General features: G+C 44.2%; 8 protein-coding genes across 9 annotated transcripts; 1 reads left to right on the top strand and 7 right to left on the bottom strand.

Annotated features, from left to right (window-relative positions):
* Positions 1–14,925: 14,925 nt before the first annotated feature.
* On the bottom strand, positions 14,926–15,849 carry LOC122475661 (olfactory receptor 10X1-like). Its single transcript, XM_043567682.1, has one exon. It carries the CDS (start codon positions 15,847–15,849, stop codon positions 14,926–14,928), a length of 924 nt encoding a protein of 307 aa, XP_043423617.1.
* A 6,346-nt stretch (positions 15,850–22,195) lies between these two features.
* On the bottom strand, positions 22,196–23,131 carry LOC122475945 (olfactory receptor 10X1-like). Its single transcript, XM_043568075.1, has one exon. The coding sequence runs from the start codon at positions 23,126–23,128 to the stop codon at positions 22,196–22,198; it is 933 nt and encodes a 310-aa protein (XP_043424010.1). The 5' UTR covers positions 23,129–23,131.
* Positions 23,132–36,078: 12,947 nt separating this feature from the next.
* LOC122475804 (olfactory receptor 10Z1) lies at positions 36,079–37,020 on the top strand. The gene has a single exon (XM_043567904.1). The coding sequence runs from the start codon at positions 36,079–36,081 to the stop codon at positions 37,018–37,020; it is 942 nt and encodes a 313-aa protein (XP_043423839.1).
* Positions 37,021–42,020: 5,000 nt separating this feature from the next.
* SPTA1 (spectrin alpha, erythrocytic 1) lies at positions 42,021–107,641 on the bottom strand. Of its 2 annotated transcripts, XM_043567675.1 has the most exons (52): positions 107,344–107,641; positions 106,120–106,359; positions 104,209–104,334; positions 102,162–102,302; positions 101,296–101,442; positions 99,133–99,266; positions 98,436–98,580; positions 96,137–96,291; positions 95,056–95,191; positions 94,854–94,955; positions 93,234–93,371; positions 92,531–92,641; positions 90,972–91,049; positions 90,669–90,824; positions 89,074–89,278; positions 87,443–87,624; positions 85,574–85,817; positions 84,217–84,339; positions 81,155–81,372; positions 80,277–80,369; positions 78,036–78,173; positions 77,116–77,267; positions 76,812–76,998; positions 74,912–75,013; positions 73,846–73,937; positions 72,923–73,067; positions 71,978–72,159; positions 69,896–69,995; positions 69,584–69,781; positions 68,647–68,790; positions 67,704–67,807; positions 66,928–67,090; positions 66,535–66,666; positions 65,897–66,034; positions 65,626–65,730; positions 64,141–64,349; positions 62,635–62,755; positions 62,012–62,133; positions 61,115–61,247; positions 57,357–57,455; positions 56,259–56,421; positions 55,630–55,706; positions 52,266–52,475; positions 49,465–49,761; positions 48,312–48,424; positions 47,121–47,138; positions 46,582–46,633; positions 45,401–45,588; positions 44,432–44,485; positions 43,901–44,047; positions 43,144–43,288; positions 42,022–42,632 (listed from the first exon to the last, which is right to left on the bottom strand). In XM_043567675.1, the coding sequence occupies exons 2-52, from the start codon at positions 106,354–106,356 to the stop codon at positions 42,507–42,509; spliced, it is 7,227 nt and encodes a 2,408-aa protein (XP_043423610.1). In that variant the 5' UTR covers positions 106,357–106,359; positions 107,344–107,641; the 3' UTR covers positions 42,022–42,506. The 2 variants fall into 2 exon arrangements, with proteins under 2 accessions (XP_043423611.1, XP_043423610.1); XM_043567676.1 differs by lacking the exon at positions 49,465–49,761 and having other exon boundaries at positions 42,021–42,632.
* A 10,513-nt stretch (positions 107,642–118,154) lies between these two features.
* LOC122476233 (olfactory receptor 6K2) lies at positions 118,155–119,117 on the bottom strand. Its single transcript, XM_043568682.1, has one exon. It carries the CDS (start codon positions 119,115–119,117, stop codon positions 118,155–118,157), a length of 963 nt encoding a protein of 320 aa, XP_043424617.1.
* Positions 119,118–129,741: 10,624 nt separating this feature from the next.
* LOC122476255 (olfactory receptor 6K3-like) lies at positions 129,742–130,689 on the bottom strand. The gene has a single exon (XM_043568739.1). The coding sequence runs from the start codon at positions 130,687–130,689 to the stop codon at positions 129,742–129,744; it is 948 nt and encodes a 315-aa protein (XP_043424674.1).
* A 6,333-nt stretch (positions 130,690–137,022) lies between these two features.
* LOC122475944 (olfactory receptor 6K3-like) lies at positions 137,023–138,015 on the bottom strand. The gene has a single exon (XM_043568073.1). It carries the CDS (start codon positions 137,968–137,970, stop codon positions 137,023–137,025), a length of 948 nt encoding a protein of 315 aa, XP_043424008.1. The 5' UTR covers positions 137,971–138,015.
* A 3,624-nt stretch (positions 138,016–141,639) lies between these two features.
* Positions 141,640–142,590, bottom strand: LOC122476257 (olfactory receptor 6K3-like). Its single transcript, XM_043568740.1, has one exon. It carries the CDS (start codon positions 142,588–142,590, stop codon positions 141,640–141,642), a length of 951 nt encoding a protein of 316 aa, XP_043424675.1.
* Between the last annotated feature and the right edge of the window lie 596 nt (positions 142,591–143,186).

Here is a 143,186-nt window from a genome sequence, read left to right as displayed (position 1 = left end):
TGAGGAAAACAGCCTCCAATCACTCCAAGGGTTTCCTACCTTTTGTCTGTTATCAGCGCCCAAAGCCAATTCAGTGTTAGGGTTCTATTCTTCCACGATGGTCTTCACAGTGTGGGAAGCCTGCTTTGCTCTTCGCTCAGAAGACACAGAGATCCACTTAGTATTAAAGCCATTGTCTAAGAGCCTGTGGTTTTAACTTTATCGCTGCTAGTTGAGTGACCTTAGCAAAGTCCTTGTGCCTTCTGGATCTAAGTTTCCCCAGCTGGGAAGTGATTTGGTGCCAGCCTTAGCTTTCTGTGGCCCTAGAGTTTTCCACACGTGCTATGATCTGATTCTACCACTCCCTGAATCACAGCGGTTAAGAACCTTTTCTTCCACCGGTTTGGAGATATTGTCTGATTATCATTAGCACTTGTGGGTCCTCAGCTCTAGAGGTTTGGCTCTGGTTAGGGGACCCTAAGGGATTCCTCTCTTCTTGCATCAGAGGGAGCAGGAGAACTTTGTGACTCAACTTTGTCATTTTCTCTCATTAGTTCCAGGGCTGTTTTGTAACATGTGACCAGGAAAACTCTGCCTGGAATCTCTGGGGATTTAAAGCTTGCAGAGTCCTATCTAGTCCATGCTAATTCCTCAGTTTGTTTGGCAGGGAGAGAGTTAGTTGCATCCCTCATGCTTTCTCCTCCCCCACATTCTGGGCCTTTCATCACCAGCTCCCTCCCTGCTCCCCCCACCCCGCCTTGGTAATTAGGAAGGGCTCAAGGTTTGAGAACTGTACTCGGAGGGAACTCAGAAAACTATAATGAATGTTATGTGCTCAAAAAGAATTTTTACCTTGGTGGAGGAAAGATGATGGAGGTAATTTGATTCAACTACCCAACTATTAGAACGTGTTTTTAAAAAAAGATTGGGTATCATAGTGTTGGAAAGGATTGGAAGTATTGTAACTCATAGACTATTGTTGGGAAATTAAAAATTATAAAATGTTTTAAAATTTAGTCAGGCGTTTTGTTAATTTCTTAGCATCTTGAATGCATTCACGTTCAGGGAAAGTGGACTTTCACATTTCTCTGCACCACCCTCTAAATACAACTAAAAAGCGTGGAAACATCTCAACACTCAGAAAAGGGCTCTGGAACAAGAATCATGGTGAATGGATTGGCCAGGGGTCTCAGCGCTTGAAGAACACCACCACAGAGGGTTTCCAAGGATCTCTTTTTTATCAAACCCCATGCAGTCCAGCTGGGGTGTGGAGAGCTCTGCAACCTGCAATCAGCAAATGTCCACAAGCAAAGGCAAAGGCAAACGAAAAAAATAAAAGCACAGATGTTCTCTCTGGCAAGGGACCAAGAAAGGGGAGGCCACACAGGGCCATTTTAGGGAGACCCACAGCCAATGGCAGCGGGAACCCTACTGGCTCTACCTGCAGTGTGAGGGCCCACCTGACATCAGGGAGCCAGGCATCATCTGCCCACAGCAGCATCGCCCAGTGGCGTAGGTAACCTGTCCTCCATCATGCACATGCGCGCGCGCACACACACACACACACACACGTCCTGGGCCACAAGACAAACCACAAGAATGTTTTTAAGTTTTTATTTTAATTCCAGTTCATTAACATACAGTGTTATCTTAGTTCAAGTGTACAATACAGTGATCAAACACACCTATCCATCACCGGCTGCTCATCACAGCAGGTGCACTCCTTAAGCTATTCGACTGCAAGAAATGTAAAGGGAGGGAAATTATGCAGAGGACATTCTGGTTCTCTAACCATGTTAGTTTCAACCTGGAAATCAAGAACAGAAAGACGGTAGGAAAATCTGTAAACACAAGGAGGTTAAACAATATGAAGCTGTCCGTGCTCATAAAGAAGAGGTCAGTAGAAATGAAAATCGTTCGTAAACTGTTGCAAAATGAAATGACAACATATCCAAATGTGTGGGTTGCAGCTAGAGCATCCTGAAAGGGTATTTATAGCACCTTAGAGGAGAAGAGAGGTCTCTATGAAATGACTTCAATTCCTATCTCAAGAAACTAGAAAAAAATAACAAAATTGATCCCCAATTTGATGTATGGGCTCATTGCAATCCTTTTAAAATCCCCTCCCAATTTTTTTTTATAGAGAACAACAAACATATTCTAATTTACATGTAAACCAGCAAGTTCTTGCATATATGTAACAATCTTAAAGAAGAATCAAATGGAAATCATTGCGCCCAATATTAAAACCTACCTCATGCCTACATTCATCAAGATCGCGAGATATTGGCAGAATGTATTCCAGTCTGACTCCACTTTGTGGTTTTCTGAAAGCTTTTATACTTTACCCCTCACCCCTCTTCCCTTCTGCCACACAGCTGGGCAAGCTGATACGAAACCAGGGGCTCTGCCCTCGGGTGCCTGCAGGGGTTGAAACCACACAGTTCTGCGTGGGGAAGCTCGCCCTGCATTCACTCCCGAGCCATCACAGACATGACCAGCCCGTCTCCTTCCTCTGGCCACGGTCGCTGCAGTCGGCCTGGGCAGTGCCCTTTACATTGAGAGCTTTCCCTACATTTCTTTATGTATATGGTTTGTTAAATTAAAATCACCCCATATATCACGTTCCATATTGCATATATTGATATTTTCACTCCGTTCCTGGTAGTGCTTTAAAAAAAAGCATTCGATGTTATTTAAATGCAATAGTGTTTTGCTATCTTACATATTCCATTTTAAAATATATTCTTATTTTTCTCTGTGTACTTCTCTGATATATGGGCACAAAAATTGTTTGTTTGTTTGTTTATTAATACGGTTTTTATTTGATGTCCTTAGCATACTTCTTTGCAACAAAAATGTGTTTGGGTTGATTTTTTAAATCATATTTTGTGTCTAAGAGGGATTCTGATTAAATGTGATATTTTTCAATGTAAAATTATCCCTGAATGAGAGTGGTGCTTTAAAAATTATGTCATATACCAAGGAATAACATTTTTTTGCAAAAATGAGACAGCTCAGAATCAATTTTATTCCCCCCAAAATTACTTTAAAAAGCAGTGCAGCTAAATTCTCTGAATTCCTTCTAAGTTATATTTCATTAATAGCCTATCATCAAAACTTATTTGTAATAATTCATTGGAGTGTAATTTTATCAGTTCCTTTTTCTACTTTCCCCAAAACATGATATGGATGCTATTTGACTTGAAAACATATTCACTGTTGATCATTAACCTTCATTTTTTTCAGTTTCTGAAAAGTTTATCATAATTGGGTTTTCCAGTTATTATAAAATTATCATCAATTATGATTATTTTTCTATTACTTAAAAACATGTTGCCTAAATTGATGTATTCGGAAGTCTGGGGAAAATAAAAACACTGTTGATTTCAATCACCTTGGCCAGTAGATTTTTACTGAAAGCCTCTGAGCCTGCAGCATGCTGTAGCTGTCTATCTGCTTATCCCTCTATTTGCCTAGCTGTGAAAAGGTCCCAGATACAGGTTTCACTCGGTAGATTCAGGAAACGTTCTGATAACACAGAGCTGAGGACAATAGTTGTCAGACCCCAGAGTAGAAAGACCTTCCCCGTCCTTCCAACTTAGTACAATTGAAAACTCTGGGCATTACCGAAGAAGACACACCTGAACGCTGGCAAGGGTAAGAGCAGCTCGGGGCTTTGGGGCCCAAAGCACAATATAGTGACAAGTTCCCTGGGTCTTGGTGCCTAAGTCCCCCAGTCTTAGAGCTGCTGGAGTCCACAACCTGGAGACAGTAATCAGACCCCCTCCAAGACTCACCAACCAACCAATAAACACCCCTGCTGCTAATTCCATCCATCTTCTCTACTGTCTTTCTGGTCTTTATTTATTTCCGTGCCCATCTTTGTTATTTCCTTCCTTCTGCTGTCTTTGGGTTTAGTGCGTTCTTTTTCTAGTTCTGTCGGGTGTCAAGATAGGCTATGTATTTGTGATCTTTCTTCTCAAAGAGGGTTATTTATCATAAATTTTCTTCTTACAGGTGCTTTTGATGCATCTCAAAAGTTTGGGATTGTCATTTGTGGCAAGATATATATATATTTTTGTGTTTCTCTTTTGAGTTGTCCTCTGACCCACTGGTTATTCAGAAGTGTGTTGTTTAATTTGCATTTTCATAACTAATCAAACTGAGTTCAAGACCTGGGACTTTTCCATCTTTCAGGAAGTTCCTTGGTGCCCTTGTCCAACCAGAGCCGCAGGGGCCATCAGGGGGGGTGATTTCTACAACACTTTCTTGTTCTTTGAATTCAGAAACGGAGACATGGTGTGCGAATGGTGTTGCTTATGGCTGCTTTCACTTGCCTAATGCTCTGAGATTTTCCATGTTGTTTCTCCTTTATTCCCTTTCACTTCCGGGTTTTAGTTCTTGGCATGCATATTCCACAATTTGTGTATGTTTTCACATGCTCACGGTCATTTGGGCTGCGTCTCATTTTTCAAAGTGTAGACGCGCACTGAAGAAAACGTTCCCAGACGCTTAGACTGAGTGGATGTGCAGGGCTGCCTCTGCCAGTGAAACACAAATAACAGCCAACTGCACATGGTCTCTATTTCGTGTTCACCAGGTATAAACACCAAAGAATGTCAAAGCATGGGAAGAAACCACAAGGAGCCTCCAGACATAGACCAAACACACATCTGGTGTTTGTGTGAAAGCGTGCAGGGAAGAGGTGCAGTTTCAAGGACTGCTAAGTAATCACAGTGTGCCTCTTCCCTAACTGGCTCCTGGGAGATCAGGGGACTCTGGATCTCACAGTGCTATTGTGTTCCACGGCCTTGAGAGCAGAACATCGCCGACGTTTCAGCAGTTACCCCAAATCGCTTTCCCAGGGCTTACAAAACATTCTCTGGAAAGAACTCCGCGCATAAGTACGAATTAAGCAGCTCAACGTATTCATACACGTCTTTGTGTGGCAATACGCTCACTAGGTCTCTGTTCAGCCTTGTAGAAATTGGCATTTCTTGCTTTGTCGGGGATTCGTTGACCATCTCGTTGTGAGTCCATCTTGGGTTCTCTACTCTGTTCCGTTGTCCTGTGTGTCTGTTTTTGTGCCAGTACCATAGTGTCGTGTGGATCACAGCTTTGTAATACAGCTTGAAGTCCGGAATTGTATGCCTCCAGCTTTGGTTTTCTTCTTTCAAGGTTACATTGACTATTCGGGGTCTTTTCTGGTTCTCTACACAGTTTAGAATGATTTGCTCTAGCTCTGTGAAAAATGCTGGCATTGTTTTGATAGGGATTGCAGTGAATGTGTAGACTGCTTTGTGTAGTATTTCACATTGTTTGTTCTTCCAATCTGTGAGCATCGATGTTCTCCCATTTCTTGGTGTCTTCTTCAATTCTTTCCTAAGATTTCTATAGTTCTCAGCATCCTCATTTTTATCTTTTTGGTTAGGCTCATTCCTAAGTATCTCATGGTTTTTGATGCAATCATACATGGGATAGCTTTCTTGATTTCTCTTTCCGTTACTTCATTATTGGTGGGTAGAAATGCAAAGATTTCTATACGTTCATTTTACATGCTGTGACACTGCTGAATTTAAAAAAAAATTTTTTTCAACGTTTATTTATTTTTGGGACAGAGAGAGACAGAGCATGAACGGGGGAGGGGCAGAGAGAGAGGGAGACACAGAATCGGAAACAGGCTCCAGGCTCTGAGCCATCAGCCCAGAGCCCGACGCGGGGCTCGAACTCTCAGACCGCGAGATTGTGACCTGGCTGAAGTCGGACGCTTAACCGACTGCGCCACCCAGGCGCCCCGTCACTGCTGAATTTATGTATCAGTTCTAGCAATTGTTTGGGGTCTTTTTTGGGTTTTTCATGCAGAGTACCATCTGTTGCAAATGGTGAAAGTTTCACTTCTTCCTTGCCAACTTGTACGCCCTTTTTTTTCCTTTTTTTTGTATGACTGCTGACATTAAGACGCCCAGTACTGTGTTAAATAGTAATGGTGAGAATGAACAACACAGTCTTCTTCCTGACACTAGGGGAAAGGCTCTCAATTTCACCCTCAATTGAGGATCATATTGGCATGAGTCTTTCATATATGGCCTTTATGATATCGAGTTAGGTTCCATCTCTCCCGACTTTGTTGAGGGTTTGGGGAAACTAGACAGCAACATGCAGAAGAATGAAACTGGACCACTTTCTTACCCCATACAGAAAACTAAATTCAAAATGGATGAACGAATTAAATGTGAGACAGGAAACCATCCAAATCCTAGAGGAGAACACAGGTCCTCCTTGACCTTGGCCAGAGCAACTTCCTACTAGACACGTTGCCAAAGGAAAGGGAAACAAAAGGAAACACGAAGTATAAAGACTTCCTCAAGGTAAAGCTTCTGCACAGCAAAGGATACAATCAACAAAACTAAGAGGCAGCCTACGGAATGAGAGAAGATATTAGAAAATTACATATGTGATAAAGGATTCACACCCAAAATCTATTAAGAACTTATCAACACCAAAACTGTAAGTAATCCAGTGAAGAAATGGACAGAAGTCATGAATAGACACCTTTCCAAAGATGCAGTCTAGATGACGAACATACACATGAAAAGTGCTCAACATCACGTGTCATCAGGGGAGTAGAAATCAAAACCACGATGACATACCACCTCACCCCTGTCAGAGTGGCTAAAGTCAATAACGCACGAAGCAATAGGTGTTGGCAAGGATGTGAAGAAAACAGAATCCTCTTGTACTCTTGGTGGGGATGCAAATTGGTACAGCCACTCTGGAGGACACAATGGAGGTTCCTCAAGAAACTAAAAATGGAACTACCTTACAATTTCACAACTGCACTATTGGGTATTCACTGATAGGATAGAAAAATACAGGTTTGAAAGGGAACATGCATCCCAATGTGTATAGCAGCATAATCAAAAATAGGCTAACTATGGAGAGAGTCCACATCTCCAACGACTGATGAATGGGTAAAGAAGATGTATACATACACAATAAAATCTTTCTCAGCCATCAGAAAAGAATGGAATCTTGCCATGTGCATCAACGTGGATGGAACCAGAAAGTGTTGTGCTAAGTGAAACACGTCAAGCAGAGAAAGACAAATACCATCTGATTTCACTCATATGTGGAATTTAAGAAACAAAACAGATAAACCTATGGGAATGGGGGGAAAAGAGAAGAGAGGGAAACAGACCGAAAGAGACTCTTAATGATACAGGACAAACTGAAGGTTGATGGAGGCAGGGGGTGGGAGATGGGCTGGATGGGTGACGAGTATTAAGGAGGGCGCTTGTTGTGATGAGCACCTAGTGTTGTTGTATGTAAGTGATGCATCACTGAATTCGACTCCTGAAGGCGACACTGCATTGTATGTTAACTAAATTTTAAATTTAAAAAAGTTTAGAAGTTTTAACAATTACAAAATATAAAAAAGGAAAAAAATGTAACAATTTCAAAAGACTGGCATTTCTCATGAAGTTGTCCTCCCATTTTGCTCTGTCATCTGCTCTTTGTGTTGTAGAAGTTTCATTTTTGTGGTTTGATTGATCAACTTTTTATGTCTGTTCCTTTTTGTCTGCTGCCTAAAAAGTTCCTTTGCCTCTCTCAAGGTCATGAAGATATTGTCCTGTGTATTCTCTTAGTTGCTCTGTACTTTCAGGCATTTAGATCTCAGCCTCATCTGGGATAATTTGTGTCTATGGAATGAAGTCAGGATTAAGGTTTTAGCTTAGTTTAGTTTAGTTTTTTTATACTGAAATGTAGTGGTTTCAGTACCACTGGTTGGAAAGACTTTCCTTTCCTCATTAATTTGCACAAGGAACTTTATGGAAACCGATGGATCTATACACAGATGTGACTATTTCTGGACTCTATACTTCTCATTGATCTCTATATCTACCTTTTTGCTAGCAGCACAGAGTTTTCACTGTTGTTTACTTTATAGTGATTTTGAGACCAGGTGTTTAATTCATCCCAGTCTCTCATGATTGTTTATAGATCTTTTCATTGCCAGATAAATCTTTAGAATTCGCTTGCCAATTTCTACACAAATCCTGTTTGAACTAAAACAATTTTTTTAATGTTTATTTATTTTTGAGAGAGAGAGAAATGGAGAGAAACAGAGGGACACAGAGCACAAGCAGGGGAGAGGCAGAGAGAGAGGGAGACACAGAATCTGAAGCAGGCTCCAGGCTCCGAGCTGTCAGCAGAGAGCCCGACGCGGGGCTCGAACTCACGAACTGTGAGATCATGACCTAAGCCAGAGTCAGACGCTTAACCGACTGAGCCACTCGGGTGCTCTAAATCCTGTTTCAATTTTTCATTGAGTTGCATTGAACCAACAGATGAATTTTTACAATATTGAGTATTTTTATCCATAAAATTGATTGTGTCCATTTATTTAATCTATTTAATCTGTTGCATTACTGTTTATCATTTCAGTACAGAATACTTCCTCATCTTGTCCTAAATTGAATTTAAGTGTTTATCCTAACTGTCTATGTTTTGAAGCTATTGAAATTAACATCTAAAAATGTAATTCCTGGGGCACCTAGTTGGTTCGGTTGGTTGAGTGTCTGACACTCGATTTCAGCTCACATCACGATCTCAGGGGTGTGGGCTCAAGCCCCATGTCAGGATCCACAATGAATTTGGAGCCGGCTTATGATTCTCTCTCTCTCTCTCTCTCTTTCTCTGTCCCCTTCCTCTGCTCTCTCTCTCTCTCTGTCTGTTTATAAACAAGTAATTTTTTATTTTTTGTATCTAATATAAGGAAAAACAATTGACCTGAGAACTTGCTAAATGTGCTTCTTAGGTTTGTAGTCCTTCTGTAGATTTAGTAAGACTTTTTAGATATTCAGTCATGTTATCTGCAAATGAAGGGTTTCATCATTCCTTTCAAATCATTTCATCTTTTGTATCCTTTGCTTCCATTACCACGCTGGTTTGCATCTCTGGTAACGATGATGTATAGAGTGGTCAAATTGCTCATTCTAGAGAAAAGAATTCGATATTTCACAATGAGGCAGGAGGGTGGTTTAAATAGAAACAGAGTTTTTTAAAAATCAACAATGGATATCGATTTTTACAAGTACATTTTTACAAATATTGAGATGAGTATATTAATTTTTTCCATTTATTTGATTAGTTTAGTGAATGCAGTCAACATACTTTCAAATACTAAATCAGTCCTGCATTCTTGGAATAAATAGCCTTTGCCATGAAATATTATTTATTTTATGTATTACTGGCATATATATATATATATATGTATATTTGTGAAAAAGGCTCAGCAGCATTTTGAAGATATTAGAAGACAGGACCAATGAATTGGAAAATAAATCAGTAGAAATCAGTCGATCTCAAGAAGAAACAACTAGACTTAAAATTAATCAATTTCATCCTACTGAAATAAGTCAGTCGGAGAAAGACACATATCGTATGTTTTCACTCATATATGACATTTCAGAAACAAAATAGATGAGCATAGGGGAAAGAAAGGAAAAATAAGAGAAAAACAGAGAGGGAGGCAAACTATAAAAGACTCTTTAATAGGGAGAACAAACTGAGGGTTGCTGGAGGGGAGGTGGGTGGGGGATGGGCCAAACGGGGGAGGGGCGTTAAGGAGGGCACTTGTTGGGACGAGCACTGGGTATTATATGTGAGTGAGGAATCAGTGGGTTCTGCTCCTGAAAACATTAGTACACTGTATGTTCACTCACTTGAACTTAAATAAATGAAATTTGGAAGTGAATCAATTCTGTGAGATTTTCGAGACAATATCAAGTAGCCCAACATTTGCATACTTGGAATACCGGGACGAAACCAAAAGATACAGAGGAAGAAAATATTTGAAGAGATAGCCGCTGAAAACTGCCCGGGTTTGGTGGAACACCACAACGAAGTCAAGATGTTCAACAAATCACAAGAAAAACACAAAAGCACATCTAGACACCTCATGATCACACTGATGAAAGCCAAGGCAATGAGAAAATACTGAAACGACGGGGGAAATGTGACACATTACATAGAGTAAAAAGGCGATGTCATTAAGGGCAGTATGTGCCTCAGAAACTAGGGAGGACAGAGACACTGAAAGTGACACAGGGGAAGACGAAGAAAGGTACCCCGCGGACGAGGAAGTTTTTATCTGGCAAAACTATGTTTCACAAATGAAGGCAAAATGAAGAAATCGTCAGACAAAAAAATGGAGAGAGTTGCTAGCCAGCATGCGGTGTAGGAAATAGTAAGGGAAGGCTGAAGACAAGTGAAACCCATGGCAACTTGGATGCACAGGAGACGATGAAGAAACCTGAATCTGAGTGTGAGGTTAAATCGAAACGATCACCTACGCATGTATCAGTATTCTCTTAATTTCTTTAAAGAGGCATATGCCTGTTTAAAAATTATAGCAATGTGTTGGTAGATAAGTAAATGGAGCTATGTCATTGCAACTTTTCTATATTTTACTGGAAATCATTCAATATTAACTTTACATAGGATGTATGAAATTAAAAATGCATGCTACAATCTCTAGCTCGACGTATAAAACATTAGCGCGAGGAAAATTGCTCAAACGCAAAGAGTTGTACTAATGCTACACTAATATCCACATCTCGCTCATCTTTTGGACCCTCCTAACTGCTGCAGGTTACCGTGAATGACAGGGTGGTTACGAGAAGAGTTCCTGAGGCCTCTGGTTACCATTTTGATTGGACTGTACTATCTTGTTTGGTTTGGGGATGGTTTTTACACACACTGTGTATGAGCCTTTTGCCAATTGTATGTGTTGGGGGTATTTACTCTCAATCAATGGAGCTCCTTGTTTAGTCTGTATGTTTTTAAAAGAAAACGCAGATTCAGAAAGTCATCCAAACAAATATAGAGCTCAGTGAACATTTTTGCAAGCAAAGACTTTTGTAATCCCTACCCAGATGAAGGAAGAGATCAAACTAGAGTTTGCCAGCAACTAGTCCTTCTGTGTGTCCCTCCCTATCCCAGCCTCCTCCCTCCAAAAGTAATCACTATCTTAAATTGCACATTAATCTTCTCCTTCGATTTCTTTTCAGTTTTATGTGACTTGTCTGTCCATTTGCTGGCCAATTCTTCTTTAATGAACACAATTTCTCAATTTTAATTCACTCGATCTTCTCATTTTTAGTTAAGATTGTAACGTCCAGTTTAAACAATCTCTCATGTCCCAAGGATGTTGTGAAGACAATTTTTTTCATATCAACATTTAGAAGGTTTATCGTTCTGCCTTTCACAGTCAGGTTTTGATACCCAGAAACTGATTTTGCCGCTGTTGTTGTTTCGGGAGACAGGTTTCCTTTTGCCTCTACGGATATGCAGCTTTTCAAGCGTGAGTTTTTGAAAAGTCTATTGTTTTCCAACCGCTCTGCAAAGCCATATTTATCATAAATATGCCCCAGTGCGCATGTGTGCGTGGGTCTTTGGGGCTCTCTTCTCCATGTTGGTCTCTTTGAAACGTGGACCACTTTCACACTGAGGCTGCATGATGAGACTTGATATCTGGTAAAACAAATCATGTTACGGTATTCTTCAAGAGAGTCATGGCTATTTGTAAATCCGTATTAATTTTACATCCCCTTATAGTTTTCACACGCAAGAAAGGACGCTGTTGGGATTGTCAGTGGGATTTCTTTGAAACCTAAGTTAGCATGGGGAGAATGGACATCTGCACCGCACGGAGTCTTCTAATCCGTGACAAAGAGCACCTCATCATTTGCCTGGGTCTTTTAGGGTTATTTTAATAATGCTTTGCAGTTTTCCATGGAGACCTCTTGCATGACTTTTGTCAAACTTTTTCTAGGACTTTGATATTTCGGCACTTCACAATGTGATATGGTTTCTGAAAACCAGATTCCAATTGTTGCGAATTTATGGGGATGTAGGTTATTTGCTTATGTACCAAGTCCTTAGCCTTAAAATGAAGGCTAATTCTAATGATTTATCTGCTGATTAGTTTTGGATTTTCTAAATAAAAAACTTTATAGTTCATGAGAAATGACTGTGTTTCTTCCTGTATACTCCTTCTGTCTTTTGATCCATTTTCCTGAACTGATTGTCTGGAATAAGACAGCAAGGGCACGATGGGAGAAGCCATTCTTGTCTTCTTCCTGAGTGAGCGGGGATGCATTTAAATGTTTCACAACGAAGTGAGAAGTTGGATTTTTGAATCCCAAGCCTGTGCTCCCGAAACCAATATAACATAGTGTGTCAACTGCACTCAGATACAAAAGGAAGTTTGATCGCCTGATGAGTTTAAGTAAATATATTTGTAACGTTTATTTATTTGAGAGAGAGAGAGAGAGAGAGAGAGAGACAGAGAGAACAGGAAGGGCAGAGAGAGAATCCCATGCAGGCACCCCACCGTGAGTGCAGAGCCAGATGCGGAGCTAGACCCTACGAACTGTGAGATCATGACATCATGATCATGAGCCAAAATCAAAAGTTAGATGCTTAACTAACCAGCCACCCAGGCGTCCCAGGAATATTCTTTTGATTCCTATTATGCTAATAGGTTTTATTCATCCCTGAGTGGATATTTACCTTTATCCAAAAGTTCTTCTTCATTAATAAAATAATTACTTGATTAATATCCCTTATTTTGATAATGTGATTAATTCTACTGATCTATTTTGAATGTGCCAACCTTGAATCTCTGAACTAAATCCAACTTGAGTTTGCCCTCCGAGTTCTGCGTCTATGCTCCTGAGTGAGAGGACAAAATCCCGTTTCTAAATGGTACTGGTCCCAAAACTGAGTTGAGGAGTCTTTACTCTTTTCTATTCCAGGCAAGGTTTTGGGCACTTTTGGCATAACATCCACTTTAGAAAATTGCCAAAATCTCCTAGTGAAGCTTAAAGGATTTGGAGGTTTGTTTGCCTCTTGTTGATGTAGAATATATTAACTAAAATTCTATTTCTTGAAAATGAAACGGGTGGTTTCCTCAGGTCAACTTTAATATGTGTTCTCTAGGAATTTTCCAACTTTGTGTAAGTTCTCAAATCCATGATCATGGAATCACTCACAGGATTGTCTCATCTTTTAGGTGTGGGTGTGAACTGAGAAATGCCCCAATTTTCATTCCCATCATTGTTTAGTTCTATTTCCTGTCTTAATTTCTTCATCAGTCTCACCAGGGAACAAGACGATTTATGATTATTTTCAACATTCCCCTTTTTGACTTTTTGAGCCACTGTACTGCAAACTATTATTTAATTAATTCTGCGCTTATCTAGTCATTTTATTCTTTACAATCTTTTTGTGCTCGTTTATTATTCCTGTTTTGAATTCTTGACAGGAATGCTTAGGTTATTAATTTTCAGCCTGTGAACTTCTCTAATATGCATTTTGGAGGCCGTGGATTTCCACGTAAACACTGAAAAGCTATGTCCCACCAGCTTTGACTTGTAGTGTTTTCATTTTCTCCAATTCAAACCATTTTTTCTAGGATTCCCAAGATTGTCATTTGATTCATGATTTAATTACAAGTGTGTTTCTTGACTTTTACACCTGTAGGTATTTTCCAGCTCCCCTGCAAGTACTTATTTCTATCTCAACAGTGAATATTAAGTAGGCAACTAGCAATGCCTCCACAGTCACCATATCGGGTAGATGCAAGTTAATGGGTCCAAACTCAAGTTTAGGAACTTGAGTCTACACTTCATCATATTCTCTATGCCCACCATGACTGGGTAAATTGTTGGCATCCATTTATAAGGCTTTATGGCTTCCCTAGATTGGATAGTCAGTTCTCAGGGTGGAACCAAAGTCGAAGAAACATTGTCATGGAGGCAGTGAGCACAGATTGAAGAGGGGACATATTCTGCCTGTATGTGAGGCATAAGATGGTCCCAGAGAAGAACATAGAGTCATGGCAAGAGGTAACCATAATCAGTGTGTTCATAATATTTTTTGTTCATTATCTCAGTTAGCTTAATAACTTCCCCATAAATGATGGGGAACAGACATTGTCCCCACATTTGTCAAATACCGGATGTACACAAAACCCCAACACAAAGGTTACATCCCACAGGAGAGAGCACGAATTGGGTTAACAATAGAACTGAGGAAAGAAGTCAGAATCCTCAGGATTTGACGCGATGTTCATCTGGTTTCCTTCACTGCACATCATATGTCTGCCAAAATTGTTCCAAAATACCTTTCATTGTCAAATCCTTCAATATCATGACAGGTGCTTTTTTTTACACATTTGCTCTGAATGTCTTCCTTTTAAAGACCGTGGGGGTTATTTCCAGGCCTCGTCCAGGGACCCTGCCTTTCAGAGAGACTCCACTGCCTTGTTTGCCTGTCGGATCAACGTTTCAAGATATCCTGTATATTCAGAGGGAGCCTAAGACAGTCACTTGAAGAACACAGTCATGAACAGTGTTTAAAAGAAACTTCTGTAATCATTACGGCATAGAACTGACAAAATATACACAATAATCCAGACATGCACAATAGACCGTTGATGATTTCTACATAGTATATCACTTATTAGAAATGTTTTCTCCTGGGAGGCACAGCACAATGTCTGACAATGTTGCTTAGAAAAATTCCTCCACCGTTGAATCTTTAGATATTTTAAAGCACCTCTTAGTGTTGTGGTCACAAGGGTTGTTTTTCCCTTCCACAATCTTGCCCTTCCAAAGCCATCCATGGTGCAGGATACCCGGAGGGTGACGGACAGAAGTGTACTATCTTGAGGAACAGCCAGTAGAAGTAGAAGTAACTGAACAACTTTTTTAAAACTAAGTAATGTTTGTAATTGTTTAGCTCCCAGTCTCTGGTTTCCTACATGCCAACCTCTGGTAAAAGGTCAATGGCAAGCCTTCTCCTGACATCGCATGATAAATGCCTACTGACATTAGGGAACACACAATCATGCACCTATAAGCCAGGATTATGTATTCAGAAACTCCTCTTTGCCAGCAGCTTTCTGAATGCATTCTTCATGTCTCTATTCCTGAGGCTGAAAATGAGGGGGCTGAGGAAAGGGGTGATGACGGTGTAAGGGACAGCGATGAGTGTGTCATCTCCTCCCGAGTCTTCTGGCTTCAGATAGACAACAGCCGCGAAGCCAAAGTGGACGATGACCACAGTGAGATGAGAGGCGCAGGTAGAAAAGGCCTTCTGCTTGCCCTCGGCTGAAGGGATCCTGAAGACAGTGGACAGAATGAAAATGTAAGTAATGATGATAAACAGGAAGGTACCCGTCAAGGCTGACATCGAGATCATTGTTACAACGAGTTCAGTGAGGTCACTGTCTAGACAGGACAGCCTCACCACGGCCCGCATGTGGCAGAAGAAATGGTGGATGAGGTTGGGGTTGCAGAAGGAGCCCCCGAATATCAGTGCAGTCTCTGTCACAGAGATAAGGAAGCCTCCGGCCCAAGCAGAGACCACCAGCTGCCCACACACCACATTGGTCATCAGCAGTGGGTATCGGAGAGGGTGGCAGATGGCCAGAAAGCGATCGTATCCCATCAGTGTGAGGATGATGCAGTTGGTGCCACCAAGTCCCAGGAAGAAACACATCTGCAAGCCACACCCCGGGACTGAAATGCTTCTCTTCTCAGTGAGCAGGTCTGCCAGCATCTTGGGGATGATGGTCAGCGTGTAGCAGGTCTCAGAGAAAGAGAGGGCACGGAGGAAGAGGTACATAGGGGTGTGGAGAGATCTGTCCGCCCAAGTCAGACCCAGGATGGCCAGGTTACCTGTGAGGGTGAGAAGGTAGAGGCCAAAAAAGAGCACGAAGAGGAATGTCCGCACGTGTGGATACGAGGAGAAGCCCACAAGAATGAATTCTTTCAGGACTGTCTGGTTGGCCTTCATTGTGGCATGTCTGAAATGTGAAAGAAACAACAAGTAAATATTCAACTCTCCGGTATTCTTGGAAGGTTGTGGTGTGAATAAGACAGATGATCAGGGAGTTACGATGACCAGTTATTTCTTCAATTTGTGTGGCAAAACACCATGTGTATGTAGGTCACGGGATTTCCTAATTTTTAGTTCACTTGTTATACCTTTATTAGGGGTCCAATTTCTGATCGCTTGGTGGGTGACAGAAGACTCTTCGTGGCTTATTGTTTTAGCAGACTTTATTGGCTGGTAATATCATAAGAGGAAAAATACTGTAATTAATGCCTAGATAAAGGAAATTCAGGTGTTTGAGGTCGGCCAGATTTGGATCAGACTCTGAACATAACACAATTACCAAGTAGCTAATAGACAGACAGAGTCAGGGTCTGACAAAACAGCTTCCACACAAATATTGTCTGTAAATATCCAATGGGTGAAGATTCATAGTTGGTTTGTTAGTAATTGGGGACCAAATGTAGACAATGGCTTATAATCGTAAGGATGCCCAAAGTCATGAACTCTTCTTGGAGGAGACATTTAGGTCCCATATATGAAAGAAATAAAGAACATGCTCCCTTCCCTGTACTCTGAGGAGAGGGAAGATTGGATACTCCAGGACCCTCCAGATTAAAAGCGATTCATTAGAGTATGTGGATGGTACCCATAAACGGACTTTTTATCCAAATTCGGTTCAGGTGCAGCTGAGATTTTCCCATTCCTTCAGTGCCACGCTCAGATTCCCAAAAAGGTCAGCCCTCAAATTCTACAGGTTCTTTGATATTCTGCATCTCTTTTAATCTCATCCTCCTCTGAAATCTACAATATGCTGCTTTTCCGTGCATTTGACACATTCCCTCAGCCTTGTACTATGTTGATCCATCGTGTTTCCTCTGCCACATGTCAATATATTTAATAACTAGCATTGACGGGCTCTACGTTTTGCTAGTTTCCTTCTAATGTTGGTTGGCTTTATGCATGACCACGTAGATGAGAAGTGTGTAGGACAGCTGTGGAATGTGTATGGCAGCTGAGATTGTTTCCCTCTTTTTAGCAAAAAGAGAGCTGTGTCTATGAAGGGGCATATTTGTAGCGAGAAGCCAATGTTTTGACTGAATTGTACATTCTTACAATTTATCTTTTTTTCTCCTCCCGTAAAGAGTCTACGGTCACAGATTTCTGTATGTCTCCGAGCGCTAATATGGAGCAATTTCAGAGGGTAATGATTCCCAATACACGTGCACGGATAGGTTAGGGATCGCAAAGAGGCTGAATCTAAAACAGTTTCTGTTTTACCTTGTTATTCGGCATCGGGCAGAATGTTGAGCCTGGAGATAACAAGTCTTTCCAGTCCTAAGCAGATATGGTGGAGGCTAAGATTAAGCATTCCATCAGCAGAGTCAAGCTGGTCACCAACAGACAGAAGAAGCAGCGGGAAAATGGGCTGAATCATTATTATTATTTTTGAAGAATTTCTGAACTATAAGTCAATAGTGTTAACATATAAATCAATATGCGTAAATATAAAAATAAACATAATGTCGAAATTATAACATTTCACAATGAAATATGCAGCCATGGGGATTCTCGCTTTGGGATCTCTTGATTCTTTAGTCCTCTTTGACCTGACATGACTTCCTTTTTCCTCAGCCTCCCCTGACATGTGACTAATCCTTCTCTCCATCCTTTCTCCTTTCCCGTTGCATGCTTTCCCTCCCTGTGTCCACACCCCACCTTCCCTAAGTGAGTAATTATATTCCCCAAAGAAGACGAGAGCATTATTTTGCCTTTCTGCCTAAGGCTGTATTCTGAGGGGCTGTGTCTAAATGATCCTTGGGTTTCTTTCTGAGGCCTTTAAGGCAAAGGTCCTCATCATCCAAATGGACATGAAACTCCTTGGAATCCCCACCCACTCTTGCAGATTGTTGTTCCACTTTGCCCTGAAAGAGCCTTGTGAAAACTCTAGATTGTCTCAGAAGACCGTCTCCCTCTCAGAAATGCTAGGTGCCATACGCCCTTCCGTTATCATGAGCGATTGTGAAGATTTCCTGCCTCAGTAGAACACTGTACACACTCACGTTTCCAAATTCTCTAGACTCTCCACAGGAACTCTGTCAGTAGAGCAATTAGACAGATAGTGGAACCAAAAGATTGCCTAAGTACCCCAAAGTGGGTGAGAGGAGAGAATATTGGCAAAGCGATTGTTGTTAGTACCTGCGACCCATGGGGCAAAATTGAAGCTCTTTGACACATACGAAATGCGGGATGGTCTGATTCCACACCATATGCCATATCCCCTCCTAAACAGCCAGGGGGGTGGTGTTCCAATCCATCATTTCATTCAGAAACATTTTGAAAATGCAAGGAATCAGTAGTACATATTCCAAGACAGCCTTCCTTACTTAATCTTCCCTTACTTGTGAGTTAATCGCCCACTTGGTGAATCAGCAGTAGTAGAGTGTGAATTTCAGAATCTCCCTCTACTCCTGGCATATTTGAATGTGTGTATATGTGTTTAGGGGTGTGAGAATATTATACCCCACTCTACCCTTGACTATGTCTGAAGTTGTCCCCAAATCAAGTTGTATCAAATGTAATTTGCAATATGCATCCACCGAAAAATGAAATACACACCCTTTCCAGAGTCGCAGAGAAATGGTATTTGGAGAAAGTGCAGGGACAATTAATCATGAGGAAAACAGCCTCCAATCACTAAAGGGTTTCCTACCTTGTGTCTATTATCAGCGCCCCAAAGCCAATTCAGTGTTAGGGTTCTATTCTTCCATGATGGTCTTCACACTATGGGAAGCCTGCTTTGCTCTTCGCTCAGAAGACACAGAGATCCACTTAGTATAAAAGCCATTGTCTAAGAGCCTGTGGTTTTAACTTTGTCACTGCTAGTTGAGTGACCTTAGCAAAGTCCTTGTGCCTTCTGGATCTAAGTTTCCCCAGCTGGGAAGTGATTTGGTGCCAGCCTTAGCTTTCTGTGGCCCTAGAGTTTTCCACACGTGCCATGATCTGATTCTACCACTCCCTGAATCACAGCGGTTAAGAACCTTTTCTTCCACCGGTTTGGAGATATTGTCTGATTATCATTAGCACTTGTGGGTCCTCAGCTCTAGAGGTTTGGCTCTGGTTAGGGGACCCTAAGGGATTCCTCTCTTCTTGCATCAGAGGGAGCAGGAGAACTTTGTGACTCAACTTTGTCATTGTCTCTCATTAGTTCCAGGGCTGTTTTGTAACATGTGACCAGGAAAACTCTGCCTGGAATCTCTGGGGATTTAAAGCTTGCAGAGTTCCTATCCAGCCCATGCTAATTCCTGAGTTTTGTTTGGCAGCGAGGGGACTGAACTGCATCCCTAATGCTCTCCCCCTCCCTCACACTCTGGCCCTGTCATCACCAGCTCCACCCCTGGGTATTTAGGGCCTAAGATGTTGGAAGACTGTTCTCTGAAGGAACTCAGAGAATTACAAGGAATGGTCTGTTCTTACCAAAAATTAGTACCTTGGTGGGAAAAGGTGATGGAGTCAATCTGTTTTCACTACTCCACTTTTAGAAATTTTTTTTTTTAATTGGCCATCCTAGTGTTGATGAAGGTGGGAAGTAGGGGAACTCATAGACCATGACCTGAGCCGAAATCAAGAGCTGGACACTGAAACGACTAAGCCACTTAGGCGCCGCAGGAAATTTCTTTTGATTCCTATTATGCTAGTTTTTATTCATTCCCTGAATGGGTATTACATTTTATCCCATAATATTCTTCATCAATTAAAGTAATCAATTCTTAATCAATTAAAGTAATTACACGATTAATATCCTTTATTTGGGTAACATGGTTAATTCTACAGCTCTATTTCAACTGTGCCAAACTTGCATTTCTAGACTGAATCCACCTTGAGTTTTAGTTACGAGTTCTGCGTCTATGCTCCTGAGTGTGATTTCCAAATCCGGTTTCTAAATGGTATTGGCCAAAACCTGAGTTGGGGGTGTTTACTCTTCTGTGCCAGGGAAGGTTTTGGGTGCATTTGGCATAACAACCACTTTAAAATTTTGGCAGAATCTCCTGGTGAAGCTTAAGGTTTCCAGAGGTTTGTTGGTTTGTCTGTTGTTAATGTAGAATGTATTAATTAAAATTCTCTTTCTTGAGATTTAGACAGCTGGTTTCCCCAGGTCGGCTTTAATATGTGATCTCTAGGAATTTTCCCACTTTGTGTAAGTTCTTAAAGCCATGATCATGAAATCACTCACAGGATTGTCTCATCTTTTATGTGGGTGTGACCAGAGAAACGCCCCAATTTTCATTCCCATCATTATCTAGTTGCATTTCCTGTCTTAATTTCTTTATCAGTCTCCCCAGGGACAATAGATTCACTATTATTTTCAACAATCCACCTTTTGACGTTTTGAACCACTGTATTGTATACTATTACTTAATTAATTTCTGCTTTTACCAATTCATTTTATTCTTTCCAATCGTTTTGTGTTCATTCTTTATTCCTTTCCCAGACTCTTGAGAGGAATGCTTAGGTTATTAACCTTCAGTCTGTGAACTTCTCTAATATGCATTTTGGAGGCCATGGATTTCCATGTAAACACTGCAAAGCTATGTCCCACCAGCTTTGACTTGTAGTGTTTTCCTTTTCTCCAATTCAAACCACTTTTCAAGGATTTGCAAGAATTTTTATTTGATTCATGATTTATTTAGAAGCATTTTCCAGCTCCCCTTCAAGTTCTTATTTCTATCTCTACAATAAATATTAAGTAGGCAAGTAGCAATGCCTCCACAGTCACCATATCAGGTAGGTGAAGGTTAACTGGTTCCGGTTCAAATTCAAGTTCAGGAACTATAGTTAACACTTCACCATATTTCCTATGACCACCAGGACTGGGTAAATTGTTGGCATCTATCGACAAGATTTTATGGCTTCCCTAGATTAGATAGTCAGTTCTCAGGGTGGAACCAAAATGGAAGAAATCTTGTCATGGAGGCAGTGAGAACAGATTGATGAGGGGATATATTCTGCCTGCACAGCTGATCCTAGAGAAGAAAATAGAATCATGGCAAGAGGTAACTGTAATCACTGTGTTGTTAATATTTTTTATCCATCTTCTCATTTATCTTTATAACATCTCTGTAAATGATGGGGAACAGACATTGTCCCCACGCTTGTCATATCCTGGATCTACATGAACCCCCTTCACAAAGGTTACGTCCCACAGGAAAGAGCACAAATTGGGTTACCAACAGAACTGAGGAAAGAAGTCAGAAAATTCCCGAGATTGGATGCTGAGTGATTCTGGTTTCTTTCATTGCACATCACATCTCTGCCAGAATTGTTCCACAATACACGTCAACGTCGAATCCTTCGATATCATGACATGTGCTTTTGTTAGACATTTGCTTTGAATACCTTTGTTTTGAAGAAGATGGGGGTTATTTCCAACCTCATCCAGGGACTCTGCCTGTCATGCAGACTCTACTGCCTTATTGGCTTGTTGGATCAATGTTTCAAGATACCCTGTTTATTCAGAGTGAGCCTCTGACAGTCACTTGAAGGACACAGTCATGAACAGTGTTTTTTAAAACCTTCACTAATCAGTATGGCATAAGACTTCCCAATATACACATCAATCCAGATATGCACAATAGACTGCTGATGATTTCTACATAGTGTATCACCTGTGAGAAATGGTTTACCTCCTGGGAGGCACAGCCCAACACCTTACAACATTGTTTTAAAAAAATTCCTTAACTGTTATATCTTTAGATATTTTTTTAAATGTTTATTTATTTGAGAGAGAAAGGGATACATAGTGAAGAGGACAGGGGAAGAGAGGGAGGGGGAGATACTCCCAAGCAGGCTCTGACATGTCAGCATGGAGCCCGATGCTGGGCACAAACTCATGAATCATGAGATCATGACCTGAGCTGAAACCAAGAGTGGGTTGCTATACCAACTAAGCCACCCAGTTGTCCCTGTATCTTTAGATATTTTTAAGCATCTCTTAGTGTTATGGCCACAGGGGTTGTTTTTGCCTTCCACAATCTTGTTCTTCCAATGCCCATTAGTGGTGCAGGACGCCCAGTGGCCGACTGGTAGAAGGGTACCATCTTGAGGAACAGCCAGTAGAAGTGGAAGTAATTGAACAACTTTCTTAATAAGTAAGTAAGTGTTTGTGATGGTTTAGCTCCCAGACTGTCTCTGGTTTTCCATGTGCCAACCTCTGGTAATAGGTCAATGGCAAAGGCTTCTCCTGACGTCACACAATAAATGCCTGCTGACATCAGGGACCAGACAACCATGCACCTACAATCCGGGATTACGTATTCCAGAAACTCCTCTTTGCCAGCAGCTTTCTGAACGCATTCTTCATGTCTCTATTCCTGAGGCTGAAAATGAGGGGGCTGAGGAAAGGGGTGATGACGGTGTAAGGGACAGCGATGAGTGTGTCATCTCCTCCCGAGTCTTCTGGCTTCAGATAGACAATAGCCGCGAAGCCAAAGTGGACGATGACCACAGTGAGATGAGAGGCGCAGGTAGAAAAAGCCTTCTGCTTGCCCTCGGCTGAAGGGATCCTGAAGACAGTGGACAGAATGAAAACGTAAGTGGTGACGATGAGCAAGAAGGTACCCATCAAACCTGACACTGAGACCATTGTTACAACGAGTTCGGTGAGGTCACTGTCTAGACAGGACAGCCTCACCACGGCCCGCATGTGGCAGAAAAAATGGTGGATGAGGTTGGGGTTGCAGAAGGAGCCCCCGAATATCAGTGCAGTCTCTGTCACAGAGATAAGGAAGCCTCCGGCCCAAGCAGAGACCACCAGCTGCCCACACACCACATTGGTCATCAGCAGTGGGTATCGGAGAGGGTGGCAGATGGCCAGAAAGCGATCGTATCCCATCAGCGTGAGGATGATGCAGTTGGTGCCACCAAGTCCCAGGAAGAAACACATCTGCAAGCCACACCCCGGGACTGAAATGCTTCTCTTCTCAGTGAGCAGGTCTGCCAGCATCTTGGGGATGATGGTCAGCGTGTAGCAGGTCTCAGAGAAAGAGAGGGCACGGAGGAAGAGGTACATAGGGGTGTGGAGAGATCTGTCCACCCAAGTGAGACCCAGGATGGCCAGGTTACCTGTGAGGGTGAGAAGGTAGAGGCCAAAAAAGAGCACGAAGAGGAATGTCCGCACGTGTGGGTACGAGGAGAAGCCCACAAGAATGAATTCTTTCAGGACTGTCTGGTTGACCTTCATTGTGGCAAGTCTGAAATGTGAAAGAAACAACAAGTAAATATTCAACTCTCCGGTATTCTTTGAAGTTTGTGGTGTGAATAAGACAGATGATCAGGGAGTTACGATGACCAATTGATTCTTCAATTTGTGTGGCAAAACACCATGTGTATGTAGGTCACGGGTTTTCCTAATTTTCGTTCATTTGTTATACTTTTATTAGGGGTCCAATTTCTGATCGCTTGGTGGGTGACAGAAGACTCTTCGTGGCTTATTGTTTTAGCAGACTTTATTGGCTGGTAATATCATAAGAGGAAAAGTACTGTAATTAATGCCTAGATAAAGGAAATTCAGGTGTCTGAGGTCGGCCAGATTTGGATCAGACTCTGAACATAACACAATTACCAAGTAGCTAATAGACAGACAGAGTCAGGGTCTGACAAAGCAGCTTCCACACAAATATTGTCTGTAAATATCCAATGGGTGAAGATTCATAGTTGGTTTGTTAGTAATTTTGGGGCCAAATGTAGACAATGGCTTATAATCGTAAGGATGCCCAAAGTCATGAACTCTTCTTGGAGGAGACATTTAGGTTCCATATATGAAAGAAATAAAAAAACATGCTCCCTTCCCTGTACTCTGAGGAGAGGGAAGATCGGATACTCCAGGACCCTCCAGATTAAAGGCGATTCATTAGAGTATGTGGATGGTACCCATAAACGGACTTTTTATCCAAATTCGGTTCAGGTGCAGCTGAGATTTTCCCATTCCTTCAGTGTCATGCTCAGATTCCCTAAAAGGTCAGCCCTAGAATTCTACAGGTTCTTTGATATTCTGCATCTCTTTTAATCTCATCCTCCTCTGAAATCTACAATATGCTGCTTTTCCGTGCATTTGACACATTCCCTCAGCCTTGTATTATGTTGATCCATCGTGTTTCCTCTGCCACATCTCAATATATTTAATAACTAGCATTGACGGGCTCTACGTTTTGCTAGTTTCCTTCTAATGTTGGTTGGCTTTATGCATGACCACGTGGATGAGAAGTGTGTAGGGCAGCTGTGGAATGTGTATGGCAGCTGAGATTATTTCCCTCTTTTTAGCAAGAAGAGAGCTGTGTCTATGAAGGGGCATATTTGTAGTGAGAAGCCAATGATTGACTGAATTGTACATTCTTACAATTTATCTTTTTTTCTCCTCCCGTAAAGAGTCTACGGTCACAGATCTCTGAATGTCTCCGAGCGCTAATATGGAGCAATATCAGAGGGTAATGATTCCCAATACACGTGCACGGATAGGTTAGGGATCGCAAAGAGGCTGAATCTAAAACAGTTTCTGTTTTACCTTGTTATTCGGCATCGGGCAGAATGTTGAGCCTGGAGATAACAAGTCTTTCCAGTCCTAAGCAGATATGGTGGAGGCTAAGATTAAGCATTCCATCAGCAGAGTCAAGCTGGTCACCAACAGACAGAAGAAGCAGCGGGAAAATGGGCTGAATCATTATTATTATTTTTGAAGAATTTCTGAACTATAAGTCAATAGTGTTAACATATAAATCAATATGCGTAAATATAAAAATAAACATAATGTCGAAATTATAACATTTCACAATGAAATATGCAGCCATGGGGATTCTCGCTTTGGGATCTCTTGATTCTTTAGTCCTCTTTGACCTGACATGACTTCCTTTTTCCTCAGCCTCCCCTGACATGTGACTAATCCTTCTCTCCATCCTTTCTCCTTTCCCGTTGCATGCTTTCCCTCCCTGTGTCCACACCCCACCTTCCCTAAGTGAGTAATTATATTCCCCAAAGAAGACGAGAGCATTATTTTGCCTTTCTGCCTAAGGCTGTATTCTGAGGGGCTGTGTCTAAATGATCCTTGGGTTTCTTTCTGAGGCCTTTAAGGCAAAGGTCCTCATCATCCAAATGGACATGAAACTCCTTGGAATCCCCACCCACTCTTGCAGATTGTTGTTCCACTTTGCCCTGAAAGAGCCTTGTGAAAACTCTAGATTGTCTCAGAAGACCGTCTCCCTCTCAGAAATGCTAGGTGCCATACGCCCTTCCGTTATCATGAGCGATTGTGAAGATTTTCTGCCTCAGTAGAACACTGTACACACTCAAGTTTCCAAATTCTCTAGACTCTCCACAGGAACTCTGTCAGTAGAGCAATTAGACGGACAGTGGAACCAAAAGATTGCCTAAGTACCCCAAAGTGGGTGAGAGGAGAGAATATTGGCAAAGCGATTGTTGTTAGTACCTGCGACCCATGGGGCAAAATTGAAGCTCTTTGACACATACTAATTGCAGGATGGTCTGATTCCACACCATACGCCATATCCCCTCCTAAACAGCCAGGGGGGTTGTGTTCTAATCCATCATTTCATTCAGAAACATTTTGAAAATGCAAAGAATCAGTAAAACGTATTCCAAGACAGCCTTTCTTACTTAATCTTACTTTACTTGTGAGTTAAATGCCTACTTGGTGAGTCATCACTAGAAGAGTGTGAATTTCAGAATCTTCCCCTAGTTCTGGCATATTCTGAATGTGTGTGTGTGTGTAATGGTGTGAGTATTATACCCCACCCTATGCTCAACGATGTCAGAAGTTGTCCCCAAATCAAGTTGTATCAAATTTAATTTGCAACCTGGATCCACTGACAAAAGAAATACACACCCTTTCCAGAGTCCCAGAGAAATGGTACTTTGGAGAAAGTGCAGAGTCCATTCACTACCAGAGTTTCCTACCTTGTGTCTGTTATCAGTGCCCCAAAGCCAATTCAGTGTTAGGGTTCTATTCTTCCATGATGGTCTTCACACTATGGGAAGCCTGCTTTGCTCTTCGCTCAGAAGACACAGAGATCCACTTAGTATAAAAGCCATTGTCTAAGAGCCTGTGGTTTTAACTTTGTCACTGCTAGTTGAGTGACCTTAGCAAAGTCCTTGTGCCTTCTGGATCTAAGTTTCCCCAGCTGGGAAGTGAGGAAAAAGGCCCCGATTTGGCCCAAGCTTCACCTTCTTGTGGCCCTAGAGTTTTCCACATGAGCTGTGAGGCTGGGCCACACGTGCCACCGTGTGTCTCTACCACTCACTCATCACAGTGGTTAAGAACCTTTTCTTCCACCGGTTTGGAGATATTGTCTGATTATCATTAGCACTTGTGGGTCCTCAGCTCTAGAGGTTTGGCTCTGGTTAGGGGACCCTAAGGGATTCCTCTCTTCTTGCATCAGAGGGAGCAGGAGAACTTTGTGACTCAACTTTGTCATTGTCTCTCATTAGTTCCAGGGCTGTTTTGTAACATGTGACCAGGAAAACTCTGCCTGGAATCTCTGGGGATTTAAAGCTTGCAGAGTTCCTATCCAGCCCATGCTAATTCCTGAGTTTTGTTTGGCAGCGAGGGGACTGAACTGCATCCCTAATGCTCTCCCCCTCCCTCACACTCTGGCCCTGTCATCACCAGTTCTACCCCTGGGTATTTAGGGCCTAAGATATTGGAAGACTGTACTCTGAAGGAACTCAGAGAATTATAATGGCGTCTTCTTACAGGGAAATTTTACCTTGGTGGATGAAAGAACATGAAACCAATTTGATTCTACTACACGACTTTTAAAATGTGTTTAAAAAAACCTCGCCATCCTAGCGTTGGTTAGGATTGGAAGTAGGGGAACTCATAGACCATTGTTGGGAATGTAAAAATTATAAAATGATTTAAAATTTAGTCAAGTATTTTGTCAATTTCTTAGCATCTTCAGTCCATTCAAGTTCAATGACAGTGGTCTATATTCACATTTCTCTGCAGTGCCCTCTAAATACAACTAGAAAAAATGGAAATATTCCAACAGTCCTAATGTGACTCTGGAAGAGGCATCATGGAAGATGGAATGGCCAGGGGTCTCCACGCTTGAAGAAGACCACCACAGAGGGTTTCCCAGGATTTCTTTTTATCCCTCAGGTAGTCCAGCTGGGGTGTGGAGAGCTCTGCACCCTGCAATCGGAAAATGTTCACAGGCAAAGGCAAAGGAAAAAAAAATAAATAAAAGCACAGATGTTCTTTCTGGCGAGGGACCAAGAAAGGGGAAGTGCAGCAGGGACTTAGTAGGGGAGACCCACAGCCGATGGCAGCGGGGACCCTATTGGCTGTACCTGCCACGTCAGCCCCCACCTCACCCCAGGCAGCCAGGCCTCATCTGCCCACAGTAGCATCACCAGCTGGGCCTAGGGGCATAGGTAACCTATCCTAAAAATCACACAAGAAAAATCATACCCTGGGCCTCACGACAAATGACAAGAACATTTTTAAGTTCTTTTTAATTCTAGTTCGTTAACATATAGTGTCATGTTAGTTTGAGGCGTACAATATAGGATTCAACATATCCACACACACCACGTGCTCATCACAACAGGTGCACTCCTTAATCTATCTATTTGCCAGAAATATAAAGGGAAATTATAGAGAGGACATCTGGTTCTCTAACCATGTTGGATTCAAGTTGGAAATCAAGAACAGAAAGACGGTAGGAAAATCGGTAAACACATGGAGATCAAATGATATGAAGCTGTCCATGCTCCTAAAGAAGAGGTCAGTAGAAATGAAAATCGTTCATAAACTGATGCAAAATGAAATGACAACATATCCAAATGTGTGGGTTGCAGCTAGAGCATCCTGAAAGGGTATTTATAGCACCTTAGAGGAGAAGAGAGGTCTCTATGAAATGACTTCAATTCCTATCTCAAGAAACTAGAAAAAAATAACAAGATTGATCCTCAATTTGATGTATGGGCTCATTGCAATCCTTTTAAAATCCCCTCCCAATTTTTTTTTATAGAGAACAACAAACATATTCTAATTTACATGTAAACCAGCAAGTTCTTGCATATATGTAACAATCTTAAAGAAGAATCAAATGGAAATCATTGCGTCCAATATTAAAACCTACTTCATGCCTACATTCATCAAGATCGCGAGATATTGGCAGAATGTATTCCAGTCTGACTCCACTTTGTGGTTTTCTGAAAGCTTTTATACTTTACCCCTCACCCCCCTTCCCTTCTGCCACACAGCTGGGCAAGCTGATACGAAACCAGGGGCTCTGCCCTCGGGTGCCTGCAGGGGTTGAAACCACACAGTTCTGCGTGGGGAAGCTCACCCTGCATTCACTCCCGAGCCATCACAGACATGACCAGCCCGTCTCCTTCCTCTGGCCACGGTCACTGCAGTTGGCCTGGGCAGTGCCCTTTACATTGAGAGCTGTCCCTATATTCCTTTATGTGAGTAGGTAAATATATGTATATGTGTATGTATATATATATTTTTTTCATTAAAATTAAAATCACCACATATATCAAGTTCCATATAGCATATATTGATATGATCACTCCATTCTTTATAACTCATTTAAAAAAGAAATATTCAAGGGTGCCTGGGTGGCTCAGTCGGTCAAGCATTGGACTTCGGCTCAGGTCATGAATTCACGGTTTGTGGGTTCAAGCCCCACGTCGGGCTCTGTGCTGACAGCTCAGAGCCTGGAGCCCGCTTCGGATTCTGTGTCTCCCTCTCTCTCTGCCCCTCCCCCACTTGCATTCTCTCTCTGTCTCTCAAAACTGAATACACATTTAAAAAATATTTTAAATGAAAAAAAGTATTCAATGCCATTTAAGAGTCTCATGCTCTAGGGGCGCCTGGGTGGCGCAGTCGGTTAAGCGTCCGACTTCAGCCAGGTCACGATCTCGCGGTCCGTGAGTTCGAGCCCCCGCGTCAGGCTCTGGGCTGATGGCTCAGAGCCTGGAGCCTGTTTCCGATTCTGTGTCTCCCTCTATCTCTGCCCCTCCCCCATTCATGCTCTGTCTCTCTCTGTCCCAAAAATAAATAAACGTTGAAAAAAAAATTAAAATAAAAAGGGTCTCATGCTCTACTGACTGAGCTAGCCGGGCTCAATGCCATTTAGATGCAACACTGTTTTGCTATTTACATCTTCCAATTAAAAAATATTCTCATTTTTCTCTATGAACTTCTTTGACATATGTGCACAAAATTATATATTCATTTGTTTGTTTGTTTGTTTTTTATATGGTTTTCATTGGTCTCCTTAGCATACTTCTTTGCAACAAAAATGTTTATAGGTTGATTTTTAAAAATGTTTTTACCATAATTTATGTCCAAGTGGAAATCTGATTAAATGTGAAAATTAAAATTGTCAATGTAAGGGGCTCTTTGTGGCTCAGTCAGTTAAGTGTCCGACTTCAGATCAGGTCATGAGCTCTCAGTTTGTGAGTTCAAGCCCTATGTCTGGCTCTATGCCGACAGCTCAGAGCCTGGAGCCTGCTTCAGATTCTGTGTCTCTCTCTCTCTCTTCCCCTACCCATCTTGCACTCTGTTTCTGTCTCTCTCAAAAATAAATAAAACACTAAAAAAATAATTTTTTTTCAATGTAAAATTCTCCCTGAATGGAAGTGGTGCTTTAAAAATTACCTTATATATCAATGAGTAACATTTTTTTTTGCATAAATGAGACAGTTCAGGATCAATTTTATTCTAAAAAAAACTTTTTTTCCAGAAAAGCAGTGCTACTCAATTCTTTGAATTCCTTCTAAGTTATATTTCCTTAATACCCGAATGGTCTATCATCAAAAGTTATTTTTAATAATATATTGGAGTATAATTTTGTCAGTTCCTTTTTCTACTTTCTCCAAAACAATGATATGGATTCTATTTGACTTGAAAACATATTCACTGTTGATCATTAACATTCATTTTTTTCAGTTTCTGAAAAGTTTATCGTAATTGGGTTTGCCAGTTGTTACAAAATGATTATCAGTTATGATTGCTTATCTATTAATTGCAAACACGTTGCCTAGCTTGATGTATTCAGAAGTTTGGGGAAAATAAAAACCCTGTTGATTTCAATCACCTTGGCCAGTAGATTTTTACTGAAAGCCTCTGAGCCTGCAGCACGCTCAGCTACAGCTATCTATCTGCTTATCCCTCTATTTGCCTAGCTGTGAAAAGGTCCCAGATACAGGTTTCACTCGGTAGATTCAGGAAACGTTCTGATAACACAGAGCTGAGGACAATAGTTGTCAGACCCCAGAGTAGAAAGACCTTCCCCGTCCTTCCAACTTAGTACAGTTGAAAATTCTGGGCATTACCGAAGAAGACACACCTGAACGCTGGCAAGGGTAAGAGCAGCTCGGGGCTTTGGGGCCCAAAGCACAATATAGTGACAAGTTCCCTGGGTCTTGGTGCCTAAGTCCCCCAGTCTTAGAGCTGCTGGAGTCCGCAACCTGGAGACAGTAATCAGACCCCCTCCAAGACTCACCAACCAACCAATAAACACCCCTGCTGCTAATTCCATCCATCTTCTCTACTGTCTTTCTGGTCTTTATTTATTTCCGTGCCCATCTTTGTTATTTCCTTCCTTCTGCTGTCTTTGGGTTTAGTGTGTTCTTTTTCTAGTTCTGTCGGGTGTCAAGATAGGCTATGTACTCGGGATCTTTCTTTCTTCACAATGAGGGTTACTTATCAATACAAATTTTCCTGTAACAGGTGCTTTTGATGCATCTCAAAAGTTTGGGATTGTCGTCTGTGGCAAGATATATATTTTTGTGTTTCTCTTTTGAGTTGTCCTCTGACCCACTGGTAATTCAGAAGTGTGAGTTCAAGACCTGGGACTTTTCTATCATTTCAGCAAGTTCCTTAATGCTGTTTTCCAATCATAGCCACAGGGACCATCAGGGAGGTGATGTCAACAACCGTTATAAAACTTTCTTGTTCTTTGGATTCAGAAACGGACACATAGGGTGTGAATGGTGTTGCTTGTGGATTTTTTTTACTCAACCTAATGCTTCTGAGATTTTTGCATGTTGTTTCACATTTATTTGTTTTTCATTTCCAGGTATTATTTCATTGCACGAATATTCTAGAACTTGTTTAGGCATTCACATGCTCATGGTCATTTGCACTGCTTTATGGTTTCGATAAGTACAAATTAAGCAGCTAAAATATAATTATACAAGTCTCTGTGTGACAATATGCTTACTCACTCTGACTTTAGCTTTGTAGAAATTGGCATTTCTTGTTTTGTTAAAGATTAGTTGCCATACATTTTTGCATCAATCACTGGGTTATCTCTTCTGTTCCATTGATCTATGTGTCTGTTTTGTGCCAGTACCATACTGTCTTGATGACGACAGCTTCATAATATAGCTTGAAGTCCATATTCTGATGAATTGAGCTTTGATTTTCTTTTTCAAGTTTGCTTTGGCTGCTTGGGATCTTTTCTGGTTCCATACAAATGTTAGACTTGTTTGTTTTAGCTTGGTGAAGAATGCTGGTATTATTGTGATGGGGGTTTTATTGAATGTTTAGATTTCTTTGGGTAGTATAGACATTTCCACAATGTTTGTTCTTCTAATCCATGAGCATCCATGTTTTTCCATATCTTGGTGTCTTCTTCAATTTCTTTCATAAGCTTTCTTTAGTTTTCAGCATACAGATCTTTTTATCTCTTTGGTTAGGTTTATTCCTAAGTATCTTATGGTTTTTGATTAATCATAAATGGGATAGATTTCTTGAATTCTCTTTCTGTTGCTTCATTATTGGTGTACAGAAAGGCAAAGAGTTCTGTATGTTCATTGTATGTCCTGTGACTTTGCTCAATTCATGCATCAGTTCTAGCAATTATTTGGTGGAGTCTTGCAGGTTTTCCACATGGAGTGTCATGTAAGCGGCAAATAGTGAAAATTTGACATCTTCCTTGCTGATTTATATGCCCTTTCTTTTTGTCGTCTGATTGCTGAGGTTTCCAGTACCATGTTAAATAGTAATGGTGAGAGTGGACATCCCAGTCTTGTTGAGGATAATATTAGCTGTGGGTCCGCAGTGAGCTTGGAGCTTGCTTAAGATTGCCTATCTCTTTCTTTGCCCCTCTCTCCTCCTTGCATACTCTCTCTCTTCAACAAAAAAGGGAATTTCTTATTTTGGTGACTAATATGAAGAAAAGCAATTGATTTGAGAACTTTCTAAGTGTACTTATTGTATTTGTAGTCCTTCTATGGGTTTAGTAAGATTTTTTAGGTACTCAGTCACGTTATCTGCAAATGAAGGGTTTTATCATCCCTTTCAAATTATTACATCTTTTCTATCTTTTACTGATATTATTACACTGGTCTGGTCTTCCGGCACGATGTTGTGTAGAGTGGTCAGATTGCTTATCCAAGGGAAAAGAATTCAATATTTTACAATGTGGAAGGATGTGCTTTAGTTTCAAGTAGGAACAGAGTTTCTTTTTTATATATATAATAATAGATATTGATTTTTTCAAATAATCTTTGTACAAATATTGAGATGAGTAGCTTATCTTTTTTCCATTAATTTGACTAATTTAGTGAATGGTTTAAATGTATTTTCAAATAGTAAATCGGTCCTGATTCCTTGGAATAAATCCCCTTTTGTCATGAAACGTTATTCTTTTTACATATTGATGGAATACGTTATTTTTCATTAAATAGGCTCAATTTTGGAGATGAGAGAAGAAAGGACTGATGAACTGAAAAATAAAACAATACAAATAAGTTGATCTGAAGACGGAAAAAAAGGATTAAAATGAATCCATTCTGTGAGATTTTTTGAGACGATATCGAGTAGTCCAACATTTGTGTAATGGGAAGATCAGAAGGAAATGAAAAGACACAGGGGATGAGAATATTTCAAGAAATAATAGCTGAAAACTGCCCAAATTTGGTAGAACACAATGAGGTAGAAAGTCATGATGTTCCATAAATCACAAGTAAGAAAAACACAAAAGCATATGTAAACACACCATACACAAATAGATGAAAGCCAAAGTTAAAGAGAAAATATTGAAACAACAGGAGAATTTGCATCGAATAAAATGACAATGTCATTAAGGGCAGTGTGTGCATTAGAAATTAGGGAGGACAGAGACACTGAAAATGACATAGGGGAAGACAAAGAAAGGTACTCCATGGACTAGGAATTTTTTATCCTGCAAAACTGTATTTCACGAATGAAGGCAAAATGAAAAAAATCCTCAGATAAACAAAAATGAGAGAGTTGCTAGCCAGCATGCAGGGTAAGATATACTAAGAGAAGGCTGAAGGAACATGAAGCCCACGGTAACCTGGATACACAGGGGAGAACGAAGAACCCTGAAATTGAATGTGAGGTCAAATATAAAAGTTTATATATGCACGTGTTAAGTACTATCTTAATTTCTTTAAAAAGGCATATGACTGTTTAAAAATTATAGGAATGTGTTGGTGGATTTAAGTAAATAGAGTCATGTCATTGCAACTTTTCCATATTTTACTGGAAATCATTCAATATTAAGTTTATGTAGAATGTTTTAAATGAAAAATGCATGCTACAGTCTCTAAGTCGGCAGACAAAACAATACCAAGTGCTAGGGAAATTGCTAGAAAGCCAACAGTTGTACTCTTATACTAATGTCCATGTCTTGCTCATCTTTTGGACCCTTAACTCCTGTTTTTAAGTTTATTCATTTATTTTGAGAGAGAGCAGGGAGAGGCAGAGAGAGAGAGGGAGAGAGAGAATCCCAAGCAGGTTCCGTGCTGCCAGTGAGGACCCCGATGCGGGGCTTGAACTTCAGAACCCTGAACTCATGACCTGAGATCAAGAGTTGGATGCTTAACCGACTGATCCACTCAGGTGCCCCTTGGACCCTTCTGACTGATGCAGGTTACCATAAATGACACGGTAGTGAAGAGAAGTGTTCCTGAGGCAGCTTGTTGGCGTGTTGGCCCTTGTCACCTTCTCTTCAGTAAGTTATTTACGTTTTCTATGCTTCAGTCTTCTTATCCAAAAAGGGAGGGTAATCAGAATAATCTTTAAATATTTTGAGTGTTCAATTCGTCTAATGAAGTCAGCAAGATGTCTGGCACTGAATGCATTTTAACAATCATCATTACCATTTCTCCTGAGCCAGAGAATGGGCAAAAATGTGTATTGGAGGGGTGGGTTCACACTGCTGGTGTACTCAAGAACAATGCGCATTGAGCAAAGAGTTAGATACGATGACGAAGCCTGGAATTTCTGGATATTTTCAGGTTTCAGGATGGTCTGACGGATGGATTAAAAATCTGGGTACAGTTATTGCAGTATTGCAGAAAGATGGAAATAAAGTAAGGTTCCTTTTGAAAAGATGTGTCTGGTGGCACCTGGGTGGCTCAGTTGGTTAAGCACCTGACTCTTGATTTCAGCCTGGGTCATGATCTCACATTTCGCGGGATGGAGCCCCGCGTCGGGCTCCGCACTCAGAATGTGCAGCCTACCTGGGATCCTCTCTCTCCCTCTCTCTTTGCCCATCCTCTGCTCTCTGTCTCTCTCTCAAAAAATAGATAAGCTTTAAAAAGATGCATGTGAAAAAGTGGAGTGGATAGATGAGGATAGGTGAAGGGGGTAAGCCTGGGAAATGAGGGTGCTCTCATACTGTGAGCACGCAGTATGACCTGTGAAACTGGACACAGGCCAGAAACAGTCATCTCCAGCTCGTGAGACAACAGCAGGGGAAGGTGAATTCCTGTGTTCTTAGTATACATCTTACAGGGAGACTCTAAGAGGTTGAATCTGAGTTCTGCGATCTTGGATGGGTCACTTAGACTCTATTGGGCTTGGTTTCCTCTTCCATAAAATGCGACTGTCAACTCTCTTTCACCAGGGCATTTGAAGCTTTAAAAGAGATTTGACAGGTGAAAATAATAAATATAATATTTAGCACATATCGAGTTGTTGTTTGAATAATGATGCTAGCATCTGTTTGTTCACGGTTCTTCTTATACTTTCCCCAAAAGAATACTCACAGCTAATGGCAAGAGCCATTAGAGGTGCTTCCTGACATCACACCCATGGGGACAGGGGACCCTCAGAGAGAGAAGCTGTTTCCATGGAAGCAGACATGACTCACCTCCTGGGTCCACAGGTGTGGAAGCTGTCCTGGTATAACCTGGGAACATCGCCTTTTGCCCACAGCAGGAGTTTCTGAGATGGATCTCAGGTCTCTTCTCCTGCAGGCAGGGTGGCGGGGTGGCGCGTAGAGCATGGTCGCTGAGAAGGAGGGCTTGCCTCCCCATGAGCCTCTTCGGGTGAGGGTGAGTAGAGAGCCCCCCCGCCCCCCCGACCAGTCTCCCAGCGGCAGCCCCTGGCAGCTGATCGGTGTGCTGGGGACCCGCCCCTTCCCTGAGTTCTGATGCTTCCTCCAGTGCTAGGCGTGGACTCATATGGAAAAGACTTTGGGAGAGCGACACAGACAAGGGATTCTTGCTGAGCTCCGTGTTCATGGGAGTGCATGTCCCACGGTGTCTGAGAAGAGTCGTCACTAGGGGAAGGAATGTTAGATTAGGACGCACTTTTCCTCTAGTCTCGGTACTGCTGCCTGAATCATAAAACAATGTCCATTAAGCCACCCCTAACACGCGTCTAACGGGTGACGCGTATGTGTCCACGTGAATATTCTTATGCGGGTGTATATATGATGTTGGTATGAATATATGTGTGGTGCACACATCTACTTATTTATGTGCTATCTCAATAGATGTGCATTTATAGCATGCCTGATGTATTTGCGATTTGTGGATATGGTCATTAATGGCGAACGTGCGGTGTACTGAGGAGATATGCATGATTATGTGTGAGGGCTTTGCACCTGGTGTGCATGTACACGTGTGTGTCTATGTGTGTGCACATGTGTGCACATTGTGTGCCTTTGTGCATGCCTGTGCATGTATATACATGCATGTGAAATGGGTCCACATATCTGTGCCTCTAATGAGATAAATACCTTTCTGAGGTTTGATGGCTGTCTAAATTACAGCCATCTTTTTGAGTTCCAACAGGCACAAAGGAATGAGAACCCACCTCATCCTGCCTTGTAAAGAAGCGGGGCATCTACAGACAAGGGGGAAGGGATCCACACATCTATGAGGGTACCACCGAGGATGGGGCAGACCAATGCAAGCGCCTGGAGGGGCTTTGTCTTCCTGGGCTTCTCCGGCTTCGGGGAGCTTCAGCTCCTGCTCTTTGCACTCTTCTTCTCTCTGTATCTGGTCACCCTGACCAGCAATGTCTTCATTATTGTGGTCATCAGTCTGGACAGCCATCTGCACACCCCCATGTACCTCCTCCTTTCCTTCCTGTCTTTCTCTGAGACCTGCTACACCTTGGGCATCATCCCTAAGATGCTCTCCAGCCTGGTCATGGGGGGCCAGGCCATCTCCTATGAGGGCTGTGCTGCCCAGATGTTCTTCTCTGCCTCGTGGGCCTGTACCAACTGCTTCCTCCTGGCCGTCATGGGCTTTGACAGGTATGTGGCCATCTGTGCCCCGTTGCACTATGCCAGCCGCATGGATCCTCCTTTCTGCGCCCGGCTGGTTGGCACCTCCTTCCTGAGTGGGTACCTCTTTGGGCTGGGAATGACACTGGTCATTTTCCACCTCCCATTCTGCGGCTCCCACGAGATCCAGCACTTTTTCTGTGACACGCCACCCGTGCTGAGCCTGGCCTGTGGGGACACAGGCCCGAGTGAGCTGGGCATCCTCATCCTTAGCCTGCTGGTCCTCCTGGTCTCTTTCTCCTTCATCACCATCTCCTACGCCTACATTCTGGCAGCTATCCTGAGGATCCCCTCCACTGAGGGGCGGAAGAAGGCCTTCTCCACCTGTGCCTCACATCTCACAGTGGTCGTCATCCACTATGGCTGTGCCTCCTTCATGTACTTGAGGCCCAAAGCCAGTTACTCTCTTGAGCGGGATCAGCTCATTGCAGTCACCTATACTGTGGTGACCCCTCTCCTCAACCCTATTGTTTATAGTTTAAGGAATCGGGCTGTGCAAACAGCCCTGAGAAGTGCCTTCCGAGGGAGGTTGTTGGGTGCAGGATGAAGGCTCTCCCGTGGCTCAGCCTCCTTTGCGTAGGCTGGACTGAGAACAGGAACCCAGGCCAACCGGCCACATACTCTGCGTCTCAGGTCAAAGCTGTCCCATCCCCAACCGTCTGGGAGAGCCCAATCCTGCAGCCTACAGTCCCGGGGTGCGGGTGGGGGGCGGGGGGGGAGGGCTGCTGGGGGAGCGGAGCAGGTCTTCCTGCTCTGTCCATGGTGCTTAACTCCCACTGAGCTCAGAATCTGAATTTCCACTTTCGGCCTAAGAGCCGCCACCACGGAAACCCCATTCGTTAAGAATTTTCCAGCTCGGCTGAACAGAGAGCAGCTTGGCACTTCAAGTTCAAAGCAAGGCTGGCTGGGGCCCTATCAGGGATACTGTTGATGTTCGTAAAATCACTGCATAATTAGACTATCCTACCTATAATGCTCTTCCAAGATCGAAATTCATTGAGAATCTATTTGACAGATTCGTTTGAATGCTCTGTTAAATGAAAAGGTAGGGTTTTTTTTTCCTCTCCCCCAGAGGGTGCCTTTCATCTTTTTTTATATTATTGTCCCATCTATCTCTGGCTCATTGTTTCTTTGTGCCCTGTGTTGGCCTCATGATCTCTGGTGTTAAGGACCTCCTTGCTTGGCTCACTCCCTAGCACGGACACTGTCCTGTAGAAACTGTGGTGGATACACTGTCCTGTGTATTACACTTTCCACATGTAATATCTCGTGCACAGACATTCTTAGGGGTAAGTAAAGGTATCATGAATTCGCACGGTTGTCAGGTAGGAGTTTGAATGCAGGCCCTGTAACTAACTGTGTGATGCTGGGTAAGTTACATTACCTTTCTCAGCCTCAACGTCCTCATCTGTAAAATGACTGTACCTTGGTGGTTTTGCATGGCTTACTAAACGGAACCATGCATGTAAAGAATTTAGCACAGTACTTGGATCATAGTCATCTTCCCATAAATGTCGGTTGCTATTATTGATAACGAGCTAAGCAACGTAATATCAGCTTTTAGTTTGGGGAGAGGTTAATTTCCATGGAGAATCAGAGACTTCAGGGTTAACATCAGTGGATTTCAGAGGTTTTGTGTCTAAGGTGATACTTGAACTTGTTCTTCACAGATGGGTAAGTTTTAATGCAGTCAGTGGGAAGGAAGAATCTGCTAAAAGAGAAAATTGGGTAACTAAAGTCTCAATGGCAAGGCAATCTAGGCCTGTGTCAGAGTTCGGTGAATTGTCCAGAGATGCTGAAAATGCGTCACCAGTGGTGCTGAGAAGTTGGCTTGGGTGAAGGCATTTTTTCGCAGAGAGCAGCTGCAATACCTTCTTCAGGCTTGATGCCTTCGGCAGTGGGAGAGAGGACACCGTAAAACCTCTGAGCAGAGAGCTGAGTGGCGTCTGGAAACTGATTCAGGAAGATTAATCCAGCAGCAGAGAGGATGACAGATCTCAGCAGAGAGAAAAAAGAGGCAAAGAGATCAGTAAGAAATCCATCATCATCATCATACAGAAAGGCATGGAGACCAGAACGTGGATAGTGGGGCTGGAAGCTGAAGAAAATTATGAAACATAAGAGGTTTTGAAAATGCCGAATTCACATAATTCAGCAATGAATGAGCAGTGGGGGGCAAGAGTTGAGAGAAACTCATATTGGGGGGATTTTTTTTCAAATGAGAATTCATACTTTTCTATGTTCTCAGGGAAGAAACACAGACTCCAGTTAGAACTTTATGGAAATTAAATTTGGGAAGAAGGGAGCCAGATCCCAGAGAAGAGAACAGGTTGGGGAGAGGTAGGAGAGTTAGTCAGATGGCAGAAAGGGCCTGGGTCATTGGAGAGAAGTTGGGTACTCTCGCATCCTTTTCACTCCGGGCTGGGAGTAATCTCCCCATTGCACTGAGGCTGCCTGAGCAAATTCATTTCCCAAATCGATTCAGTCCATCTAGCACAGCATTCCCTAAATGCACACCTAGCAGTGGTGGGAAAAGATGTTCCAAGAATTAGTAAGTAATACTCAAAGGTCCTACTGACTTCCAAATGTAGTAGTCTTAAGTTTGGAAGGACGTAAAAATCACATGGGGGTGGAACGATTGTTCAGAATAGGTGTCCCTGGGAGCCATCCTTACAGACAGAGCCTACAACTGACCTGGGGTGGGGCCAGGCAGAAAGAGTTTATGAAATCACTCTAGGTGATTCAAATTCCCTCCTTTGGTTAAATAAGTGACCATGTGCTTCTTACAAAGAATAAATCATCCCTCCAGGCACATGCACGCGCACACACACACACACACACAGCAAAACAGAGGCCCCTCCGATGTGAACACGACCACATGTGCCCAACTCATGGTCCTTAAGGAGCCCATTAAGCGACGAGGGTCTGGAATCTGACTTCCTGAGGTTAAAGCCCTGATCTGTCACGTTTTGCACACATGACCTAGGGCAAGCTTCTTCGCCTTTCTGTGCCTCCGTTTCCCAGCCATAGAATGGGATGATAGCAGGATCTGCTTTCTTTTTCTTAAATGTTTATTTATTTTTGACAGAGAGAGAGAGAGAGAGAGAGAGCAGGGGAGGGGCAGAGAGAGAAGGAGACACAGAATCTGAAACAGGCTCCAGGCTCCGAGCTGTCAGCACAGAGCCCGACACGGGGCTCAAACTCACAAACCATGAGACCATGCCATGGACCGAAATCGACTGCTTCACCCACGGAGCCACCCAGCACCCCCCCAGTGGCATCTGATTTCTAGGGCTCTTTTGGAGAAGATTGTTATAAAGTTTTCAGAACAGAGCCTGCCACGCACAGAGCACTTCTTACAGCCATCTGTTATTGTTTGGAGCTTCCAGACAGCATCACTTGAGGCTGCCTATTCATGTTGGTGGAAGCTGGGACCAGCAGTGCCCTGCATCTTGCCTTCCATGATTTAACTGGACAAGCAGGAGTACAGGGCTGTTGCCTGGCACAGCATCTGACTGGAGAAAGCAGGAATCCGGATCCTGGGCCTTGAGAAGATTGCAGATTGGGAAACCGGCCTGGATACAGGAAACAGAAATCTGACAGCTTCCAGGCAAATGCCTGGTGTCAGAGAGGTGCATTAAAAGTACAGGGGAGCATTCTTTTAGGAGTGGAAGAGTTATAGAGACACAACTGAGCAGTAGGGATCATGAAAACACCCACGGATTTAGCTGTAGGGCTGGGGCTCTGAAACAGGCTTCATTCTATATGTTGTAAAGAAAAGAATTAATAGGACTAAGTCAAGGGCTCCAGTTTAAAGTTAGTGAACAGAAAGTTAATAAAAGATGAGTATTGGGGCATCTGGGTGGCTCAGTTGGTTAAGCATCTGACTTTGGCTCAGGTCATGATCTTGTAGTTTGTGAGGTCGAGCCCTGCATCAGGCTCTGTGCTGACAGCTCTCTCTCTCTCTCTCTCCCAAAAATTAATAAAATGTTAAAAAAAATTGAAAAAAAAAAAACTAGAGTATCAGTTAGGTGGAACTTAAACCCAAATCACGAGGGACATTTGATGTGAGTTCTAATTGTTACAAGTTGAATATTTACAGACCCAACAAAATTATGTATGCTGCTCCCTGCATTCCCATTTTTACTTGTGTGCCTAGGTAGTCAGAATCTGACTTCAGAGGGAGCTGTATGTGACTGACCTCATCATCTTCTTGTGGTCTTTTGTTGATTCATCAGATAAATATTATCTCCTCTGGCCTCAATATGACCCAATATCTTTCATGAAATGCTAGTAGTCCTTTGCCTTAAAGAGCATTTCTTGACCCATCATCCATCATGCCTAATAATCTGATTTAGGCCTTGCAGATACTTGGGGGAGGGGGAGGCTCGGGACGAGAATGGAACCATACTTACCTTTGCCTTTGTTCATTACAAGCACGTGTTTGTTAGAGTCTCCCTACTTCTTGGTAAGTGTGATATTAATGATACCGTTTGTGATGGTCCATTGGGCTAGCTTTTTGTCAACTGCAACCGTTCTTGGTAACTCATAATCAAGTGGTTTTTTTCTTCAAATCCTTTTTGATTTTCATGTTCAGTAGTCTCCAAATGTTTAAGCAAAACTTAGTAAAAAGCTTTATACATTATTAGCAGCAAAGATAGCTTTTTGGTTTTAACCAAAGATTCGCTTAAGTGGCTCCAGGGACAGAATTTGTCCCTGGCTGAGGAAGGACTGACTTTTGTGTGAAGGATGAGTTGGGACAAGGCGATAATCAGGTAGCAATATCCAGGGGCTGGCCGCGGACATCGTGTGGGATACTAGCACAAGGTACAAGGCCGACTGACCTAAGAATTCTCTCCAGCAAACGACACCGTCGGCTTTCACAAGTCTGGACAGAACGTCAGCTTTGGCCTGAACACCTTTTGGAGACAGCACCCCCCTCTTCTTGTTTTTCTTCCTTAATTCTTCATTTTGGAAACAGTTCTACTACTTCTTACTAATTCTCTTCTTAGAGAATTAGAATTCTCTAATGGGAGGCAGAAGGAAATCAAAACCAATAATCTTGTCATTGCATTAAAATGTAAGGGCAAACGTGAGGACACAGAGTACAAAAGGAAGCGCTGTTTGGCCAGAATCTCACCATTCTGAGACTAATGACATCCTCTCTAGTGGAGAAGTATGGAAAAGGGACAGATCAAGAGGAAAACAGGTGCTGGTATTTTTCTTCTTCTTACAGACACAAGTATTGGGGTTCTCCAGGATGTCAAATATCTTCATTTCCAAATGTAGGAGTTTTATTTATTTATTTTGAGAAAGACAGAGACAGAGTGAGTGGGGGAGGGGCAGAGAGAATCCCAAGCAGGCTCCATGCTGTCACTGCAGAGCCCGACTGCAGGCTCGAACTCACGAAACCGCGAGATCGTGACCTGAGCCGAAACCAAGAGTTGGACGCTTAACGGACGGAGCCACCTGGGCACCCCTCAAAGGTAAGAATTTAGACATGTTCCAAAACTCAAGAGAAGCTCTTTGTAACTCGTCTTGGACTTTATCCGTTCCACCCTGGCCCTTGTTCACAGTGTAATTACCTGCCCATGTTTAGATGGCTGTGTGATTCTCAGAAATACAGAAGCTCACATTTGTAACATGTTACTTCATATTGCCCTATTAAAAAGAAATACTTAAATATGAGGGTTTTTTTTTTACAAAAGGAAATATTTTATTCCATAATCAGAACAAAACAAAGTAATAAAGAATGTGTAGACTCCAACAAGAAAAAATAAAGAACTTGACCCCTGAGAAGTCACTGGTTGCGTAAGAAATAAGCCCGTGATGCTTCCTCTCCTCCAACTCTGTTAATGCCTTATATCCTCCAGCTTGAGATTTTTCCAGGTCCTCTAATAAGTGTAACACACACACACACACACACACACACACACACGACTATCTCCCTCCCCCCCATACTTGCCTGTCTCCTTCCTCCCCCAGTACTTCCCACCACACCAAGATTTTCTATGACCCCGGGAAAGCTGTTTATCAGTTGCCAAAGTAGGAACTGGTGAAGCCCACGTAGTCATAACCAGCAAGGTGTCTTTGGCCTCGCGGGTCCACATATTCTTGCATATGTGATGCACAGAACTGCACTTGTTCTGGGGTTAGGGCCTGAAACAAAACAGAGATACAGTCCCAGGGATGAAAAACAGCTGACTCCTTGGGGCTGGCGATAGGCCTTGAACCTTAGGGACCGCAGAGACTTAGAAGCAGCAGCCGGCCCTGTTCCCACTGCACACCTTCTCTGAAATCTGTAATTTCCCAGGAGTAAGACCAGCCCATCTTTTCAACCAGCCCCGACCCAGAGGCTCCCCTCTCACTTTGACCACACACTTTATCCCATTCCATAAACTTTGGGATAGGAAACAGTTTTCCAAATTGAGTTTCAGGTTTGGAATTGACTGCTACAGTCATTAGAGGATGACTCTACATTTTTAGGCTGGGACAAGACAAAATGAAAGGTGAGTAAAGCAAATGACAAGTTGGCAGTAGTGTCTGAGCCAAGAGGACAAAAGGTGGGTGGGGGAGGGTAGCTGCCAATGGGAGGCTGCCCCGGCCCCAAGTAAGCAAGCTCTGGAATACTATGGGAGCACAGCGACCATGGGTGCAACTGGAATCTGACCTGCTTCATGTCGTCTTTGGTAATATAGGCCTTGCCCTCTGCCAGGGCCTGGAAGCCATTCTCTATTTCATCGCTGGACTTGATGTTCTCTGACTCCTTGTCGATCAGGAATGAGGTGTAGTCCTCCAGAGTGATGTAGCCCTTCCTGGGGGACGAATGGGCTCAGCTCTCTGAGAACATGGGCTGCGATCTCTGTTTTGACCCTGCTTCCCACACCCTTGCAGCTAAGCCAATGCAGCTTCTGCGGCCCCAGCCTCTGCTCCCGGGGGAGCCCTCTGGCCGGATGCCCCTCACAGTCTGCAAGTCTCCACCAGCCCCAGTCCCCAGGCACTTCAAGATTTTCAAGTTGAATCGAAGGCCTCAATTTCTGGTCTTGTGGCATCCTTGGCATTGGAAAGAACTAGCACCTTCATGACTGTCTCCACCCCACCCCCACCCCCCATGCACACAACCCCACCCCCGCCAGTTGGGTATCCTAGGACCTTACAGGGAAAGATGCTTCTCTCAAGAACCAGCTGAAATTCATAGATGAAAAGTGAAAAGCAGGAATCGAGCAAATTGCAGGGGCTGTGCCTGAGCTGGAATCAGTGCCATGCACTTTGGAGCTGATCCTACCGAGGCAGAAAAGGCTGCCCAACTCATGTCTATACAGTCTGTGTCTTCCTATTCCCGAGATGAGTTAACAGAGTCATGTTTTATGGATCATTTCACTCTCTGCGCTGGTCTCCAAGCCCCATTCCCTCGGTCTCCTTCCTACCTCCCTGGATCGACGACATCCAGGAACTTCTCAAACTTGGGCTCCGGTTCATCGTCCTCCACCATGGGCAGGTAGTAGTTGAGTCCTCTGAGGCAGGACCGGAAATCTCTGTGACTCAAGCGCCCCGTCAGATTCTCATCAAAATGTCTGAAGAACAAAACCATTTTGTCAAGTTCCATGGAGAACCAGGTAAGAACAGAAACGGACAGTTCTTGTGGGACTGGCTGAGGCTTTAACGTGCCACAGGTCATCAGAGGGCTGAGTGGAGAGCTTGCCTGTGTTTCTGCACTATTTTTAACCCGGTGGATGGAGTAAAGACAGTCAAATGGGGAGCATGAGAGAAATGCATTTTCTCAAGTCCAGGAATTCTCATAGACACATTCAAAGCCGTGACTTGAGGCTCATTAACACATCTAGATCTTCATTTAAGATCTTACCAAGCCACACTGAGGGGACAAATTTAGTTATTTGGAGATTCATTCTGAATGTGTTGGAAAGCAAAGAACGGGTCAACTATGAAGATCTACTCACTTATAGGTTGTGCTGAACTCCTTCAGTGTCTCCTCACTCACACCTATGGTGTCTCTGAAAGGAAAAGCATGAATTGGCCCATGAAATGAAACAGAAAAACATCGGAAGGCTTGCCATGTGGAAGAGAGAGGGATGTCGGTGGATAATATGCTATTCAGATCATCTAGTTCAGGGCTTGGCAAACTATGACCTGTGGGCCAAATCTAGCCTGCCACTTGCTTTTGCACAGTTTAATGGGCTATGGAGGGTTTTTACCTCTCTACGTGGTTGGAAATAATTAAAATAAGAAGTGTTTCATTCAACATTAAAGTTGCACGAAATTCAAATTTCAGTGTCCATAAATAGAATCTTATTGAAACACGTACACGCTCATGAATTTGCGGGTTATTAATAGCCCTTTGTCTCTACAACAGCAGAGTGAGTAGTTGCAACAGAAACTACATGGCTCTCCAAGGCTGACGCATTTACGATTGGTCTGTTTACAGGGAAAGCTTGCCAATCCCTTGTCTAGATAATAACACTGTCATTGTTATCGACACCTCAAGCTGCTTTGATGTAATTAATTTATTTAGAAAAACAAGCAAATTTTGCTCTTCTGGCTCTCCACCTTGACTATTTCTTGCATTCTAGACATCTGAGACAGGCTTTTACAAAAGGGACTGTTTCCTGAAGAGATCACATAAGAACAAGGGACTCTGAGAACTGAATGACGAATAGCTTCAGGGGGATGGGACTCTGTCTCCTGTCTCAAAATAGATTCTCATATAAAAAGAAATCGTCATTCTGTGGGGCAGCAGAGAGAGAGGGAGAGAAAGAGAATATTGATTAGTCTTTAGATGGTGTGTGTACTACCTCCGAAGCAGCTCTTTTATAAACAGTACCCCAAACTCTAGCCCTCGGGGCTCACTAAGTTCCTGACACCCAGTACCACCCACGCCCTGCCCAGCCCTGGTCACGGGTCCACAGTACTTGGCTTGGATCTGTTGTTCCAGGTTGTGCTGCATCCGCGTTCCCAGCTGGTGGAGCTGGTCCCACTGCTGGGCCAGCCCGATGGTGCTGTACTTGATGTCCAGGACCAGAGCCTCTTCTAAGTTGTCTCCCAGATCCTCAATCTTGGTCAGCTGGCGCTTCATGGCCTGAATCTCCTTCTGTTTCCGCTAGAGAAGACCGACAAAAGGAAAGAGCGGTCACACAGGGTAGCTCCGAACCAGGCGATGGTAGAGAAGATTAAGAAGCTGATGGGTTTGGGTTTCCCCTGCCTGCTCCTGAATGATTTTCAAGCATCTTCCTGTCCTCTGTGAAAAATGAACTGCTCAAGAGGTCCACTTCTGTATTCCTCATTTATGCGATGGTGGGAAGGTTAAGTGATGGGACGTCTGTCATTCTGGACATCTGCCATATAGAAGTCTAAGAGTTAGCAGTTACGTGCTGCAGGAGAGAGGAGTAGCACTTCCAGGATGCCTCGAGAGATCCTCTACATTCAATCGTATTATTTTCCCATGTCAAATGACAACAGAAATTGGGGAATGCTCCAGATCGTAGGCCCAGAGCTTCTGTATCTGTTTTCCTTTTTTTTTTTTTTTAAGTTTATTTTAAGTTTATACCTCTCTCAAAAATAGAGAGAGAGGAAAAAGAAAGACAAAGAACATGCATGTGCACAGGCACCGGGGAGGAGCAGAGAGGATCTGAAAGATCTGATGGGGACAGAGGATCCGAAATGGGCTCCAAGCCGAGAGCAGACAGCCCCACACAGGGCTCAGACCCACGAATCCTGAACCTTGAGATCATGACCTGAGCTGAAGTCACACACTTAACTGACTGAGCCATCCGGGCACCCCGGCTCTCATTCGTAATCATCATCTTAATCATAATGATGTAGGCATTATGAACTCCATTGTACAGATACAAAAACTCAGGTTCAGACATTGAAGTGAACCGATGTCCTTGTCCATGAAGTGTCAGTCAATGGTTAGAATGCAAATGGCGGGCAGGGTTGGGACTAGAACCTTAAGCTGTTGACCTTCAGGCCCGGAAATGTACCTAAAAGTACTACTAGGGTTGCCTTTAGGTTCACGTAAAAGTTCTCCCGGTTTTCCTGGCACTCCTTGTAATTCTGGCAACATCCTCAGCTGATGCTCAACATTACTTACTTTATTTGCTTCCAACTGGGATTCCAGGGTTCCCGTCTCTTTGAGCAAAGACCTAGTTGAGAAGCAGAGGAAAATGTTACTCATAAAATCAGAGGTCAAGATTTCACCCAGACGGACTGATTCTGACAGCCTACGTTTCTCTACCTCTGTATCTTATTATAATGGCCTCTTCAGAATGAATTTTCACACCAGATTTTCATGAAACCAAACCCTTCTGTCAGCTAGCAAGTTGCTGGACAGATGAGAAGGGAAGGAAGGTCTGTCCTCATTCTTCTGTGCCTGTGAGAAGGCTGCCGTAGTCCCTCTGATTCTTACTCTGGGACATACCCTTAACCTAACAAGGGCAAGTCTCCCCCTCGGGGGTACAGGGCAGGATGATATACCCTGTACTTCTCTTTCCACCCCATGCTTCCACGTAGGTGCCATCTCAATCTGATGGTGACGATGGCAAAGATGCCCCATGCTGAGTCCTCCGTTTGCCTCCAGAATATAACAGACACATCTATGACAAAACAAACACGGTAACACAAAATACTGACCCATCCAGAAAATAAGCCCTGGGCGTGGAGGTCGGGAGCAGCGATCAGAAGAGAGAAAAGAGAAACCACGTGTTAACATGGATGACTTCAATGATCTTCTTTCCTCAGATCTAAGAAATGTTCTAAATCTTCTGTAACCAGAAAAGAGGAACCTGTTTTGCACTGTCCCCAGAGTCTCGCCCCCTCAGAGGAGCCTCTGTGCGGCTCCTCCTGTCCTGGGATGGAGAAGAGCTCAGGTGTCAGGTGACAATGCGAGGTGTCAGGGACACACTGCTGGGGGTGGGGGTGGGGGTGGGGGTGGGTGGGAGGGACCACACCAGAGGCAGAGGATGATGCACTTTGCTTTCTCTGCCCTCTGTCACATGAGTTTCGGACATGACACAGGATTGCTTTCTGCTCATTGTCTGGTTTTTCCTTGCTGGGTTTGTGGGAGCAGTCGGTATATATCACGGACTGTCGAAACCACCACTTTGACCACATTTCTGACCCACCTGCTGGAGACGGCCTACAAACCTTGACATTTATGCTAATGTATTATACCTTCCAAGTCTCTTCTTTTCCAGGTCATTTGCCCCGGAAGATGTGACAAATGTTAATGTCATGTATAGGACATTCTGCATTTAATAAAAGCAGGTTGCACCTATTATCTCACTGATTTTCACCACGGCTTCTTTTTAGCTATGGGGCAGCCTGAGAGCTTCATAGCAGGTGTTCACAGTAGGCTCCGCCTTTGGTCGTGCCCATAAATACACACGTGACCTGGAGCAAGTCAACTCGTCTACTGATCTTCTTCCCACACTTGGGGACAGAGATAATCGAATCGGCTCTGTGCACATTTCAAGGTCTCTCTGAGAGTTAAGGGAGATGACGGGTATAGAAGCACTTTGTAAAGTGCCAACATAAGGGACTGCTATGGTTTTTAGACTTTAATCACAGGCAACGGGGGAAAATGAGAGTATCAAGGAGAGAACATGGAAGGCAACACGACGGGCAGTGGCACGAAATTCTCGTTTCTTGCTTTTGCACGGACTGACATAGAAAACCATCAATTCCAGATGAAAAACACAGACAGGATCTGGTGACTTTAGAACACCATAAATCCTGTAGGATCCCCCCCCCCTACTCTCCTCAGACATGCATTTCACCCCGTGGTGACACAGGGATCATGGGTTTGGGGACAGCACCACGCACCTGGTCTCCAAGATCCACTGAAGGAAGGCACTGGCGTTCTGCTCAAACTCCTGGCACATCTCAAAGTTCTTGACCTGTCTCTCTTCCTCTTTTTGTAGCTCCTGCTCCCGTTCCTAAACCCCGAATCACAGAGAGAAGAGTGAATGCTGAAGACCTTTCTTTGCAGTAAAATAGCTGCTTTGTAGCTATTCTCAGCTGCACATCTTCCCCTGATCTAACCTGTCTTCCGGAAGCACGTAGTACGTGCTCCTATGTCATCCCTCCCTCTCCTCGCCCCCGAAGGAGAAGGAAGCTCCCATCATGCATTTGTAAGACCAAGCCCAGTGACAAATAAGCTAGTAATAAAGGCAAATCATCTTTCTTCTCATTTGTTTTCTGGGTGAAATTTTCATTTAAATGAACATAAAAGGAGCCTTTTAAGGGAAAGCAGCCTTCCTTTAGGGAAAGGTAGTAACGAGAGTTGCCATCTAAAATTGGTGATATTTTCATGAAATTTTTCTGCTAAGCTTTTTAATATCTTCTCCAGTTTCTATGATAAATGTCATTATAGACAGACAAACACGAACACATTAAAAAAAGGCACTTTAGAGGTATGTATAAAATGCGTGCCTTGGATGGGGGAATTCTAGAGACTGTGGACATATATACGAACCTCGTGAACTTTCCATAGCCCATTTTTTAAAAATGTTTTTATTTATTTTTGAGACAGAGAGAGACAGAACATGAGCAGGGGAGGGGCAGAGAGAGAGGGAGACACAGAATCTGAAGCAGGCTCCAGGCTCTGAGCTGTCTGCACAGAGCCCGATGCGGGGCTCGAACTCACGGACCGTGAGCCCTGAGCTGAAGTCGGACGCTTAACCGACAGAGCCGCCCAGGTTCCCCTCCATGGCCCATTTTTACAGCCACCTCCTGGAACTTGTGTTCGCCTCCCTGAATCACTGCTCACCACCCGGAGGCATGAGAGTGTCTGAGCTCTGGGGCGTAGGGCTATACCTTACTGTGGATATATTTCCAACATTTTCTTAGATTCCATTGCTGTCCCAACGTGGTTATTAATAGCATCCTTTCCTTCTCCAAAGGCCCCCAACTTGTATACTAAATTAGGTGGTCACGCTCGCCACAGCAAAAGAATGTCTCTGCCGTGTGCCGTTACCTTGATGATGTCATGTAGGTGCTTCCAGACCTTCTCCAGCACCTCCATCGTCAACCAGGTGTAAGGGCTGGAAGGCACGTCTAAGGCCTTAATCTGCTGGTCCAGCTCCAGCAAATAGTTGAAGTCCGACTGGGCCCCCACCAAGGAGGCCAGGAAGGCCTCCTGGTCCTTCTGCAGTTTCCGTATCTCGTTCAGGGAAACACAGTGCACAGGCTCTGACAGGTCCTCCTTGGCGCTCTCACACCAGTGGTTGAAAGCGGAAGCCTTGTGTGCAAATTCCATGAACAGCTCTTCAGCCTGCAGAAGAAAAAGTCACCTCCATCTTGCCCGATAAAACCCCTCAGCAAAAGAGAAGACTGAGGATATAAAAAAGAAGAACGCCCATCTTCAAATATTAGGCGGGTCAGCAGCTGTGGGAGGGAAGAACGGAAACCACCGAGCACCATGTGCTCAGCAGGCGGGCAGGCGAGTTCGAGGCCTGGCACCCTGGTTGAGAGTAGCCGAGGCCTCCACTGTCTGCACGTAAGGAGGCGGAAGGACTCTTAACATTGTTTTAACTCCGAGAGTCCGAAAGAAGCGAGGGCCATTTTCAGCCATACGATTTCACAATTTGTTATTCTGAAGTCTGTGCTCCAGTTCTGCCTGTCACACAGGGAACGTGCAAACATCAGTGTTACATGAATGCATGGATGAACGTTTGAATAAGCAAATCATTTATGGGCTAGGCCAGTCTATCCACACCTCTCTGATGTCTCTTTGTCTGTACTGAGTTCTTTTCCTGCCTTCCTTCTAGAACTTGTTCAGGGCTCAGCTCGTGCTTGAAGCCCCTGCTTAAACCCAGCTCCCACCCTCCCTCTGGTCTGTACCCTTACTCCTAGGTTACTGTCTGGCGTTCTCCATATGCTCTCAATGACTCTGAATTCTCTGAATTTCTGAACAACAGAAATAGCATGGATTGTTCCAAACACTGGTGATCAAAACTAGTTTTGGATTTAAAATGTATCATAGATTTGGGGCACCTGGGTGGCTCATTCAGTTGGCCATCCAACCCTTGATTTCGGCTCAGATCATGATCTCGCATTGTGGGATCAAGCCCCATATCCAGCTCTGTGCTGACAGAGTGGAGCCTGCTTGGGATTTTCTCTCACTCCCTCTGCCCCTCCCGCATGCTCTCTCTCTCTCTCCTTCCCTCTAAAATACCCACATACATACATACATACTCAGCAGTTTATACGTCCCAAGAGATTTATCTTAAGCAAATATGAAAATGAGTTTTCATCCCCAAATATGTTGGTTAAAGAGGAAAAAATTGGCCTAAATGGAAGGGAGATTACAAAGGTACTACACCATTACATCTTACCCTGTACTCATTTGGGCAATGTATATGCTAAAAATAGACCAGTACAGAGAAATTGACTTGGTTCCTATACAGGAAATTAAAAAAAAACCTGTGAAGTATTTCGTATTATTTTTGTAATATTATGGATCACCTGAGTATTTTACAAAGATTTTATAATCAGAAAATAAAATAGCAAATCTCTTTGCAGTTCAAAAATTAAGCTAAATAGAATCAGAAGGTAAAGCATCTTTCTATCTAGAATGCATATATGTGTGTAAAGTTGCCCCCAAATTGATTTAATTTTTCACTTAAGATTTATTTCTGTAGGTTCCATACCAACAGAGTAGTTAGCTAAGCATCCAGACTGACTGATTTTTGTCCGTGCGTCTGTTTCCTAATTCCCCTGCCTGCCTTAACTTGCTGCCTGGTATAATACTTATGGCCTAGGAGTGCTCAGTAATGTCACTGACCATCCTGACTTCCTTTTATTATTGGTATTTTTTGTGATCAACATCCAATACCTTAGCGGCCACCACTAGAAAGAACATTTTCATCGCTTATACCTACATAGAACTTAGTGGTTTGCACTGCATTTTCAGAGCCATTATCTCTTAATAGTCATAACAGACCAGCAGGAAACAGTCATAATATGATCCAATTTCATAAATGGAGGAATCAAGGCTCAGAGATGTTAAGGGACATATACAAGGTCTCCCAGCCAAGAAAGATCAACACAAGGTGGGAACTCAGGTTTTACTGGTTGAGTGCTCCTTGTGTCTGGGCTAGAGGAAAGCCCAAGGACAGCCTTACCTCCCGCCTGTCAGTTTAGTTCTTTCAAACACTAGGACCTTTCACCCTTTGACCCACCTACTTCTTCTACTACATGTGCCTGGCTTCTCTCTCAAGTCAGCTGGACAACTGACAAGTCAGTCTTAAAAGAAACAAACAAACATGCAAACAAACAAACAAACAAAAAACACAACCTATCAATCTAAAAAAAAACCCTAAAATCTAAAAAAATAACTTCTTGTTCAGTAAGAATGCCAGGGCGCCCAGGTGGCTCAGTCGGTTAAGTGTCCGACTTCGGCTCAGGTCATGATCTCATGGCTGGTGGGTTCGAGCCCTGCATCGGGTTCTATGCTGATGGCTCGGAGCCTGGAGCCTGCTTTGGATTCTGCATCTCCCTCTGTCTCTCTCTCTCTCTCTCTGTCCCTTCCCTGCTCATACTCTGTCTCTCCATCTCTTAAATAAACATTAAAAAAACTAACAAAAAATTAAAAAAATAAGAATGCCTTCCTGATCCTTTCCATGCACTCACTAAAATGTCTCTAGATTACCCAAACAGGGTTTCCAGTATCTATTTCTGGATTCCATGGCTAATAGAATATACAGATAGTGGACGACTGATTATGGGTCATCTCTCTCTCTCTCTCTCTCTCTCTCTCTCTCTCTCTCTCTTTACCTTCTTTAGGGGAAGCTGCTTCTCCAGCAAGTTCTGTCTGTGGGCTGCAGAGGCTTCCAGCAGCTCCCCCCAGCGCCTCAGCAGGGCAGCATGGCGCTCCTCAATGGCTTTGGTCTGGCTGTGCTGAGCGGCCACCAGCTGGTCCTTCAGGTCAGTTATCTCTGACAGCCTGTCTTGCTGGAAGCTCTGTAGGCTGGCGTCCAGCGTGTCCTGGGAAAGACCCAGACAGAAGCTGTGAGTGGAGATACAACCCAGATTCCCGGGGCCAGTCACACCTGGGTTCTTATCATGGACAAGACAAGGTCTAGGAAAGGATTAGAGTGATGACCAAGCAGAAGGAGACGTAACTTCGAGACTTAAGTGAATGTCTGTGGTTGGAAGTATGGCTGAGTTTGAGTGGATGTGTGTTTTATAACCGGACCTTAGGGTAGGTGTAATATTAACATTAAGGGAATACGGGAGCATGGGACGATCTTCCACATTTTTTGAGTCAAAACTAAATGCTTCCTCCAGCTCACATCCTTTCTAAGACTCTTTTGCATCCTCTGTTAGGTTTCGTGCTCTGATTGGTAGCAGACAGCGCACTATCAGAGATCTTGGAGGTATACACACCGACAACAGACCTCTTGCGGGGCTCAGTTAGATCACGATTCATGGTGTGTGTGTGTGTGTGTGTGCGCGCGCGGTGTTGAAATCAACATCACAAAGTTCTGGATACTGAACTTCCAGATTTAATAGGGTGGCTTGCATATGATTAATTCTCCCTTTGAGAATAACTATAACTGCTGGATAAAAGCACAAAACATCCGCTGTTTGAAAGAGAGCAGAATGCAACTCAGGTAACGACACCTCAAAGGATCAAAATTCTAGAGAAGAGGAAACAGTATTAAGGTCAGAGTAATATTCTCTGTCACCTTTCCCTAGGACATGCAGGCCGCACAGGCCAAGAGGTTGAGGGCAATGCAGCTGCTCTGAGCTCTTGATAATCTCAGGAGGCTAAAGAGACAGTTTCTGGGGAATTGGGCAGCCAGGGTGGAAAAAGAACTTCAGAAAAATAGGTTCGATATTCTGTCTGTTTTCTCCTCCAGGTGTCTACAGATTCCTAAACTGCACAGGCCAGGAGTCCTAGAAGCCCAGCAGAAACGGTAGCAAAAAGTCAAAGATGCTAAGTAGGCTCCTTGCTAATCTCACAGCGCTGAGTTGAAAACACAAAGAGGGGAAGCCCCCCTGAAAGGCGTTTAGTTAAACCCTTGAAAGGCCTGAGTAAGAGCCAATGAAAAAAAGGCAAGTCCCCACCCCAGAAAATGAAATTATGTCTCATATCATTTCAGTCCCTGACCAAAAAGTAGGGGCTGGATGGGGGATGGAAGTGTTAAATCATAAACATAAGTAAATACTCATCAGTTACATTACTTTAAATGTATATAGACTCGGGGCGCCTGGGTGGCTCAGTCGGCTGGGCGTCTGATTTTGGCTCAGGTCATGATCTCATGGCTCGTGGACTCGAGCCCCGCATCAGGCCCTGTGCTGCCAGCTCGGAGCCTGGAGCCTGCTTCGGATCCTGTGTCTCCCTCTCTCTCTTCCCCTCCCTCACTCACGCTCTGTCTCTGTCTCTTTCTCAACAATAAATAAACATTACAAAAATTTCAAATGTAAATAGACTCACCGCTTCCAACAAAATGATCAAATTAGATAAATAAAGCAATCCTCACTGTGAAATTTATAGCAGACAATCTAAAATACAAAGATACTCTGCACATCCATGTTTATTGGAAAATTGTTTGTATTAGCCACGATACAGAAACAACCTGAATGTCCATCAACAAATAAACAAAGAAGATGATGTGATGTGATGTGATGCGATGTGATATGTGTATAAAATGGAATATTATTCAGCCGCCAGATGGAAGGGAATCCCACCATTTGTGACAATTTGGATGAAACTTGAGAGCGTACGTTAAGTGAAATAAGCTAGACAGACAAAGACAAACACCACTTGATATCACTCACACGTAGAATACAGAAGGGCTGGACTTAGAGAAACAGAGCAGACGGGTAGTTGCCATGGGCTGGAGGGGGGGGGGGAAGATGGGAGATACTGGTCATAGGATACAAACTTCCAACTAAATGATTGACTAGTTCTGGGCATCTCACGTAGAACACGATGATTACAGCTAACACTCCTGTATTATACACCTAAAACTTGTTAAGAGAGTAGATCTGAAATGTTCTCAGAAGAGACAATTATGTGATGGGAGGCAGGTGTCAGCTACAAGGCTAATCATTTTGCATTCTATACATGTATCAAATAAACAACAAAAATTAGAAAATATAAAGACATAAATGTAAAAAAGAAAACAACCAAAGGATAGAAATATGGACTGCAAACACTAAACAAACAAACAAACAAAAACACTGGTACTCTAGATTGTGAAAAAGTAGACTTTAAATCAAGAAATGTTATTAGAAAGAACATTTCAGAATAAAAAGGATTCAGTTCATCAAGATGACTCATAATTCTAAATGTCAACACAACCTTTAACTTAGCTTCAGAATATATAGAAATAATGGAGCATTTAAGCAACATGATTCACAACCAAAACCTGACAGGTAACAAAAAACACTGCAAAGTACACATTCTTTTCAACTGGACATAGACTATTCACCAAAACAGACTATTTTCTGGATGTACACCAAGCTTCTAAAATAATAGAGGGTGTGTTTTTAAAACAAAGTAGAATTAGACAAGATATAAATGTCAAAAAAGATAGTAAGAACATTTCCAAGTGTTGGGAAATTCAGCTAAATACAATATGGGATAACCAATGGGTTAAATAAGAAATTAGAAATGACAGAAGCATTTTAACTGAGTGAAAATAACAAAAGTAACATATGAAATTGTGAGGTGCTGCTAAAACTTTACTTACAGGGAAATTCATATCCTTTTATCAAAATATTAGAAAAGGAGTGGCTAAATATTTGATAATCTAAATAAATATCCACCTTGAGAATTTTTTAAGAAAGAAGTTAATCCCAAGGAAAGGAAAAGAAAATGAGAAAGATATAAAAAGGCATGAGTGGGATAAATATCCAAAGATATAACAGAGAACAATAAAAAAAAACCCCTAAAGCTGGTTCTCTAATAAAAATGATGCACACCCAGCGGCAGCAAGACTGAGGGGAGGGAGAGAGAGAAAAAAACTAGCAAATTATGCATATGGGGAAGAAAAAGAGGAACAATATTGCAGGTCCTACAGACAGTAAAACCACAGAATTGGGGAATGGAATAATCCTAGTGTTCAGCTTCCGTGCACGTGGGCTGTGGTCACCATGGGCACCTGCCCACAAGCAGCCCTGTCCTTACCTGCTTTGCCAGGAGAGCAAGTGATGCAGTGAGGTCTGTATCATTGCCATTGGTGTTCAGACTTGCTTCCTTCTCAGCTAGAGAGCAAAGACGATTAATTAGAGGGGAAACATGGTTGCTCCTGAATCAGCTTTGGTAAGGAGAAAAGGAATATTCCCTACAAGCCATTAGAGAGCCTCCTGACTCTGGGAGTAAGTCATTTATTTGAATATGGGAGCAGTGGGGGGCTGATGGGTGGTCTCTCTGGACTTATGCAGTGCAGCCCTGACTGAAGCTGAGCTGGGACCAACACTTCTGGGTGGTTTGGAAGACAAAGGAAAATTGTTTTTAACTCATGCCTGATCTGCAATCAAACACGCTATTTTTTTTAGAATGTTCTGCTATAGCTCTGCCCTTCTGAATATCACATGCGAAATCACCAATTCCCCAAAAATGTGTTTTATGGAATTCTGGTCCTCAGTCACCCCTCAGCATGTTTGTGTGTGTGTGTGTGGGGGGGGAGGGATGAATGTGTGTGTGTGTGTGTGTGTGTGTGTGTGTGTGTATGCACACATGCATGCACATCTTTCTACCGATGGAATTTACCAGCATTTCTCACACCCAAGGACCTTGGCCTTCACATGCCATACCTATCCAGGCCTCCACCACATCAGCCTTCCAGTTGAACTGCTGAAAGTCATAATCATCTTCCAATTGCAACTTCCAAACAGCCATCGCCTTAGCCAGAGAAGGGATCTTTTCGGTCAGAGTCTGTATCTTGGTGGCTACCTTCTCCGTGTGCTGGCTTTTCTCCTGAGACACCAAGATGGGGAAGAGAAGGAACAGATACACATTGGTGGATGTCCATGGCTAGAAGTTGAATTCTTTAGTATGATAAAAAGGTGGCATCTCTCTCATTACAGATACGTAACTATTCTCCTCTGGGTCGACAGCAGTTATCGTATTATTGTATTTTTCATCCGTGCCGGGATGGTTACTTCCACTCTAGCATTTAGGAGATCTTCTTGTGTGGGGCCACATGAGTGTGACTTTCTTAGCCAGAGTCCCCTCGGTTTAAGGATCTCTGTATAGTACTTAGATCAGTGAGAGTTCATAAAAACAAGCATTTGTACCAAAGAATGATTCTCAAATTACAAAGGAGTTTCAGTGTGGTCCTCTTCCCTAAAGGCGCACAAAGAACTTCTTTATGTTTTTACAATACTCTATAACCAAAGCACGCAATACGATGTTTATAAATGTCTTACAGTGAGTAAGAGGGTCAACAGGGGATTTAAGGAAGTCTGAGAGATATGCCTGTAAGAACTAGAAAAAAGAATTTCCAAAAAACAGCGACTGAACAGATAATTATGTGTTCAGGACAAAAATAAGATAGCTAGGAAGAGATTATTAAAATTCAATGTATGGGGGCGCCTGGGTGGCTCAGTCGGTTGGGTGTCCGACTTTGGCTCAGGTCATGATCTCACAGTCCGTGGGTTCGAGCCCCGTGTCGGGCTCTGTGCTGACAGCTTGGAGCCTGGAGCCTGCTTCTGATTCTGTGTATCCCTCTCTCTCTGCCCCTCCCCCACTTGTGCTCTCTCTCTCTCCATCAAAAATTAATAAACATAAAAATATTAAAAACATAAAATAAAATAAAATTCAGCGTATGGTTTTAGCACTGCTCGTGATTCTGTATTTGGACCAATCCCTTTTGGAAAATGATCTTGGCCTGGAATCCCTGAAGTACTCACCTTATTTAAAATATCTTCTCCTTGAGCACACACATCTTGCACTCGGGTCTCATGGACGGCAAAGTCATTTTCCAGTGCTTCGTGCTTCTTTAGCAAGCTCTGTGGAAATGAGTCCATGAGAATCGACACATCCAAGCCTGGACAATCTAACCCACCCATATTCTGACTCCCGTTGATGCAACTCACAGGAACGATTTGGCTACGCTAGGGGGGCGTCCACTTTTTCCTACACAGTGCCACTAGATGCCTCCCCTAAAGCTCTCCACTTGCCAAAAAGGGCAATCCTACCAGAAAAGAAAGAAGAGAATACAGTGACACTGTTTCTAACTTACTAGGGTGAACGTAAGCTTTTCTGGACTTTGGAATGAGAGTGTTGGTCAAGGGAATACACACGGATTCCTCCATTTTGAAATGTACATAATTCCATGAAATGCTGTATCTCACAGAAAAAGAATAAGTATCATCCTATATTAAGAGTGGGCATAAAGGCAGGTAAAGAAGGTGCTGAGCTGTTTCGAATCTCAGTCTTGAACTTCTCTGGGTCTAACTGCTGCTGGTAGGATGGGGAAAGGAGTGTGGACAAAGCCCGGAAGCAGTGAGTCTCCTCCTTCTTTGTATTCTCCCGAGTGTTTTCCAGACAAGGCAGCCCTGCCCACCACCACCCTCCATCCGCGAGGGCCTGAGCTGGCTCGGCTGTCTCCTCCTGGTCCTGTCCCCAAAGCACCTGCCCACTTTTCCTTCTATACCACATACTAGCCTGGGCCACAGGAAGAAATGGATTTTGTGTGACTAACACGCTTTTTAACTGCCACATTTTTCAAACAAAAGAATTTCAGGATACAAGGTGTTCTTAGGCATGGTTATTTCTTTAAATACAAGATGCACTACATGATATTGGATGACTGTATATTTCATCTTTATGCAGAAACTGTACATGGAGATTGGATACTGATCCACAATATAAGATAGACTGATTTAGCCGTGTTTTACGTACACACAATATATGAAATAAAGTCTCTTTAACCCCATCTCCTTCTGTTTCCAATCTCTTTTCTGTGCTTCCCCTTGGACACTCTGGACAGCTCAGGTGCCTCACATCTAATTCATGCTTCTTTAAATAAAGTCTAGGTGTCCCTCCTTCAAATATATTCCTACGTCCTAAGTAGCCTCCTCAATGTTGTGTTAAAAGTTGATAAGGCCAAAGCTTAAAACTTAACTTTAAATATATCTTTTCTGGTTCTTGTAGTTGTAAGAAGTTGATCAGAAATATCTTCTCTTCTCCTCACATGTTAAACAAAGAGAGAATATGAGATTGGGGGCAGGAAATCTAAATCCAACGACAGGTAGGCAACTCTCTTTTCTTATATTTGCCAATCTATACGGGTCCAAGAACCCCCAAACCCAGAGGACCAATTGTTTTCTTGATAAAAGATGACACAGAAAGGCTAGGTAGATAGGTATCTTAAGGTAATGGTGAAGATTATTAGCAATAAATCCTCATAAAAATCTATTCCTGGAATTTGTATGTTACTGCAAAACTTTTCATTAAAATGAGTCTTTGAATGTGATGGTCTGAGTGTACCTATCGAAAGATCAAGATTGGCTGAATGGCTTTAAAAATGTGACCCAGCTATATGTGGTCTACAAAAGCCGCACTTCAAATAGAACAGCATGAGTGGGCGTGAAAGTGACAGGCTGGCCGGGAGGGACACCTGCGGAACAAAGAGCCACTGGACAGTCACAGGCACAAAGATGAACCACACCCGATGCCTCATCTCAGATGACAGTGAACTCAAAACAGCTAATGGACCTAAAATGAACACATAAATCTCTAAAGTTCTAGAAAAAGACATAGCAGCTTTTCATGATCTTGGGCGAGGCCAAAAGTTTGCATTTTTGACACAGAAGCACAGAAGGTCAACAGTTAAAGGAAACAAACATTACGCTGAAGAAAATAAGGCAGCAAATAAGCACACAAAAACTTAGCCATTAGGGAAACGAATATTGAAACCACAAGGAGATACACCACACTCCTATCAGATTGTGTAAAATAAAAAAAATGGTGACGGTACCAAATCTCGGCAAGAATGTGCTGGAAGGCGCCATCACTCACGCGCTGCCAGCGAGTGGGTAAGACGGTACAGCCGCTTTGGAAACAGTTGAACACTTTTATATTTTTATGCATACATACTTTTTTTTACAGAACCAAATATGCAGTGATCCTACAGCAATTGGATTCCTGGACATTTATGCCCAAGGAAGGAAGACTCACGTTTACATGGAAGCCCCTGCATGGATATCGATAGCAGCTTTACTCGTAACAGCTCCAAAGTGGAAACGACCCAGACACCCTTCAACAGGTGACATCCACGCCATGACATACCACCTGGCAATAGCACTGAATGAACTGTTGTCACACACAGCCTGAGCGAGTCACCAGGGAACGACGCTGGTGCGAGAGGCCAACTGCCCAAAGTTACAGACTGTATGCGTTCATCTATACAACATTCTTCATACGTCCAAAATTACAGAGGTGTAGGCTAGATTAGGGGTTGCCTGGGGTTAAGGGGGAGGCAGAGGGAGGACGGTGTTCTGCAAGGTGGTGACGGTGACGTGCTGCCTCTTGACTCTGTCAGTGTCGAAGTGCCGGCAGGTGTTACCACGGGAGGAAACTGAGTAAAGTGCACATAGGACCTCTCTGTATTACTTCTTACAACTGCACGGGTACCTACAGTTCTCAAAACGTAAGGTTTGATTTTGAAAAGCAAAGCCTTGGGAATGTTTGATACGAAAGCTTAAACCACTCATACATGTGCAGTGTGTGCACATGTCCCAGAAGACGTTCCAAACGAGAGGAGTTAGTGGTGGGGATTTCATGCCACGTGCAGGTTTTAAGTTTTCCATCGCCAGTGTGAGCCTTCCCTTATGTCATCACGTAAGAGTGAATGAATCTCCACAGAGACTTCTCGGTAAATCCCTAAGTTTTAAGGCTACTAGGCGGAGACCTCAAGGTCCCAAGACTATCATTATCTTATGATCACCTTCTCAAAATCTCTAAAACTCCATCTTAACTCAAGATCACATGGACCACTGGGTCATTTCTTTATTGGAAAACTCAATACTGTATTCACAAGGGTGTCTCTAAGTTGCAGAACTAGTCTACCTGCCAGGTCGCCCTTCTAAAATTTGATTTTCTGGAAAATGCAACGAGTGGCCAGGCATGAGAATGTTTCCAATTAACATTAGCATTTGAGGGAATCTTTAGGAAACCTACCTCTGTGAGGGAAGGCCTGTAAGCATGAAGGACTGAACTCACGAATCATGGGATTGAGACTTGAGTCCTGTCTTCACACCCGATTGATTCTGTGATCTTGGGCAAGTTGCTTGCATCCTCGGACCTTGATTTTTCATATTTAAAATTGGCAGGAGTACCCATATTTCCGTCATCGTTTTCTCCCACCAGGAGAACGATTCTTTTCATGGATGAAAATGTTGACTTCTTAAGAAAAGATTTAAATCAGGGGCATCTGGGTGGCTCAGTCGGTTGAGCGTCTGACTGTGGATTTTCTGCTCGGCTCATGATCTCACAGTTCATGAGATTGAGCCCTGCGTTGGGCTTTGTGCTGACAGCATAGAGCCTGCTTGGGACTCTCTCTCTGTCTCTGTCTCTCTCAAAATAAATAAATATGCTTTCTAAAAAAAGAAAGAAAATATTCAAATCCAAGGGAAGAAAATCGATCGTTCAGCCTGTTACTCACCTGAGTAGTGGCCAGTGTGTCCCCAGAACCCCCTCGGGCAACCATAGCTTCCTTTTCACTGATCCAAGCTTCTTCCTCCTCAGCATTCTCCATGAACTTCAGGTATTCTAGGGATTCTTCCAGTCGGAGCCCTCTGCAACAGGGCAGTGAACCCCAGTGAGGATGGGGAGAAGCCAGCACGTGGGGGACTATACTGAGGAGCACAGCCGCACGAGGCAGACGCACAGGACAATCTGATCTGAGCTCCTGTGAACAGGGGGAGGCCCTGACCCCAGAAGTCCTGTTCTGTGGCATCTCCTGCTCCCTGGGAGTCTTTGCTGCTGGGAGGGAGCCTCGTCCAAACACGAGTGCCCAGCTGGAGAACAGCGTCAGTGAGCTAAGGTCTCTTTCTATTCTGTGTGCTGCCTCTTATATAGTGAAGGCACCACAAAAAGCTAGATGTTTCCTTCTACTCCCCAGCAAGACACATCTTCCTACTGCCAACAGGTATGGAATTATAGGCAGAAGTTATTTGCTTTGGCCATCTGGCTACAAGGGAGGAAATCTACCTCTCATTCTTTGCTTCCTAGGGGCTGCACATAGGGCCAAGGCTGGGAGCGGGGTGGGTCATACAAAGTAAAACAGACCCGGGGGCCACGGCCCGGTGAGAAGGATGGCTGGCATGTGGGGACAACCACGATAGCCGTGAGCGCAGGAGCCGGTGGGTGGCGAGGCCGTGGCGGTGGCAGCTGCCTGGCCTCTTCCCCGGGGCAAAAGGGGGCAAGCTGAGTGGAACACTGACATCCGGACAGGGACTTTGAAGATCAACAGAGACGGGGAGCTGGGGAGAGCAGCCAATGCTAAGCCCAATACCAACAATCCAGGAAGACAACGGCCTCCGTCCGATCCCCAACTCACCGAGTGCTGGCCAACTCTTTGAGCTTCTCCCATTGTTGAAAAAGATGAGTCAGGCGCTCCTGGATCTCCTCTCGCCCCACAGCAGCCTTGTCTCCCAGCCTCTCTGCCGCATCCAGAATGTTCTGAAGGACACACCCCCATGTCACACTACTCCACGGTCTCTCTCCCTCTGTCTCCATTTAGTCATCGTTCCCCCCAACGAGGTACCCAGCCCTTCCGACCCTCACATCATTTACAATCTCCAGTGCTCGCACCAGGCTACACTCCATGACCCGCTTTCTGGATTATTCACGGTCACAGGGTGACCCTGCTGCCGAGCCAGACCCAGACTTGTCTCCTTCCCTTATGGCTCGGCTCAAGTACAGTTTTCCCAGAGGTCCCAGCCTGCATCCTAACACCAGCAACAGTGCGTGGGGTGTTGAAAGTGCCCCTTCCAGGGGAAAACATGGGTCTCCGCACAGACCCCTTCTGTCCCTAGGGGGCAACAGGCAGAGGAGGGAAGAACACCTGTGAACTCCATGCCCAGCTCTCTGTGCGCCCGCAGGCCACCTCTGCGTGAGGCAGCCTCACCCCGCTTGTCTGCGGCACGAGGGAGGGCTTGAGATCGCCTCCACTCTTCCTACCTGGATGGTGGGTTCGTGTGCCTGCAGCTCCCCTGCCAGGCGCTTGTGCTTCCTCAGCAGGTTCTGAACGCCCTGCAGGTCCCTGCCGTAGTCCTGGGAGCTCACTCGTAACAGCTTCTCCCTGGGACCAAGGAAGGAAACCCCAAATGCAGTTTGGACGTGTGAGGCCATCCGAGAGCGAGGGTTTTCTAAGAGTGGGTGTGTGGCTGGGGGGTGAGGAGGTGGTAAATTCTGGTAACCACAAAGGTATTTGGTGCCAGAGGCTTTCTGCCAAGCTCCCGGCTTAATCCAAACACCAGGGAAAGTAACATACTGGGGGCACCTGGGGGGCTCGGTTGGTTAAGTGTCTGACTCTCTTGATTTCGGCTCAGGTCGTGATCTCATGGTTCGTGAGATCAAGCATCTGACTGTGCTGACAGGGCAGAGTCTGCTTGGGATCCTCTCTCCCTCTCTCTCTCTCTCTCTCTCTCTCTCTCTCTCTCTCTCTCTCTCTTCCCTCTCCCCGTTTGTGTGCTGTCTCTCAAAACAAGTAAATAAACATTAAAAAAATAACGTACTGATCCCCACCGTACCCACAGCTGTAAGCGCCTTCCCTTTCATTCCCTTGCCTGCCTCCTGGCACACCTTTTCTTCTTTGCTCAAGAACATACGTTAATGATTGGTTTTCAAAAACATTAATACACACACATCAATGAAGCCATGCACATACCTGACTTTCATGGCTTTATTATTTTTGTCTACTAATATCAATAGTGAACTTAGGTAGAATGGGTGCAAAAAGTTGACACTACAGGAGTCACGGCCGTTGGATTGCTTCCAAGTGAACAATGTTTGAACATCGCCGCAAAGCACAAGACAGGGCTACGTAGACAAGATCATATTATCTCATTGCTTCTAAAGTTTTCTAAGATGTCCTCCATGCTGCCCTATATACAACACTTCCCTCGAAGTCATTGATTACCAGCGAGAATCAGCAGGTTTGTACAGGAGGAGCACGAGGAGGCAGGTTAAATGGGAAGTCGGGAAAATAATTTGATTTACTAAGATTTCCCCAAGTGTACTTTTTACAACGAAAGCAGAATTAGTAACCAACCCATGGCAGGTCCTGTGTCCAGTTCAGTGGCACCTTCGAGTCACAGGATAAACGGGGAATAAGGACAAGGATGTCGCCAGCTGAGTAAGCTGTAAAGGCCCAGCTGTCTCATTCTGACATCGCACACACTGTGAACCCTCTAGAACAAACACACAAGGTTTCTTGATTTTGGTCCCAGAGTGTATGTGAATTGCTCCCTACTTCTCCAAGCTGGTCTCCTTCTGCCTGCATCCAGTGAGGGAATTTGAGGAAAAGAAAACCAGTGTTAAATTTAGGCTAAGGCAGACATGATTAAGAAGTACTATCACTTTGAGAAACAATGATGCGTTTCATTTCAGCAGCAAATAGGAACCTGTTTAACAGATCATCTATTCTCCTGGATCATTCACACAGTGTGAGTTGGTAGTACATACTCTATCCACGATTCCTCATCGTCTAGATCCTGGAAGAACTGGAACAAGGCATAGGCCTCTTTCAGCGTCTCGTGGTGTGCAGCCGCTAAGTTCCGGACATTCAGGAAGCGTTCATTGACGTTATCCCTTTGCTCCACAATCTGGTCAACGTTGAAAGTCCCACTGGAGAGCAGATGAGTTGCTGATTCATTCAGGTCCTTGAGAGCATCCTAGAAAGTGCAGGGGTGCTCAGTGAACGGAACCCCACAGGCTTTGAGTACATTCTGGATTTCAACTACCACTGGTTCGTGTTCGAGGACTGGGTGGAACAGATTGCTTTTGAAGATAATTTGATGATACGCCCTTTTAACTCGGATGGGATAAGGGTAAAGACAGTAACAAGACTATATTCCTTAAACCGCACATTTTGCCTGGTGGTGTTCTGCCTTGCATTTTCCTCCTCTCCCCAACTGGAAAATGAGTGTGAGTGAGTGTGTCTCCAAAGAGGACTGTCCTCTTCACGGTAGTCCTGGATTTGGCAGATGGATCCATAGGAGTATTCAAGAACAGCTACGTGACCATAACGTTCCTAGGCTGGCCACATCGGGAACACACCCAGCCTGTTCTGCCTGTTTTTCTGCCCTTCTAGCGATGTCAATGTCATGGGGGAATATCATCGAGTCCTAAAGATCTGGACTTAGAAAGCATTTGACTTCTTGCCCTTCCTGTGCATATCTCTGCCGTGAAATAAAATTGATAATATAAAATTCTCCAGTATGAGCAGTGTCCTGGTGGCTCAGTCGGCCAAGCTTCCGACATCGGCTCAGGTCCTGATCTCACAGTCCATGGGTTTGAGCCCCACGTTGGGCTCTGTGCTGACAACTGAAAGCCTGAAACCCCTTTTGGATTCAATCTCTCTCTCTCTCTGCCCCTCCCCCTCCACGCCCTGTCTTTCTCTCCTTCAAAAATAAACATTAAAATTTTTTTTAAATTCTTCAGTATGACATTAATACCTGCCAACCTGTTTATCATTGCTCCCAAGACACATATCTGCTTGATACTGGAATGCACTGGAATTCCCCATGGAAATTACAGAGTGCATATTTAATTCAACCTCATTGCACCTGATGTCTCCTTCTCATCTTTTTGCCCTCCGTAATTATGTAAAATAAACTTGCAGTTTCTTTCCAAGACAGATCGAATATGAGCTTTGGAAGATAGTGAGTTTATATGTGCGCATCGTTCAAAGGTAGACACGATAACTTTAGGCCCCTCTTTCTGGAGCCTTAGAATCTACAGTTGCATGATAATTGGTTAGCAGTGATCATTGCCACAGCTCTGCAGCTCATGAATTTGACCTGATGGTAATGACTGCTGGCTTAGGACACTAGTCAGTTTTGGTCAGGTTTGCCAAGAAAGCGTTCCCCAACGGCCTTCTGAGACAAGGGAAGAAAGCCAGAAGCATTTGCATTCAGCCAACAGGACTGAGATTCCAACACCACCTACCTCTCGGGCCGACATCTCCGTTTCCAACAGCTGATGTTTCTTGAGCAAGTTTCCGGCTGAAGCCAAATCCCTGGCCTGATCTTTCATGGCCAGCAGTGTCTCTGCCTGGAAATAAAGGGATATGCAGCGAAGCTTCCAGATGAAGCCTGTCCTTAGGGAGAACAACATTAGCAACCATGTCCCCCAACTTTCCCCAAGAGAGTCAAGTTAAATCCATTTAACTGGCAGCATTTACTAAGCTCCGTGCCCCCGCCCTTCCAGGTGCAATTACCTCTGAGAGCCAGAACTTAAAGTCCTGGATGCTTGTGTTGAACCTCTGTTGGCGACTCGCCTCATCGAGCTTTTCTCCTTTGTCAGCTGTTTTCTCAAGCAGGTAGTCCCACTGTCTCTGCAGTTCCTGCAGTTGTTTCTGACCCAAAGAAACCTGGGGGTTACTATGGTCTTTAGGTTCCCGAGTCCTGTGACAATGTGAAAGGCTTCGGTAGGGGGCTAGGAGTTAGGGCTTAGCCAAAGTCGGCCAGCACTTGAGGGCCATTTTAAGCCAGTCGTGCTCAATCTGGGTAAAGAACAGCAGGTGCTGGGAGGAAGTCTGAAGGAAGGGCCCTGGGTTGCTTCCACAGACTGATGCCTAAGTGGCAAAACCCTCGGCAGGAAGGATAGAAGACGCCAAGCCAGCACGATATCACTTGGGCATTAAGTCTGAGGCTTTCTCGGAGCCCTAGGTCCTGGGTTTGACGAAAGTGGTAAGGTCTGAGCCTCACGGTTTTCTCACTTCTTTTGTGTGGCAGTGGAGGGAAGACCGGTAACCACAGAACACGCTCCACATCCCGTCCCACAGAAACTCTGAAGCGGGAAGAGGCTTCTCCTCATGTGCCTTTTAGCCCCAACCATCCTGAGCAGAACCCTTACCCTCACGGTTTCTTCATTGCCATCACATGCCTGCCGCTCAATCAAAGAGTTCCCCAAGGTGAGGACTCCCTTCACCTGCTCAGTTCGGCCGTTGACCTCATTTTCAAAGGCCTTGTGCTTCAGGTATTTCCTCTGAAAGGAAATCACAAACTAAATCACCCTGGAATCTAGGGAAGTAAGATAGATACATTCTGGGTAAAAGAAAAGACTGAATGCGCCGTCATAACTAAGGTGGTGGCTTCTGAAGGACTCACCCCTTCACGTTAGACTCAGAAGCCCCTGAGGGCAGGGCAGGGATCTCAACCATTAGGAAGAGTTGAGTGTTAGGGAGATACCCTGCATCCAGAAATCTGGGGATGCCAGAGTTTTCCAAGATTCCCATTTCGAACTTGCCTGAATGTTGGTGGGATCTTTGTAGGATTCATCACAGGCTGTGGGCAGCATCTCACCGATCCATTCCTCCAGATCCTCGAGGTCACGGTAGAATTGTTTGAGGTCAGCATAGTCACCAAGTTTTGTCTGCTCAGCAACCAGTAATTCTTTGAGAGCCTTCCATCTGGAGGAGGAGGCTAGGTCACTCTCTGCCCTCGACCCTCGAGGGCAAATGCCCAAGTGATATCAAGCTTTGATTCCATAGCCACTAATCTTGCCATTTGCCAAACTGTGCCTTCTCCTTTCATTATTTATAGACTGAAGGAGGAAGAGACTTCTCCTCAGGTGCCTTTCGGCCCCCACCATCCTGAGCAGAACCCTTACCTTCATGGTTTCTTCACTGCCATCACATGCCTGCCACTCCATCAGAAGAGTTCCCCAAGTTGAGGACTCCCTCCACCTGCTCAGCTCGGACATTGACCTCATTTTCAAAGGTCATATATTATTATTATATATTACCTGTTTTATTATATTGATAGGCTTAGTTGTCACAGAATCTCATTATTTTCAAATATGAGATACAGTGGTTAAATCAGGTATTTTTGTTTGTTTGTTTTAAGTTACCTTCCATGACTTTAATTATGTGACTCTCAATCAGAAAGGCTTCCAAGTGTCAAGACAGTTTCAGGCATTTAGAAACGAGAAGGACTCAGAGCGTGACCTCCATCCTCCATGCTAGCCAAGAGGTCCCTTCGTTCCATTTTCCTTAGCTCACAAAACACTTGCCCAGGCCTGACCTGTCCAGCACCCGTTGTAACCGAGCAGCAATCTCCTCCTTGGCATAGTGGTCATCAGCAATGAGCCGCTCCGCAACATTACCTAGCTCCGTGATCTTCTTGTCCTGGACAGAGGAGAAGAAAAAAGCCCAGACGCCTAGAGATTAGACCTCCGGGGCAATCCCAGAATCCTTCCTAGAAAAGAACAGAGACACCCTCTGTGGCTTCACATGACGGGGGGGAACCAGAGCCAGAGGGTACATGACTGCCACGAAGGTGGACTTAAACTCAACAGGAAGACAAACATTAAGAATGACACTAAGATGGGCTCTTTAGTACTGAGCTCCCTTAAAGAACAGACTCCTCCCATGGCCATCGTAGAGGGTGAGTCCTGCATTGGGTGGGATGGTGGCGTAAGCAATACTTAAAGTCACTTCCAATGCTAAAAGTTAGGTTTTAAAAGGCCGGGCTGGCAGTAAGACGTTCCGATGTCGTGTGTGACCTGGGTAAGACTAAGCCACGATGTCAAGTTGCCCTATCTACCTCAGAGGTTTCTGTAAGAAGCAAACGGGAATTAAAATATTTCTAAAGAAATAAGTCATACAGAGAAAGACAGATACCATACGTTTCACTCTTATGTGGATCCCGAGAAACTTAACAGAAGACCACGGGGGAGGGGAAGGAAAAAAAAAGTTAGAGAGGGAGGGAGTCAAATCATAAGAGACTCTTAAAAACTGAATAAACTGAGGGTTGATGGGGGAGGGGTGGGAGGGAGGGGAGGGTGGGGGGTGGGCATTGAGGAAGGCACCTGCTGGGATGAGCACTGGCTGTTGTATGGAAACCAACTGGACAATAAATTTCGTAAAAAAAATATTTCCAAAGCATGAAACGACATGTATGTATCGGTATTTCTGTTATTATTACTAACATTTATTATTGGAACTCTTAGATTGGTTGTTATTACCTGGGCATTGATTGCTTTCTCTAAATCATCCCGTTTCTTCATCAAGGCCTCCAGACTGTCTAAGGGGCCCGCTCTCTCTGACCTCAGGAAATTCTCTCGTGCCATCATCCAGCTCTCGGCCTGATCACAGCTCCCATGGAACAACTACGGGGAATTAAAGTAGAGGTTATATTCAATCCAGGGCACCAAGGACAGAATCTATCCCTCTCCTATGATACTAATATAAGAGATGCCATAAGGGGTGCTTATATTCTCCCAAGAAACATTCATACCATGAATCTTACTTTTACTGGACCTTTCCCTCTTCCCTGAAACCACATCTTATGTTTTCAAATAAGCTATAGTGTATATTTATATAGGCTCCATTCTCAGGGTGAGGTTTCCCTATGCTGTGCCTGGTGGATGCTGGCTGGTTATTTCTTTCGGACTGTCATAAACACTACCCTCACGGTCGTCAATGACCCGCTCGTACCTTCCCTCACTGGCTATAATCACTCCCTCTTCTTCAGCCTCAAAATATTCATACATTTTGTTTTATTAAGAATCACCTTACTGTGCTAGAATCGGCTGTCTACATGTCTAATTTCACTATTTAAGAAAAGGGACGTTATCTTACTAATCTTTCTGTCTCCGGGGCTTCGCACACAGTAGCGTAAGAATAAGAATCATCAACCAAACTCTCAACCAATGAATACATTATAATAACAATCACCCCATCCCATGCCAAGAGCTGACCCCCATTTTGTTTGGCTCTTCTAACAGGGATCAGAGCAGAGAACACCACAATGATGAGAATACAGGGGCAGATAGTCAAGGAATGTCCTTGTGCTTATGGGGTGGTATGTCCGATGAAATGAGCATCTGGAGTAACCATGCACACTAGCAGAGAAGGAATGGTCTGAGGCTATCCTGCTAAACGGTGTGAAGTTTGCTTTACCTGCAACTCCAGACATTGATGCAGCATCTTCTTGCGTTGATCCCAAGCTTTCTCTAAGTCACCTTTCTCTTGCCTGACCGCTTCAAGCTTTTCTTGAATTTCAGGGCTGTCACGGTGCCCACTTCTTACAAGTTCTCCGCCGAATTCCTCTAAGGCCTGGAAGGTGGGAGCCTCAGCCTCCATGTCAGCATAATGCCCCTGTGTTGGAAAAGGGAAGAGACTGGTGACGCCAGTGACATCTCATCAAAGTCGTAAGATGAGGGAAGGTCGGGAGGTCATGTGATCAGCGGCTATGGCTTTTGTAGCCCCTACCGAGTGTCGCTCCAGCAGGATCTCTGTGCCAGTTAAATCCTCAGCCAGCTCCTCTGATGATACCATGCCACCAATGCCACTCATCCAGTTCTCTAGGTCCCTAGAGAAACAGACATATTGGGATTGACAGGACGACCACGCAGCTTGTTACAGGGCTACCTGTCCTTGGCTTTTTCCTCTCTAGAAAACATTTCTAGAGTAACACTTTCCATCTGTCTTTCTCTGCTGGTAGGCCCTCTGCAAACAGCCCTTTCACTGTTTGACTTAATAATGGCAATCCCCCATGTTTGAAAACGTCTTTGCATGTATTATCTCTTTCAGGTCTTGCAATAATCCTGTACGGAATTCTGGGAACTGTTTTGTTCTCAGTTTGGAGATGAGGAGGTCAGCCTAGAGAATGTAAGTGATGTTCTTATGCAGTATGAGTCGAAACAGACATCTGGACTGGAACCCAGACACTCGAATCCTGGACCGACACATATTCCATTACTCGTAATGATTCTTGTCCCTAAAAAGTGGATTCTTCAGTTTAAAGATCGATCTTTTATGGAATCTCGAGGCATGTCTTCGCTTTTACTTTATTCCTAAAAGAATCTAGTACGTGCTCTGCCAGCACGTGCACGCACACACACACACACACACATACACACACACACACACACACACACACACACACTCCATGCTGTCGATGAGACCGGGGCCCATTTCTTACTCCAATAGCAGTCAAGAGGTATCACAAGGAGAGCTAAAGTCCATCACCCCAGAGAGTAATGTCAAGTAATAACGTCCTGACTAGCAACCCTGTGTGATGCCCAAATTAAGCATCACATAGAGAGCGTCCTTCCTCTTGTGGGAGAAACAGCAAACATCCACTCTGAGGCAGAAGGGTCTTTTCTCTTGTAAACTCATGTATTCACTTAGTCAAACAACTAGGGTTCACTGGGTGCTTATTAAGTACCAAACATTGCAGAAGAGACATATTTGTGTCTCCAAGGAGCTCACACTGTAGACTGAAAGAAAACAAACAAACAAACAAACAAACAAAACACAGAGGCTAATACCTATTTTTTCAAAAACAGCCTGAAAAGCAAAAGGGTCAAAAAGAAGTAGAATCAGGTCAGAGTTGTTTGGACAGGGGGGATATTATTTCTGCATATTGAAGAGTAAGATTTCGTAAAGAGAAGGAGGCAGCATTTGACTTGGAATCTGAAGTCAGAGCAGAATCTGTATATACACAGAGCTATGAGTACATATATGATTGTGGGGGGCATCTGTGGATGCTATTTATTTCTATTGTATGAAAAATGATAGCTTTCCAGAGAACCTGAATTGGAGAGGGGATTGCCAAGTGCAACTGCAACTATTTACCAAAACTTGCCTCCTTTTTTTTTTTTTTTTTCCAAAAGTATTACATTGTGAGCTACTACTTTCTGGATCCTCAATTCCCAACACTCCTCCCAGGAGACTGATGAGATGGGGCAGAAGGTGGAAACTGTTTCACAGATAGAGTGTATATTTGCTCAATTATGCTAATGTCTAGACTCTCTAGCAAGGTGATGGAAATTCTCTAAGATTCTATCTCAACACGTCTAAGCTTATGTCTTGATACTTGTCTTGACCCCTCTGACATGTGATCCGCTGCACCAGCTGCCCCTGCTTCATGAACATGGTACACCTTTCCTATCCTTGTGCCTTTGTTTGCTAGTTCCACGCATTCGTTAGGATGCGTGTTTGGGCTGTGTTGTGTTCTACCATGGTTATCTGTGCTCCTCTGTCCTTTCTAGGAGAAAGAAAACATCCATATTCTACAGCTGCTGACATAGCTCCCTATATACCGCCCATGCTCTAGGCTTACTTGATTTACCTAGATGGCGTCACATTCCTTCCAACTTTGGTATCCTATGGCTTGAACTACCGAGCTGGAGCTTTTTGTCTTGCCAGAGGTGTGATCTGGATGTGGACATACCCTCCAAACCAGCCGTGAAGAACACCTATACTCAGACTGCTCCTGGAAGGTCTATGTAGAGATCAAACACGGAAACCGCCCACCCCACTTGGCATAGTCTGCCTCTGGAGCTTTACCTGGCTCTGTTGAGGAACGTGTAGAATTGCCGGGCCTCATTTAAGTCGTGCTTACGGTCCTCTGTGCACCCTAGAAGGTCATCCCACGTCTCCTTCAGCTCCATTCCCTGGTTCTGCAGATCACCAGCGGCATCTGGGTGGGACTCACTGAGCCGCTCTGCCGTCTCCCTCAACATGGTCACCTGAGGAGGTGCAAGGACTGAATCTCAGCAAAATAACACTTCTGAGCCCTGGCCATGTCCACTCCTCAAATAGACATCAGTGAGGTACAAGAACATCTTACTACTTCATAAAATAATGCCAACCCTTTGGGTACACACAATAACTCCCAGAAGCAGTCAAACTTGACATTATCACCCTTCTTTTTAAGATAAGAAGGTGTCAGTTAAGTGACTCTTCTGGTCAGTGGCAACATCAGTTAGGAGCCCCCAAGGGTCCTGACTTTTAATGTGAAGGTCTTTTTAATATGGACATTTTCTGTGCTCTTTTTGCTCTGCACGATAATACCAAGCCACATGATGCCCTGTGTTATTCCAGTGCGCATCTGGCAAGTTCCGGGGCTTTTTTTTAGAGTGGAGGGGGATTATGTGCTGTCAGTTCCTCACAGAGGGAACGGGAATATGATTGGCCCAGGCTATCCTGGGTGTGGCCAGTTCCCCCTCTGTCTGAGGCTGTGGGCCTTCTGTATGGTCTAGGCACCTGGAACCCACTACAGAGGTACTTGGACAGTAGAGGTCATTGCAATATGCTTTTCCCTCTGCGTTCATGGTCCTGGGCATGTCCTTTTGGTGCACCTGCTGTAGGGACAGATCTAAAAGCAAGTATGGAGTAAGATAAGGAGAAGTAGAAGAGTGTGGGACTGGGGAATTAAAGCAATAATGAGGGCACGGACAGGTGTAAATGAGACGGGGGGACGTTGGGACAGCTTGGGAGCGCACACCTCACCTTCTCTTCCAGAGGCATAAGGTCTCTCTCAAAGACCTCATGCTGCCGCTGAAGGGCCTGAACGCTGAACAGGTCTGAGCCAGGATCAGCAGCCCTGAGGGCCTGGAGCTTCTTCTCAATCTGCTCCTTCGTGTCATCTGCTTCTCTGGTTCACGAGAGGAAAAGACTAGAGTGACAGTGGATTCCACAGGCAGACCAGCTGGCTCCAAGGAAGTCGTTTCTACCATCATCCCCGTCACCCTTTCCGAGGTGCTAGAATGTAGGCTCATTGAATTGTCCCACCAATACCTGAGGCATAGGTACAATTCCCATTCCCATTCTCTATAGGCAAAACTGAACCCCACGGGGGCCACTTTCTCAAGGTTATTCCACCGCCACCTGGTGGAGCCTGTCTGCACCAGCTGGCCTGGCTGCAGAGTGCACACTTGACTGCTTCCTGGCTTTCCACCTTCAGTCCTTCTAAGCAGCCAGACCCGTCTGCGTTTTCCTTGCTCTCCTCTGCACGCTCAAAAATACGCGTAAACATGGGCAAGGCATTCGGTCACCATTTTGTTTGTTTGTTTGCTTACTCGCCTATGGATGTGTGGACAAAGATTTGGAATCAGATGTAAAAAATGGTCGAATCGATAGTCAGAGCCAATGTGATAACCTGTTGCCTACTGCTAGTTCAGAAATATAATGACTTAAACCTCTTGTGTCTACTCCCCGTTGCATTAACTATCATGCAGCCTGCGAAAAATGCACCGGGATCCACGAACTAGAAAATTAGAGCTCCTTGTCTGGGAGGACCCCGCGTGCCAAGAAAGGAATCCACTACTGAGACACCCAACCCCCTCTTATCTCTGTCTCAGGGGTGCTGTGCTGACCGCTGTGCGTCCCCTGCAGTCGTCAGCCTTGGGGGCCTTTCTGGGGTACCTCCTCACCTGTGAAACATCTGGACAGCATGGGCGCTGCCCAGCAGCTGTCGCTGCTCTTCTGCAAGCCTCTGCAAGGAGTCCCAGCGGTTATTCAACTCCTGAAAGAAGCAGACACACAGGAGTCCGCCGGAAAGCTAACGCAGGTCGCTCAGCGCTGTCCAAAGACCAGACGAGGCTTGCATCATGGCTGTTTCCATGTGATCTCTTCCGAAACTGCACAGGTTTCTTTCTTTCCTGGATAGTTTGAGCTTGGCCCTCATTCATGCTGTTAAGCAAGGGATCATTTTCCTTCCCCAAATGACGTTCCAGGGTGGAACCATCAACCCTAGATCAGCAACCGATGGTTGCTGCTGCAGAGACTAATTACAGTCTCCAAAAGGTGAATGGAATACGTTGCCTTGGTAGTTAGAAGTTTTTACCATATTTCTGCATCCTAGATTGACCAAGCTAAACAACCACTTAGAGCTGTACTTCTTTATAAAGAGGAAACAAGTTATTCCTATGCACACGCCTTCTCCCTCTCACCCCATGTTGACCGCCATAAAAGAGGCAGAGGACACATCTTCCCTGGTTTATGACAACCCAGAGAGCTGGAGCGGACCTCCCACTCACGTTCATCAGATCTTTTATAAAATCTTCATGATTTTAGGTCCCGATCTAAATCAGGTCTAGAAGGCCCCCACCTCCCATCTCTACTGACCTATAGTTTTCTCCTTCCTTCATCAGATCTCATCAGCGCTTGTCCCTTCCACTAAGCTTTCCTGACTAACCCTTTTCCACTGTCAGAGCTTCTTAACTGCATTTTCTTTGTATTCATGGGTTTGGGCATGAATTTTCCGTGTTTGTAAGAAAAGATGGAGGTATGTGCTGCGATCTATAGATTTCAGATCAGTTTAAATATATACATGGTTAGACCGTTTGAACTATTGTCTTTGACCTTATCTGAAGCCAGCTTTAGACCTTCTGCCCGTCCTAGCTGATCTGTGGAATATGACGCTGAATGTATTTAAGTGAGACGTAGACCCCCAGACCTCAGCCTGGCGGTGAGGAGAAATGGAGGAGCTTCACTTACCTGACGTAGCTGAGCTCCTTCTGGCGTTAGAAGCTTTTCAAACAGAAGATCATCTGCCACCTTGTTGATATCCCTCAGCCGAGGCTCATTGGCCTTCAGATCCTGGGTGGGAACATTTGTCCAAAGCGGTATAAATCCCCTTCTCAGGAATCTTCATACCTTCCCGCTCACCTCTGCCCCAACTTGACTAGATATTAAACATACCACTAACCTCGCCTGCGAAGCACAAGAAGATGCCCTCCGATCTGCCACTAAGAAGAGTTACCTTTAAGTTTTTTTTTCCCAACATTTTTTTATTTATTTTGGGACAGAGAGAGACAGAGCATGAACGGGGGAGGGGCAGAGAGAGAGGGAGACACAGAATCGGAAACAGGCTCCAGGCTCCGAGCCGTCAGCCCAGAGCCTGACGCGGGGCTCGAACTCACGGACTGCGAGATCGTGACCTGTCTGAAGTCGGACGCTTAACCGACTGTGCCACCCAGGCGCCCCAAGAAGAGTTACCTTTAGACTCCCTGACCCTCTGTGGCTATCAAGAACTTGGCAAGAGAGCTTCTATTTTTCTGGAGTGTGGAGCACATCCAATTTCCTAGATTCCTTAAAATTCTCTCCTGGATTAAGTGACGCCATTAAAGGAGTCTCTCCCTGAGCCGCATACTGTGGTTTCCAACCAGTACAAATTCCTTTGCTTTCTATAGAATTTCACAGACTAAGCTGTGACCTGCTTGCTTTAGGTCATGTTGTAAGAAACCGCTCTGAGGAGCTTAGCACCATGCCTGTGGGGACGATATTGTCCATTACACTGTACAAAGGCCTCCTCGTGGGAGGCCACGAGCTTCCTCGTGGGAGTGTCATTCTTGGTGTTCTTTTATAATTTTGTCCTTGCCTCCCTTCCTTTCACTGTCCTCTTTTCTCTTTCCTTATGTATTCTGTGTATGTATATACAATCCATATAATTCCCATTATCTATCTATCTATCTATCTATCTATCTATCATCTCTCTATTTATCTATAATCTATCTACCCATGTCTACCTATCTATCATCTATCTATCTATCTATCTATCTATCTATCTATCTATCTATCTCTATCATCTATCTATCCATCCATATGCCTGTGTATCTATCCATCTATTTACCCAGATTTCTACCTATCTGTTGTCTATCTATCCTCTATCTATCTATCATCTATCTATATGTCACCTTGAATTCTATGTAGAAGGCATCATAAGAAAAAGAAAGGAAAGGAGAGGTTTATATTTGCCACTAGATAACGTATAGAATAAATCTGTGAGAACAGAGGACAGAGGGTTTTAGGCAGGCAGAAACTTAGAAACTGTCTAGCTGTAGGGGCACCTGGGTGGCTCCGTCAGTTAAATGTCCAACTCTTGATTTTGGCTTAGGTCATGATCTCATGGTTTGTGGGACTGAGCCCCATGTCAGGCTCCAGGATGAGAGCTCTGGAGACTGGGATTGTCTGTCCATCTCTCTCTCTCTCTCTCTCTCAAAATAGATAAATAAAAACTTAAAAAAAAAGAAACTGCATAAGTGTAAAGTCAGGTTGTTTTCCCACCTTCCCACCCCAGCTTTCCCCCTCAACCTGAGCTCCCAGAACACAGTGCAGTGTGGGGCAAGTGCTGAAGAACTCAGGGAGACCAGCAGTCCCAGAAGGGTCTAGGAGCAGCAAGGACCACATGCTGCAGAGTCAGGGACTAGTCTCCTCTGTGTTTTCCTTCTAGCTCCAACACCCAGACAGGGATTTGAAATGTGGGACCCTCAGCAGCTCTGGGACGGATATTTAGCAAATGCAAAGTTGAACAACCACTTAGGGGCAGGCGTGGAATAAATGGAAACAGTAGTCACTTCCAGAAAGTCGTCTAGAGGAGAAAGTCGCTCGTTCTCACCGTTTGGAACTCGTCAAACTTCTTCTGCAGCTCCCAGACATCATCCAGTTCCACCCCGGTGTTCTCTGCCTTTTTCTCTTGGATCCACTCCAGCATGTCGCCCGCCTCGTAGGCCAGCAAGAACTCGTTGTAGCGTTGCAGCAGGCGACATCTGCGTTCCTCGGCCCTATCGAGGAGGGAGCGGTACCTGCACGGAACCAGGGAGAAGGGGAAGGCGTCGTGAAACACAAAACATGAGACGCGTCTTTGCCAATAAGAAATGATTAGCCAAGTACTGTCTGGGTTGGCAGCCTCCAGAACTTACTGCTTCTCAATCTGTTCCTGGCGCTCAGTGATGCCGCCTGGTTCTTCTCGTCGCCGCTGCGGGAGCGTGGGAAACTCATCGTGAGCCAGTTTTCTGACGTAGACAGCGGGCACAAAGCCTTGGTGGTCACCAGCTTCCACCTTCCACCAGTCCTGAGGAGAGAGAGATCCCCACTCCTTCCTTAGGTCTCGGAAAAACACAGGTAGGAGAGGCTTCAACTCTCATAACGAAGCCTGTAGGCACAGGCACAGGCTGAGGGCAAGAGAAGCAAACCACTGCTTACGACTGGCGTGTGATTTTCACAGATGTTGGAGGAGGTAAATAAGGACTTGCAGGGATTGTACAAGTCAGCCTCCGAAATCAAGGATCTTGACGTGTGACATCAGACCTTTAACTACGGTGGAGGTTTTCAAAAACCTCCTTTTTCAAAAAAGTTGTTTGAGGTCTTTTGAAAAGAGCCAATATTTGGTTACTTTTCTCACAGACCCATCTCTGCCACATTGAAGAAAACCGAGTGGACAAAAGACTTCTCTTTTTTCAGGGTCCCCCTAGCCCCGACCATTGGTGTCCCATCACTAGGGCCATTGGCACAGAAGGGAGACAAGCAAGGAGACGAGAAGAAAGGGACAGTTTAGTATCGCAGAACTGCCATTCATAGTTTATATGTCTTTGGGCTAATTACTGAAGCTTTTTGGGTCTTCATTTGGTTCACTGTAATTGGTGTTGTAACCCCAAAAGATAGCTACAGGATCTTACACGATATCTGGAAGAAAGTTACGACTTAATAGATTACGGCGATTTAAGAGAGACCGCAGTAGAAAGGTGTTGGAGGCCAAAACATGGGTATCTGGCAAGGTTGGGCGAGTTGACCATGGAAGGGCCATCTTGCCGACAGGAAGAAGGTCGGAAGGGAGACTCACCTTGTTGATGGAACTGAGCAGAGTTAAGACGTCATCTTTCTTCATGGTGACTTCTCGATTGCTACGGGCCTCGAAGTCATACAAAGCCACCACCCTCTGTTCTCGGGCAGCTCCCTCCACTGGTGCAGCCTGTTGTTGCTGGACAAAAGCAGGAAGCAGATCATGTCAGGCACCTGTTGGACCCAACGGTGGTGGGTTGCCCTGGGCTGAACGGAGGGGAGAGCCCCCGCACGGTTGCTGGAACCTCCCGCACGGTTGCCATAAGAGACAGATTGCAACATGTCGCTCCCAGAGATATTCTCCACCCTTATACAAGAGGGGACAGGCAGGCTGGGGAATATGAACACAGAGTGAGCAAGTGAGTTTGTAGTTTGTCAGAAACATGGCAAATGCTCTAAGCACCAGTTCGTAAAGCAGGTAATAAAGGATTAAATGCACCAACATTTCAGAAGATTGTTTGAGAAAATGAAAGACCCACTATCTCTCATCACCTTCTCCATTTCCTGGGCCTCCACTGACAATCCTTCCAACCTCTTTTTTTTTTTAACGTTTATTTATTTTTGAGAGACAGAGAGAGACAGAGCATGAGTGGGGGAGGGGCAGAAAGAGAGGCAGACACAGAATCCGAAGCAGGTTGCAGGCTCCGAGCTGTCAGCACAGAGCCTGATGTGGGGCTCAATCTCACAGACCGGGAGATCATGACCTGAGCCAAAGTCGGATGCTTAACCGACTGAGCCATCCAGGTGCCCCAATCCTTCCAATCTCTTAACCCTTAAATTATAATGTCAAGGAAATGTGGGCCTTTGTTTTTATGTTTTATTTATTTTTGAGAGCAAGAGAGACAGAGTACGAGGAGGGGAGGGGCAAAGAGAGAGAGGGGGACACAGAATCTGAAATAGGCTCCAGGCTCTGAGCCGTCAGCACAGAGCCCGACGCAGGACTCGAACCCACGGACTGCAAGATCATGACCTGAGCCGAAGTCGGACACTCAACCGACTGAGCCACCCAGGTGTCCCCTGGCTTTTGTTTTTAGAGACGGGTGACCTACAGCACAGGAAAGGCCACAGAATTTCATACAATTGAGACCATTGTATCTCTCTTTAGCAAGCAACCTGCTCTCCAAGGTATTTGATTTCCTACCGATATACTTTCTGCCAATATCACACCTCTGAGAGAAGGAACAAATTACGATCCCCCCTTTGTAAGCAATGGCTCACCCCTTCTTCAGATCAGAGCGGAGAGTGTATACCTCCCCTCACAGACCCCTCGGGTTTTCTATCCCTCGAGTACCGCGTGTCCTCCACACACACAGACGCACACCCGTCTGCTCGTTTAGGCTCCACCGCGCCAGCCGAGGACGGCGGGCACGCAGGCTCTGTGCACACATGGTTACTGGGCATACACCGCCTGTCTGTTGTCTACTCCTGGCATGTGAGTCCACAGCCTCTCCTTCGAAAGTCTGTTCCCGGTGTTTCTGTTGTTCCTTCCACTACCCCAAGGAGGCGCCCCCATCCCCTTCGGAAGAAGCCTCTACTGCTGGCTCTGGCTCGGGGCCAGCCTCACATTCTCCACCATTCACATGCGCTATATCCCAAATGCACCTGGCCATTGTGTGCCGGTGCTTCTTGCCTAGAAAAGCCCTTCCTGTCCTCGTCTGCACAGTGAGCCACCTTAAAAAAATAACTCAGATAAAGCAGTTCACCTCAGCTGTGAGGACCTTCCTAGCCTCCAACACTCTTATTTCAGGAGAGGGGAACACTCTTTTCTTTGAGACCCTTTCTCCTGTTCATGTATCTATCATATGCACTTATTTGCTGAAATCTCTGATCTCCTAATAGACTGGAACCGTCCTGCTGTCGGGATTATTTTTTATTCCGGTTCGCATCGGGTAGACATCTAATAAATGTATAAAAACAACTAAGAAGGAAGACAGGGAATCAGGAAGGACTGTAAGAATGAGATATAAATAAAGGATAGGAGTGGGAATATAAAAGGAAGGAAAACAGAAAACAAGAGTACGTCAACGAGAACGTGATCGCTCTTACGAGGAGAACCCCTTCCGGATGAAATCTCTGCAAACGCTATGAAGAGGCTACAATTTCTGCTGATAAGGGCCCTAGAATTTAGCATTTTCTTTGCAATTGTTTCCCAGTTATGGGAAGTAAAAGCCAGTCATAAAGAGAGTCCTGTGTCCTCTGGTGGGGATTGTGGCTTCTGACATCTCAAAGCCAGAATTCTCACCTGGCAGGCCTCCGCCTGGTCCCTCAGGGCTTGCATACTGTTCCCAAAGGCACTCAGGTCCACCAGGAAGGCCTCGTGCTTCTTTAGAAGAGCCTGGATTTGTTGAGGAGGGATCGTTAGAATCGAATACAGGAAGAACGCGAAGAACGCTATGCATTCCTGGGGGTGGTGGGGCTATAGTCTCGGGTTATATCGGTTGTCCTCATTCTCGGTAGGAGACACTTTCCATCTATAATAAAGAGGCCTTTTGCTAACTCTAAATTGACAAGGAGTAGGAAAACAGGAGTTAGAAGGTCAACAATTTCGATATATTTGCTTAATCAAAACGAACTCAAAATAGCACAAGTGTTTTATCAACACACATCACAGCTAGTGACGTTACTGTGTAGCATTCAACATTAGCATACTTTAGATGCCCGCTGCAATTATCCCCAGCGCTGAAGGTTTGCTAAATACGATACCGGCTTACCATAAGGCAATGAGCAAGACCTGGAAGATAATTATGACCCTTAGGGTACATGTCTGCCCAGTTTTATTTCAAAAAAGTAATTGCAGCGCATACATGTTAGAACCATGGTTGGTTTGTGAAATTCCAAGGCTAGCCTTAGAAGGTTAGGATGGGACCAAGACAGGGATGGCTCTCTGGGCATGCCTTTTCGGGTTTAGATAATCTTTAAGGAATCTACAGATCTCTGTGGGATCAGGAAGATGTAGTGTACCTCTTAGGACCTGTGTCCACTGCAAGGTTATCCCAGCTGGTGAAGGCCAAATGTGTTTACTCTGGAAGCCGCAAAGAATCTAACAGAGCGTGTGGCTGTCCCGCAGTCTCGTGCCATTTGGTACGTACTAGACGATGTCCACCCCCATACTCCCCTTACCCCAGCTGCTTCTTCATCGGCCCCATAGTTAGTGTTGTCTACAATAGGCGCCTTCTCTTGGATCCACGCTTCGGCTTCATGCAGGTCAGCCAGGTACTGCTGGAACTGGACATTGGCCTCAAGATCGTCCTGCCGTCTAGCTGCTCGAGCCTGGAGAGACTCCATGTTGTCATTCAAAGCCTTGACCCTGGAGGCCACATCTTCTGCAGCAAAGTGCCCTGTGGAGTAGTTAGTTAAAAGAAGGGTGAGTACCCCCCTCCTTAACATCACCATACCTCACTCCGTTTGGTGACCTGGGAGAGACAGAGAGGGAGGTAGGAGGACGCTACCGTGGGCAGTCCGTGTGGCGATGATAGAGGATGGGTGGATGTGCGTGGCGGGGAGGGGGGTGGTGTGGTCTGTAACACGCAGACCTGAAACAGAATACCCGGGTGTGGGTCCTGCTCAGAGTTCCAAAAACATATACCGTCTAGAGTAAACAGAAAATCCAACCGATCGTTGCTTCTGCCCGGAAGGTGCTTAGTACACAGGAACAACTAGAAAACCGGGCAGATCGCAAGATCCAATAATGTTCACGCAACAGGCAGAGGATCGTGACTCATGAGAGAAGGGGCAGAAATGACATGTGCCCCCCCACGCACGGGGCAGTCTCTAGGCTGTGCTGGAGGTGAAGCCGGCTGTCACACCGGGCCGAGCAGGCGGACCAGAGCTGGGGCAGGAGGGACAGCCGGAGCCCACGGAGCAGAGGGCCGAAGAAGGGTGCCACACAGAGATGGGGCTTCGGAGGTGTGTGCCAAGGTCCCCTCGCGGGTTAGACTGGTGCCCCCTTGCACACGTGTGTAAGGAGACCCCTCCAGGCGAGGACAAGGTGGCTGCAAAGCAGGAGGCCCCACATCCCTGGGGCCCACACGGGGCTGCAGATAAAGTCAGCGCCCAGCAAAGTGCACTGGGATTACAACACATGAGCCGAGTTCTGGCAGAATTGCACCCCAGTAGTGGCCCCGTCTCTAAACCAGCTCCAGGATGCAGTCTTCCTTGGGGGTTCCGAGAGGCTCAGTGATTGCCATACCCAACAAACGAAGAACAGCACACCAGGTTATACTGTAATCAAATTTCTGAAAATCAGCGATGAAAAGCATAAAAGGGTAAGAGAGAAAAGAGACACATTCCACACGGGGGAGCAGAGATTGTGGCGAGAGCGGACTTTACATCAGAAACCCCGCAAAGTCAAAAGACAATTCAGCAGTGTCTTTAACATACAGAAAGACAGAGGCTGTCTCTCAAGAATTTTATGTCTCCTGAAAATGGGTTTCAAACAGAAGGCAAGGGGCACCTGGGTGGCTCAGTCTGGTTAAGCGTCTGACTCTTGGTTTTGGCTCAGGTCACGATCTCAAGTTTCGTGAGTTTGAGCCCCACGTGGGCTTTGCTCTGACCGTGCAGAGCCTGCATGGGATTCTCTCTTTCTCTGCCCCTCTCCTGCTCTCTCTCTCTCTGTCTCAAAATAAATAAATAAACTTAAAACATTATTTAATAGTCACCCTTTCAGATACTGAAACGGAAAATTTTAAAACAAAAGAATAGACAAGTGTATATTCTATTCACCGTTAGAACAAAAGGGCATCATCACACATCATGCAGGGAACTTCACTGTGCATTTATGAAAGAAAGCCTATGAAAAAAGGCAAGTAATGTCTTAGCATTATTATGAAACCCACAAAACCACAAGTGGAGAATCACTACTCTAAACTGAACACACATACACACAACTCCCCTAGACACATACCCCACAGAACTATAGCTACTAAACACATATGGAGAGAAAAATGGAATCACAAAAAAATGCATGATTAACCCAAAGACCGTGGAAACTGGTAAGGAGAAATAAATAACAAGATGCTAGATTTAATTGCAACCATATTGATAATTGCATTAACTGCAAATGTTCTAAACAATCCCAATAAAAGGGAGAGATTATCAGATTGTGTAACATAAAATCAAAGCTTAACTGCATGCTGTCTACAAGAAATCTGCTTTAAACATAAAGAAACAGAGTACGAGCAGAGATAGAGAAATATATATTGTGCAAAGATGAATCAAAGACAGCTGGTGTGACTGTATTAGAGTCGTGCTAAGTAGGCTTCAGGGTATGACCAGGGATACGGAGAGCTATACCATAATGTTAAGGATTTAAATTCATCCAGAAGACACAACAAGCCTAAATATATCCGCACACAATTAACATAGCTTCAAAATACATGAAACGGAAACTGATAGAACTGAAAGAAATAGACAAAATCCACAATTACAATTGGAGATTTCAAGGAAAAAAAAATAAGGTGAATCACTGTAATAACATAGCAACCACAAATGAATCACTGTTGAGATCTGAATTTTTGCAGAGCCATGTGAATTTTAAACTGTCCTTTTGATAACTGGATCCTGGCTGGCAACAATTTATTCTTTTTCTGGCCCCAATTTATTCTTGAATCAAGGGAGAAACAATCCCAGTGTAATCTACTGTTGCTTGGAATTTGATGCTTGGTTTTGAGCATCATATTTAAGCAGTAGGGGTTTCTGAAGACGGGAGGCCAGGAGGGAAGAGACATATCAAGACTGTATAAAGTAAGGGATTTAAATAAATGGTGCTATTTACCATCAAGACTATAAGACATTGGGAACCTAAGGCAAGTCTTCACAGATCTGGAAGTTCCCAAGTGGGGAAAGGGTGTGATCTGTTTTATGGGGCTTTAGAACTTCAATTCTAAATTCTGCAACTCCTAGAGAATCTATCAGTTCTTGGCATAAAATATTTTCTTTATTGGCTTAATTGGAAAATAGAAATGACTGGTTTGTGAGGTAGGAGGGTTCCTATTATTGGAATATATAAGCAACATTGTGTCATCATTGCACCTGTCAGAAATGCCCAAGGGGAATTTCTGCATTGAGGGGGAAGGTGGATCATTTGTACCTTTCAATTCCCATGAAGCCCTAAAATGGAACAAACTTCTTCCCTTAAGTTTAACATAGTGATGATTGGCCAGTTCAACCAGAACCGATCGTACCTTCCTCTACCATTTTGTTTCCCCTCTCCGTTATCGTTCGGACGTGTGGCTCATGATTGGCGATGTCATCCTGGATGACCTGGTGTCTGTTCAGAAGTTTCTTGGAGGCAATCAGGTCCTTGCCTACAAAGAAAAATAATTTCAGGGCCTGGTGTGGTTCTAGTGTAGAGAATAAGAAGAGGCTAAGTCTACTTCTTTGTAACTCTTCGACCTACAAGTTCTTCTTTTGAGGTTGTGATCTCTGAGTGCATTTCCCGAAATTTATATTATTTTTCTGAATTAACTCTGCTCAGCGTTGTTCTTCCCCTTGCCTCTTTGTGCTAAGAAGATTCAATTCCTCATTTTACAAAAGACAATAAATAAATCACTGTTCTCTTCGGAAGATAGGTAGAGAGGCGAGTAACTCCTCAGCTAAAACTTCCAATATCTTGCAACCAATTGTCTTTCATCAGATTACTTTCTAAAAGGTAGCCTCTTGCACTGACTAATACCCACGGGTGTCAGAAAGTTATTAAATCTTCCAACTTAGGTTGTTTCACCAAGAAAATGGTGTGTTATCTGTCTCGAAGTTTTCTTTGTTAAGATTAGAAATGACATATAAATGCCTCCCTTGCTGTTAACATTCACAAGCACCTCCTAAGTGGTATGCATGGTTAATTTTCCTCCACCTTCTCGGCTCCCGAGTTCCAGGTGTTGACTTTACCGTCCCCTGTCTCCTGTCCACGGGTTCCTCCCTCTTCCTTCAACGTCCCTTCCTTATACTTCCCACTAAATGACTTTCCAGAAACTGTGCCCATGGACTCTTCAAAGAGGTCTTTTCTCTTCTAGAAGTTTTCCCAGACTGTCGTCATCATCGGCTTCTCATAGATGTGGACACCGAGTTCTCCTTCCACCTGTGGCCTCCCACTGATGAACTGACAGCTCCTTAAAGACCGGAAGTCTGTACTTTCTCTGCCGTTCTGCCCTCTTTTACCCTTTCAGAAGCGCAGATCATTACGAAAGGGAGACACTGACGCTACGGACAAAATCACTTGGTACCTTAAACACTAACCATGGCTGCTCAGCCAATGACCTTGGCAATACGTTAGAGTAAGTAGCGAAAAGCTGAGCACTCCAGCTCTTCCCAGAGGTCTCCCATTCACGACACTGTTTGTGACTTATTCTAGGAGGTAAACTTCAGTATGAATTTTTAAAAAAACCTCCTATGGAAGACTGGAAAATATTTTCCCAAGTGTGCGGGGAGAAAGCTGAGAGTAAACCCTGAAAGCACCCCCACCATTGCGTCCCAGCTCTCTCAAACGGTCTGCACACCCTGGACCTCCCCCGTGGCTCTGCCCACTCATGGTCAAGGACTCACCAAGGTAGGTGGAAGCCACCGAAGGCTCTGTCTCTTCTATCCAGGCTTCCTCATCCTCTGTGTCCCTGAACAGCTGCAGCAGGTACAGAAAGTCAATGAGCTTCTTTTTCCGGGTGGCCAGTGGCTCCTTCAGGGCTTCAAACCGGGACACCAGGGACTCCCGCCTTGCTTGTATGTCACCAGCATTGGGATGGCCTATTTCTTCAAAATATGCTGCCAGGTCTGTGAGGCTGTCCACCTGATCCTGAGGGAGAGACGGAATAGGTGTCAGGAAATCCCGTCATTTAAATGTTTTTTTGTTTTAGATTTATTTATTTCTGAGAGACAGAGAAAGAGAGAGTGCAAGCCGGGGAGGGGCAGAGAGAGGGAGACAACAGAATCCAAAGCAGGCTCCAGGCTCTGAGCTGCCAGCACAGAGCCCGACGCGGGGCTTGAACCCACGAACTGTGAAATCATGACTTGAGCCAAAGTCAGACGCTCAACTGACTGAACCACCCAGGTGCCCCAGGAAATCCCATCATTTAGTAGAAAGGGGTGTGGGGGGATGGCATGGGGAGGTCGTGGGGAGAATCAACTCCCATTGGTACCGCGTGACGACTTCTAATCATATCCGTGAGACAGTGTGGCAGGGGTTGCTGGATTGAGGACCCCTTCTTCACCTAAGAGCTATTTATAGGAAAGTAATTCTTAAGCCACTTTGCAGAAAGACTGAATATGTATAGAGCGTGCCAAGGGAATCAGGGAAACCACAATAATCAGAGCCTTAACTGTCGGGGAGTGTTAATAAATCGTGGCCCTGAGCCAAACAGAGGGAGCCTTTCTCTCTCGGCTCCCCTTCTTCTCCTTTTCTCCCCTTAACCTGAGCTGCAGCTGTAACTAACACGGGAACTTCCCAGGCTGAACTTGGTTGTGTAGCAGGAACAATGCCCAGGGGATGAAATGTGAGGCTTCCAAAAGGAATGTCGCTGTTTTTGTTACCTCATTTCAACCTCCATCAACCCCCCCCCCCCCCCCCCCGCAACCCGCCACCACTGAGGGCAACCAAAGAGTCTGGGTTTGTTTCAAGTTTTCTTTTCTTGTAGATTACTCTGTCTGTCCCAATTAACCCAAAGAGCGGACATCATAAAAGTGTATTTTAATAAGACAGATCAGTAGGACTTTCTAGGGAACAACAGTCATTTTTAAATACAAGCTAGGACCCCGGGGGATAAGAAAGTGAGTCAGCTAGAAGTGGGCTCTCCGGAACATCACACACAGTGTCTACACTCTAACCACTCCGTGGATGAGCTTAAGTCACAGTCTGGTGGGATGTCAGGGGGATAACCCCGAAACTAAGAGCCTAACGTATCTGCATCATAGTCCTCGCCCTGCTGGCAACGTTCTCTGTGACCTCGTGGAAGTCGCATCACTGCTGTGGGCTTCAGTGTTCTTAACTAAAACATAAAGGAAGTGGGATTCGAGGTATTTCCAAGCTTTGCATCCCGGGGTGCTGGAACAGGAGGAGGCAATGTTGTCCAAACCTTCTCGTACAGGTGAGAATCGGGTGAAAACACACACCGGAGGTGACCTAACTAGTGAGTGACGAGCCGGAATACGAAGCCCAAGTTTCTGGCACGGAGGGTGTGATGCCAAAGGTAGGATAGCCCACAAAGCCCCATGAGCCACGGGGTTCTGACAGAGGCCACGAGCACCCAGCGCCATGGCCATGTTAGAGAAGATCTGAGGAAGGGGCAGCTGACCAGCTAAAACTCGGGCAGTTTTACCTTTGGTGTCTCGCTCTCTTTTTCTTTCGAGAATTACTTATCACGAGTGTGCTCGGAGCACGGAGGGATGCCCCGGCCTACCGCGGCCAAAGGGCTGGCGACCCACCTGGCGGGTGGCCACAGCGGACTCCAGGAGGCCGTGTTTCCGGAGCAGGCTTTGGATGTCTGCCAGGCCTTTCCCGTAGTCCTCGGAGGCAGCCTGCTCTTCTGCCTTGTCCAGCCAGTGTTCTAGGTCCTCTGCGTTGTTCTTGAACTGTAGTTCCTGGTTAGCGTCATGCAACTGCGTCCCTGGAAGAAGGCGTTCGGATTGAGACAGGGGCCATCGCTTTCTCATTACACAATGGCACACCTTCCATCAACGTAAGGAGGAATACAGTATGTTGATGTTCTGATGAGAAAAAAATATAGATAAACATCCCGGATGTGGTTATACAAAAAAAAAAAAATCACCTTGAATTTGTAGAACTCGGATGGCATTTGTTTTTAAATAGGGTAGCGTTCATTCTCAAAACAAAGGTACACAATCAGTTTATTCCCTGGTGACTTACAGTCCCCCTGTATTAGATTTTAACCATCCTGGGTATTTTCCTACGACGTTTGTTACTCTCTAATGAGGCCTCCTTTTCAAAGGAATCCAAACCCAAGTACTGCATTTCTCCAGGGAAGGATAAAATCAGGATTGGCTCCATTTGAAATTTCGAGGTGTCTTTTTTTATAAATGTCTTTCTCAGAACATTGCCAGTCCTTCTTAGTCCCCATCATGAGCCATGCCTCACGATTATCTCTTCCAGAAAATGCCTTGATTATCCACATTGTTCTCAACTAAACTCTTCATTCTTTGACCTTACAGCAATTATTTGCATTATATCTGTGAGGCAATTTATGTGTCTCCTGATGGGGAGGAGTAGCAGTGACGTCTTACTGTTACTGTCAGGTTAGATTTTCCCCTAAACCCAAAATTAGAATGCTATCCAACAGAATGAGCATGGTACATCTCTCCTATAACTAGGGCAGAGTCATGTCTATAGATGGAGTCTGCATCTAGCAAGGAGATTATTGATGGGAAAACCTCTTTGTTTGTGTCAATTTACTACAACTGATTTTCTTTTTTTTTCCCAATATATGAAGTTTATTGTCAAATTGGTTTCCATACAACACCCAGTGCTCACAACTGACTTTCTAGAGAAAGGAAGTTAAAGGTGCCTAGAGATTATTCAAGTAGACACGCGGCGATTTGTTTTTAAGAGCTTACGGCAGAGCCTGAACACTCTCAAGGAGGCAAAAAAAACAAGTCGTCAAGCCCTATTCATAAGAATAAATTTAGCAGGAGCATCACATGTGGTGCTGACAGCCTTAATGTCTAAGTTAATAACCCGGGTCATAATATCTGGTCTCATCTATAGAACCCAAATATGTGAAACTTGAGTTAAGGAGTCTAGTTCTAGGTGCGTAGCCAATGTTGGATTCATGGCTCCAGAATGTTTATTCGGGAAAAAGAAAAAAAAAAGTGGGAGCAAAGTGAAGAAACCAAAAGTAATTTCGCTTAAACCTACATACGTGAAGAGAACATAAAACTGTCCATATCTAATGCTGTGATAAATTCGGGTTGGATTGTAAAAAACCCCTTGATCAACAAATGGCATTCCTTCTCACGTTGGTCATTCAAGGTAGCAGAGATGAAAAGGGTAGGTTTCAGAATTTAGGAAGTAGCCTTTGACCAAAACCCTTGCTCCTCACCTTTCTGCTCCATGGCTGCCAGCAGCTCCTTCCAGAGACTGACAACCTCAGCCACACGAGCAGTCACCTTTTCCGAGGCGTAGTGATTAGCCTCAATCATTTCCTGGCCAGTTTTCTCCAGCGTGTTGAGCAGGCGTTGATTATCTTGCAACTCCTTTTTGAAGTCTTCTTGCTTTTTAACCCGGCTCTTCAAGTTCTGAGTATCCTGAGACAAGACCGAAGACAAGGAAACTATTAACCTAAAGAATGGGGAGCAGGAATTTTGAGGATAGGGGTCACTTGTCCCTGTAAACACAACAGCATTAAGGAAAGGAAACAAGGCAACAGTTGTGATCCGAGTACTGAGCCAGAGAAGGTTAGCAAACTCACATGGCCATCCCCTCCATCTATCCACACAGCACATGTGGCTAATCGATTCTTACACGTATTTCTACAGAGCCTAGATAACTCCTGAAGATTAATTTTGAATAAGGCCATGCAAGTATAAACAATCAGAGAACCGTCAGGAAAGGTGACAAGTTTTCTCATTCCTGTCCTGATACTTGAACCATTCACCCCTTTGCCCCATCTGGAGAAGATCTGTTTACCCTCCCTTCTCTGGAGGCACAGCTCCTCTGAAGAATGCGAACACAGGTTATGGAGTTTCACAAAATGAAAGGTACAGATAAGATGCTCAGGATCAAGGTATACATTGAAGACTGAATGAAGTCAAGAAAAGGAAATATTGTGAATAGATATTGGCCTAGAAATTAAGAGACTAATTCCAGCCTTGACAGTAAATGTGGAAGTGTATGAATATATATACGTGTATGTAATAGTTTATATTACATAACACCGATGAGTGAAAAATACGCATGTTACACAACCCCAAGGTAGAGAAATCTATGGGTCAGAGGTAACTCAAGAATTTGCCTAAGTCGCATAACCTGAGACAGAACAGGGAGAGAATTCAAGCCCTGGTTCACCTTCTCCAGAATTCATGCTTCAAAGGCTTCTGTTAAACTGCCTTTTAAATAACTGTATAACTTTGGGCAATTTCCAATTCAAATCCAAATTCCCTTTCCAATTCAAATCCAAATTCCCTTTCCAATTCAAATCCAAATTCCCTTTCCAATTCAAATTTTATTGGTTTCTCATCAGTAAAAATAAGGAGCCATTCCCTTCTAGATAGAAAACTGTGTAACTCTGTATTACGTCAAACCTTGAGGTTACATTTTGGTTCCTAGTAGCTTTCAGTAAACATGAACATCCACTGGGATCAGACACAGAGTGTTCCTTTTCTGAAGGTGCCCAGGAGAGCAGCAGAGGGGGCCAAGGGGCAAGAAGCAGCCGAATAAAAAACAGTCCCTCCCTTTCCCCGTTACGTTACAGGACATTAGAAGTTGTGCCAGGGAAGAGGTGAGAGGCAGCAGGGCACGGGAAATCCAGAAGCCAGATTCTTGGCTTTCAGCTTGATATTGCATCTTGAGGGATTCATGACGCTCCTGTGTAAAGGAGGCTCACCTGCTGAACACTACTGTCCTTTCCACGCTAAGACTTTGTCCCCCGAAACTCAGTCCTGCTGAGCGTGCCCAGGGTCTGAAAACCCCGCTTACCTTGTAGTCTTCATCATCGGCCAACTTTTTCTTCTTGTTGACCCAGTTCTTTAGGTCATCTGAGTCCTCATACAGTTTCTGCAGAAGCCACGAATCCTCCAGAAGTCTGCGCCGCATGGCAGCCCGGGCACGTAGGGCATCCCGCCGGGACAAGAGCTGCAAAAGCCATGACCACACTCATGGTCAGCACAGCCAAATGTGGACACCTGAGATTCACTGCCCACCTCAGTGCCCATGCCCCCAGCGCCTCCCCTGGCCCCTCGGCACAAGCAGGCAGACGTGTGTCTGCGGCCTCGGACGTACGCTATCCCGGAGAGCAGCGATCTTCTCGGAGTCATAATGGTCGTTATCGATCAGCTTGGTGGCATTGTTGTCTAAGGTCTGAAAAACAGAAACGATAAAAACTGGAGTGGTTTTTCTACTGGGGCCCCTGAGTCAGTGGCCAGCATTTGGCCAACTGTAGACAGGAAGCCCGGAAGTGTGAGAAGAGTACAAGTTTTGGGATCGGAGATCTGGGTACTAGGTCCGACCTCTGTCACAACTTCCGTTTCAAAAATGTATACCTGACAAATTAATTACCCATTTATTCCATAATATTTTTAAAATCTACTTTATAGTATATGCATTTTGGTGTCACTTGAAGGTGAATAGTTGATCTATTCTGAAGTTTTCAGGAGGATGCACTGTGGATATAGTCATGTCCGGTAGCCAGCACCTTCTCTCTCTCTCTCTCTCTCTCTCTCTCTCTCTCTCTCTCTCTCCTCTCTCCCCCTATTGGTTATACATCTGTATCTCTAGCTGCATGGGAACAAGTATCCAAAACGTTTACTCATATTCATTCATCAACTCCTCAGATTTTTAGAGCTCAGAATGGGTTAAGGGATCAGGAATAGGAAAGTAATCTTAAAATAAATGAAGCATGGGGGCAGCTGAGTGGCTCCCTCTGTTAAGCATCCAACTTCAGCTCCGATCATGATCTCACGGTGTGTGGGTTCAAACCCTGCGTCAGGCTCTGCACTGGCAGCTCAGAGCCTGCTTGGGATTCTCTCTCTCTCACCCAAAAATAAATCAATAAACATTTATAAATGGTATCATTTTTAAAAGAATAAATTATTTTAGCTCTTACCCGTGACAATCAACAGAGTGATCACATGGATTGATAAGAGACCATAGTAATCTCCAGGTTGACTGAAGATTGACAGACAGGGCTTGGAATTTTATGGTTAGGGTTGTTGCTGCTGGTTGTGGTCCTATATGCAGATGTGTGTGAGTTAAAAGCCAGCACCAGCCTAGGAGACAGCCAAAGACATAGAGTCTACTGGACCAATAAAATCTTCCTGCACTTGTCTGAGCCCTGCTTATATGTTGACCAGTTTCTGGGACATTGTAACGTGGGCTTCACAGGAAGACCGTGGTTGCATTAGATGGGAGACACAAAGCTGAGGATATACAGAAATGCATAGATGTTACTTAGGCATCTAGATTATACCAGAGAAAACTAAATGGAGACATTCCTGGAGAAGATCAAGCTAAATAAATAATACGTTATAAGTAAAATACCTTTCAAACTTCTAAGTAATGGTTCTCTATCTGATGTGGATCCAATAATAACCATTCACACGGTAGAAAAAATAAGGCAGTCCTGCAATTCATCGGAAAATGCGAATGGCCAAAATCTTTTAAAACTTTCGAAATAACGCTTTGTGGAACAAGAAATGTGACGGCAAGATGGGTATGAATACTTTTCTGGATGTTTCCTCTTTTAAAAGTAATCCTCACGTTCTGTCTGGCAGTGACACGTGGTCCTCTCTGAGGACGCAAACAGACATGGATGCGGCGCCCACACCGGGGGCGCTTCTTACTGTGATCTTCTCCTCCTGGGCATTGAAGGCCTCCTCAAAGTCATCATGCTTCTGCAGAAGGGCTTCCACGCTGCCCAGGGAGTTCCCTAGGTCCTCATCTTCCAGGAAGGCCTGTAGGAGACAGAGAGACACAACTCCGTTCTCCTCACTGGTGAGATCATTGCTTTTGGAACACCTCTGACACAGGGACTAAGGATGGAAGGGAGGTGGTGGGAGAGCAAGGTGGGATTAGCACATGGCGGGATGGTGTGTGGGGACCAACCTCAAACAGCAGGAACTTCGGATGCCTTCCTAATCCTCCCGCACACCTTTACCACCTCTGTCTCTGGGTCTGTCCACATAGAATCCGCCCGGCCAATCCAGGCACCATTCTGAGCCCTCAGCGCTGCCTCAAGAGGACCCCTCACCTCCTTCAGGACATCTCTGCTTAACCCTGACTCATCACAACTTTCTATCCCTGATCCCTTAGCAATTTGATACGCATTTGGCCGCCTGTTGGCTTGCGGTTAAAGCCCCTCTGCTGTGTATTTAGGTATTTTTCTAGGCTTCTGTTCATGAGGGAATTCTAAGAGCCTCATGGAAAGGGCTGCTCTCTTCTTCTCCCCATGGATCACCCTCCAGTTCCTAGGAGAAGCCCCAGCCTTCAGCAGCAGTTGTGAGGGTACCGATGGCAGTCCCGTGGTAAAGGGTCCCCTCCTGTTACCTCCTGTCTGCTCATCCAGCTGTCCACCTGCTCACTGTCACGATAGAAGAGGTGCAAGTACAAGCACTGTTCGTACTGATGCTTCCGCTGGTCCCACAGCCCTCGCAGGGCAGCCCAGTCATTGGCGAGTATGGTCATCTTTGGAAAGGAGGAGACAACGTGAGCGCCCAGTCAATGCCAGGCCTTCGGAAGGACACACAAATGAACAAGAAGCAGGCTTTTCTCTGAAGACGTCAATGTCTAGGTGAACAACGTGGCAGGGAGATGAGGGTAAAGGCCACAACAGAGGCACAACGATACGCTTCATACGTAGAAATGAAGGAGAAGAGATGAATTCCGATGGGAAGAAGCGGGGAGTAGAGTGCGGCAGGTGTTGCACCGAACAGGGATTTAAAGGGTGGGGATGGGGACCGGGATCATAGGAGGGCACGGGGATGGGGACCGGGATCATAGGAGGGCACGAGGATGGGGACCGGGATCATAGGAGGGCACACCATGACAGCATCATCACTCCAAGTGATTGTTAGATAATACAAGTGTCCCAGAGCAAAGTGCAGTGTCTAAAAAAGGTGGACGCCGGAGGAAGGTGACGTTTATACAGCACGTAAATGATCGTTCTGAGAAGTTTGCATTCCCTTCTGAAAGCCAATAAGAACCCCCAAGGAAAGAGAAAGGTGACATTCTCAAACCCATATGAGCCTTTTTCTCCTGCTCACATGTCTGCCCAAGGAATCCCAGTCTATTGGCAATGCTGTTGTGCTAAGTCCAGCAAAAAGGCAGCACAGATTTCTCAGGCTCCCAGGATAACAGATGCATTTGCAAGGATCTCGGTTTCCTTTGGCAGAGAATTGTTAAAAAAACGAAAATCCCTATTTTTTATTTTTCCCAGAGAGCTCGGGGTGAATTCAAACTATGGCCATCTCAACCTCACCCACCCCCAGCACTGGAGGCTGTGATTGGAATCGGATGAAAGGCGAAGAGGCTGCAAATCTTATTTTATTTATCATCCCAAGGAGTTTCGGTGACTCTGCATCTGAAGCAAAATCTCTCAGGGGTCAGGGGGATGAGGTGAGTCCTTGCGATTCAGGAGGAGACGATCATGGCAAACCTGATTATTCAGCGGGTGGGATTCAGACTGTGTAAAGCTTTCCTGTTATTTGATGTAGATTTGAGAAACACAGGTATAGAAAAATCAGTGCGATTTGAGGTTGTCGAGAGGGGAGAAGAAAGCCAGCCGTGGGCCAGGCACCTTAGGGAATCCAAAGATGCGTAGGTAGTGTCCTCAAAGAATTTACAGTCTAGAGGCGAGTATGGAAAAGCGATAAAACAGCACAAGTATGACAAGGCAAGATGGTATGGAGGTTTTGAATTAGGTAGAAGGCGGGTCGATGAAACTTGGTAGGTTCAGGAAATAAAGGCTCAGAGGTGAGGAATCACGCCTCACGTCCTGAGAATTTTGGATGACTCATTTCAGCTAAAGCAATATGTGAAGGGAGCATCTCAATATTGAGAGGTTGATATGACTTCTACCCTCGTCCTGTTCGGAGATGATCATATTATCATGAGATTCAGTGGGGCTAAATGTGTATCATAATTTTGCACACTGTTAAACCGGATTACCTTTTCCAGAACTTCATCAGAGGCTTCATGACCGACGTCCAGCAGTTCCCGACCAGTCTCCTCAGCAGATTGGAATCGGTCATCATAAGAGTCAATCTCGTGCTAGGGTCACAAGACGGAATGTCTTAAAATTCAGCAAGAAACCTTCTGGGGGGCTTGGCGCCTCCCTCTTCCTCCTCCTGGGGAGGCTCTTCTTCTCTACCTTGTGCTGCCCATGCCTGTCCAGCAGGGCCTCCCCACCAGCCACATCTGTGGGCAGCTCATCAGCATTGATCAGAGCAGACTTCTCTTTCATCCACCCTGAGAGCTCCTCGTAGTCAGATAAGAAGCGCTGATACCTGCAGGGAAGTTAAGGTAAAGGGCCGGAAGGAGAAACCAGGTAGGTGTGAGCGGACTTGGGAGCCTGGAGTTAGGGTTGGGTTGAGCTGAGATGTCCAACGTGCTCCTCACCCTTATCCCCGCCCCCCTCCCACTGCCCTGATGCACTGCCTGTTCCTTTAATGGTGCGGGCTGTCCCTCACTCCAGGCTGCAGACTCCCCGGACGGGTGCGTCGTCGTGTGATGAGGCGCAGGGGCCCTGCTTCTCCAACATCACAAGGTCACACCTACCCCGGAAGCACTTGAACTGGAGTAAAGCACTTTGGCCAACGAGACCAAAGTATAAGCCCTGACACGTAAATAACAGGAAGCAGAACTGGGGTTAGGAGCCCTCATGCACCTTAGCTCACCCTTGACCCTATTCACAAAAACAAAACCACGAAAAGGGTTACTTAGTCAAACATTTAAATGCTCACCAGTTACTTTGGGATCATAAAAGTAGGATAAACACTGTCTTCTGGGGTTTTAATGATTAACCATAAACATTAACTACTGAAATGGTACCCGGCTTTTTGGCAAGCCAGCCCACACGGCATTCAGGAAATAATTCCAGATTAATTTTTACGCCCTTCAGCCTGGAAGTTTATTTCGGTGCCTAAACTGGGGCCAGGATTTTGGTGTTTCTTTAGCTGCTTTTCTGGGTCCCCGGGCAGCTTCCTAGCATCCTACAACTGTGCCAGTGGAAGAAGACGGACGGGGTGCAGTGAGTGGAGGTGCCATTCTGACCGTCACATCGACCTGCAGAGGGCTCCTCTTAACAAATGAAGCTTCGTTTTGCCTCGACCTTTGAGGAGGCGGGAGGGCTGGGTCCCTCCTCATGTCTTCGCTTTCACTCTTAATTTCTGCTTTTGACGTTATACCCGAACCCTAGAGAGAGAAAGCAAGAGGGAGGAGGGGGTTCCCACCAATAAGAAGCCTGCAGCTTCTCATATCTGCTGGCCGCCAAGGCGCGGATGTGCTCCCAGTTGGAGACCAGCTCCTCCTTCATTTGTTGGATCTGAGATGCATCTGAAGGGTGGGAAAGCATCAGCCTGTCTGCTTTGGCACTCAGCTCCTTTACCTTTGGGTAAAGAGAAAGAGAGAAAGGGGATGAGAAAGAAACGCGGTGGGAAATCCGAGCACTCTGATTCTCCCTGACAAAGTTTGGCGGGAGAGATCTGAGAAAGCAGCCGTATGAATACTAATAACTTAATACACGTACACTGAGGCTTTTATGTTAATATGCGGACGTGCTATTTCAGCATTAATAATTTACTGACCGTGTTTGTTTCTTACGGTGCTTAGCATTTCACACGTGTTTGCTTGTTTTCCAGTCTTTTGAAAATAGTACTCAGAGGTAGAAACTATTCCTATTCCCCTTTTTTGCGAAAGCTGGGATGGTATTTATCAGTGCAAGGGCATTTAGTGACTAAGTACCAGGAGCAAGGTTTAGACCTCAGGCTGTCACTCACCACCCTCTACACTGTTTCCATAAATATTGTTGTGGGAATCATTATATTCAACTATCATCAGATGTCGTCTAGGATTTGAGATTTTGTTATCGGGAGAAAAAAGTAAGACAAAATACAAAACTGCTCCAGGGACAGAGCTACGGTCAGGGCACAGCGCACGGGGCCCTTCAGTGGGCTGACTGCTGTGCATACTCCATGGAGTTGGTTGAACTTATGGGTGATGTTGTGAGGGGGAAGAAGCAAAGATGGAAGTCAGTCTGGAGTAGGGGCTTGTACTAAGTCTATGTCTATTCCTCTAGGGATAGGGACCCGCATCTTCCAGCTTTCAGGTAAAGGGTTAGTACCCAACATTTATAAAGAACTTATCAAAAAACAAAGAATCCAGTGAAGAAAGGGGCGGAAGACATGAATGGACACTTCTCCAAAGAAGACATCCAGATGGCCAACCGACACACGAAAAAATGCTCCACATCACTCATCATCAGGGAGACACAAATCAAAACCCCAATGAGATACCACCTCCCACCTGTCAGAATGACTAACATTAACAATGCGGGAAACAATAGATGTTGGAGAGGATGTGGAGAAAGAGGAACACTTTTGCACTGTTGGTGAGAATGCGACCTGGTGAAGCCACTCTGGAAAACGGTATGGAGGTTCCTCAAAAAGTTAAGAGTAGAACTACCTTGCAACCCAGAAATTGCACTACTAGGTACTTATCCAAAGGATACAAGGGTGCTGATTTGAAGGGGTACATGCATCCCAAGGTTTACAGCAGTGCTATTGACAATAGCCGAAGTATGGAAAGCTCCCAAACATCGACTGACGAATGGATAAAGAAGATGTGGTCTATATAAACAATGGAGTATTACTCGGCAATCAAAAAGAAGGAAAGCTTGCCATTTGCAATGTGGATGGGGCTAGTATACTGTGCTAAACAAAACAAGTCCGCCAGAGAAAGACAAATATCATATGATTTCACTCATATATGGAATTTAAGAAACAAAACAGATGAATGTGGAGGAAAAGAAGGAAAAATAAGAAAAACAGGGAGGGAGGCAAACCATAAGAGACCCTTCGATACAGAGAACAACCTGAGGGTTGCTGGAGGGGAGGTGGGTGGGGGGATGGGCTAAATGGGGGATGAACATTGAGGAAGGCACCTGTTGGGAAGAGCACCGGGTGTTCTATGTAAGTGATGAATCAGTGGATTCTACTCCTAAAACCAAGACTATACTGTATGTTAACTAACTTGAATTTAAATAAATAAAATTTTTAAAAAAGGAGAAGAAAACCCAAAGGTGGACCTAGTAACGTGCCCTAGGTGTCTCTGAGTTTCTTATAGAAGAGCAAGAAGAAATGTCTTCCCTTATCTACCGAGTGCAGGAAAAAAACCAAGCAAGACTGAGCTGGAACTGACGAGTGTGTTTTGACCAAAAAAAAAGATTCCCTGGCTGCAGGTACAGAGTGAGATTAGGAGGCCATTCTGGGAGGTAGCTTTTTTTTGTTTTTAAATCACAAAATTCATTGCAAAAATACACAAGACTATATAAAAATCTGTGTATCTTTAAAGAAAACTAAAGGATATCCAATGGCCATGTGTAAGTCACGAACTAGAACAAGAAGAATATTCGGGGCCGAGGAATTTCTCCCTCATTGAAATAATGAACTTACTGCGTCCTCTGGAGGCAAGATGGCCAGCAAACACCTCTTCTAGCCCAGGAGGCTGGCCGTTCTTCCAGCAGTGGCTTACCTTGTCCTGCATGACTGCAAGGTTCCTCTCAAGACCTTTGTGACTGTGGAACAGCGCCTCAGAGCTAATGAGATCTTTGCCATAGTCCTCAGAGGTGAGTTGAGGCTCCTTCTCTTTGATCCACTGGACGGCCTCCGTCACATCCCTGCCAGACAGCCACATGAGCTCCAACAAAGAAGATGCCAGGAATTACAGGGCAAACAACACACACGGCAAAGACCGCCCTGGTCCACTCGGCTAGCAATTACCTGGAATTCCTACTCACTATCGAAGAGTAATGCAAAGAGTTCTTGCTTTTAATGGCTTCCATTGACATGTAGGGGCCTGGGCATCTCCCTGGTCATTGGGCCTCTGCATATACTTCCCATATCTGGGTCAGCTCTTCATGAGTCTTTCTTCTTCCCAACTCAACCTTCCACTCCCATCCAGTTCGTAATAAGCTTTCCTTGCCTCTGCAGCCTTTCTATCGCTAATTTACCTGCGCTTTTATAGCTTTAGGCTCCAGTCATCACACGCTTGGCCACGGGGTGGGTCACAGCTGTCTTAACTACGCTCTCCCTTGCTGCCTTAAATGCAAGCACATGATTTCCTTTGGTTTGAGGGATTGGCCGGTAATTGCCAGCAGCAGACAGAGGCCGGCACAATTAGATGTGGCGCTGCCGTAGACTTTCCCATAACGTGCGGGCCAGATTCGTACCTTTTGAATCGCTGGAGGTCTGCAGCATTGGCCAGTGTCTCCTGTCGCTGCCCAGCCAGGCTGAGGAGACGCTTCCAGGCGGTGTTCACCTCATCCTGCTTTAGCTTAATCAAGGGCAGGTCAGGATGTTTCTCCTGTGGGAGGGGACCAGTGCGGGAGTGAGGCAAAGCTGAGATTATTCCAAAAATCATTTGACATTTCTCATTTCACGCTAGTTCGTACTTGGCCAGGCATGGAGAACGACCTTTTGGCCAGATCCCAATCTTCACCTTAGCCCTGCGCCCCAGCTTTAACCTGATCCACATTGCCAAAATCCAGAGGCCAAGCACCCAGATACGGTCTCTTTCACTCGCAGCCCTGGGGCACCCTATTAACACACATTGCCCAGCCATGGTGTTATTTTCAGAATTCCACCTTGTTGGTGCCTGCTAATCCCCTGAAAATCCTGAAAACCAAGGAAGAAAAAGCCCCATCTGTGAAATATGACTTTATTTTCCAAAACTCTGCTACTGGGGTTCTTAACTCCTCTCGGGTCCTGACGCCTTCGAGAATCTACTGAGAGAATATACAGAATTATACACACATGTATCCACATTTAATTTTGGAGAAAAACTTCATGGATTACTGCAAAGCATCTAAAGCACTGAGATTAATGAATACTAGGTTAAGTTAACAGCATCAGCCTATGTTGACACTTGGCACTTTTGAGTAGTTCCCACGTGTCTGTCTTTCTGCTCCTCCTGTCCCTGTCTCTTCACATTTCCATTCCCAATTCTGAAGCTGCTCCAGACGGGATTTTCGAGACTCTCCTTCCTGGATAGATGGTCCTTTCTGTTTGGCGCTGTGTGGGTCCCGGTCCAAAAGAGCAGAGGACGCGCTCTAAACCGTGTTGATCCTTCCCGTGGTAGGTTAGATAAATGGCCATGCTATTTTACCAGGAAGCCTTCCTTTTGAGACGTGAAGTCCGTTTCCTCACGCTTTGGATCTGGGTTGGCCTATGACTCGCTTACCATAGAATGTGCCAGAAACGATACGAGTTCCTGTACTTTCAGCTTCTGTTCTAACTTTTGGAACACTGACACATAAACAAACATGAAAGACTGTGTGGGGAAACCCCTCGTTATCCTTGCCAAGGCCACAGATGTGGGGGCAAGGCCGTTTTAGACCCTCCGCCCCGACTGAGCCACCAAATAAACTGCAGCCACTTAAGAAACCCAGGTGGGACCAGGAGCATTGTCTAGTGGAACAGCTGAACCACTGAATCCAGAAGAAGTAACACATTTGTTGTTTTCAGTTTTGTGAGGGTTTGTGAGATAGCACCGAATAACTAAACAACTTCCACAACAAGACAAAGGTGGCGGAGAGAGAAAATTTAGAGACTGTTGGAAACGTGGCCTGGAAAAAAACTCGAGAGTCAATTACTTTCCCCCCTCAGGTACCCATTCGTCCTGAAATCTCGGTTCTGTTAGTACAGAAAGATCGTTGCTGTTCTGGAGATGCAGTGTGGATGAGACCACATGGAAAAGCACAATAGCCAACGCTTGGAGTTTCGAATTCCTTTATATCCACATAAAATTTCCTTTATATACAAATAAAACCAGGCTGGCTTCCCAGTTTTCTTGGCACATCCTACAGTTATGTAGCCCCACACTGAATTGTTTGTCTGCTCAGATATTGAAAGCTTATTTAAACATTTTCTTAAGTAAAGGAAGGTAAATCTGCCTCCCTTCTCCTTCCCCCACTCACAAACATCATGTATAATGACATCGTCCATATTACAATAGCCCACCATTATTTCACATTCTTTGCTGCTTTATTCGGGTTCTTCTCCATGAAAAGGGTGCTGCATAAAACTGAGTGGTTGACCGATTGGTGTTCCGCACAGGAGTTACCCGGTTGCGGGTCTCATTCCTCCGCGCATGTGCACAGGCACACCCACAGGTGTGAACACATACGCTCTCCCTCCCAGTCACGCCTCTATTTGTACAGACTGGCAAGGGATGACCCGGACAGGAGAGGAAGTTGCCCCGGACCTGTTACGACAAGGACACGCAGCCTTGTTTACTCCCGATGCCCGTGTCCCTCACGTCCCACCTGCTGATGGCGGAAGGCTTTGGCTATCAGGAGCCCTTCCCTGCATTGACCCTCTGCTCCCCACCTCACCTCGGCACACTGGTTGGCATACTGGTTCATTCCATCCAATTTTCTTTTCTGAGTTTCCAGGTCCGCCTGGAACTCCTCAAACTTCTTATGCAGGACCTCTGTGCGTTCCCAGTCCTCACCCAGCTCTGCTGACGTCACTATAGCCTCCTGTGGACCAGGAAAGTCTGTTGAGTCACCGGCAAATGTTTCAGAATTCCTGCAGTTCAAATGCCCCAAACCATTGCCCACACTCCCCGGAAATCTCAGAAGGAGGGGCTGGTGGGGCCTGGGAGAGACCTTGAGGAAAGAGCCAGAAGCAGGAGCGGGTGTCCGGAGGGAGCACTCTGGCCCAGGGCATGGCACTCTTTGAGGTAGTCTTCCAGAAAGACCAGGGACATGGTTGGCCAAGGCTCCCGGAAGCACCCTTTGTACTTTGGAACATGAGAAATAAATTCATCCTGGTTCTACTCAGGTCAACACACTGAGTATCCGCAAAAGGGCTGCACTATGCACTTACTTGCTTACTTGTTCTCTTCAGCCCTAACTACGGGATCATTCTTTCAGTGTCTAGAAAAATAGTTACAGGTACTGAGAGGCAGCCCTTAGGGAAGGAGCAGGCAACACCGCCAGCCTGGACCCAGAGTCAGAGCAAAAATTCAGGAGAAGGAGCTGAGGGGCACGGAAAGTAGCCGGGGACAGGCCGGGAGCACTTTCCCCCCACATTGTAATGTCAGTGGTCTCCCCCACATCTCTGCCAAAATTCCTACTTTCCGGGAACAGGGTCCAGGAACAGGCACCCAGACTGGTTTACAAATAGCCTGCGTTCAACGGCCGCGGGATGCCTGGGACGCGAACGGGAAGTCCTCTGTGTCCTGCGCGGTCCCCACCTTGTCTCCGATCCACTCCAAGGTGTCGGCGCACTCCTGCAGGTACTGCTGTAGACGCAGGGCCCGCAGCAACAGGGCGCCCCTCTCCCGGGTCAGCTCCAGAAGGAGGTCCCACAGCGTGCGCAGCTGTTCCAGATGGGCCTTTGGGAAGAGAGGCAAAACCGCTCAGACACCGCGCCTGCCTAGGGCAGCTGGGGCAGGTGCACGCTCCACCGGGGGGCAGGGGGCTGGATAAAAATGTCACCCGCCCGTGCATTAACAGCTCCACGAACATTTACAGGAGGAAATCGACATGCACGGGAGTAGCTGCTAAACCAGGCCGGATGTGATCTGCCACGAGAGAAAAAAATGTAAACGTGCTTTGAGGTTTTACAGGATGAAACGATTGCCGACCACAAGACAGGGGGCCACAAAGATTCATGGAAGAGTGCTCATGTGAACTGAACCTTGAGGAACAGATAGGATTTGGAAAGGTCCATGATAGGCAGAGGGCGTTCTAAGTACTGGCCAAGTCGTAGAAGAAACTTAGCACGAACTGTTTGCCAGAAGGAGTGAGAGTTACAGTTTTGCTAACTTGTAGTGGAGATTCGTGGCACCAAAACCGTAAGAGAATTTTTGGACTATGCAGTCGAAGGCTTTGACACCAGGTTAGCTTAGAAGATCATGTATTACATAACTTGAAAAACTGAAGGCATTGTCTGTGTTATGTCCACAAGAATCTTATATTTTCCAACTGGTCCATGGCATAAGGTAGCACCCAGACCACACTTCTCTCCGAATCCTATAGCGGTGCAGTCTGATGGAGCACGGTGAGTCTGATAGTTGTGAAAAGGTTTCGAACGTGACTCAGATATTGTAATTGATGTAGGGGATCTGTGGCACACAAAGCTGGGAATGACACAAAAACGATTTCAATTGTACACCAATAGGTACGTTTTGAGATTTTTCTCGTTACAGACTCTTCTTTCCAATAAGGTTCTCTTCTGGTTAAAGTCTGTGTTCTCTGACCATATTTTGTTGGCAGTAAAATGGACCAGAATTTGTATGCCAAATGTGGAAAGACTAGACCCAATTTTTAAATATGTAACATAAATCTGGGCTGACGCTTCCAAAACAAAACAAAAAAACTCAGTGAAAAAAAGAAAGAAAGAAAGAAAGAAAGAAAGGTCTCACTCATGCAGAAGAGATCCTGAAGTGACTTTATCAACACAAGCGTGTTGGAAGAGTGTGTGAATCAAGTCAGAAAAGAGTTGATCCATTAGTAATGGATTCCAAAGGGGTGATGGTCTTCAGTCCTCAGTGTTCAGGGAGGACTTTCTGAAGACGGGATTTGGGGAGCAGATGTACAGAACTACGATAGTAGTCACAGCACGTGGGCTGTGAAGAGAAGGAGGCATCACAGACAGACAGGTATTTCCGAGTAGATTCAAATGGCAGAGCATCCCTTGTTTGAAGAGTCTAAGGAACATGGACCCTGAGGTCAGAAGAAATAATCAGAAATGACATTTGGGAGGGGCCCCCGGGTGGCTCAGTTGGTTGAACGTCTGACTCTTGATTTTGGCTCAGGTCATGATCCCAGGGTCATGGGATCCAGCCCTGCGTCGGGCTCCACAATGAGCATGGAGCCTGCTTGGGATTCTCTCTCTGTCCCTTTGTCCCTCCCCCACTCACACCTGTCTCTGTAAAAAAAGAAAAATTAAAAAAAAAATGAAAAAAAAAATGAAATGACATTTGGGAAGGCCAAGTCATCTGGGACACGTGGAACTGGGTTGAAGAAGACTTGATCTTCAGCGAAGTTATCCTGCGGTGGTCAAGGAGGAGTGTGATGCTACCCCAGGATAGCTTTCGTGTCATAGCTCTTTTCCCACCCCAGGAACAGGAGGACGTCCGGTCATTTTTCCTGCCCCACCCCAGTAGAAGATCAGAGGCAGGAACCCCAGTTCCAAGCCAGCTGCATCTAGCTGCATACCTGGCATAATCAATGAAAACTCTGATAACGTAATAAAAAGTTGGACTCATCTCTTCCAGAGTCGTGTCGTATAGTTACCTTGGTGTCCTCATGGGCAAAATGCCCCTCGGCAAACCGGGTTTCCCTGATCTCTTCCAGTTCAGGAATGACCCTGGACTTTGCTTGCACTTCTGCTTCCAAGGATTCATGCTTCCGATACTTGCCCTGAAGTTTAGAAATCAGAGGACAAGGTTACAGAGACAGAAGGAGGCAAACCGTAAGAGACTCTTGAAACCTGAGAATAAACTGAAGGTTGATGGGGGGGGGGGGGGAAGTGGGGGAGGGGCATGGAGGAGGGCACCTGTGGGGATGAGCACTGGGTGTTGTCTGGAAACCAATTTGATGGTGAATTTCATATTTAAAAAAATAAATAAAATAAAATAAAAACGTGTAAAAAATAAAAAGTGAATTAAAACTTTAAAAGTAAAAATAAAACAAATAAAGTATGGGTATACTTTAAAAAAAAAAAAAAGAAATCAGAGGACATGGCTAATGAAGCCTAGCGTCCCTGGGTCCTAAAAATGTTCTTCGGTTCCTTTTTTTACTTTCGGGCGGAACTACTTGCTTCACAACCTAGATTAAGTGGTAACCCGTGCTCAGGGCTGGAGGAGTCACATCCTACAAGAAATGGTCACTCCTGGCCCCCCCAGGCTCAAAGTCAAGGGCCACAGAGAAATGTTTTGTCCTGTTCCCATCGCCTTTGGGGAGTTTCCAGTAAATACCATCCATCGCCATCGGTGGGAATGAGAAGATGCCCCACATTTGTTCCTCTTCAGAAAAGAGGAAGTAAGTGCTATGGAAAGTTGAACGCAATGAGGAAAGTGATTATTACAATAATGGCTTTTCTGTGATTGAGATGTTTTTGCTTCTCAGATTATGCTGTTATTGGCCTATATAAATGGATGCACTTAATCCATATCACTTTGTTCTTGACCCAGTGCTTCCTCTCCAACATCAAGTACCCTTTTTTTTTTTTCAACGTTTATTTTTATTTTTGGGACAGAGAGAGACAGAGCATGAACGAGGGAGGGGCAGAGAGAGAGGGAGACACAGAATCGGAAACAGGCTCCAGGTTCCGAGCCATCAGCCCAGAACCTGATGCGGGGCTCGAACTCACGGACCGCGAGATCGTGACCTGGCTGAAATCGGACGCTTAACCGACTGTGCCACCCAGGCGCCCCTCAAGTACCCTTTTTAGGCAGGTTACCTTTTCTCCTGGTCGTGACTCTGTCGCATGCTGTAGGACAAGGAGGAGAGGAGCTTCCACCAAAGCTCTCCTCCTGACACCTGTCAAGTGGACTTATGAAGGGCACGGATAGCCCCTTGGGAGAAACCCAGGAAAAATTCCACTCTACTCCTATCCTTCTGAGCAGGGTGGAGGGCAACTGATTCTGAGGCACTGACGTTTCTTCACCTCAAAATATTAAAATCACAGAGTGTGTCATAAATTCTTTGAACTCTCAGTCACTGTTTCGCTCATGGCTTAATTTCGGATTCAGAATACATTCATAGAGGGGCGCCTGGGTGGCTCATCAGTTAAGTGCCCAACTCCTGGTTTCAGCTCAGGTCATGATCTCATGGTTTGTGAGTTTGAGCCCTACATTGGGCTCTGAGCTGACAGGGCAGAGCCCGCTTGGGATTCTCTCTCTCTCCCTCTGTCTCTGACCCTCCCATTCTCTCTCTCTCTGTCTCTCTCTCAAAAATAAATAAATGAACTTAAAAAAAAAGAATACATTCATAGAGCGAGTTTCGCTTGTAAATAAGGCACTGAGGCTTGAGAAGTGAAAGACACGGGCCATTTAGAAACAGAATTATGGTCCCTAATGGGTAGTCTGATCTTTCTGTGACATTATCTCCTGACAGTTAACTAACTAGGCACTTACATTACAAGAATGTTACCCTCCCTGGAGATCTCAGGGTCTGCTCTGGGGAAGTCAAACAACGGAGTACCTGTATGTTAGTTAGATCTTCGTAGCTCTTATCATCTGCAATCTTGAGTTTCTCTAAGACCCACTTCTCTAGGTCATCTGCATCCCGTCTGAAAACCTGGTAATGATAGGACTCTTCGAGCTTCTGACCCCTCTCCGCAACCAGCTCCTTGAACCTCTGGTACCGAGTCAGCACCTCCCGACGTCTCTCCTGGATCGCCTCCGCCGTTTCCAGCACCTTTGGGCCACTAGTCTCCATAGCCTGAAAGTTAAAAATCTTCTCTTACTGGTTCTCAAATCTCTGTGATGTCCCTTTTGTATGTACCAAGGCCTTTACTCTTGTGGGACTTAGATTCAGATGTCTTGAAGCCTGTTGTTATTAGGGGTCCAGTGTATCTACATAATTTCAACCTTATCTAGCTACCCTTTTGGCTAATAATTCTTTAGCACTCAGGACATTCTTCCAACTTTTAACATAAATGTGTGCCAACATCTATTACGTTCTATAAATTAAGATATATATAAATATAAATATATATATATAAATTAATTAGGATATATAATATATACATTCTGTATACAAATTAAGTCAAAATTAATCTTCTCCACTTTTTTATTTGCTTTATATTTACAAACACTACAAACAAAAAGTTCAGCACACCTTTTATCCAATTATCATACATTTCAAATTATTAGCATCTCAGTAATTGGCTTCTGCAACATAAAAGATTATACTGTTAAACACCATAAGTGGGACCAACCTGGTTAGGGCAATAACTTGAAAAATCTCCATAGGATTACCTTCATTCATCTGGATGTGGGCACAGTTTCCCCTAGCTTACCTCCGCCAGGACACTGAATATCAAGTTCAAATTTTAATCTTCCTCTGAAATACAATTGCTACTCTGTATATCGCTTTTACTACTTGGGCTACAGAATCAACTCATTCTCTACAGACCCAGATCTTTCTTGTGTACTCTTTTCCTCCAAGTTCTCTACTTGTTCTATATACGGACCCATGTAAATGGGTCATCGCTAGATTTTCATGCTATAAAGCCACAAGCTTAAGGTCGTGGTTTAAAACGGGATACTCACAAGAAGAGAGTCAAAATCAATCTTCTCTACTTCTTAAAAGCCAAGAAACAATGCTTACAGATTCTGTCCAAGACGGTACAGAAAGGTCAAACGAGACTGCTTTCCTCATTATATCAATGACAAACTGTGCCATAAAGAATTCCATACTCACGGTTTCCTTTGGAAAGCGTTTCACTTTTCGTAAAGGTCAAGAACCTGGCAAGACAAAATGTTTCCGGAAGAGAGAGGAATAGAGAGAAAGAGAGAGAGAGAATTCACATGGAATTGTTTAGTCTTCTTCCGATAAAAATGAAAGCAATGGTACACATGTGGAAGAGTCAAAAAGAAAAAAAAAGAAAGAAAAGAAAAGCCCTGGGCCCAGACTCCCGCCAGCTAGAGTCTCTGTTATCTTCAGGAGGCAGGAGACACGTTCAGCAGAGGCAGCTGTTAACTTGGGCAGTCGCTGGGTGACTCAGCGGTTCAGAGACTGTATGTAGCTCTAAAAGTTTCTCAGGAGGAACTATTTCCTATTTCAGAGGAAATAAAAGGAGGGTTTTTTCTTCAAATGAAAAATTAGAAAGCAAAAGCCATTACAGACAGACGTAAGATAAAGAAGCCGTGTTATAATTCTGTGTTGTTTCTTTGACTCGTCTTAGATGCTATGTCTGCGAATGGCAAATCATGAAGGAATTCTGCGTCATCCGCTCTCTGGACTCTGCAGAATTACAAGAACTTGGGGGCACACATAGGTTCTTGTTCCAACCCATCTCTAGGAAATACAACTCAACCACTTCATGAAAACACAGAAGCAGATTTTTCACAGCCCTGAAATCAGTAAGATATGCTAATTCTTGCCGTAGAGCCTTTGTGAAAATAGGAAGAAAATTGTATTGCTGGTCTTCCAGGCTGGGTTTTTAAAAATCTCATTCAGCCGTTCCCTTAACCATTTAAATGGAAGGGATGGAGAAAGGAAGACATGTGTGTGTTTATTCGTATTTCATGAAGCAAAAATGAGCATACCTCATTTGACAAACGAATGAAATATCTGAGAATGGGACAGAGTTCTAAAATGCGGGATAAAAGTCATCGTGTTTTATGAATTGTTTTTAATGGAGTGTAAAGGAAGCAGAAACAGTTCTCCAAAGGCATAGTCCTTTTTGGCCACGTTACAAAAATGAAACAAACAAAGAGAAAATACCGGGATGGTTTCAGATCCTCCTACAAAGCAGGGGACTGCCCAAGCCAAGTATGTGACCCACACTTCATTCCAGGTTGGATCCACCTTGAATAACCAAGCGTTCATAGTCTATTAAAGTAGAACAAGGTTCTATACCTCTGATTTCCCTCCTCCCTCTTCTTCGCCCAAAACAACTGAGAGAGCTTCAAATTCTCTTCTTGAACGTCTAGTCTTACTTTACTTTTCCGTACAGTTTCATTCTATTCCAATCAAACAGGGTACTCAAGGCAGCAACACAAATCTTAGTGGATGTGTTATATCACATGCACCAAGGAACCTGTGACTGGAGTTGAGGTGGACAGGACATTTAAAAACTTTTATCTAAGATGTAAGGACCACCATCAATTATCCTATCTTCAGGAACATATAATTTATATGTTGGCATGATCAGTTCACATTGACTTCCAATCTTTAGAGGATTCTGGGAAGCAGGGATTATCTTCCCCATTTTTATATGAGAACAGAGGTGGTGTCTGAGAGGGATCCCATCCCATGGCTTTCAGTTTGGGTGCGTGTAAACAAAGAGTCAAGTCCCCGTGAGGAACACCGTTATGCCACCGTGCCCTCCATCTGTTCTAGCCAAGCTCCTCTTAATCCATCAACACTGCTGGTTGTCCCATTCCAGAATCTTCCCGGTGACAACCACGTGAAAACCTTGGGACCAAGGAAACAACAGGGCCCCATCAGTACGACTGGTCACCATGAAATAATGAAATAAAAGTGGGTGAGAACAATAGCCTTGAGAGCAGGTAGAGATGTGCAAACGCACAAGGGTCAGGAAAGAAGTTTTATGCATCAAAACCCAGCGTTGTGTGACTTTTCCACCATGGCAGCCAGGAGGGCTCCTGGTGCAAGCTTCTCTGTCAGCAGTCTGGCTGCCCGTGTGGCAGCTACCAGCTACGTCCCTCCCCAGCCCATCTTCTCAGGCCCTCCAGGTTGACCGAGCCACTGCTGTCCCAGAGCGCCACCCTTGTTGGGTGCCCTTGGGATGGATGGAGAGTCATGACAAGAAAATCTCAGATCCTGGTGGCTTCACCCTTGGAGCCCTGAGCCCTCTTGCCACTTTCATAGTTTTCCAAGAATGCTCGTCGGCTCTGATGATAGACAGACTCTGATTCCAGACACTCAGGTAAAGAACGCGAATAGAGTGGAGGTTTAGAATCGTGTACTGTCTTTAAAATTGCGTGTTGCCCTGTATGTGAGCGAGGGCTGAGCGGCTGCAGACAAAGGTGGAGGGTGTCCCCGACAGCTTCATCAGAGACAAGTCTCACGTTCAGTGGTACAAGGGCGGGGGTGATTGGCAGGGCCCTTGCATGGGTCGTGGGTATCGGCTCTGGGCAGATCTGTACTCCACACGGCCGTTAATCAGCCCTGCCCAGCTTCCCCGGGGCCCCCTTTGGCTATCAGATCTTTTCCTGGGCCCTGAACTCCCAGAGGTGCTCCACGCCCCAAAGTCTGAAGCAGCCCCAAGCCGCAGCACGAACACCCCTATCGTGTTGACTGTGGATTTTCTGGAGTCCCACTTTCTCAGCTCATCTACCAACAAGGAAAACTATGTTACTTTTAGTGTAAGACTAATCTTTTCTTCCATGGGATAAAGGTCATTATTAGTTTATTTTTTAAACATTTTTATTATTATTTTTTTGTTTCTCTAGAATTAGTTCTCATTTTAAAACGTCTCTACTTTTTTTTTGTCTCTTCTAGGGGTTAGAATATTAGATAGTATAATTCAAAAACATAAAACGATCTCTTTGCAGTTAACTGTCCCCATGCTAATTGTTATCACTGCCTATCCTCTAAAGTTATTTGGGATATATATTATTCAAGTTTGCAATCCTACAATAAAAGAAATATAATTCTTTTCCCCCTACTACAGTCTTCTCTCACCCTCCCTTATGTATTTTATTATTATTATTTTTTACTTGGTATCCCTGCATGGAATAAGGAAAAATAAAACCCATGACATGCGCTTTCTGCAATGAACCATGTGATTGAGGCAGGAAGGAAACTTTGGGATAATGGCAAAACCCTTGGATCTCAAACTGAAACATCTCACTTGAAAGCTTGATTCTTCCACTTAATAACCTGATGAGCATAGGAAATTCGCTTAAATTTTGTTAAGTATATAATGGGGACAGTCATGACTAATCTACCTATTTCAGGGTGTTGTTATATGACTCACTTTATGTTTCAGTTACAGGTCATACATTTTATTCTGAATCATTAATTCTGAAAATCAGAATATAAAGGGCAGGGATCGGCTGTGGGATAATCCCTCATAAAGCTAAGGGCTTATCTTTTCAAGGATGATTTGCGATGCATCATTTAAAAGTCTTGCATAAAGCTGGTTGATGTTCCCAGCCACTAATAATTTTCTTTGAGTACAGCAGCACTAAAGGAAACTGTATAAACCTAAGTCCTCATAAACCTTGTAAAGATAGCAGGTTCAGTGTCATGGCCCCACTCGGGGCAAAGAAGAGCTCAACTAAAAAATATTATTTCTCATTAAAATAAAGGGAAGTAGGAGCCAAGTGCCAAGACTGAACATATTATTTCCTTCACAGCCCTGATTAAACTATGAAGTTTAGTTCTTATATTTAACGGACTAGAGCCCCCATGATATCAGCGAAAGTTCTATTTAGCATCTAAATATATGCCAGTCATAGAAATTTTGGTGGACTATCTGTGACATGGCTTCATTTCATTCTTTAAAAACTGCTGTATGTGTATATATCACACACCTTGCCTTTACCCATTACTTGCCCTCCCCTGCCGTACCCTGGAGAGTGTGGGAACCGTCTGAGTTTTTTCTATACCTTAACTTTTTATAACGTCTAATTTGTCAAGAAGCATAGACTATCTCTCTTCTAAAACTTTACACTTTCAGGGGTGCCTGGGTGGCCCCGTCGGTTAAACATCTGACCGGCTCAGGTCACGATCTCACAGTTCATGGGTTCGAGCCTGGCGTCGGGCTCTGTGCTGACAGCTCAGAGCTTGGAATCTGCTTCGGATTCGGTGTCTCCCCCTGTCTCTCTGCCCCCTCCCCTCAAAAATGAATAAACATTTAAAGAAATAAAAAAAAAAAACCTTTACACTTTCAGCAAACTATTATTGAGCCTTTCCATGGACGCAGAGTTCTAACAGGCAGAGGGAACATAGAGGTGACCGAAGCAAGATGCCTGCTCTTGAGGAGTTTACAAACCAGAGGCCGCACTTTCACACTGCATGTGTAAGATTGTGCTAATGGTCCTGCACTGAGAGCTGTCTGCAAGCAAAACACACGTGCTACAGCAAAGTGATGTCAGTAACACTGGATTTTCTACAAAAAGACGTAAGCATCGTTCGTAATTGCACATATAAGCCACTTGAACGGGGACGTTTGTAAATCGGTCACTGAAAGGGAAGTTTTCATGTCTACGTCAAAGTTGCCATTACGGCCTCTCTTCCCCGTTTCTGAAACAAATTAAAAAATAGGGCGCCACTCTGATCAGCTGGTGTCGAAGGGTTCAGAGGAATTTCGGTGAAAAGAATGTCAGAGCTACTTTTGAGGTGACTTTGGAGAAAACTTAGCACCGCTTTATGGTCTTTCCAAAATCTGGTCCAGAGATGAGCCTCCTCATTGCCAGTGTCATGTGAACGGAGGCGAGTGTCAGCCACCTGGGGCATTCAGAGAAAGGCGATGATAGCCAGAGACTCCAAAAGAAAAGCGGTGCTCTGATTTCTTGAACTGCCCATATGTTCCCACCAAGAGGACAACACCCTGGTAAGACATGCGATAAATATCTACCTTCGAGGTGCAAGAAACAACCCTTATTTAATAGACCATAGACACTTGATAAATCTTTTCTAAAAGAAAGAAAGAAAGAAAGAAAGAAAGAAAGAAAGAAAGAAAGAGTAAAGATAACTTTATCTAAGTGTCAAAAGTTCAATCGGAACCAATGTTTAAAAGACATTTACCCCAAATACATTCGGGGAGTGTCAGCTCTTGGTTTTACTTGGAATAAGAGAGGACACTGCCTAGAAAGCAGCTTCCATTCCTCCCAGAGAAAGTTCTATGCCACCATTGTTGGGGATGAGATAGAGCAAGGTATTCCTTAAAAGCAGTCCCTTGTCTGTCCTTGGTTTGTGTCAAGAACTTTTCCTAAATTGAATGTGGATGGAGATCTAAAGGTAAATAAACAAACATAAAGAAACAGTTGGGGCGCCTGGGTGGCGCAGTCGGTTAAGCGTCCGACTTCAGCCAGGTCACGATCTCGCGGTCCGAGAGTTCGAGCCCCGCGTCGGGCTCTGGGCTGATGGCTCAGAGCCTGGAGCCTGTTTCGGATTCTGTGTCTCCCTCTCTCTCTGCCCCTCCCCCGTTCATGCTCTGTCTTTCTCTGTCCCAAAAATAAATAAACGTTGAAAAAAAAATTAAAAAAAAAAACCAGTAAAGTTTCTGCATGTCTCAGAAGAAACAGGATTTCTCTTTGAAGTTTTTCTTGATTCTGCAAGCATAGTTTCTATTTCCTTTTTTTTTTAACGTTTTTGTTTATTATTTTTGAGAGACAGAGGGAGACAGAGCACGAGCTGGGGAGGTGCAGAGAGAGAAAGAGGGAGACACAAAATCGGAAGCAGGCTCCAGGCTCTGAGCTGTCAGCACAGAGCCCGAAGCGGGACTCGAACCATGGACTGTGAGGTCATGACCTGAGCCAAAGTCAGACGCTCAATCGACTGAGCCACCCAGGCACCCCGCCTAGTTACTACTTCTGCTATGATTCTATGAATTTTGTTATTACTTCTTTTTATTGTGCCTTTACAGGCCTCTCTCCAGGGCTTCAGTGGAAACTCTTTTGTTCAGAAACTATCAATGCCTCATGTGTAAGAACTGGTCAGTAATGAATTGTTCAGTAAATCCATGCAGATGAGATGTCTGAGATTAAAAAAAATGAGGGGGGCTCCTGGGTGGCTCAGTCAGTTGAGCGTCCGACTTCAGCTCAGGTCATGATCTCACTGTTTGTGAGTTCAAGCCCCGCATGGGGCTCTGGGCTTCCAGCTCGGAGCCTGGAGCCTGCTTCTGTTTCTGTGTCTCCCTCTCTCTCTGCCCCTCCCCTGTTCACGCTCTGTCTCTGTCTGTGTCTCAATAAATAAACATTAAAAAAATTTGTTTTAATTTAAAAAAATGCGGGACAACATTAACAGTGAACATAATTACCTTCAAATTACATGCTGAATTACTTATGAGGGTTTTTCAGTATGTAATTATATATAATAAACATAGTAAACTCTAATAAGCACACTGATGAAGTGGGAAGCAGGAGGAGGGCGCGTGGCTCACCCTCGCAATGTGGATGCAGGGTCACTGCAGGGAGGCACGCAGGTCCCCTCTAAGTGGAGCCCTCCCCTTTGCCCCCAGCACTGACTCGAGATGGGAGCAAAGCCCCAGGAGATACTTCGGATTCGATCCCAACATTCAACTCGGGCCACAAGGTGGTAGGTTGGTTAGCAATTATGCATGATCGATTCCCAGAAGTAGCAGCCGCGGTTTGAAACTTTGGGGGCAGCCCGGGATGGGGGAGGTGACAGGTGGCCTTCGTGCTCAGTGCAGCCTCTTCCGAGATTCCAAGTGTTAGAGGCCAATACCTTTTCAGGATAAAGTCCACAGCATCTCTGTGTTGGTTTGCAAGCCCCCACCCCACCGCGGGGAGTTCTGCAGGTGTAATCTGAGACCAGTGCCCATATTTGGAGGACAAGGAGAGACCCAGAAAGAGGTGGACCACTCCAGGTCGGTAGGTGGCGGGTATAATAAGCAAAGGGAACTTACATACCGGGCTTGTCTTGGGCGGCTACAGGTTCCTGTACCCACTCGCCAGGGTCTTAACAGTTTATGGTGAGGCATTAACAGGGATCAGCTGCATATACTGGCCAGCAGCTGTGAGCATCTGGGTCCTGGGCCGGCCTCCAAGAGGGGGAAGGGCCAACGGAACCCACATTCCAAGGACAGGGGAGGGGGTTTGGACCTCCCATCCCGGGGATCCAGCTCATGGGTCCCGTCCTCTTGATGACCTTCCCTAACTCTCTGTGGTTCTTTTTCATCATCGGTTGTAGCAGTTTCTGTTCAGTGTGGACAACATCTCTGATTTCTTGTAGCAGCTTTCCAAGAATGACACAGCACCGGGTCAAAGGTGCATGGGCTGAGCAGGGAGAAGTTAAGTATCAAAACGAGGCAAGTCGTTAGATTTGCAGTAGCGACCAATAGTACAAAGCTACTGAGAATTAGCATCCTGTGTTCTATTCTCCGGCACCTTAACAATATCCTCCTGAATACAAACGGGTTTTTATTCTTACCTTGTTTTGTGATTAAGGACTAGTCCCACAGCTGAACTCCACCATGCAAAAGAGAACAAATGTGAAGCCAGCTCCATATTTTAATAACAGTAATTTATTAATTACAGTAATAATAACAGTAAATTAATAACAGTAACTTATTCTGTCCCACCACTTACAGAAGACACTTGCTAACCCTAGGCATGGTGATTTTTTTTTAATGTGGACGAAGTTTAATGGTTGCTTACTGGATGAGGAAAAGCAAAGTAAATATTTCAGCTCCTTGCATTTGTTCAACTCGGATCCTGGACCGTGAGTTTCCAGACATCAGAGAACGTGCCTCATCCCGGCATTATTCCAACACACACCACTCTCCCCTGAATATGGCAGATAATTTTTAGATGTTTCTTGAGGAAATAGGTGAAATAGGTATTTCAATAGCACCTGTGGGAACCTCAGGGATGGTCTCTGCTGAGTAGCTTCTGAGAAGCGAGTCCTCCACATGTCACTGTTTTCTCAGGACCATCGATGCAATATTAGGAATATAACATGGTGGTTAAGAGAAAGGCTTTAAAAAAATTTTTTTTAACATTTATTTATGTTTGAGAGACAGAGAGAGACAGAGTATGAGCGGGTGGGGGACAGAGAGAGAGGGAGACACAGAATCTGAAGCAGGTTCCGGGCTCCGAGCTGTCAGCACAGAGCCTGATGTGGGGCTCGAACTCATGAACTGGGAGATCATGACCTGAGCCAAAGTCAGAGGCTTAACCAACTGAGCCACCCAGGCACCCCTAGAGCAAGGCTTTTGAAATAATAGAATGGGGTGCAAATCACAGTCCGGCCTCTAACTAAATGTGTGTCCTTAGACGAATCACTTAAACCCTATGAGCCACAGTTTTCTCACTTATATACTAAGAATGATAGTAATACCTATCGCTTAGGATTGTTATCAAGTAACATATATACAGGAGACATTTATTACAATGTCTTGTATATAATGCACGCCCAATAAGTAGAAAATTGTATTATTGTTATTATTAATATAATATTGTTATTATTAATATAATTACAGCCGTGAAGATATAAAATGTTATTTTATTATTAGAAGTGAAAGTAAGGTTAATAAATGCAGCACACTTGTTGGGAAAAGAAATATATCTAAAATTAACAAGAACGAGCTGGCTGTTCCTGTGCTGACCAAGTCAGAAGCCACTTGACCCCAAGATTTACTAAGAGCAGTGTTACAAAGTAACACATGAATGTCAACACACCCCATGAGCCTTCTTTTCCTGTTTCTTTTGCTTTTATTTTTCCCTCCTCTTGGAATTTTCTTTATTCAACACACACACACACACACACACACACACACACACACACTACTTAGTAAAATTCTACTCACAATCTGGAGTAGGGTGGGTCTAATCACAGGATTTCAAACAAAGTAATGAAGTGGTCAGATCTAAGTTTTAAGAAATAACTTAGCCTCACTTTGGAGAGCAGCTTGGGGTGGAAAAGTATAGATGTAAGTGAGAGAGTTTTAGGCTATATTAATATTTAGGGACATTGATACTATCTAGGAAAGGTTTATATAATATAAAATTGAAAAGTGGAAAAAACAGATAAGAAAATCGTGTAACCCTTTCCCATGCTGGAGATTTATGTGGATCAATTCTCTAACAAACAATATTGTACTTGGGAAAATTCAGTTAAAATAAGTAGTCAGTCAGTCAGTGAAGTAATTCCATTCCTGATTTCTCTGGAAGAACGTGAGACATAGATACATTACGTGAACCCAGCAACGCTAATGATCTCCCTTTTTCTCTTTTCCCTCATTTTTTTTATGCCAAATATTCCCTGAAGACTTCCCTTGTCAAGACATCTCCACCCACCACCTATGGCTTTTGCTTTTCTCTCATTTACCTTTTCTTCTCCATCTGAGCTCTTTATGAGATAGTATTAGCCTTTTCTCAGAAGCCCTTTCCCCTTTCTCCTGTCCACAGAGCCCGACACGAGGCTCGAACTCATGAACCGCGAGGTCATGACTTGAGCTGAAACCAAGAGTTAGACACTTAACCAACTGGGCCACCCAAGCAGCACTTCATCACATTCTAACTGAGGGGTGAGCCTTGGAGAAAATCACCCTTTATGAAACATGTAAGAAAAGTCAGAAAGACAGAGCCCTCAAACAAAGGAGGACAAGAAGAGCCCACCATCCTCAAAGCCAGGGGAAAAGAGATTGAAAAGGGAAGAGTTTCTCAATACCAGCGATCGGTGGGCTGGATCATTCAGCATGGCCATACTGGTTTATCCATTCAATAAGTATTTATCGATGTTGTTGCTTAATTAATACAATACCCTTTATGACATTGAAAACAAAGATTAAGTTTTTCAATTTACTATGAAAAAAAATACTGATTCATTAATGAATAGATTAGTTGTATTTCTTCACTTTTTTGAAGGCCAAGTTTTGTTTGTGTTGTTTCGTTTTGTTTTTGCTTTTAAAGTATTATTTAGTGATCTTCTTGCTCTAAGATTCTTTGTCATCGTCTTGAACCACCACACAACTGCAGCCAACTACTTTTTTGGGTCTCATCCCCTGTCAATTCTACAAAGGCCTGCCCATTCTCCTAGTTTCTCATGGTCACCAATGTACGTGAAGTTGATTTACTGTCGACCACAATGGCCTCCACTAGCTTCACACATTACAGTTGGCCGCAAGCACACGAAGATGGCCTTGACTCATTATTGACCCAGACTGGAACTCACCGTGCACAACATTGCTAAGGTACAAAAGGAGCAGGGGAGTCATAATAGGACCTGCTGAAATATGTCTATATGGCTATTTATCAATAATAAATATTCAAGTTAGGAATTAGGGTTATTTTTCAACTGTATCCATTGGTAGTACCATGGAGAGAACTTAGTCTTATGAAGATAATTTTTCCATTACCATATCTTACAAACAAATACTTCGACAGTGCTAAAATTAAATGTTTACCCAGATCATTTCCAGCAAATCAACTTATCTTGACTAAAGTGAGTGGCAGAAAGCTTACTTATCATAGTCGGATCCAAAGATATGTCAAGCGCCCTCCTCAAGGCACTTGACATATTTGTTTTTATCTGACTTCGTTAAGGAGGGCGCTTGTCGAGATGAGATTGGTGTTGTATGTAAGAGATGAATCGCTGGGTTCTGTCCCTGAGACCAATACTACACTGTGTGCTACCTAACTTTAATTTAAATAAATAAATTATGTACTCTAAAAAAATGTGTCAAGTTGGGTACAGAGCAAAAGAAACTATTGAATTCAGTTATTAGGGAATTCTGTTTCTTGGTGACCTCTGTAAGACCAGTCTCGGTAAACAGCTGATGGGAAAGGACAGATCACAGAGCTGAGAGTGAAAAGGCACCAGTGGCCACATAGACGTCCAATAATTAGATCTTACTTGAGGTCCTCGGTCTTATGAAAAAAGATTTTAGCTTGACCCAAGTGTTTTTTTATAGCTTCCTTCATCTCTTTGTTCCTCAGACTGTAGATTATGGGGTTGAAGAAGGGGGACAAGACTGCAAAGGCCAGAGCAATGGCTGTGTCCCAGAATAAGGAGTAGGTGGCCGAGAAGCGTAGGTACATGAGGGCCACACTGCCAAAGAAAAGCAAAAAGACAGTGATGTGGGAGACGCACGTGGAAAAGGCCTTGCGGCGGCCTTCAGCTGACCGAATACGTACAATTACAGCCACAATGCCAACATAGGACATGAAAATGAGCATTACGGCTGTGATAATCTCCACTGCGTGGACAGTATCCACCACCTGAATCATGACGATGGCTTGTGTGTCTGTGCAGGCCAGGCGTAGCACGGGGAGGAAGTCACAGAAGATATGCTCCAGGCGATTAGAGCCACAAAATGGCAGTGTTGAGATCCAGGCAATCTCAGGGAGGGGTGTGATAAAGCCACAAACACAGCAACCTAAAGTCAATTGGGCACACAGCCTGGGGGTCATGATAGTGGGATAATGAAGAGGGCTGCAGATGGCCAGGTAGCGGTCAAAGGCCATGGCTGTCAAGAGACAAACCTCGCTGATGCCAGTGGAATGGAAGAAATACATCTGCAGGAGGCAACCATTTAAGGAAATGGTCTTCTCACCGAGCAGGCTGGCAAGCATCTTTGGAATGGTCGCTGTGGTGTACCAGATCTCCAGAAAGGAAAGGGTGCCGATGAAGAAGTACATGGGTGTGTGGAGGGAAGCATTCAGCTGGACCACTGTGATGATGACAAGGTTTCCAATGACAATGAAGGTGTAAATGAAGAGCAGTGGAATAAAACAGGTGACAGAACTTCCCCAGGAATAAGGGAAAGCAGAGAAGATGAACTCCTGAGCGGCACTTTGATTGGGGCTCTCCATTTTCTAGTTGAAAACAAGGACTTCCAACTCCCAGTTCACTCAAGCCTTGTAGGAGGTGCCTACGATTATTGGCCAGGAAGTAAACATGCCTACCGAATGCCAGCACTGTGTAGATCCCTGTACTGGGGATGCAGAGGAAGACAAAGGAAGAAAGAAATAGTCCGTATTCCATATGCTTACAACTAAGGTTGTAGTATGGAAAAATATCCAGGCAGAAAGCAGAGTCAACATTTTAGACCAGTGATTCTCAAATTTTAGCATGCATCAGAGCCATATGGAGGGCTTGTTAAAACACAGATTGCTGGTCTATATCCTGAAGGTTTCTAACTCAGTCGATATGGGATAAGGCCAAAGAATTTGCATGCCTAACACATTTCTAGGTGATGCTAATCCTACTGGTCAGGTGTGTTTAGACAAAGAAAGAATTAGACAAGGCAGTGAGGTAACAGCTAGGTGATGTTTCTTCTGTATTCAAGTCTTACTGGTTCCCCAACGATCTCCCCAAAACGGTTTTAAAATTCTTTCCTCAAACTCCCAATTCCTCATCTAATTCTTGGCATATGATTTCATTGAATATTCTAATGCCAAAGACAAACCATCACTGGTGAATTTCACCCTCTTCCTTCCCTTTCTGCCTCTAAATAAGACATCCTCTGTCTCTCTCTTTCTCTCTCTCCCTTCATTCCTCCATGTATATATGCATAATATACATAATATGTATTTAACAATTATTCAGAGAATATTCAGAAAAGAAAACCACTGTTCATCTTTTTTTTTTTAAGAAACGATGGGTCATTCTACAATCTCCCATTCCTTCCCTTCCCCCTCTTCTAGAAAAATGGATCTCAAGTGTGTTTTGTGACAGAAGGCTTTGGTCAAATGACATAGTTCATGGAAAGTGGCTAGTTGAAGCCATAAATGCAGAGCTGCTCCAGGGGGATTATATGGGGAGCGGGGGTGGACAGGGTGGCTGGAGTCTCTGTGAAATGCAATTTAAACTCAACGCGATGCAGGATATGGTCCTATTAATTTATTCCCTTTTGGGAAACATTTGTTCTATTTTCTTCATCGATTCTCTCTTTTCTGCTATCAAATGGGCACAAATCTTATCCTGGGAGAAAAGTGCTATCTCTACACAGACTGTTTATTTCCTTTGTATCAACATCGTTTTTACCTAATACGTTAATAGGTATTTATCGACTTCATTCGCTCCTGAAACCCTCTGAATCAATGATCTGCTCTCAATGCTCCACATCTCTTTTCTTAAAGTGTATCAGTGGCTTTCTGATTAAAAATCCAGTGCCTCCCCCCCCCCCCCCCCCCCCCCCCCCCCCCCCCCCCCCCCCCCCCCCCCCCCCCCCCCCCCCCCCCCCCCCCCCCCCCCCCCCCCCCCGTCTCCTCATTGCCACTAATGTCCAAAGGTCAATCACCTGATCGTTGAAAGTCTTTCCTTTTTGGCCTTTTTGACATCATGCTATCCTGATTTCCCTCATTGGCTATTCTGTCTTCCACCTCCCAGATTTCTATGTTTGTTTATTTTTTCTATCTTTGTTTATTATTTCTTACTCCATATTTTTTTCTCACACGGAGACTTTATTTATTCAAGATTGCTTATCAACTTCTTTTGGCCTCTTCTACTCTCATTCACTACAGTGGCTCCAGAATTCCTTATTTGTGGGTCTCTCTCGGTGATCCACATTTTCTTCAGAACCCTCTCACTTAGAGGTCTCACCTGGACACAAACCTGCTCTCTCCACCTGTTACAGGTTGAATTCCGTCATCCCAAAGTTCACATGTTGACGTTCTAACCCCTGGGACCTCAGAATGTGACTCTATTTGGAGAAAGGGTCTTTAAGGAGATAATTAAATCAAAATGAGGTCACTCGGGTGGGTCCTAATCCAATATGACTGGTGAACATCCAAGAAGAGTAGATGTGGACACAGACAGTTTCAGTGGGAGGACCACAGGAAGACTCAGGGGGAAGACAGCCATCTACAAACCACAAAGATCTCATGAGGAAGCAACTCTGCCCAAACCTGGATCTCAGTTCTCAGAATTGTAAGAAAATAAATTCCTGACGTGGAAGCCACTGAACCCACATCTATCTTCTTCCAAAAGTTAGTAATCCTAAATCTAGTGCAAATGTTAATGATGTTAATGCCAAACAGCTAACTGGAAATCTCATTTGATTCCTGAAGCATTGATACCTGAAACATTTCAGAAATCAATCACTATGCTCACTTGTGGTTTTAAAGCAAAAAATCACATAAGCTTTGGCCCCATTTACATCCCACACGTTTCCTGGGAAATTTTAATATTTTGATATTTAATCCTGGGAAACTTTTATGCTTTGTATGAACTTGCCTTATAACGTTTTCTCCTAATTTCTCCTTGCTCCAAATAATCTCAACAGATATTCACAGTATCTGCGTGCACTCTAAGGTTATCTATTCTTATGCAGGTGGGTTGTTGTTTTCCTAGGTAGCTTCAATTTGCCCAAATTAGTTAATTCACTGACCTTCCTGCTGTTGGACTCCAAAGTTGGACAAACATTGAGAAGACTCAATCTTTCTCTACCCTGATGTTGCCAGCCATATAGAGTCACTAAGACCAACTGCCTTTGCCCTTCTGCTGTGTTTCTACCCTGAGTCCTCCAACTGAACTTCATTTCCTTCACCAGGTAGGGATTTATAGATCTGATGCTTCCTGTAGAACTCTCTCTCTCTGCCCCAGCCCCATATGTATGTATGTGTGTATCTTTTTCTTAGCATAACCAGCATGGGAAGACAGACTCTCCTGGGGATTTTACATAGGCTAATTAAGATAACTAAGAAAACAATCATTCCCATAATAGCTCCAATTAAGAAAAACAGTTCAGCCTGGTAATTAGGAGAACCCAGTCGCAGGGAACTCCCAGAGAACTCCAGTCCAAGACAAATGAGATAGTCTGGAAGCCTGAAGCATTGGAATAAATGTATTTTTCTAAGTTTGTCTGTCTGTCTGTTTGTTTGTTTGTTTGTTTTAGAGAGAGAATAGGGAAGGGAGAGAGAGAGGGTGAGGGAGAATCCCAAGTAGGTTCCACACTCAGCACAGAACCTGACCTGGGGCTCGATCCCACAACCCTGAGGTAACAACCCGTGCCGATATCAAGAGTTGGACACCCAACCAACTGAGCCACGCAGGAGCCCCAGAATGAATGTATTTTTAAAAACTTCCTTTTCTGTGGTACTTTTGGTTGGCTTGACTTTTAAATGAATCAAACTACTGAAAATCCAACACTTGGATTTGAAGGAAGTTGATTCAGCAGAGAGGAGCGGATTGGTGGAACAATGAAAAGCGAGATCCAGACTTCCATCCTGATTGCTTATTTCCAGCCATGAAGCCAAATTTAGGAAAAAGCAAATTTGCTTTTAAGCTATAAGACATTCCATTCTCTCTTTGAATTTCTCCTTCTCTGTGTTATGGGCTAAACTCCTCTGTAAAAAGTTCTGGTTCCGTTATTAAAAACAGCTGTTAGGAACCCAAATCTGAATTGTAGGAAATGACATTTTTCTTTTAGTATATTTGACATGGGAATTGACAGTTAATAACACATTCTCCTAAAAATTTTGTGTTCTCATTGACAAGTTCAACTGGGTGCTAACATGGTACTTCAAAAATGCTTATTAATTCTTACTCCATAATTAAACTACTCTTTATACTTGTATCAGTTAGGAATGCTCCTTGCTTATTTGATCCCGAATAGATGAGTCACTCTCTTGGACTTTTCCTTAAGGTTGCAAAATAGATCTGTAAGTGCCAGGTATCGTTTCCACACTCACAGCAAAAAAGTTGTGCGGCTGGGACTCCACCAGCAATAGCTCTCCCAGAAATCCTAGCAAATTGTTGCCAACATCTCCATACTCGGAACCCCTTCAGAGACATGGGCAAAATAGGTTTAGGTGTGGGTCCTGGATTAGGCAACCGAGCCAACAGGATCTGCTATGTCCTTGTTCACCTTAAAATACTAATTTGGAAATTAGGCCGAATTTTAAAATTTTGTATAATTTTAAGCATTGTGTTTGTTTTAGGAGACTCTATAAAAGGTATTGGTTATTTACATGGAAAGAAATTTACTTGACAACCCGTGATGACATTTAATTCTGTATCATCGATTCCAAACTCAGGCAACGGTTCCCTTCAAGTAGTACATGACGTCATGTCTAAGAAATTTATATAGTTGTTGCCATTTTAGACTTATTGGAACAATCCACTATTTTCATAAATGACATTAAATTACAATATGAAAGTATAAATTATTTTTTAACATTTTGAAGCATGATAACAACAATGAAATATGTATCCATTTATTCAATGAATGAAATTTTATGAAACAAAGGACTCAGTAGAAAAGTTGTCAACGTGTAGGGGCATCTGGCAGGCTCAGTCAGTTAAGTATCTGACCCTTGGTTTCCAACTTTGGTATCATGACTTGGGTCATAGTCTCACGGTTCATGAGTTTGAGGCCTATGTCAGACTCTGCACTGACAGTGTAGAGCCTGCTTGGAATTCTCTCTCTCTCTCTCTCTCTCTCTCTCTCTCTCTCTCTCCTCTCTCTCTCAAAAATAAATAAATAAACTTTATTTATTTATTTTTTAACGTTTATTTATTTTTGAGACAGAGAGAGACAGAGCATGAACAGGGGAGGGACAGAGAGAGAGGGAGACACAGAATCGGAAGCAGGCTCCAGGCTCTGAGCCGTCAGCCCAGAGCCTGATGCGGGGCTCAAACTCACGGACCGTGAGATCGTGACCTGAGCAGAAGTCGGACGCTTAACCGACCGAGCCACCCGGGTGCCCCAATAAATAAACTTTAAAATTAAATTAAGATGCTTATTTCTTTTGAGAGAGAGAGAGTGAACGCAAGTGGGTGAGGAACAGATAAGAGAGGGAGACGCAGAATCTGAAGCATCCTCCAGATTCTGAGCTGTCAGCACAGAGCCTCACACAGGACTCAAACTCATGAACTGTGAGATCATGACCTGAGTGAAGTCGGATGCTTAACTGACTGAGCCACCTAGGCACCCCATCAAAATAAATCACCAAACTTAAAAAAAAAGCATATTTAAAAAAAGAAAAAGAAAAATTGTCAACACATAACAATTAAGAGTTAAAAGGGAAAACAGAAAAGATCTGCACTGGTTATTAAATATATGCGATATTATTCCAGTGATTCTCAAATAAACGTGTTTGCATTCCTTTTGTTTTGTCTCAGATTGACAAAGAATATGTCAAGGGATACATGCTACACGAGGTAATGTGTTGAAATGTAAACTCTCAATGTTGCTGACTATACAAATTTTTAGGATATCGAGAATGGTGATTTGGCACTATTTCATTTTAAATCCTGAATATTATTGAATATTGCAGCTGTATTTCTAGGAATTAATCTTGCAACAAGATCACAGTCTACACACGTACATGCCGTTTTTCACTGTGACATGATTTCACTGTGACATGTTTATGCTTAGATGTGATTGAAATAAACTTAAATCTGCAGCCATAGGGATAAGCGGTACAACCATAATGCAACATACTATGCTGCGGTTGTTTGATATGGAAATACTAGACCTCTGTGCTGTGACTTGGAAAGACATAAACAAATGTGTTGTTAACTCTGATGGCATGTGATCTGCTTTTTTTTTTTTTTTTTGAGTTTATTTATTTATTTATTTAGAGAGTGAAACAGTGTGGGGAGGGGCGGAGAGACAGGGGAGAGAAAATTCCAAGCGGGCTCCGTGCCATCAGCGCAGAGCCTGATGCAAGGCTTGATCTCACGAACTGTGAGATCATGGCTTGAGCCAAAATCAAGAGTCGGACACTTAACCAACTGAGCCAACCAGGCGCCTCAATGATCTGCTTTTGTAAAAAAAAAAAAAAAAAAAGAGAGAGAGAGAGAGAGAGAGAGAAGAGAGACACAGAGAAATTTATATGGAAATATGTTTTTATTTATTCTCCTTAACTTTCATACTTCCTCCTATTTTCTCCATAGACAGCTATTTAAATTACTTAACTGTAATCGTAAGATATCTTCCATAGGTATGTTTCCTTGCGAAACAAGCATTTGTGTTTTGTGTACATGTGCTTTTTGTTCACATCAATTGTATCGGATTGATTTCGTTGCATTGCTGATTTTTTTTTCACTCAGCATTATTTTTTAGTTATTCAGGTTTCTTTGTGTTCATTGAGTTCACACCATCTAGCACCTATATGATCCTCTGAAATATTCACTGATCTTAGTTAAAGCAACTCTTCCCCATCATAGGTCATAGATTGCTTCCAACTTCCCCACACCCAACTAACATCTTCACGCATGTTGATTTATTAACACGTGTGAAAATATGTTTGGGACACATTCCTAGGAGCAAGATTACTAGGAGAGAGGATACACTCGAGTTTAAGTTCTACCAGAATTTTCTCCAGAATGGCTACACTAGTTTATATTACCTGCTGGGTATGTGTGTTTCTTTGTCTCTACATCCCCTCCAACACTGAGCCTTAATAAAGAGTTTAAGCATGTCTCTTTCTTTCTGTCTTTCTTTCTTTCTCTTTCTTTCTTTCTTTCTTCTTTCTTTTTTTTTTTTTTTGAGAGAGAGAGAGATAAAGAGACAGAGAGAGCGCACATGAGCAGGGGAGGGGTAGAAAGAGGGAGAGAATCCACACTGACAGCATGGAGCCGGATGCGGGGCTCAAACCCATGAACTGTGACATAATGACTCGAGCCAAAACAAAGAGTAGGGTGCTTAACTGACTGAGCTTCAGGTGCCCCAGAGTTTAAGCATCTCTTTATGTGATTATGAGCCTTTTGCATTTATCTTATTTTAAATTACTTGTCTATATTTGTTGCTGATTTTCTTCCAAGTTTCTTTTCTTTGTTCTTCTTTGAAAGAAATCTTTTACTTTAAGGAAAATGATTTTTTTCTCACCCCAAATAAACTAAACACATATGCAACAAGAAATGGTATTATGGTTTCAGAAAAAGACACGCTCACCAATTTACCTAACAGCAGTTTCTAATTAGAGACTACTATAGAGAATTCATATGAACTTTATGCTATGTTTGGACAAACACAAAACATTTTGCTTATGTACGTATAACAAACGATAAGAATACAAAAGTAGGGGGTGCCTGGGTGGCTCAGTCGGTTAAGCGTCCAACTTCAACCCAGGTCGTGATCTCATGGTTCATGAGTTCAAGCCCCGCATGGGGTTCTGTGCTGACAGCTCGGAGCCTCCAGCCTGCTTCCGATTCTGTGTCTCCCTCTCTCTCTCTGCCCCTATCCTGCTCATGCTCTATCCCTCAAAAATAAAGTTTAAAATATTAAAAAAAATTTTTTTTTCAACGTTTATTTATTTTTGGGACAGAGGGAGACAGAGCTTGAACGGGGGAGGGGCAGAGAGAGAGGGAGACACAGAATCGGAAACAGGCTCCAGGCTCTGAGCCATCAGCCCAGAGCCCGACGCGGGGCTCGAACTCCCGGACCGCGAGATCGTGACCTGGCTGAAGTCGGACGCTTAACTGACTGCGCCACCCAGGCGCCCCTAAAATATTTTTTTAAAAAAGAATACAAAAGTAGAATCTCTACAATTCTTCAATATCTCATGCATATGTTTTTTTTATTTTCACATTGTTTTAAAAGCTTTTGTATTTAACTATTATTCTACCTTAAAAAATCTTAAATGCTGTAACATTATTTCCAAATACTGATCAAGTGCAAGATGACTAAAAGCCACAAAAACGGTGAGGAAAATGGTATAGAAAAAAGAATGGTCTTTCCAAAGAATGGCCCACCTGCATATCCCCCCCCAACTCCCCACTGCAGTTCTCCAGCACCTTCTCTGTTTCTAAATGATAAAAAAAATCTATTAATTTTTTTTAATGTTTATTTATTTTTGAGAGAGAAAGAGAGAGACAGAGCGCAAGCAGGGGAAGGACAGAGAGAGAGAGAGAGAGAGACAGAATCCGAAGCAGGCTCCAGGCTCTGAGCTGTCAGCACAGTCTGATGTGGGGCTTGAACCCACGCACCGTGAGATCATGACCTGAGCTGAAGTCTGGCGCTTAACCGACTGAGCCACCCAGGCGTCCCCCGCAAAAATCCATTTAATGTGTAAAATATCTTTCCCACGCATGCATACACACACACACACATATGCACACACACAACCAGGTGGCATGGTTAAATAATTACACATTTGATGCAGATAATGTTTCTGAAAATTATAGAATTATTAAGAAATAATTAACAATACGATTCTAAAATACTTACAACCCAAAAGACAATCTTAAGATTCAGACAGTAAGGACTAGTTATTAAATTTCGACAATTCCGGGCTGGTACGGTGCCAGACAAAGCCCACGCACAGCAGAACGCAGTAACTTGTGAAGTGTTTCACACATGGATATTAAAACAATAATCATTTAGCCTCCTACTGATGAGTCTGCTCGTCAGCTGCAAGAAGGTGACTTAGGCTGGACTCCTGGCTTTGGGTTCTGGTTCTGGACTCCAGGCACCAGGCTTTGGGCAGATCAGCCCCCCATGTCTCTAATTCTCTGCACCAGGGGCTCCCAGGCACACGGCCTCATGAGTCCAATCCTGCCAGAAAAGCAGCTACCAGAGCGAACCCAACCACAAAGGCATCGATTCAACCCCCGTAATGTCCACTGACATCCCAATAGTCAAAAAAAAAAAAAAAAAAGAAAGAAAGAAAGAAAGAAAAGAAAAAGAAAAAGAAAAAAGGCAATCCAAAGTTATGGGGCAGAAAAGTATACACCACCCACCCTGAAGATTTGTGAACTTGTAATTCCATTACGGGGATGTGAAGAATCGGGACTAATAACTCAGTTGATCACTGCAACTTATCACTACCCTTTATTACAGTCATGCTACAATTTCGCCTTGTCCGTGATAGAATTGGCAGCTTCGCAGAGCAGCTCGACTTCTTAATCCATGTAATCAAAGTTGTACCGAAAGTGCCCCATCAATGCACTAGTGCAACCGTTTGCAAAAACAATATTTTTACCAACAGCTATAAACATATCAGCGCATGTTACTTTAGTGAGTCAACTTCTTGAAATTTGTCTTGAGACAGAAGTTTTTGAAAATGGAAAGAACTTTATGCAAAAAAAAAAAAAGATAATTGCCATATTTATAAGAATGGTGATAGCCAGGGGCACCTGGGTGGCTCAGTCGGTTGAGCGTCCGACTTTGGCTCAGGTCATGATCTGAGGGTGCATGGGTTCAAGCCCCGCATCAGGCTCTGGGCTGACAGCTCGGAGCCTGGAGTCTGCTTCGGATTCTGTGTCTCCCTCTCTCTCTGCCCCTCCCCTGCTCGCATTCTGTTTGTCTCTCTCTCTCTCTTAAAAAATAAAATAAATATTGGGCGCCTGGGTGGCGCAGTCGGTTAAGCGTCCGACTTCAGCCAGGTCACGATCTCGCGGTCCGGGAGTTCGAGCCCCGCGTCAGGCTCTGGGCTGATGGCTCAGAGCCTGGAGCCTGTTTCCGATTCTGTGTCTCCCTCTCTCTCTGCCCCTCCCCCGTTCATGCTCTGTCTCTCTCTGTCCCAAAAATAAATAAACGTTGAAAAAAAAAAATTTAAAAAAAAAAAAAATAAAATAAATATTAAAAAAAAAAAAAGAATGGTGATAGCCAGGAAACAATATAAAGGTTCAAAAGAGAGAAATAATTTGCATATCCAATCCATTTTTTGCCATAATTAAACTGATGGCTCTAAGTACTTTGTAGAAACATGAATAAGTTTTAGTATATAATTTTGAATTAAACATTTTTTATTACCAAGTCACATAGGTATTAGAGGAAAACTGCTACACAAAATATATATTTTAGCACTGATACCGGAAAAGAGACAATTTCTTAGAGGGGTGGATCAAATCATCAATAAATTTCATTGCCTATAGATGTAAACATATGCATTTATTATGTCAACATTTTCTCACACTGATCCTACGTGAGATGCTAAGTTCCCATGGGGAGGGATCCGATCTACTCAGTTGCTTTTCACAGTTACGGGGTTAACACAACTGCACATCATCTGTGATGCCCCTGTTCACGACAGCGTCACATACAGAGCACCCCAGTATGTAGATCTTAAAAATACCAGCAAGGCTGACTGGAAAGGAAGCAAAGATGGGGGATCCAGTCTATGGTCTGGGTGCCAGAGGCTCTTGCTTCTGCTTAATGTCCAGTAGCTTCCAGAAAGAACTTGGACCCGTCACCTTAGTGTCATGGGGAGTGGGCTCCATGGGCTCCATCAGGTCACTGGGAGCTTTGTAAAGAGATTCGATACCCAAGAAAGGTAATACCTATGAGTATTATTAATATTTATACAATTAACCGCCTTGAAGTAAAAGAGCAAATTAAAATCAAATGCACAAAATGAGAGATACAGAAAAGAAAACAGTATTTTTGCCGTCTCTGTAAGTCCTCATAGGACTTTCTCTGTCAGTCTTCTCACCAACTCATGGAGAAGAAATTTGGACTACTTGCATAATTCTTTTCAGTTCTCGTGTTTGTGGGGTCGGTATTTTGCGAAGAAGTTCCATCCATATAGAAGACTGCTTCCTAAGTTACCTACCACGTACACGAAACACCTTTTGAGGGCAAAGGAGCTTCTTAATAGCATCTTTCATATCATTATTTCTCAGGCTGTATATCATGGGATTGAAAAGGGGAGAAAGGACAGAGAATGTTACAGCAATGGCTGTGTCCCAGAACGGCGTATACGTGGCAGAGAATCTGAGATACATGAGGGCCACACTGCCAAAAAACATCAGGAAGACGGCAATGTGGGCGACGCAGGTGGAGAAGGCCTTTTTACGACCCTCCGCTGAAGGGATGCCCAGGATAACAACCACAATTCTGATGTACGAAAGGGAAATAATCAGACTCGTCATCAGAATGGCCGAAGCATGAATCACGTCTTGCACTAGGGTCACAGAGGCATCCGTACAGGCTAAATTTAATAATGGACCGAAATCACAGAAGATCTGATGGATTTGGTTGGGGCCACAGAAAGGTAGGGTAGAAATCCATACAACCTCAGGTAGAAGGATGAGGAAACCAAAGACACAAGAGCCTGCAGAAAGCTGAGCGCATAGTCGGGGGGTCATGATGGTCAGGTAGTGAAGAGGGTTGCAGATGGCAAGGTACCTGTCGATGGCCATGATGGTCAGCAAGGCTCCTTCAGTGTTTCCGAGTGAATGGAAGAAGTACATTTGCAAGAGGCAGCCAGTCAAGGAGATGGTCTTTTGGCTGCTGATCAGATTGGAGAGCATCTTGGGGATGGTGGCCGTGGTGTACCAGATCTCCAGAAATGAGAAGATACTGATGAAATTGTACATGGGGTTGTGGAGACGGGTGTCCAGCCGGACAGCAAAGAAGACCATCAGGTTCCCGACGACAATAAAGGTGTAGACGAAAAGGAGGGGGAAGAAGTACAGGAGGCCGCCATCTTGGAGCTGCGGGAAGCCAGTGAAGATGAATTCAGTCACGGCTGATAGATTTTCACTCTCCATTATCCCCAGAAGAGCTTCCTGTGAATAAGGGAGAGGTTATACCCAACTAACAGAGAAGGAAGTCGATGCAGTGTAAACATAAACAGTATTTTGGTTACGTGGCATTTTTTTGCGTGTGTTTTGACACTTCCTCAGTTCAAAATGACCAGTGGCTTGCCTGTATCTGCAATCTTTATTTGGGAGACAGTATAGCTAATGATTAGTACAGGCAGGGTTCAAATCGAACATATCGAACATACTGAGCCTGAATTCTCATCCTGCTGCCTATTAGTTGGGCGATAATGGGCAAGTCCCACAATCTCTCTGAGATTCAGCATCTTCTTCTGTAGGTGAAAACCTATTTGTCCAATCGGAGTTGTATTACATGAGTTAATGTATCAACGCCCCTGGCATTCATGATCAATATCTGTTCTCATTTCTTTCCGAGATCGGCTTTCTGAAACAGTAATATTAACAGTATCTCGTTCAGATCTTGTTCACTCCTCAACCATTTGCTGTGTGAATTCTTTCTTTACTTCCACTTACAGAAGACATTTTGTCCTATGTGTCAGTGACATGATAACTGCAAAGCAACATAAACGTTTCGGTTATTATATTATGACTACCCTTTTGCGCCAGAAACTCCTGATTACCGCTACTTGAAGATTTTTCTCCCTTGGCTCTCATGCAACCCCACTCCAGGTTCACCCTGTTCCTATATGGAGGCTTCTTCTCGTGTGTTCACTATATCATTGTTTCCTTCTATGTGTTATGGACCCATCTTCTTTACCCATTCGGTACATGGCTGTGTATGGCAAGTTTCTGCTGTGGCCCCTGAGGTCCTGTCTTTCCTCACTGTCTGTGGATGAGCAATACATAGGCATCAAGCCTCTGTCTCCAGCACAGGTGTGTTTCCAGACTTCAGATCCGCACACCCAGCATATCCCCACCTGCCACTCCCTCCTCCTGCATGATGGCAGATTTCAGGGTCTACCTCCAATTCTCCGAGATCATTGCCTTGTGAAGGCCAACACTCTTTTGGGAAGGCATTCGGACTCGCTTTTCTTCACCAGGATGCTTCTGGCTTCCTTTGGGTTTCAGCTCAGCCACTGCCTCCTGTCAGAAGTGCGCTCATGTCCTTCCCCACATTCACATTCACATATGCACACACACATGTATACACACGCCTCTGGGTTTATTCTCATCTCTGTGTCTTCGGCAGGGCCCCTACCATTAACTTGATGAAGTTTCACTGCAATTCTTGTTCTCTGTTTAACTTCACTAGACTGTGAGCTTCCATTTGGGCAGGATGAGCCTTTGTCTTTCACGACCCCTAGTATATATCAAGCACTTGAAAGTAGTTTCTTTTGTAATGACTAGGTTTGGATCTGACTTGCAAACACCATTAAAGCCAGAAAAATCCAGAAGCAAGGCAGGTAGAGAAGAGAGGATGAGCATTCATGTCTTGGACCATCACATGGTCTGAATAACTGGATATAATTTCTGATTGAAAATATGCAGAGCCCAGAATTCCAAAGATGGAACTTTCTCAGAAGCCCTAGTCCAATGCCCAAGTTCAAGCCTCCCCAGATCTTCACTGAGTCTTTAGAATGTGTTTCATCCTTAGCAAAGAAAATGGATAATTTCTCCCCAGCCCTCAGTGACCCTAAACTCACCTCTGCAGAATACCAGAGGGCTCTTCCTTTTCCCTGGGTCTCTGCATTGCCGAATGTTCTTCCACTGTCTCTGGAAGTGTTGTTATAGCCATCCTACCAAAGACACCAAAGGGAAAATGAACTCCACTGAGGTTTTATCCCTCGGTAATAAGTAGAAAGCAATCTGTTCCCTCATGGGGTCAATTATCAGACACCCCTGCCCTGTCTTCTCATTAGATCTTCAGGTCAGAGGAGAATCAGTGTCCCAAGGAAGGCTCACAGATCCTGGTGACCATTGTTACCACCATTTTCTTGTTACTGGTTACGATTTAACCAGTCAGTTCCCATCTCGGTATGGAATTGAGAGGGTTCCATACAAAGAACAGCTTTGATAGGACTCTACCCTCACAAAAACACACAAGAAATAGAACAGTGTTAGAGTGCCTGGGTGGCTCAGTCAGTTAAGCATCCAAATTTGGCTCACGTCATGATCTTGTGGGTCACGAGTTCGAGCCCCACATCGGGCTCTGTGCTGACAGCTCAGAGCCTGGAGCCTGCTGTGGATTCTGTGTCTTCCTCTCTCTCTGCTCCTCCCTGCTCATGCTCCATCTCTCTCCCTCTCAAAAATAAATAAAAACATTTTAAAAAAATTAAAAATGGAACAGCATTGAAGGTGATTTACTGGCATGTTAAGTATCATGGATAAAGTAGTGAAGAAAAAAGAAAACAATTTCTGGGAAAACACGTCGTTTGGAAAAGTGAGCCAGTACTAAAGAAGACAATGGAAACCACCCCCCCCCCCACCTTTTTCCTTCCAGCAACATATATGGGGCTCTCCTTCAAATTATTCCTATGGATTCTGATGAATTCTTTAATTTTCTATTTTTCCCCACAAATATATGAAAGATTGGTTTTGTATACCATTTCGTTCACAGTGTGTTGCAAACATTGCCAAATACAACAACATATATATTAATTCGTTTTCTATTCACCATTCTTACGGAAAATATCTTAGAAGTTTCCTGATACGGTAGCAAAGCGATGGGGTCACGTCTTTCGTGTGAATGTGGTTACGGAGCCTGGCTCAAGAATGCACAATGTTAGGAAGAAGGACTTCTCATCTCTAATCATGGAATTTGGTGACTTAGAATACTTTTTAAAAATAAATTCATATTAACGATGACTGTGTAAGATATGTTTATTTTTAACCACTGAAAATTATCAGGGAAGATTTTTTTCCCTTCATGTTTCTCTCGAGTGTAGTACCAAAATCTTATCGCTAAGAAATATTTATATGCTCCCTTGAATATGCAGTTTTATCTAGATTGTCTATTCCCCCCCCCCATGAAAACTAACCTGATTTTTAGTATCAGCAACATTTGGCAAGTTTGCTTTACAGATATAATCTGCGGTGCATCTGTTTCTAGAAATAAAATTATTTCTATGAGAAAATGCATAAATTAACAAGAACGGAAAGTGACTTACTTTACTTTAAGAAAAAGAAATGTTGGGGTGCCTGGGTGGCTCAATTGGTTAAGAGTCTTACTCTCGGCTTCAGCTCAGGTCATGATCTCACAGTTTGTGAGTTTGAGCCCTGCGTTGGTCTCTGTGCTGATAGCACAGAGCCTGCTTGGGATTCTCTCTCTCTCTCTCTCTCTCTCTCTCTCTGAATAAATAAATAAAACTTTTAAATAAAGAGAAAAGAAATGTTTAATTTGTCTGTATTTGTCCTTATCCAGGTGTTAGGAAATCTAGAAATGGAAATAGTTGAATGACCATAGTGCCCCCTTTGTTAACCTAACAGACCAGCCTTCACCGTGGACTTGAATTGTCAAGAGTTGCCCCACTGCAACCCAAGTGAACGTCCAGTTGGCAAACAGGCACCAATGGTAGCAACGTGGAGAAACATACTTGCACAGTCTCTTTATTCTCTGATTCTCTGATTTGTTGCTTTCTGAAGCAAACAAATAAAAAAATAAAAAAATAAAATTCTTCTCCCTGCTCTTTTTCAAATGTACCACATGAAAAATATAAACAGTTGGGTATATGAAGCCCTTTGTGACACTTGGAGGAATAAGTACACTTTTAGATTGGCGGAAGCATTTTGAAACCTTTTTATTTGGTTTCCTTCAGGATGGAAAGTTATCCGATACTTAATTGACAATAGCAAGCGTTTGTATGTGGGAGAGCCGCTGGGATGCATCACACGTCCTCCACTTCTGTGGATCCTCCTGCCCTCGTGGTGCATTTGTCTTTCCAATGCCTGCTCCTGCAAACTCAGGAATGCGAATATGACCGTTTGAATTCTGGCTGCCCACGGAACAGGAATACAAATTTTCTGGCGAGGCTACGGTGAAGCTGTGAAGTGCAATCCTAAGTCGAGAACAGGTGTTGTTGGATAATTTCTTGTTTCCTTATCTGCTTTTGTTTGTGTTCGTTATTTACGATTAGCGTGGCGCAAGTTCAAAATCACGGGGTTTGGCTTTGGAGGCCGAGTAGGACTGAAGTTTGTATGTGACTGCATCCCAGGCCCCCTCTCCATTTCCAGCTGCTTTTGTCAGCGGCCCTTTAATTTAAATGGTTTCCTTGATGGGACTCAAAACAAGTCGATGACACACAGCCACTAATGTGCCTCTTCTCTGTTGGTTGTGGAATCCTAAACTCAGACTTTTGAGGCAAAGATGTCCCAACTTCACTTCACGTGCCATCCACCAAAGGAAACCCAGGAGTTGAAGAGGTAAAGTCCCCACCTGATAAACAGAAACATTCCAGATACCCATTCATGAGCCCCCATCCCAATGCATATCTATCAAAATCCAACTTCTGTTTGGAATTTTCAACACTTGAAAAAAAATTTTTTAATGTTTATTTTTTGAGAGACAGAGAGAGACAGAACGTGAGCAGGGGAGGGGCAGAGAGAGAGGGAGACACAGATTCTGAAGCTGGCTCCAGGCTCCTGAGCTGTCAGCACAGAGCCTGACGCGGGGCTTGAACTCACAAACCACGAGATCATGACCTGAGCTGAAGCTGGATGCTTAGCCAACTGAGCCACCCAGGCGCCCCTGGAATTTCCAACACTTTTATCAAAAAAGATTCCTGCAAAATATTTCCCAGATAGGGCCTTCTCTTGCCTGTACCGAATTCCCTTAAATTTTGTGTCGTATATACTATGACTTTAAGAGATTATTTACATTTTGTCTATTGACTTCACCTTTCTTTGTTTTTCAGGACTTACAGAGGTTTTTTTCTCCCCCCCCCCCCCCCCCGGAAGGATGCTTGTGATGTAAGCTAGGTGGGGTTGTTTCGTGTTTTGTGCGCCTTTTGGGTCTCTAAAGAAATTAATATCCACGTGGTTTGGGCTGTTTTATTGGACTGTTGGGGAAGGAAATTTCAGTACACAGGATAAAATTGCTATTTTTATACCAAAATTTTTGTACGTGTGTTTTATGAAGATAATTATAAGAGCTGTACATGAATTATGATAGAAACTTCAGGCAACAGCACTGGATATGGCAAGGAGAGGAAAAGTTTCTTTAGAGCTGTTCGGTTAGAAAGTCAAATGAATCATGTTATTTGAAGCGGCCATTCCATAGATGCAAAGAAGACTTTTGTGTTGAAGAAAATGAAGATGCTTAGCCCTGGGAAGACCAGCAATAACTAACGTTCCTCTCTGTGTGTATCTGTGTGTACTGAAGTGTATATGTGTCAACAGTATCCTACATGGTAGGTTTCTTATGAACATGTCTGGCAACAGGAATCATTTAGTCTTACTAAATGTATACGCTTATTATTCTAATGAAGAACGAATTACATAACTAAAAATGAAAGTATACTTTACTTCTGTAAGTATTATTATTATTATTATCATTATTTTAAGATATCTGCTTCCTGGGGCTCCCAGATGGCTCACTCAGTTAAGCATCTGACTCTTGGTTTTGGCTCAGGTCATGATCTTGCCATTCGTGAGTATGAGCTCCATATCAAGCTCCGTGCTAACAGTGCAGGGAGTGCTTGGGATACAGTCTCTCTCTCTCTCTGTGCCTCCCCCCTGCTTGTGCTCTCTTTCTCTCTCAAAATACATAAATTAATTTCAAAAACTTAAAAAAAAAGATATCTACTCGCAACAAACCTAATCAGGTAATCCATGATCCATAATGAAATAGAGAACTTTCCCGAGATCTATTGCCTGAAGCACACAGCCACCTTCTGGAGTGATGAGCGAGCTTTCCTTTAATTACAACCGTTCAGAAGAAAGCAAGCAAATCAACCCCATAATAAGGTTCTTGACCGTATATACATCAGTGTTAATAGCTATGACCTAGAGTATAAATGTGTTTTCCTAGATATCAGGGAAAATAATGAGGAGAACAGACAGAAAGTTCAGTGTGACAAAGAACTATGTATAGAGTGGTTTCATTTTTTTTTTAATTTTTTTTTCAACGTTTATTTATTTTTGGGACAGAGAGAGACAGAGCATGAACGGGGGAGGGGCAGAGAGAGAGGGAGACACAGAATCGGAAACAGGCTCCAGGCTCTGAGCCATCAGCCCGGAGCCCGACGCGGGGCTCGAACTCACGGACCGCGAGATCGTGACCTGGCTGAAGTCGGACGCTTAACTGACTGCGCCACCCAGGCGCCCCACATTTTTTTTAATCTGTTACAGAAAACAGTAAGACGGGGGGAGATTTGTGGCTCAGAATTAACCTCCAAACGTGTCGAACGTTTTCCAAAGGTGGAACAGTGTCCTAATCTCGTTCTTCATGTCCTTGTTTCTCAGACTATAGATGACGGGATTGAAGAAGGGGGCAAGGATAGTAAACATCAGTGCAATTGTGGTGTCCAGGACTGGGGGATAGGTGGCATTGAATCGTGAGTACATGAGGGATACGTGGCCGAAGAAAATCAGGGACACAGCAAGATGGCCTGCACAGGTAAAAAAGGCCTTTTGCCGACCCTCAGCAGAGGGGATCCTCAGAACCACAGTGACCATCCTGATAGAGAACAGGGCAATGATTAGGACGGTAACGATGATGGCCACAGCATGGATCACATCTTCAACCAGAATCGTGGACGTGTCTGTACAGGCCAGGCTCAGCATGAGGACCAAGTCACAGAAGATTTGACAGATTTGGTCGGGCCCACAGAGAAGTGGTGTGGAAATCATCACAATCTCAGGAAGCAGGATGAGGAGACCCAAGATGCAGGAGCCGGCAGAGAGCTGAGCACACAGCCGGGGGGTCAGGATCATCTGGTAGCGGAGAGGGTCGCAGATGGCCACGGACCTGTCAATGGCCATGGTGGTCAACAGCATCCCCTCGGGATTTCCCAGTGAATGGAAGAAGTACATCTGCAGGAGGCAGCCAGTAATGGAGATGGTCTTCTTCTCGCAGATGAGGTTGGAGAGCATCTTGGGGATGGTGGCTGTCATGTACCGGATCCCCAGGAAGGCGACGATGCTGATGAAATTGTACATGGGGTTGTGAGGATGGGTGTCCAGCCGGACGGCAAAGAAGACCATCAGGTTCCCGACGACAATAAAGGTGTAGACGAAAAGTAGGGGGAAGAAGTACAGGAGGCCGCCATCTTGGAGCTGCGGGAAGCCAGTGAAGATGAATTCAGTCACGGCTGACAGGTTTCCCCTCCCCATATGCACAGCAGAGCTCCCTGCGAATGAAGGAGAGGGCACACACCAGCTCACAAGGAGGCGGAGAAGAACGGGTGGTGAACAGCTAAGTAACTTGGATGAGTAACAGGAAATAACTTGCAAGTTTTATTCTTTTCTAATTTCACACTCTTGTGCACACTGACTAGTATTTGGCTTTTTCTCCCTGCTCCTTCAGAGGCACGATCACAGAAACAGCGGTCCCCAAATGTTTTTAAGTGTTTTATTTATTATTTATCTTTGAGAAAGATGCAGAGAGTGGGAGCAGGGGCGGGCAGAGAGAAAGGGAGAATCTCAAGCAGGCTCTGCGCTGTCAGGGAAGAGCCCGATGGGGGGCTCAGACCCATGAAACCGTGAGTGAGATCATGACCCGAGCCGAAGCCCGGAGGCGGACGGGAGAAAATATTAATACTAGCACGGAAGGCTTTGAGAATGGCCACTTTACAATAGCAAGAACCGCATTGCATAGTGTGCTGGGTATGGAGTCAGTCACTGTGGCAAGCACCGCCCCAAGCACAGGCTGTATTTTTTTCCCTAATGCTCCAGATGCTCTAGGGAGGCAAGATCATCCTCATTTTATAGAGGAGAACACTTAGGCACAGACAGGTGAAACCCTTTTCCGCGGGATTCTCGCCTGAAGTCAGAATGTAAATCTGTGCACCGTATCTCTAAGGAAGCGCTCGAACCCACTGCCCCTGCCAATATGTGTAAACACACTTTCAGGGCTTAGAGTAGTGTCAGGAAGATTGTCAACACTCCAGAATATTGGGCACTGTTACCCTGGGGTTTCTGGATTATATATTTATCATGTTTCATCATCAACTACTAGCTTTTCCTTCCTTATTTTTTTAAATGTTTATTCATTTATTTTGGGAGAGAGAGAGCAAGAGTGAGTGGGGAGGGAGTCAGAGAGAGAGAGACAGAGAGACAGAGAGAGAGAGAGAAAGAGAATCCTGAACAGGGTTCACACTGTCAACGCCGAGCCCAACTCAGGGCTCAATTTCATGACCTTGAGATCATGACCTGAGCCCAAACCAAGGGTTGGACTCTTAACCAACTGAGCCACTCAGGTGCCCCTGTTTTTCCTTCTTTAGACTGGGCTCTTCCTTCAGGGCAGTAACCTAGAACAGGGTTGGCATGTAAAAAAAAATGGTTGGTGTCAAATAAATTAACTTGGAAGCCATACTCTTGATGCAATTAGAATTAAACCCACAAGACAGCCATGGACAAGTGAGAAAAGAAAATTGGAGACTGGAAAGGGAAGTATGACAATTCACACATATATATGAAGTTTATTGTCAAATTGGTTTCCATACAACACCCAGTGCTCATCCCAACAGGTGCCCTCCTCCATGCTCATCACCCACCCTCCCCTCCCTCCCACCCCCCATCAACCTCAGTTTGTTCTCAGTTTTTAAGACTCTCTTATGGTTTGGCTCCCTCCCCCTTTAACTTTTTTTTCCCGACAATTCACTTTTAATGAGAGTCCTAAGCAAGTCTGGAAAAACTGGCCTCTCAAAGGATGGCCCCATAATGGAGTATCCTGTTTTATTTATGCCTGTGCCCAGTAAGTTTCCCGCTATACTTGCCTTTATGCGCTACCAACATTTGAAGTTTCTGAGTCCTCAGGCTTTTTTTTTTTAATGTTTGTTTATTTATTTAGAGAGAGAGAGGGAGAGAGAATCCCAAGAAGGCTCCGCTCTGTTAACAAAGAGCCCGATACGGGGCTTGGACACACGAACCATGAGATCATGATCTGAGATGAAATCAAGAGTTAGACACTTAACCCACTGATCCACCCAGGAACGCCTATGACTTTCTTGTGCATGGTGAGTGAATTCTTTCTCAAGCCTTAGCCTCCTGCACTCACCTCTACCCAAGACTGCAGGGGCTCCCCTGTCTGTGTGGATCTCTGCATCCTTGACACTCCTCCGGCCCCTCCAAAAGGGATCTTACAGTTATTTTCACAGGCATCCCAGGGAATAGCAAGAAGGGTAAGCGGGCTCCATTGGGGATTCCCTCCCTGCCCCCCAGTGCAGAACATCACTTTCCCTCACGGGGTTAACTAGCAGAAAGGTCCCCATTGTATGCTCGTCTCATTAGATTTCGGGATCAAAGTCGTCATGAAGTGTTTTTTCCTGATTGTACTCATATCTCTGGACACGGCAAACTACTTTCTCCACCACTGTGGTTATCGCCCCAGGTGTTCGTAAGTCTACCCGGTGCCCTGCAAAGAGCACTTTGTGTTGGTCCTCCTCTTCTTACATGAACACACACGTGTGGAAAGTCTTGAAGGAAACATACTTGAAAGAAAAACTTGAAAAATAGTTACTAGAAAATAAGACCATTTCACAACAGACATGTCATTGGGATTTTGTGCCAATAGTGAAGTGAGGGGGCAATGTTATTTTTTTTTTCTCATGCCACAAATGCATGTGAATCTCTCTTCCCCTAAACAATCCACGTGGGTCCTGCTGACCTCTCTAGTGACAGTTAGTGTCTCACCACTTTTCACAGGATTATTCTGTATTCCAAGTGCTCAATCCACTGCTCTGTTGAAAACTGAGTTGTTATTTTCCTCTTCCTCCTCCTCCTCCTCTCCTCCTCCTCCTCCTCCTCTTCCTCCTCCTCCTCTTTCTTCTTCTTCTTCTTCTTCTTCTTCTTCTTCTTCTTCTTCTTCTTCAAATCCAGTTGCTTTTATCATGTAATCCCCATTTGGAATTATGTGTCAAATTTTGGATGGGAAGATGTGCTTTCTTTCTCTCTTGAGTTTTGTCTAACATTTCTTCCTGTGACATAGGGACGTAGTTTCCTTGTCTAACTTCTTACAATATTTTTTCTTGAAATTCCAAAATAATAATAAGCCACTGGAATAAAAGGTCCAGCATAGGGAACATAGCACTGCATGATGACAGATGGTGACTACAGTCGTGGGGAGCATGACGTACAGTATAGAGGTGTTGAATCACTATGTTGTACACCTGGGCCTAATGTAGCATTATGGGTCAACTATATGCAAACTAAAGAAAAAAATCACATGAGAAGATCTGGAAAAAATGTTAATTGGAAAAAATGTCCTTTCTAATGGTTTACCGTGGCATGAAATGGTCTATTTTATTTTTAACAACTTTATTGAGGTATACTTTGTATACAAAGAAAATATTTAGCACGTGCAATAGATGAGTGTGAACATATGCAAACACCACATATAAGCACCACAGTCAAGGCAACAGATGTATCCAACACCTCTCAGACCTACTTCATGTTTAAGGTCACAAAGCTTGTATGTAGTCCAGTAAAATATGAGCCTCTCTTCTATAGATCTTATGCTCTTAACCACTGTATCTTATAATCTGCAGTTGGTACTAATGCTTATGGAATAATAAGAATAATACTTACGTAATAGAAATAAAATTAATGTTTACAGCATATATTTTAATGGCTTAAACATCATAGTTCCTCCCTATTATCTATCCACCTACGCATGTCTGAACAGGTACTCTGTGATACATTAGACATGTATAAATAGAACAAACATGGGAAGAAATGGAATAAATAGAAACTATCAGTGTGACAACGAATGAGTTATATGCTAGTTTTGTGGTTTAGTATCTTAGAGTAACATCCAAAGTGAGAGGTGCCTATGAAGTAACATCATCTTGCAGGTGCATTAAACACCTTCTGAAGGCAGAGAAGCTTCTTAATCGCAATCTTCATGTCCTTGTTTCTCAAACTATAGATGATAGGGTTGAAAAAGGGAGCAAGAACGGCAAACATCAGTGCAATGACTGTGTCCAAAGTTGGTGGGAAAGTGGCAGAGAAGCGCAGGTACATGAGGGACACGCTGCCATAGAACATCAGAAAGACACCAAGATGAGACGCACAGGTTGAGAAGGCCTTCCGGCGGCCTTCGGCAGTCGGGATCCTCAGGGTCACAGTGATGATTCTGACATAAGAGACAGCGATAACCAGGACAGAGAAGATGATGGCCGCAGCATGGATCACATCCTCAAGCAGGATCATGGACGTGTCTGTACAAGCCAAGCGCAGTACAGGTTCAAAGTCACAAAATATCTGATGGATTTGGTTGGGCCCGCAGAAAGGCAGGGTGGAAATCCAAACAATCTCTGGGAGCAACACAAGAAAGCCAAAGATGCAGGAGCCTGCAGAGAGCTGAGCACACAGCTGGGGGGTCATAATGGTCGGGTAGCGGAGAGGGTTGCAGATGGCAATGTACCTGTCAATGGCCATGGTGGTCAACAAAATCCCCTCGGAATTTCCCAGTGAATGGAAGAAGTACATCTGCAGGAGGCAGCCAGTAATGGAGATTGTCTTCTTCTCGCAGATGAGGTTGGAGAGCATCTTGGGGATGGTGGCTGTCGTGTACCAGATCTCCAGGAAGGAGAAGATGCTGATGAAATTGTACATGGGGTTGTGGAGACGGGTGTCCATCCTGACTGCAAAAAATACAATGAGATTTCCAATCACAATGAAGATGTAGATGATGAACAAAGGAATGAAGAAGAGGAGGCTGCCATCTTCAAACTGGGGGAATCCAGAGAAGAGAAACTCCATCACTGTCGAAGTTCGGTTATTTCTTACCATGGTCTCAACAGCCTTAAGTGTTTTGGGTAGAAAGACACAGCTCAGTCGCTAGATGAAATATAAAGAGTTAGATCTCTTGGTTCAAATAAGATTCAAAGGAAGAAATGCTTTAGGTAGATGATTTATCCCTATCATTCTTGGGTTAATGAAACATGTCCATTTAGTATCTACTATGTGCCAAACACAACTGTAGGCTTGTTGAATTCAGTAGTGAAGAAAACACTCCATTTTCATGGAGCTTATATTCCAATGAAGGAGACAAATAAAAATAAGTAAGATTGCATAAGGTCATCTTTATAGGCTATGCTAACTAAAGCAAAGTAAGATATTAGGGGGACTACTAATAATCACTTTTTATACGAATTCCCAAAATCATTTTGAATCACATACCGGATACATTCTCTAATGTTTCTTGGCTATAGATTAGACGATCAAGACTTTTAGTTATTTTTCTGTCTACACAGTTATTGTCAAGTTGTATTCTGCATTTTCTGGAAAATCCCCAGTTTTCGGTATTCGGTTCCTTTATCAGACCACAGAGGAATTCTGAGTGTAGTTAGAGAAAGGGTGAGGTTTTTAGGGAAATATTTCAACGT

The sequence above is a fragment of the Prionailurus bengalensis genome, chromosome E4 (genome assembly GCF_016509475.1).
Source record: "Prionailurus bengalensis isolate Pbe53 chromosome E4, Fcat_Pben_1.1_paternal_pri, whole genome shotgun sequence".
Taxonomy (NCBI): Eukaryota; Metazoa; Chordata; class Mammalia; order Carnivora; family Felidae; genus Prionailurus; species Prionailurus bengalensis.
Note: the sequence above shows the minus strand (reverse complement) of the source record. Positions and strands in the feature narration are given on the sequence as shown.

Bases quoted from the DNA above. Each gene is read 5' to 3' on its own strand.
- LOC122475661 (XM_043567682.1), bottom strand. From the start codon at position 15,849: ATGAAGGCCAACCAGACAGTCCTGAAAGAATTCATTCTTGTGGGCTTC.
- LOC122475945 (XM_043568075.1), bottom strand. From the start codon at position 23,128: ATGAAGGTCAACCAGACAGTCCTGAAAGAATTCATTCTTGTGGGCTTC.
- LOC122475804 (XM_043567904.1), top strand. From the start codon at position 36,079: ATGGGGCAGACCAATGCAAGCGCCTGGAGGGGCTTTGTCTTCCTGGGC.
- SPTA1 (XM_043567675.1), bottom strand. From the start codon at position 106,356: ATGGAGACTAGTGGCCCAAAGGTGCTGGAAACGGCGGAGGCGATCCAG. The intron at 98,581-99,132 runs GTACGAATCTGG...GCTGTCTGGCAG, and splicing joins GACCTCCAGCGATTCAAAAG to GGATGTGACGGAGGCCGTCC. The intron at 85,818-87,442 runs GTGGGTCGCCAG...TCTCTCCCTCAG, and splicing joins CCGCTGTGGCCACCCGCCAG to GATCAGGTGGACAGCCTCAC.
- LOC122476233 (XM_043568682.1), bottom strand. From the start codon at position 119,117: ATGGAGAGCCCCAATCAAAGTGCCGCTCAGGAGTTCATCTTCTCTGCT.
- LOC122476255 (XM_043568739.1), bottom strand. From the start codon at position 130,689: ATGGAGAGTGAAAATCTATCAGCCGTGACTGAATTCATCTTCACTGGC.
- LOC122475944 (XM_043568073.1), bottom strand. From the start codon at position 137,970: ATGGGGAGGGGAAACCTGTCAGCCGTGACTGAATTCATCTTCACTGGC.
- LOC122476257 (XM_043568740.1), bottom strand. From the start codon at position 142,590: ATGGTAAGAAATAACCGAACTTCGACAGTGATGGAGTTTCTCTTCTCT.